We start from the raw sequence: 131553 nt of genomic DNA, 5'->3' as shown, positions 1-131553 counted from the left end.
TTGTCTCTTCATTCGGGGATCATATTTAGGCAGCCCTGTTTCCCACTTTCTGTTGTGGGATCTTGCCTATGTGTAGTTGCCTGTCAGCACTCGTTTGTATAGCTTCATGTTTCGTTTTGTTATTTTGTTTGCTTGTTCAGTGTTCATTCAGTTAAATAAAAGAAGGTACGCATACCACGCTGCGCCTTGGTTCGATTCGTATAACGAACGTGACGTTTAGATATTTTTGTCAGATGTTACTATGGAATACTGAGGTATAATTACAAGCATTTCATAAGTGTCAAAGGCTTTTATTGACAATTACATGAAGTTGCTGCAAAGAGTCAATATTTGCAGTGTTGACCCTTCTTTTTCAAGACCTCTGCAATCTGCCCTGGCATGCGTCAATTAACTTCTGGGCCATATCCTGACTTGCCCATTCTTGCATAATTAAGGTCTGGGGAGTTTCCTGGCCATGGACCCAAAATATCGATGTTTTGTTCCCCGAGCCACTTAGTGATCACTTTTGCCTTATGGCAAGGTGTTCCATCATGCTGGAAAAGGCATTGTTTGTCACCAAACTGTTCCTGGATGGTTGGGAGAAGTTTCTCTCTGGAGGATGTGTTGGTACCATTCTTTATGCATGGCTGTGTTCTTAGGCAAAATTGTGAGTGAGCCCACTCCCTTAGCTGAGAAGCAACCTCACACATGAATGGTCTCAGGATACTTTACTAATGTCATGACACAGGACTGATGGTAGCGCTCACCTTGTCTTCTCCGGACAAGCTTTTTTCCAGCTGCCCCAAACAATCAGAAAGGGGATTCATCAGAGAAAATGACTTTACCCCAGTCCTCAGCAGTCCGATCCATGTAACTTTAGCAGAATATCAGTCTGTCTCTGATGTTTTTCCTGGAGAGAAGTGGCTTCTTTGCTGCCCTTCTTGACACCAGGCCATCCTCCAAAAATCTTTGCCTCACTGTGCGTGCAGATGCACTCACACCTGCCTGTTGCCATTCCTGAGCAAGGTCTATACTGGTGGTGCCCCGATCCCGCAGCTGAATCAACTAACAGTCAGTATCTGGATAATATTTTTGATTTGATTTAACCTTAATTTAACTAGGCAAGTCAGTTAAGAACAAATTCTTCTTTACAATGACTTCCTACCAAATGGCAAAAGGCCTCCTGTGGGGACGGGAGCCTGGGATAAATAAAAAAAATACAATATAAATACTGTTGAAGTCGGAGGTTTGCATACAACTTAGCCAAATGCATTTAAACTCAGTTTTTCACAATTCCTGACATTTAATCTTAGTAAAAATGTCCTGTCTTAGGTCAGTTAGGATCACCACTTCATTTTAAGAATGTGAAATTTCAGAATAATAGTGTAGAGTGATTTATTTCAGCTTTTATATGTCTTCCATCACATTCTCAGTGGGTCAGAAGTTTCCGTACACTCAATTAGTATTTGGTAGCATTGCCTTTAAATTGTTTAACTTGGGTCAAACGTTTCGGGTAGCCTTCCACAAGCTTCCCACAATAAGTTGGGTGAATTTTGGCCCATTCCTCCTGACAGAGCTGGTGTAACTGAGTCAGGTTTGTAAGGCCTCCTTGCTCGCACACGCTTTTTCAGTTCTGCACATAAATTATCTATAGGATTGAGGTCAAGGCTTTGTGATGGCCACTCCAATACCTTGACTTTGTTGTCCTTAAGCCATTTTGACACAACTTTGGAAGTATGCTTGGGGTCATTGTCCATTTGGAAGACCCATTTGCGACCAAGCTTTAACTTCCTGACTGATGTCTTGAGATGTTGCTTCAATATATCCACATAATTTTCCATCCTCATGATGCCATCTATTTTGTGAAGTGCACCAGTCCCTCCTGCAGCAAAGCACTACCACAACATGATGCTGCCACACCCGTGCTTCACGGTTGGGATGATTTCTTCGGCTTGCAAGCCTCCCCCTTTTTCCTCCAATCATAACGATGGTCATTATGGCCAAATAGTTTTATTTTTGTTTCATCAGACCAGAGGACATTTCTCCAAAAAGTACGATCTTTGTCCCCATGTGCAGTTGCAAACCGTATTCTGGCTTTTTATGGCGGTTTTGGAGCAGTGGCTTCTTCCTTGCTCAGCAGCCTTTCAGGTTATGTCGATATAGAACTTGTTTTACTGTGGATATAGATACTTTTGTACCTGTTTCCTCCAGCCTCTTCACAAGGTCCTTTGCTGTTGTTCTGGGATTGATTTGCACTTTTTGCACCAAAGTACGTTCATCTCTAGGCGACAGAACGTGTCTCCTTCCTGAGCTGTATGACGGCTGCGTGGTTCCATGCTGTTTATACTCATGTACTATTGTTTGTACAGATGAACGTGGTACCTTCAGGCGTTTGGAAATTGCTCCCAAGGATGAACCAGACTTGTGGAGGTCTACATTTTTTAAATCTAAGGTCTTGGCTGACTTTTGATTTTCCCATGATGTCAAGCAAAGAGGCACTGAGTATGAAGGTAGGCCTTGAAATACATCCACAGGTACACCTCCAATTGACTCAAATGATGTCAATTAGCCTATCAGAAGCTTCTAAAGCCATGACATAATATTCTGGAATTTTCCAAGCTGTTTAAAGGCATTGTCAACTTAGTGTATGTAATCTTCTGACCCACTCGAATTGTGATACAGTGAATTATAAACAGTTGTTGGAAGATTTACTTGTGTCTTGCACAAAGTAGATGTCCTAACCGACTTGCCAAAACTATAGTTTGTTAACAATACATTTGTGGAGTGGTTGAAAAACGAGTTTTAATGACTCCATCCTAAGTGTATGTAAACTTGAGACTTCAACTGTAGCTTGGTCAACAAGTGGGGCAATGGCATTCTTAAGTGTCCTCTGAATACAGATTATCTTGTTGGAAGGCCTTATGTTATGTGGGCATCCTTGACTTATATCATTTTAGCTGAGTGTTTTCTTGGACTAGCTCAAATCGGGTCACATGCTCTTCATAATACCTGAGAGGTTCCAAAACCTGAGAAGGTTCCAAAGGTATCAGATTTCTCTGGGTAGATCAACAACACTATGGCAGTGCTCCAACTTCCATTGATTTTTTTACTAGAATAATGGGTGGGGGCATATTATTCTTGGTGAGATATTTATGTATACCTTAATAAATAAGGCTGGCAAGAAGAACATGGAGACCATTTATTATTATGTTTTCCATATGACCGATTTAGTAAAGTCAGATTTTGTAGTTCTGAGAATATATTATGCCCACTCAAACTCAGCAAGGTTATCCCTGCTGTGTATAATTGATTGTGAATTTTAAGTGATCAGCCGGAAAAAAAGTTGAGGTCAAATCAAATGTTATTGGTTGCTTAAACATATTTTACAGATGTTATCGCAGGTGCAGCGAAATGCTTGTGTTTTTAGCTCCAAAAGTGCAGTAATACCTAACAATACAAAAACATTACACACAAGTCCAAAACCGAAAACTAAAATAATTAAGAAATATCAGAACGAGCAATGTCAGAGTCCGGAATATAAATATATACACTGAGTGTACAAAACTTTATCAACACCTGCTCTTTCCAAGACATAGACTGACCAGCTATGATCCCTTATTGATGTCACCTGTTCAATCCACTTCAATCAGTTCAGGTGAAGGGTAGGAGTAAGGTTAAAGAAGGATTTTTAACCCTTGAGACAATTGAGACATGGATTGTGTATATGTGCCATTCAGAGGGTGAATGGGCAAGACAAAATATTTAAGTGCCTTTTGAATGGGGTATAGTAGTAGGTGCCAGGAGTGTCAACGCAACACTGCTGGGGTTTTCACACTCCACAGTTTCCAGTGTGTACTGTATCAAGAATGGTCCACCACCCAAAGGACATCCAGCCAACTGTGGGAAGCATTGGAGTCAACATGGGCCAGAATATCTGTGGAATACTTTCTACACCCTGTAAAATCCCTGCCCCGATAAATTGAGACTGTTCTGAGGGCAAAGGAGGGTGCAACTCAATTAGGGAAGTTGTCCTAGTGTTTTATATAGTCAGTGTATGTAGAGTATACTGTTGGATGGTGGGTATAGACATTATTGACAGTATATGAATATGTGTGTACAGATGTGTACAGCAGAAGTTATATAGGATGAGCCTTGGCTAGAATACAGTATATAGTGGGGCAAAAAAGTATTTAGTCAGACACCAATTGTGCAAGTTCTCCCACTTAAAAAGATGAGAGAGGTCTGTAATTTTCATCATAGGTACACTTCAACTATGACAGACAAAATGAGGGAAAAAAATCCAGAAAATCACATTGTAGGATTTTTAATTAATTTATTTGCAAATTATGGTGGAAAATAAGTATTTGGTCACCTAAAAACAAGCAAGATTTCTGGCTCTCACAGACCTGTAACTTCTTCTTTAAGAGGCTCCTCTGTCCTCCACTCGTTACCTGTATTAATGGCACCTGTTTGAACTTGTTATCAGTATAAAATACACCTGTCCACAACCTCAAACAGTCACACTCCAAACTTCACTACGGCCAAGACCAAAGAGCTGTCAAAGGACACCAGAAACTAAATTCTAGACCTGCACCAGGCTGGGAAGACTGAATCTGCAATAGGTAAGCAGCTTGGTTTGAATAAATCAACTGTGGGAGCAGTTATTAGGAAATGGAAGACATACAAGACCACTGATAATCTCTCTCGATCTGGGACTCCACGCAAGATCTCATCCTGTGGGGTCAAAATGATCACAAGAACGGTGAGCAAAAATCCCAGAACCACACGGTGGACCTAGTGAATGACCTGCAGAGAGCTGGGACCAAAGTAACAAAGCCTACCATCAGTAACACACACTACGCCGCCAGGGACTCAAATCCTGCAGTGCCAGACGTGTCCCCCTGCTTAAGCCAGTACATGTCCAGGCCCGTCTGAAGTTTGCTAGAGAGCATTTTGATGATCCAGAAGAAGATTGGGAGAATGTCATACGGTCAGATGAAACCAAAATACAACTTTTTGGTAAAAACTCAACTCATCGTGTTTGGAGGACAAAGAATGCTGAGTTGCATTCAAAGAACACCATACCTACTGTGAAGCATGGGGGTGGAAGCATCATGCTTTGGGGCTGTTTTTCTGCAAAGGGACCAGGACGACTGATCCGTGTAAAGGAAAGAATGAATGGGGCCATGTATCGTGAGATTTTGAGTGAAAACCTCCTTCCATCAGCAAGGGCATTGAAGATGAAACCTGGCTGGGTCTTTCAGCATGACAATGATCCCAAACACACCGCCCGAGCAACGGAGCATTTCAATGTCCTGGAGTGGCCTAGCCAGTCTCCAGATCTCAACCTCATAAAAAAATCTTTGGAGGGAGTTGAAAGTCCGTGTTGCCCAGCAACAGCCCCAAAACATCACTGCTCTAGAGGAGATCTGCATGGAGGAATGGGCCAAAATACCAACAACAGTGTGTGAAAACCTTGTGAAGACTTGCAGAAAACGTTTGACCTCTGTCATTGCCATTGCCAAAGTATTGAGATAAACTTTTGTTATTGACCAAATACTTATTTTCCACCATAATTTGCAAATAAATTCATTAAAAATCCTAGAATTTGATTTTCTGGATTTTTTTAAGTGTACATATGATGAAAATTACAGGCCTCTCTCATCTTTTTAAGTGGGAGAACTTGCACAATTGGTGGCTGACTAAATACTTTTTTGCCCCACTGTACATACAGTATGACGTGGGTAAAGCAGTATGTAAACATTATTAAAGTGACCAGTGTTCAATGACTAAGGTGCAGGGTAGAGTACCGGGTGGTAGCCGGCTAGTAACAGTAACTAAGTTCAGGGTAGGATACTGGGCGGAGGCCAGCCAGTGGTGACTAACAGGCTGATGGCCTAGAAATAAAGCTGTTTTCGGTCCCAGGTTTGATGCACCTGAACTGCCTCCACCTTCTAGATCAGACCTGGGCAATTATTTTCCATGGAGAGGGGCCACATTAGAACATATTTTTGAGAATTATATTACAGGATTATACATGTGTATTACTGTGCTGACATATCTACTGTAAATCATGTCCAGATATGCTTCTCATTTTACTTTTGAACATACAGAAATAAACCACATCCATTTTCTCCTTTTATTAAACATGCAATGAACTACACACAGGGAAAAGTACACTGTGCATTCAGCACCACGGACAGAACTCAAGGTAACGGGTATGCACAAAAACACACGAAAGAGAGAGGTCAGCATTACATTTAAACTACTCAATCAGTCAGGAGTGAAGTCTCTGATGGGCATTGACTGGAGCAGTGAAGTCGGGTAGAGTTTCTGACGTCGCTATGCGCTTGATTGTTGAGAGTCAGTAAGAGATAATCTGTGCCTTGACTTGTTATATTTCATCACTGAAAATGTCTGTTCACATACATAGGTTGAACCAAACAGTACAAACAACAGACTCCTAATCTTTGGAAAGTTTTGTTCATTGAGAGATGCATGGAACCTCATCAGTGACATTGTTTTGAATAGTTCTCCAATCACTGCATCGGACTGAAGATCGATAAGCACAAGATGCAGGTCAGTGGGAGCATTATCCACATTGAAGGTTAAAGGAGAGGAAACCAACAGCATGTCATTTTCCAACACTTTGAAATCCTCAAAACAACGAGAAAACTCACCGTTCAAATCACGCAGCAGCGATAGGGAACAGACTAGTAGTGTTGGAAGGTGGGTGAGATTGTTGGCTTCTACTTGGTGGGTCAGGATGAGTCATTTTCCCTTGAAGGCTTTGACAAGGCTGTACATCTGATGTGCAAAAAGGCCCTTCCCTTGTAGTTTGGAATTCAGTTCATTCATGAGGGCCATGATGTCCACGGTGAAGGCAAAATCAGCCAACCATTCTTTATCTTGCAGCAGAGGGAAATCCACATTTTCATTTGCAAAAACTCAGCAATCTCTGACTTCAGGTCCCCCACCCTTTTAAGCACCTTCCCCAAACTCAGCCACCTCACGTTTGTGGGGTAGGGGAGATCTGCAAGACGCATCTCTGTCTATTCCAACAGTGCGGTTTAAAGATGTTGCTCTTATGAAGTTTATCACTTTAGTGACTATCCACAACATGGCTCATTTTCATAACACATTTACAGAGCACCTCCTGGTGAATAATGCAATGTAGGAAAATAATTTTCTGATCTGGGTTCAGCTCAGCTTCTTGATCTTGTATCCTTTTCAAAAGGCCACTGTTTTTTTCCTGTCAAGTTTGGGCACCCTTCAGTGGTCACACTTGATAGCTTTTCAAAAGTCAGTCCCAGCTTTTCCACCAACTTATTAACCTCCTCCAATAAATCTTTCCCTGTGGTTGTGCTCTTCATTGACTGAACTGAAGCAAACTCCTCTGTAATTTCAAAGTCTTGGGTTATGCCTCGTAAGAATATCAACAACTGCACCGTGTCACGTGCATCACTGCTCTCATCCAGGGCCAAGGAGAAATAGGTGAAATCCTTTACCTTGTCTTTCAACTGATGTTCCAAATACTCTGAGCAGTCCTCAACACGCCGTGTCACTGTTCATCTTGACAGGGAAACATTTTCAAACAGCTTTTTCGATGCACTTGACCTCTGCTTAGAAGATATATTCCTATATATATTCCTGCATGCTTCATCTGGAAGTGTTGGGACAAGTTGTAGTCTTTCAAGACAGCGATGCTCTCTTTGCACGCTAAGCACACAGCCTTGCCTGATGCCTCAATGAATAAATATTTTGATGTCCACTCTTGCTGGAACACCCTACATTCATTGTCTACTTTCTGTTTCTTTGAAAACTCATTTTTGTGCAATTTCTAGCTAGCTACTATTTGTAATTGTGATATGTGTGTCAGCCTTTCAGTCACTGTCTGTCCTCGTGCAGTTGTTATTTATACGTCCCTTCAAAATAAATGTCCCACAAGCGGTGGGAGTTAAATCATTACACAGGCGAGTATTCATTGGACTTTTAATTTGAATAACAAATACGTTTTTCAAAACTTTACTAATCGCAAATTCTTTGTGATCTGAGCATGATTCCGCGGGCCGTATTGAATCAGGTCGTGGCCTGGTCTTTGTCCAGGCCTCCGGAGAGCCCTGCGGTTGCGAACGGTGCAATAGCCATACCAGGCGGTGATACAGGCCGACACAATGCTCTCAATGGATCTGTAGAAGTTTGAGGGTCTAGGGGCCTCCTGAGGTTGAAGAGGCTCTGTCCATCCACACTGTCTGTGTGGTTGGACCATTGCAGTTTGTCGAAAGTGGTGGGAGCAGCAAAGCAGAGAGAGGGCATGATGTTTTTCTCTATTTATTGGACCAGCTCCTGTTATTATTGTGGATGTGCATCAAAACCCCTCCATTCATTATTCCTATATCTGAGAAAAATGTTCTGTTTGCAACACAAGTGTTTCCTGTTGTATCACAATGAGTTTGTCACCATTGGGAGAAAACCTATTGTAGTTAAGTTATGTCAGGCATTGTATATATGATATCATCCTCTTTTAAATGGGTCTCAGTGGTTATAGATGTTATAATATTGCTTAACATGAAATAGCAACTACAACCATATACCACACCTCCTCGGGCCTAATTGCTTTTTTGTTGTTGCTTTTTTTATCTTTATTTAACTAGGCAAGTCAGCTAAGAACAAATTCTTATTTGCAATGACGGCCTACCCCGGACGACACTGGGCCAATTGGGCGCTGCACTATGGGACTCCCAATCACGGCCGGATGTGATACAGCCTGGATTCAAACCAGGGACTGTAGTGGCAACTCTTGCACTGAGATGCAGTGCCTTAGACCAGTGCCTTGACACTCATTTTGGCTTTTATCCAAAATCCCTACAAAAACGCCATTCTTTTCCCCATAGGCTTTGTCCAACAAACCAATTAGTAATTTATGAAATGTCAATATTTCTCAATATTTTAGAATTTGTTTCTCGTTAGGATATATATCGACGTGTGCCCAATGCCACCCCTCAACTCAGATTTTCTGCTGGGCGTGCAATATCAAGTGCACCTATAGGCTATTTACTGTGGTCTCAATCAAATGAGCCATAGCCTGGAGGCCCCTCACCCTCAACTCTGGACCTCGAAGCCAGTTCCACTTCATTTTTGTTCACCTCTATTCAGGGATTGCGTTAGACCTGGGACACCAGGTGTGTGCAATTAATTATTAGGTAGAACAGAAAACCAGCAGGCTATAGGCTACGTGTGCCTGCTCGGAGAAGTACAGAGCAAAGTTATATTTCTAAGATAGCTGCTGGGATGGTGTAATTACAACTAGGCTGCATTACACACTGCAATGGATATTCCAACCCTGAGCCTGCTCTGCTCTTGCTAATCAAAAATGGACATTCATTTGGCTCCCAAACAGCTCTATGTTGAAAATGGAAGAAAAAAGTAGACCAAGAACCTTGAAAAATATTGCAAAAATGAAATGTAAAGCCCAAAAGGTAGGATACCATTATGTCAGATCGTGAAATGGTTGTTATAAAAGTTTAGCTATGACAATGGTCTGATAACATGTAACATAACAAAGTTTAGCTGTAATGTTACTTACTTGAACAAACAAGCTGAGTCGCAGTAAAACATTCTGTAGTAGAGGTTTGATTTTTAAATGGACCGACCTTGCCCCGAAATTCATCACTCATTCATCCCGCGATAATTGTATTTTCAGCCACCGGTAGCTTGTGGGTTCTTTATATGCGCTACAGTCAATTATGAATGCATGTCTACTTATATTAACTATATATTTATGAATATACTCCTACTGTATAATAGCTAGCAAATTAATTTGCTTACTAGTGTTAGCCTGCCTAGCTACTTCGGAAGAAGGAAAATGTTTTATTTCTTCAATTTCCAAAAGCTAACCAAACAAAAACGTCATTACTTTTATGAGACGTGTGTGTGTGTGCATTAGTAGCACAATTTCTGACTTATTTTAGTTTTTGCTTACACTTGTATGTTGACTCCATATTGACGTTGATGTTTTGGCTGACTTTTCTTAGCTGATTGAATTATTGGGCATTTCAGGCCCAAAGTGAACATAATTGTTCTGTTGACCAATGGAATTGCCCAAATTGACTTCAGTTGCAAAATGAATATAACTAGGTGAAAAAATAAGGGGAAAATAACAAATGCAACAGAGGTTTGCATTCACATCTGGTGTATGAACAAATGAGTAAACTAAAAACTAGAAAAAGATATATAATTTGTTGGTAAAAGAAAAGGGGAAAAAAGGTAATCATCTCCGGCAAGTTTTTAGTTCAACAACATGAATCGCTCTCCATGATTCCAAATTGGTGCTCCATCTATCTTCTTTTGTGCCACTAGTGTATATTCGGTATTTCAAAATATTAGGTTGTGATAAATACAAACAATAAAACTGTTCCTTAGTTCCAGAAGCCTACCGTAGCCATTTTTCTATAGCTACTACCACATTCGAGGGAGGATGGTAACTAACTTCCTGATGATGGCGTTGGGCTTCCTGGCTTCTTTTGTGAGGGTTTAAGAGGTGCCGCCACCTGCTGTAAGTAGTGTGCATTTCTCTTTTGGCAAGGTTGTAGGAGAGTACAAATCATAGACTGTAGCAGGGTAGGAGGGTAAAAAGGGGGTAGTTCGAGTTTACCCTCCTATCTATGATCACAGTTCAAAAGGCTTGACATCCCCCTAATTAAATGGCTATGGGTGCCCAAAGTTTAGCAATACTGGTTATTCATTGAAATGTACATAGCAAGTTGCAACATTGACTGTGGCTTTGATTTGAACATAGTTTGAAATAAATAAAAAGGCCATTGAATTCAATGTACATTGGAATGTTGGCTTTGTATTAATGGGCTCAATAAAATAGACTAGAGTTGGCTTCATGAGCACAGACAATTTCACTGTTAATGACAGTGATCAACACTGTGTGAAGCAGTTTAGGGAGTGGCATCTCTTTAACAAAGCAACTGGAACAGTTGGTATTGCCTCAAATATAGCCAAGTAGATACAACTAATGAAAGAAATGTAGGCTATTAATGGCTATTTAACCTTCATTTAACTGGGCAATTCAGCTAAGAACAAATTCTTATTTACAATGACGGCTTACACCGGGCCAAACACGGACGATGCTGGACCAATTGTGCGCTGCCCTATGGGACTCCCAATCAAGGCCGGTTGTGATACAGCCTGGAGTCAAACGTGATTCCTCTAGCACTGAGATGCAGTGCATTAGACCCCTGCGCCACTTGGGAGCCCAAGTGGCGCTAAGGTGTACTTTTGTATCATCCTCAATTATTTTAAATGCATTGTGTCCTCGTGTGTGGTTGTTTTTGTTTTGAAATGGGCAAATGAATCAAATCAAATTGAAATCACAGAAAATGTTAAGGTTTATAGATCACAAAGTAACAGTTTACAGCCTTCGGCTGGCTGTGGAAGGTGGTAGGCCCGAATTTGAGATGAGAGAAATTCTTTCAAATGAACTCATGGCTAGATGGCTTGCCTAGGGCCTATAGCTGTCCTCTGAGTGGAGGCTAAACACATGAGATGCAAAAGCAGGCTGTCGAGGGCTTTATAGCTGTCCTCTGATTCGGGTCTACCCGCCAGAGATGCAAATCACGTCTTGAGCAGCAAACTTCACCCCCTCGCTAGAATTTATAGCCTTGGGCATAGTGACAGCGGGAAATTAGTACGCAGTGGGTCAATTTTGCTATCTGGGTAAGTGACCCAATGCCTGCAACCCTGCAGCTGGGTCATCCAAATAACACAGCATTTTTTAGAGTGCCATTAAAAAGGAGGATGACATACTCTCAAAACAATGCTGGGTTGTTTGGTTCACCCAACTGCTGGGTTGCAGGCGTTGGGTCACTTAGTTGGATTGTTTTCTTTAAAAACTGTGGGGTTACTGATGCTGGGTTATTGAGATGTGACCCAGTAGGTCAGCTCAGAAGACTAGAGGTGTGGCTTAGTGGAGGAGTGGCTTTTTGGCCACCCTCTACTAATGTAATTCCGGTTTGTTTGTTCTGTTGTATTGTTATCACATTTTAAGATTGAACACTGACACTTTTGAAGCTTTAATGAGGCTTACACAAGTGTATGAGTTCCTCAAGAGCCAATGCATATCCCAATGTTGAGATTATATTAAAAAAAAGATCCAGCTGCTGGATCAACCCAACTGATTAAATGAACCCATTGTTTGGGTAATCCAAACAACCCAACATGTTGGGTTATTCACACAACTCAACTGGTTGGGTCTTAACAACACAGTGTGTGTTCTATCCAACATTTACTGAGAAGTGCGTAGGAAAGGCATACATTTCCTAAGTCTGAATCAGGCCCTTGAGGAACTCATACTCTTGTGTAAGCCTCATCAAATATACAAAAGTGTCAGTGCTTAACCTTAACATGTGATGACAATACAACAGAACATGGACAAAAATAACTATTTGAAAGCTGCGCCCCTACTAAGCCACACCTCCAGTCCATAGCTCAATAACCGTTTTCAAATCCGTTTTGGACTTCTGACTGTCCAAACAGCTAGTTACAAGTGACCAAATCAGATTTGTGTGTGTTCAGACAGTGTAAATTTGCTGACAAGGCCATGCTAGTTGTCATAAAAGCTTTGGGTGTGTGAGCCCGGTGGTGTATGCTGATTGGTGCTTGCGCTTCCTATCACTCAGAAGCTGTGTAGCAGGCTAAGATGACAACAATACCTGCCAATGACGTTTCCCAGTTGCTTTAAATGTTCAAAATCATAGGGTAAGAACTTTTCAAGCCTCAAAGGATAAGACGATCCAACTTTCAAAATGAGTCCTAGGTAGGTAGCAGTTTGTTTGTAAACAATCAACAAGCTAGTTAGCTCCCACATGTTCTTGTCAAACTGTCAACAGAGTAGCAAGCAAGCAACAAGATATGCCAAATTAAAGGTCACATTGCTGTTCAGACATAAGTCACATTGACAGGAATCAGATGTGTATTTGACTTGAAATCACCTATGAAGGTGGTTTGAAATGTGGCTGTTCAGCCTTCAGGAAAAATAACCGATTCGACCTTCTGGAAGGTTCTCCCATCTCCATAGAGGAACTCTAGAGCTCTGTCAGAGTGACCATAAATAAAAAGGCCATTGAATTCAATGTACATTGGAATGTTGGCTTTGTATTAATGGGCTCAATAAAATAGACTAGAGTTGGCTTCATGAGCACAGACAATTTCACTGTTAATGACAGTGATCAACACTGTGTGAAGCAGTTTAGGGAGTGGCATCTCTTTAACAAAGCAACTGGAACAGTTGGTATTGCCTCAAATATAGCCAAGTAGATACAACTAATGAAAGAAATGTAGGCTATTAATGGCTATTTAACCTTCATTTAACTGGGCAATTCAGCTAAGAACAAATTCTTATTTACAATGACGGCTTACACCGGGCCAAACACGGACGATGCTGGACCAATTGTGCGCTGCCCTATGGGACTCCCAATCAAGGCCGGTTGTGATACAGCCTGGAGTCAAACGTGATGCCTCTAGCACTGAGATGGGAGTGGCATCTGAGGTCTTTGGTTACCTCCCTGACCAAGGCCCTTTTCCCCAGATTCCTTAGTTTGGCCAGGCGGGCCAACTCTAGGAAGAGTCTTGGTGGTTCCAAACTTCTTCCATTTAAGAATGATGGAGGCCACTGGGATCTTGGGGACCTTCAATGCTGCAGAAATGTTTTGGGACCCTTTCCCAGATCTGTGCCTCGAGTCAATCTTGTCTTGGAGCTCTACAAACAATTCCTTCAACCTCACGGCTTGGTTTTTGCTCTGACATGCACTGTCAACTGTGGGACCACAGGTGAACTATAGTCAAGTTGACTATGGGTCTGAATAAGGGAAAGGGAAAGGGAGATACCTGGTCAGTTGTACAACAATGCATTCAACTGAAATGTGTCTTCTCCGTTTAACCCAGCCCCTCTGAATCAGAATAAATAACTGAACCATAGCGTTCCCTCTTCTTTCAATCTACCCGTGAGTTCTATAGTCTGATGTATTTAACATTCAGAAAACAACCCTCTTCGAATAGAGTATCAGTAAAATAAATGCAATGACAACAAAAAATATTCCAGCAAGCTATTCTAGCCTCTACGGGATCGGTGTCCCTAAACCAGGACAGTTGTTGCTCAATATGCAAAAATGTGACTAGAATGATGCTGTAAACAGCAGCCAACTTTCCTAGACAAAGACATGTCTTATATGGGCAGAACACTTAAATTATTGTTAATGTAACTGTAGTTTCCAATTTACAGGAGCTATTTCAGCAAAAATATACTATGCTATTGTTTGAGGATAGTGCACAATATCAAAACACTTATCACAGCAGCTGGTTTAATACATTCACCTCTGAAGGTAAATAATGTACTTCCATTCAGTAATCTTGCTCTGATATGTTATCCTGAGGGTCCCAGAGATCAAATGTAGCATAGTTTTGTTTGATAAAATCCATTTTATATTCAAATGTAGGAACTGGGTTCTACAGTTTGACCCAACTGCTGTCTCTGGCTCCACACCCACCCCACCCGGCCATCTAGATGTGTGAAGGTTAGTGTATTTTCTGTAGGGAAGCTAATGATCCATCATGTATGCCATTCCTGGGATTGTGTAAACAAACAAAAAATATTACCATAGCATGTTTATGTTCTCTATAGGTATGTACTTGAAAATGTATAAATTTACCAATTTGGCGCATTTGGAAAAACTTCTGGCTAAGGTAATACAAAATATTGTGTAGTGATAGAATTCTTCACTGGATCAGTCTGAAACGTTGCACACACACTGCTGCCATCTTGTGGACAATTATATCTAAATTACACCAAGAATCCAATCTCAATGTCTGGCCTTTCAGTTGCATTTCAAAGATGATGAAAAAAAATTGTGTTATATTCTCCTAGATTAATTTAACATTTACACAAACTTCCAAGTTTTTCCTTTCAAATGGTATCAATAATATGCATATCCTTGCTTCAGGTCCTGAGCTACAGGCAGTTAGATTTGGGTATGTCATTTTAGGCGGAAATTGAAAAAAGGGTCCGATCCTTAAGAGGCTCTAGTCTAGCTTTTCCTGCATGGGACGCCAAGAGCTAAGGATCGTTTTTTTAAGGAGAGATTCCAGCGGAGCACAGGTTGCGTACGTATTTCGCAAGAGACAAAGGCTATAAGTTATGCATAACCCATCATCCATTAGCTAAATATAAGGCTAGTACTGCACTGAACGTATTACCTGAAAAACATGTGTATATAGGACATATATACAGTTTAAGTCAGAAGTTTACATACACCTCAGCCTGAGGTGTATTTAAACTCAGTTTTAACAATTCCTGACATTTAATCATAGTATGAATTCCCTGTCTTAGGTCGGTTAGGATCACCACTTAATTTTAAGAATGTGAAATGTCAGAATAATGGGAGAGAATGATTTAATTCAGCTTTCATTCCTTTCATCACATTCCCAGTGGGTCAGAATTTTACATACACTCAATTAGTATTTGGTAGCAATGTCTTTAAATTGTTTAACTTGGGTCAAACTTTCGGGTAGCCTTCCACAAGCTTCCCACAATAAGTTGGGTGCATTGTGGCCCATTCCTCCTGACAGAGCTGGTGTAACTGAGTCAGATTTGTAGGCCTCCTTGCTCGCACCCGCTTTTTCAGTTCTGGCCATACATTTTCTATAGGATTGAGGTCAGGGCTTTGTGATGGCCACTCCAATTCCTTGACTTTGTTGTCCTTAAGCCATTTTGACGCAACTTTGGAAGTATGCTTGGGGTCATTGTCTATTTGGAAGACCCATTTGCGACCAAGCTTTAACATGATGTCTTGAGATGTTGATTCAATGTACTTTTCCACCCTCATGATGCCATCTTTTTTGTGAAGTGCACCAGACCCTCCTGCAGCAAAGCACCCCACCCCCACAACATGATGATGCCACCCCATGCTTCGCGGTTGGGATGGTGTTCTTGACTTGCAAGCCTCCCCCTTTTTCCTCCAAACATAACAATGGTCATTATGGCCAAACAATTCTATTTTTGTTTCATCATTTTTGTTTCATCAGACCAGAGACAGATTTCTCCAAAAAAGTACGATCTTTGTCCCCATGTGCAGTTGCAAAACGTAGTCTGGCTTTTTTAATGGCAGTTTAAGAGCACTGGCCTCTTCCTTGCTGAGCGGCCTTTCAGGTTATGTCGATATAGTATTCGTTTTACTGTGGATATAGATACTTTTGTACCTGTTTCCTCCAGCATCTTCACAAGGTCCTTTGCTGTTGTTCTGGGATTGATTTGCGCTTTTTGTACCAAAGTACGTTGATCTTTATGAGACAGAACACGTCTCCTTCCTGAGCGGTATTTCGGCTACGTGGTCCCATAGTGGTTATACTTGCGTACTATTGTTTGTACAGATGAACGTGGTACCTTCAGGCTTTTGGAAATTGCTCCCAAGGATGAACCAGGCTTGTTGAGGTCAACAAAAAAAATTCTGAGGTCTTGGCTGATTTCTTTAACAGTTACACTGGCGGGCCCCAGTGGCAATGCATTTCTAAAACCAAAAGCTTTACTGGATCTCTTCCAAGTCAAGTTTTGGATAGCCATAACAAGCTGGCTAACATCTATGTTTGAGCCAGGTGTTTGAGTAGGCTAAACTAGCTAGCTGCATTCTCTAGATAAGTAAGTCAAAGTGAAAAAAAAAAAAAAATTCTCTCTCTCGCTCTATCTATTCCATCACCTTCATTTTTGATGAAATACAAAGTTAAAAACTGTTTGAGTCAGCTACTCACCACATGTTATGCACTGCAGTGCTAGCTAGCTGAAGCTAGATTCATTCTCTGATCCTTTGATTGGGTGGAGAACATGTCAGTTCATGCTGTAAGAGCTCTGATAGGTTTTAGGACGTCCTCCAGATGTTGTCATAATTACAGTTTAAGTCTATGGAAGGGGAGAACCTTGAGCCTCCTAGGTTTTGAATTGAAATCAATGTAGCCAGAGGAGGACGGAAACTAGTTGTCCTCCTGCTACATCATGCTGCTACCCCAGAGAGTGCTGTTGAGGCTACTGTAGACCTTCATTGCCAAACAGCATGTTTTAATCAATTATTTGGTGACGTGAATATATTGTTTTATCTAAACAAGATCACTTTTTTAATGTTTCACTATAAAAAAAAAGACATTCACTGTGGAGGATGGTCCTCCCCTTCCTTCTCTAAGGAACCTCCACTGATATATTTCAATCTTGAACAGAATTAGCCTATCTATTTTGGATGCAATTTGAATGGAATTCATAGAGAGAGAAAGACTACAGGAGAGGAGAGTGCTTGCAAGTGTACTGATTTAAAGCAACATTGTATGTTTTAAAACTCTGCAGCTTCAATAAATAAATAACATCTTTACACAAAAAATAAGCAGTCCCCGAAAGCCAGATTGAGATGTGTAATTTATTAAATTATGCTGCATAAAATGTAGGCCTGCCTGTCACAAGAAAAAACGATACCATGATGAGATGATAGGTCTACATGCATTGTGAACTGTGCTCCATACTGAGATGGGCTGTCTGTCCCCACCCTGAGCATTGATGATTAATCATGCAGAGAGAAGCCAGATTTAGACATTGTATATAATTGAACAGTTCCATTTCATTTTATGCTGTTCATATAAATAATTTATTATAATTTACCAGTTTCTCGCAGTTATTTATGGGTGGTAAATCTCGGTTTCCAGGATCCCGCCATTCAATCCTAATGTACAACCTATGGTTTTCTCTGCTTTCTCTAAGAACATTGTATGTGCTATATCAGAGTTCCAGTAGGGGAACTCTGATAGTAGGGGAGTGTTGTGTTTACTTGTTTAAGGTTCCAAACATATGTAATTTTCTTAACCCACTGTCACGTATAATCCCTCTCCGCCCTCTAGGTCATCAGGTTGCTGATTATCCCGCACACCTGTCACCATCGTCTCGTGCACCTGCGCCTCATGACACTCACCTGGACTCCATCACCTCCTTGATTATCTTCCCTATATCTGTCACTCTCCTTGGTTCTTTCCACAGGTGTTATTGACTCTGTTTTCGTGTCGGTGCGTTGTTTGTGTTTTGTGTGCATTGTTTCTTTTATTTATTAAAACACTCACTCCCTGAACTAGCTTCCTGACTCTCAGCTCACTCGTTACACCCACCTAGTGGCTAAATGACAGCATAGGTTTGAAGTATCATGCTATCTAGTCTTGGGGGTTAGCCAGGGAGAAGTTACAGGAGAGATGAGTAGGACAATGTTAACTCATGACCTGGAATAAAATAAAAGCACAGTTCATTGTCTCCTCAAGTTCATACTACTTTTATAATGTTAGCCAAATATCAACATCACTGAATGTTTGAAAATTATATATGACTATTAGAATTATGCCTTAATCAATTGACTTGATGAATCAGCTTCTCACATAAGCTTTTATGCACGTTAGTGGTTAAAGATATATGGGTTTTTGTCCAGGTACATCTACGTATAAAGGTTTTCAAAGTAGCAAAAAAATAAAACGGCAATTACAATTCCCTAAAAGGCTTTTTTTTAATGTTCATTGGAGTATCACTTATGCCCTTAAATTAGTTATTCAAGCATACGGCCAATAATGGATTTTTATTGTGATTCATATGAATGTACTCTAGTAAAATGTCATATTTAAATACATATATATATTTTATGCTCATTTTTCATAATCACAAGGTTCTACATCCATGTTTAGACTGGCAGAAATATAACTACCCAGAAAAAATGACATTACATTCTTTTGAATACCACATATTTGAGGTACAACAAAAAATTTGTTCTAGGTTTTTTACAAAAACTTCCTGCCTTACACTGAAAAAAATGCAAAAATATATGAAAATATCTTTCACATGATCCTTTGAGATTTCTTTTTGTCTCTCTGAGTCAACAAAACAAAGTTATTATATTTTAATATAAAATACTGGTGTTATACTGTATGACAATATTTTGTCAGGCAACAACACATCTGCCACGCTGATCCTCAACACTTTGGCACCTCAGGGGTGTGTGCTTAGCCACCCCCTGTACTCCCTGTTCAACCACGACTGCATGGCCAAGCATGACTCTAAAACCACTGTTAAGTTTGCTTACGACACAACAGTGGTTGGTCTGATCACCGACAACGATGAGACAGCCTGTAGGATGGAGGTTAGACACCTGCAGTGTGGTGCCAGGACAACAACCTCTCCCTCAATGTGAGCAAAACAAAGGAGCTGATCATGGACTATAGGAAAAGGAGGACCGAACAGGCCCCCATTAACATCGACAGGGCTGAAGTGGAGTGGGTCGAGAGTTTCAAGTTCCTTGGTGTCCACATCACCAACAAACTATCATGGTCCAAACACACCAAGACAGTTGTGAAGAGGGCACGACAACACCTATTCCCCCTCAGGAGACTGAAAAGATTTGGCATGGGTCCTCAGATCCTCAAAAAGTTCTACAGCTGCACCATCGAGAGCATCCTGACCGGTTTCGTCACCACCTGGTATGGCAACTACTCGGCATTTGACTGTAAGCCGCTGCAGAGGTTAGTGCGTATGGCCCAGTACATCACTGGGGCCAAGCTTCCTGACATCCAGGAACTAAGTATTAGGCCTCAGAGGAAGGCCCAAAAAATTGTCAAAGGACCAAAAGGCTCCTTAACAGCTTCTACCCCCAAGCCATAAGACTGCTGAACAATTAATCAAATGGCCACCCTGACTAATTTACATTGACCCCCCCCCCTTTTTTTTACACTGCTGCTACTCACTGTTTATTATCTATGCATAGTCACTTTACAAATGACTTCGACTAACCGCCATTGACTCGGTACCGGTACCCCCTGTATATAGCCTCGTTATTGTTATGTAAATATATTGAGTTATTTTTTATATTATTTTATTTTTTATTTTTTGTTATTTTTCTTGAACTGCATTGTTGGTTAAGGGCTTTGTAAGTAAGCATTTCATGGTAATACCTGTTGTATTCGACACATGTGACAAATAATATTTGATTCGATTTGATTTGAAGCTCAATTTAACCCGAGATTTTGGATACTGGTGCTCAGTTGGGTGCTCTTATAGACTTTGACCACCGTCCTCACATCTATTAAGCTGTAGTCTCTGTGCTTGGCTAGAAGCCCATGAATGATGAAACAGTCCATTGGTAACAGCTGTAAAACCAGGTGGCATATTCAGTCGATTCACCTTTAATGGTGACAATAACACCCTTGCTGTATACTTTGGACTTATTGGAATAAGGCCAAAGCCAAATAACTATGGGGAACTTGATCAAATGTCTCTTGAGGTGTTGGCAGAATGTTTTAAGCTTTTACAGTGACATTTGCCATATCTGACAGTTTCTGGAAAAAAATAACTATTGTAAATTGTTGTGGACCTGTGTGGATTTTATGGAGGTAAAATAGAGACATAAGCATGTAAAGTATGACTTGCACATGTAAAATATGAGTTGCACCTGTATAATCAGTTCTGATTTTTGTCACTAATTGTGACTCGTTTCAGGAATCTAGGCTTAAAGGTAAATATAAAATAAAAACATGAGAAAAAAAATCCAGAAAATCACATTGTAGAATTTTTTATGAATTTATTTGCAAATTATGGTGGAAAATAAGTATTTGGTCACCTACAAACAAGCAAGATTTCTGGCTCTCGCAGACCTGTAACTTCTTCTTTAAGAGGCTCCTCTGTCCTCCACTCGTTACCTGTATTAATGGCACCTGTTTGAACTTGTTATCAGTATAAAAGACAGCTGTCCACAACCTCAAACAGTCACACTCCAAACTCCACTATGGCCAAGACCAAAGAGCTGTCAAAGGACACCAGAAACAAAATTCTAGACCTGCACCAGGCTGGGAAGACTGAATCTGCAATAGGTAAACAGCTTGGTTTGAAGAAATCAACTGTGGGAGCAATTATTAGGAAATGGAAGACATACAAGACCACTGATAATCTCTCTCGATCTGGGGCTCCACGCAAGATCTCACCCCGTGGGGTCAAAATGATCACAAGAACGGTGAGCAAAAATCCCAGAACCACACGGGGGGACCTAGTGAATGACCTGCAGAGAGCTGGGACCAAAGTAACAAAGCCTACCATCAGTAACACACTACGCCGCCCGGGACTCAAATCCTGCAGTGCCAGACATGTCCCCCTGCTTAAGCCAGTACATGTTTGCTAGAGAGCATTTGGATGATCCAGAAGAAGATTGGGAGAATGTCATATGGTCAGATGAAACCAAAATATAATTTTTTGGTAAAAACTCAACTCGTCGTGTTTGGAGGACAAAGAATGCTGAGTTGCATCCAAAGAACACCATACCTACTGTGAAGCATGGGGGTGGAAACATCACGCTTTGGGGCTGTTTTTCTGCAAAGGGACCAGGACCACTGATCCGTGTAAAGGAAAGAATGAATGCGGCCATGTATCGCGAGATTTTGAGTGAAAACCTCCTTCCATCCGCAAGGGCATTGAAGATGAAACGTGGCTGGGTCTTTCAGCATGACAATGATCCCGAACACACCGCCCGGGCAACGAAGGAGTGGCTTCGTAAGAAGCATTTCAAGGTCCATCATGCCATGGAGATGTTTTTCAGCGGCAGGTTCTGGGAGACTAGTCAGGATCGAAGCAAAGATGAACGGAGCAAAGTACAGCGAGTTCCTTTATGAAAACCTGCTTCAGAGCGCTCAGGACCTCAGACTGGGGAGAAGGTTCACCTTCCAACAGGACAACGACCCTAAGCACACAGCCAAGACAACGTAGGAGTGGCTTCGGGACAAGTCTCTGAATGTCTTTGAGTGGCCCAGCCAGAGCCCGTCTTGAACCTGATCGGACATCTCTTGGAGAGACCTGAAAATAGCTGTGCAGTGACTCTCCCCATCCAACCTGACGGAACTTGAGAGAATCTGTAGAGAAGAATAGGAGAAACTCCCAAAATACAGGTGTGCCAAGCTTGTACCGTCATACCCAAGACTCGAGGCTGTAATCGCTACCAAAGATGCTTCAACAAAGTACTGAGTTAAGGGTCTGAATACTTATGTATATGTGATATTTCCGTTTTTATGTTTAATAGGTTTGCTTTGTCATTATGGGGTATTGTGGGTAAATAAGGCTGTAACGTAACAAAATGTGGAAAGGTCAAGGGGTCTGAATACTTTCAGAATGCACTGTGTACATAATAACAACTGTGGCAGTGATTAATAAATAAATGTCCATTGGGGTATAGGCAGAGTACAGATTGCTGAGGGGGTATGGTGGTTTGACCATAGGGGGAGCAGCAGCATGACTATTGAGTGAAATAAAAACAAGAAAGCTTTTTGGGCAGGGTAAAGGGGATGGCTTTTCAGCAGCCCGATGGTCTGGTCTGAGGGTAGAAACTTTTGGCAAGTCTTTCAGTTTTTGCCATGATGCTCCTGTACTGCCCGCGTCTGAGTGTTTGAAGCGGGGAGAACAGGGCATGGCCTGGGTGGTTGGAGACCCTGATGATCTACTTTGCTTTCCGGTGACACCTGGTGTTCTAGGTGTACTCTAGGGCCGGCAGTGTGCACCCAATGGTGTGTTTGCTCTCTCACACGGGCATAACAATTTACACACTAACAAGGGTCTAACAATGTCTTGATAAGTTTCTATGCTACTCTCTGTGCTCCAGGCAATTGAGCAGCTAGTGCGAACCAACAAGATCACTCGGCAGATCCATGAACGTTCCTTCTTCACCAAGCCAGTGCCCGGCATCATCATTGGGGCATCTTCATCCATCTATGTGTAAGTAACATTTACAATCTAACTAATAATCTCTTTGAACCAAGATCAACTCAGCCTCTAAGCAAGGAGACTGAATTTGATTGATTGTTGAGTATCTGTTCCTGGTATTCATCATTTTCCTCGTCACCTCCTCCAAGGCCACCATCCTGCTGTGCTACTTCCACTTGTGTGCAGAAGTGGAGGAAGCCATACATACAGTACATGGATCTGGTTATCACAATAATGGCATACTGTGATCTTTCTCTTTGTATGTAAGCAATGTGTAATATCTTTTTAATGGATTTTGTGTGAAGTCTTCATGTCAACACTACATCTATTTTAGTTTTATGAAAACATTCTAAATTATGCAAATGTTTCTTTCTAATATCACTCAATTTATCTCTGCTCATCGATCCAAGCACCTAGACCTCACCGCAGTGTCCAAAAATTGTATTGCGCCAAACCTAAAAAGTGTGTTGTGTTTTGTATAGGACTCACTGTTGTTGGTACTCCTTCCTGAACAGTCTCTTCATGGTAGTCTACCTGTTTGTCTACGAAGTGCACTACTTCTTCCAAGCTGCAGATCATCAGCATGGCCGTCGGCCACTACCATCCTCTACTTCACCATGATCATGGTGCTCATATTCTTCCTTTTCACAGGGGAGTCAAGGACAATGCCACACTACACAAGTCTAGACTCTGTAACAGATTTTTCCAGAGGAGCTCAAGCAAATACAGTATCTCCTGATTTTAACTTTACCAACAGTGCTGGAGCTTTTGGCAGACTTTTGGCAGACTTTGGACGATTGTTTCCAGCCAATTCTATCATTTGTAAAAACAAATGTGAAAAATAAAACACTAATATATCTTGATTAGATATTCAACCCCCTGAGTTAGAATCACCTTTGGCAGTAATTACAGCTGTGAGTCTTTCTGGGTAAGTCTCTAAGAGCTTTGCACACCTGGACTGTACTATATTTGCACATTATTATTATTTACATTCTTCAAGCGCTGTCAAGATGGTTGTTGACCGTTGCTAGACAGGCATTTTCAAGACTTGCCATAGATTTTCATGACGATTTAAGTCAACTGTAACTAGGCCATTGGCCAACATTGGCCAATGCTCCTCCTTCTTATCTCACGTGGGAAAATGTCACACTTCCGCATTGTCGTGCTGCTGTGCTGTTTGTTGTGATTTAGCTACCTACCAAACCTTTCGTTTTTGCTTTTAATAACCGTTTAAGTAAAACTCTGCATTTAACACATTTACGACGTCTTGGTTTTTTCCCTCGCTCAACTTTTTTCTATCAACTTTTTTCACCCTGTTTCTACCCAGCTCACTCCAACCTCAGCTCATCTGGTTTCCTACAACCCACCCGAGCTTAGTCTGGCCTGCACTGCTCTCTCCCTGTGTTGCAATAAATATCTTGGTTCATTCAGGCACATACAGTGGGGCAAAAAAGTATTTAGTCAGCCTCCAATTGTGCAAGTTCTCCCACTTAAAAAGATGAGAGAGGCCTGTAATTTTCATCATAGGTACACTTCAACTAAATGAGAAAAAAAAATCCAGAAAATCACATTGTAGGATTTTTTAATGAATTTATTTGCAAATTATGGTGGAAAATAAGTATTTGGTCAATAACAAAAGTTTATCTCAATACTTGTTGTTATATACCCTTTGTTGGCAATGACAGAGGTCAAACGTTTTCTGTAAGTCTTCACAAGGTTTTCACACACTGTTGCTGGTATTTTGGTCCATTCCTCCATGCAGATCTCCTCTAGAGCAGTGAAGTTTTGGGGCTGTTGCTGGGCAACACGGACTTTCAACTCCCTCCGAAGATTTTCTATGGGGTTGAGATCTGGAGACTGGCTAGGCCACTCCAGGACCTTGAAATGCTTCTTACGAAGCCACTCCTTCGTTGCTCGGGTGGTGTGTTTGGGATCATTGTCATGCTGAAAGACCCAGCCACATTTCATCTTCAATGCCCTTGCTGATGGAAGGAGGTTTTCGTTCAAAATCTCACGATACATGGCCCCATTCATTCTTTTCTTTACACGGATCAGTCGTCCTGGTCCCTTTGCAGAAAAACAGCCCCAAAGCATGATGTTTCCACCCCCATGCTTCACAGTAGGTATGGTGTTCTTTGGATGCAACTCAGCATTCTTTGTCCTCCAAACACGACGAGTTGAGTTTTTACCACAAGGTTCTATTTTGGTTTCAACTGACCATATGACATTCTCCCAATCTTCTTCTGGATCATCCAAATGCTCTCTAGCAAACTTCAGATGGGCCTGGACATGTACTGGTTTAAGCAGGGGGACACGTCTGGCACTGCAGGATTTAAGTCCCTGGCGGCGTAGTGTGTTACTGATGGTAGGCTTTGTTACTTTGGTCCCCGCTCTCTGCAGGTCATTCACTAGGTCCCCCCGTGTGGTTCTGGGATTTTTGCTAACCTTTCTTGTGATAATTTTGACCCCACGGGGTGAGATCTTGCGTGGAGCCCCAGATCGAGGGAGATTATCAGTGGTCTTTTATGTCTTCCATTTCCTAATAATTGCTCCCACAGTTGATTTCTTCAAACCAAGCTGCTTACCTATTGCAGATTCAGTCTTCCCAGCCTGGTGCAGGTCTACAATTTTGTTTCTGGTGTCCTTCGACAGCTCTGAAAATTACAGGCCTCTCTCATCTTTTTAAGTGGGAGAACTTGTACAATTGGTGGCTGACTAAATACTTTTTTGCCCCACTGCATATCCAAAATGTCCATTTATAAAGCGCGTTTGATCCAGAAAAAAAACAGCTTACAAAAACGCAAAAGTTGCCTATAAACTTTGCCAAAATATTTCAAACTACTTTTGTAATACAACGTTAGGTATTTTTAAACGTTAATAATCGATCAAATTTTTGACGGGGCAATCTGTATTCAATACAGGAAAGAAAACAAACCAGCGCTACTTTTCACGTCTTGCGCAACTCACAAAAGTGTCCCCAGTTCCCGAGTTGGCCTACTTCTTCATTGCACAAAGGAATAACCTCAACCAAATTGAACAGTTAGTCCTCTGGGTTTTTCCTGCTACATAAGTTCTGTTATACTCACAGACATGATTCAAACAGTTTTAGAAACTTCAGAGGGTTTTCTATCCAAATATATGAATAATATGCATATCTTATATTCTTGGCATGAGTAGCAGGAAGTTGAAATTGGGCACGCTATTTATCCAAAAGTGACAATTCTGCCCCCTAGCTTCAAGAGGTTAAATAAAGGTTCAATCAAATAAAATAGAATATCAGGAACAAATTCAGACTAAATACACTAGAGGCAGTATTGGGTTAAGGTGTACTTCCTGCACTCTAAGTTACTTCCAACATCATCATTAAAAATAATTATTATTGGTTCAGTATAGCACCAGACAATATACACCCTTTTAGGAAGTGTGTTTTTATCAAAAGAAAAAGTACAGCATTAAAAGCCTTGGAACTAACCGGCTAATTTACTAGTGGCTTGGATCTGACCTGACACCCTGTATTCAAGTGTATGGTGTAAAACAACCAATGGCAGGCATGTTAGGAGATGTACATAACATACAGTATATAATCTAGCCTAATTGGGGTCTTTTCGGAGTACATGAATCTACCTCTGTGCCACATTTATTGTGTTTACGGTAACTAGTGAGGACCGGAGAGAACGTAGTTAATTCTCCCGCAACCAACGCTTGAAGTAAAGTCCACCAGTGCACAAATGCTGTGTTACACAAGTTAACAAACTCCCATTTCAACAGACATTTTGGAAAATGTGTTTTGTCTGACTGCAAAACTTAAGTAACAAATGTTACTAATTATACATGTTATGTAATTCAGGTTATGTCCTATCACAAATACATTTATCTGGCAATTTCTTTTTTTCAGTTATATAGCTAACGTTAACTAGCTATCTAAGTCAGCTAGCTACCTCAAATCAACAAACTAACAAACTATTTTCTTCTGTTGTGGTAGCTAGCTATGTTAGCTAGATAATGTTAGCCTCGCTAGCTTATTGGAGCTTACTGTTAACATTGATGTTTTACATGTGTCACGGAATATAGCTAGCTAAATGTAAAGTTTTTGTTGACGTCTGGTTAGCTAACGTTAACATCATTAGCTAGCTAGGTAGCTATGTCAGTGCCTGTAGAAAGCTAGCTAAGTCTGACATTTGACTGGTGTCGGTCACTTTCACGTTGCTTCCATTCAGCCTCAAGAGCATTAGTGAGGTCGGGCACTGACTTTTGGCGATTAGGCCTGTCTTGCAGTCGACGTTCCAATTCATCCCAAAGGTGTTCAGTGGGGTTGAGGTCAGGGCTCTGTGCAAGCCAGTGAAGTTCTTCCACACCGATCTCAACAAACCATTCTGTATGGATCTTGCTTTGTGCACAGGAAACAGGTAAGGGGCTTCCCACAAAGTTGGAATCACAGAATTGTCTAGAATGTCATTGAATGCTGTAGCATTAAGATTTCCCTTAACTGGAACTAAGGGGCCGAGGCTGAACCATGAAAAACAGCCCCAGACCTCATCCACCAAACGTTAGAGTTGGCCCTATGCATTTGGGCAGGTAGCATTCTCCTGGCATCCGCCTAACCCAGATTTGTCCGTCGGACTGCCAGATGGTGAAGTGGGATTCATCACTCCAGAGAATGCGTTTCCACTGCTCCAGAGTCCAATGGCGGCAAACTTTACACCACACCAGCCGACGCTTGGCATTGCACATGGTGGTCTTAGGCTTGTGTGCAGCTGCTTGGCCATGGAAACCCATTTCATGAAGCTCCCGACAAACAGTTATTTTGCTGACGTTACTTCCACAGGCAGTTTGGAACTCGGTAGTGAGTGTTGCAACCGAGGACAAGCAATGTTTACGCGCTATAGGCTTCAGCACTCGTCCCTTTCTCTGAGCTTGTGTGGCCTACCACTTTGCAGCTGAGCCATTGTTGAGCCTAGACGTTTACACTTCACAATAACAGCGCTTACATTTGACTGGGGCAGCTCTATCAGGGCATAAATTTGACAAACTGACTTGTTGGAAAGGTGGCATCCTATGACAGTGCCACTTTGAAAGTCACTGAGCTCTTCAGTAAGGCAATTCTGCTGCCAATGTTTGTTTATGGAGAGTGCATGGCTGTGTGATCAACTTTGTACACCTTTTAGCAGTGGGTGTAGATGAAATAGCCGACAACTCATTTGAAGGGGTGTCCACATACTTTTGCATATATAGTGTACTTTTTGCCTTAAAGAGAGTCAGATTTGTCCCCTAAAGGAGACAGCCATCCAGAGGGCAACGTGGATACATGAAAACGGGTCCAAGACCATGGAGGAGATCTCAATCACAGTTGCCGGATACTCCAGGCATGGTGGGTCATACTAAGCACCTCAGCAACAGGGTTAAAATCAAATTAATTTCCATACATGATTTAAAGTATACTCATCGGGGTTTGGGTCAGTTCCGTTTCAGTTCCAGTCAATTCAGAAATGACACCTAATTCTATATTGTCCTCATTGAATTAAAGCATTAAAGAGAATTTGAATTTTAGTGTGCCCGAACAGTGATACTCATACTTGTCAGTAGGCAGAATTCAATGCGTGATTTCATTATTCTTGTGCCAGTTTCATGGATGTGCAAAATTATATGCATTACAGCTTAGATTTTGCCATTGAACGTGCTACCTTTCAATGTACCCTTCTAATTTAAATGATAAATAAATGAATAGATTTGTTTGTGTCTACCTGTTCTCCAGATTGCTCCAAATTTTGATTTACTCAACTTTGGATGTTCAACAAAGCTGACCAAAAATAGTTTTCACTGAGAAGATACTGCATCAGGGCCGCAAGGATATTCATGCCGAGGACCTGCTGTCAGAGCTGGATGCAGACGTGATTACTGAAGGTACAAAGTGGCAAAGACTCAACACCATACATATTAACATCCTGCACAAAGCGATATAATTATATGAGTGGAAGTATGGCGTGTACAATGTACTACTACTTTTGGGAAACAATTATTTGGCTTAAGATCCTTTTTTAAATTTAGATTTTTTTTAGGGGGTGCTGTAGCACCCCTGCTTCCTGCTGCAATGGGTGAGTCAGAGAAAGTGGAAAGCTTTTCTAGGACTATAATTTCCTCATCACACTGTACAATATGTGTCTCCACACACGTAAGCCTAGGCTATTGTTGGATTCAAGACAAGGTCGTTTTTATTGATCTCGGATTCTCAGTTTGTCAGTGTCAATGTAGACTGTCATTTCAATCATTTGTGCGGTTTAAAAAAATATTCTGCTAAAGTCTCCAGTCATATAAAATGATGTAGAATTGTTTGAAATCGGTTTATAAAAGGCCAGATTCTTCCTGGACCCAAGTACAATTTTTTTCTCCCATTTGTGCAACTTCTGGAAGCACCTCTACTCCAATGCTCTATGCCACCAAGCAAATGCGATGATATGCATGCACTGCTTTATTTTTTATTTATTTTTATCCGTTTCGGTACCTCAGAGTCCCCCAGGTCACCCCCCTCTCGCGCTCTCTTTTTGTTCTGGCACCTCCCGGTTTACAGTTTAAGCATTGGAGTGCAGGCATTAAAACCCTTCCGTTTTGTGTGACGCTTTAAGAACAGAGTCTGCGCAATGAGAGCCCGAGAATAGCGGTTGGTATGCGTTGAAATTCAACCAGAGAAATTTAGGTAATCATTCTTCCTGGGAATAAAGCACGGACACAGGACATAAAACTGGAACTCAAACGCGGACTGAGGGGGGAATTTGGGGACAGTCATGGCGGGGCTTGGAGTGAAGAGGAGGAAAGCGGGGCTCCCTGGTTTTTGCTGGAAAACCTGCTACTTTCATATTTTATTCTGGGTTGTCTCGGTCTGTGGTGAAGAGAAGACGTTCATCGTTGAGGTAGGTCAGATGCACGAACAGGGTGCAATTGATTTATTCTATACAGCATCCTTACCGAAACGGACTGGGCAAAATCGCACAGCACTGTATTGCTCTTCTTTATAGCGCAGGTGGAAATAAAATAAAATCGTGCGTTTGAATGTTTTTCTGTGTATCGTTTATGAATAGCTTATCCGAACTGTTAACAGTTCTATAACAATTAAATTATCCAAATAAATAAACCACATAAACAAGATGTCAGGCAGCTCTACCATTTTATTTATTGAGATTTTAGTGGCATTAGCCTATGTATCACCTCATCTCAAAACATCTATAGATTGACCTAAATCTACATGTTCAACTCCTTTACACATATCCACTTGAATGCATGTTGGAGAAAACATTGAACGCTGTTGTCCGTCGAATTGATTGTTTATGAACACAGCTGCCTTCACGATCATTAAGTTTAATTTCGCAATGAGAATTGGTTAACCTTTCTAGTCGCATATTCATCCACTAGTGGTAGCCTAGTATATGGGTTGCAATGACAAATGACATACAAAGAGACTGATTGTATGTTTTGCTTGCATTGGAGAGGAGAATCATTGCGCCACAGCACATGTAGCAAATTCCAATTCGGTATCACTGTTTAATTTAATGTCACCTAGCAAACATATGGTATCCCATATTTGGAGCTGATTTAAACATGACTAGTATTAAAATCAAGGTTACGTGGGTCAATGCTAAACACAACAGTCAACATTCATATATGATATGCACAATGAGTTGAAGCACAAGCTACAAAAACATTAGACCTTTCATGGGGTTCCCAGTTATCTAAAACACTGTTATTATCATAAGGTATTTTGTCAATAACAGCATATCAACAAGATGCAAATAAAATAGGTCTTTCCACACAGAAAAAAAACTTATGTGCTTTGTTTTCATTTGGACAGAACAAAGAATCCAGAACTGTTACATGATTCCAAATATAGCTTCCTCCATAATTTATTGCAATAGCAGGGAGTAGAGAGGGCACTGGTGGCATATAGAGTTGTATATGAGTTTGTGCTGTGTTTTGAATAAGCTGTTTGCAGTGAAAGCCTTTCCAATTGCTTGTAATGTAACAATTTCAGGATGATACGTACACACAAAGATAGTTCTTTATAGGTGTTTGACAAAGCATGGCTGGTGAGTGAGGACAGTATGATGAGTACAACAAATGTTTAAAAAAATGGGGCCATGAAAAAATAAAGAGTAACTGAACAGATGGACTTTTGATTATTTATGTCAGTCCTGCTGCCTTTAAATAAATTTAATTCATCCTCACTGACATTATTTTTATTATGTATGAATGAATAGACCATTTCTATAGTCAGAGTCCATAATTTAGCATAATCCTCACCCGATCCTTTCCTGTGACATCACGTGCGTACTTGAGTGTCATGGCTGAACTTTAGCCTGGTGGTTAATTCTGTTTTTCCTTTGTTAGGCATGACAACAATAAAGGAGTTGACTAAAGCAGAAGCACATCTGGCTACCAGGCTAGATAACGCGGCTGTTACAGCCTAGTGAATTTAGCAGACTGATAAACATGCAGGACCCTTTTAAAACCAACATTAAGCCCTCTCATTAGGCTCCCTTCGAAGGCTATAGAAATGTCCCGATTGATTATAGAATTCATGACCATCGGCCAGACTATATGTAATTATGATTGCAAATAAACAATTTAGAGATATGTTGTCAATCACCAGTGATAGCCTACATTGGACTCTCTGGTATGCTTCCTCTCTCTCTCTGACACCTCCCCCCCACACACACATCATTATTTATATTGTATGCTCAGAGTATGCATGTATTCTTAATCATATTTATATAGTTCAGTGTTTATCTTTGAGGATACTGTACTGCTAACAATAAGCCTATTTGTTCAGCTGTATGCCTAGATGACACCGCCATCTCGTTCCAAGTAAGGATAATTGATTGGCCAGTGTTTGCTTAGTTATAAATTGGCATTGGCTGTTTGATGAGAGATGACTTGACACTGTCAAGATTCAGAGGGGGCTTATACTGACATTAACTTGAAACCTGCCACCTGACCAAATCAAGAGGGAGACAAAACAACCGAGGGAAAGGATAGGACTTGGATGGTTACTAAGGTTAGCAAGCTAAATTCACATCACTCACATTCACACTGAATTCACGCAATCTTGTACAGCTCCAGTCATGCAGATATTTTGGTTCTCCCTGGTACTGTACTTGCAGTAATTGATCAGTGAATGTCACTGATGCCCTGAGTGCACACATCGAATAAAAGACAAGAATAAAGTCGACCTGGGAGTAATGTAACCTGCATTAAGGGCATAGCGCTTGACTCAATCATTTCAGTCATGTGATGTAATATCCACTGATGATGACAGAAGCTTTTGTGCTTGCAATATCGTTTTAACACTTTCTGGTCAGTAGAATGATGTGGTACTGTAGCTTGGTAGCTGCTCTGGATTGGATCTAATACGTTGACTTCTTGAATTCATGTCAGGCAGTTTGGAAATCAGCCAGTTAGGTTATGATATAGCAAGGGTTGCATGGTAGTTTGGTAAGATTAGACTGAACTGGGTTGTTGGGAATCCAGTGATACGGCAATGAGTTGTGTAATATTTAAACACTTGGCCTATATAGCCACAGTACAGTAACTGTAAGATGTTAATTTCCCGCTGTCTATTTGAGGATGATGTGCCCACCAACCAAACTGGAAATCTCAAGAGCTGAATACTTTAAAATACATTTTAGCTAGATACAGTTTTCCCCCCTATATTAATACAGTTTAAAACTGCAGTATGTTACTAGTCTGTCTTTAAAGTAGTCTCTACCTCTGTTTTTTAGAGGGCCATGTTTGTATGTTTGATATTTTGTCTGCTTTGTGTTACACTTTGATCAAATCCTTTGCATGTGCACAAACCATAGGCTGCTGCCAGTTTTGGAAAGATGGCAAATCTTTGGAGAATGTTCCTCCCCAAATAGTATAAAGAAGGTTGTTTCAAGATGTTAAATCCATGCAAATTCACTCAGCTAGCTCAGTACCATGTATTGCTGTCATCTACAACCCAGTTTTTCACAGTTTATTGGAATCAAGATACCACCTCAACCATTTGTCTGTTAATCAATCTCCCATAGTTTATGTGCCAAAAGGCAATTCAAAAAATGCCACTGATCTTGCCAACAAATACAAGATTTTACAACTAGCCCAAATGCGGAATCAGTTATTACACAATTGGAACAAGGAATGTGTAATTACACATTCACTTGCTGAAGTTTATTCCACATGTGTAACTACTGATGTTATAGCACATTCTCTTGTTCCACTATGTAACACATTTTTTATAAAAATATGTTTGGTAGTCACCTGTGAATTACCATGTTAATAACTCGAACCACAATTGGACATGGTTAGTAACTAAACTACAAGGTGCCACTACCATCAAATCCAAATGTAATACCAGGGTTGATAAATAGGCTAGGATCTGGTAACAACAATTGTAACAAGGCCCATCCTGTCATTTACTACAGTTCATTTTTAATTAGTTTGTTTCTATGTTATGACCTGGATGAAAGGCTATACCGAATCAAGTTTAATGTAAGAACAATGTAGTTAAATACGATATATGATATAATTATCATGCACCTACCCTCCTGTAAAGTGAAGCCCAGTAGGGTATAATCTTTATAATTACTATTTAGTTACAATGTAACAATCTCTGCAGAGAATAGGCTAAGCAGGAGAAATTAGGAGACAGGAGAGCACATTAGGTATAACCCTTTTAGTTACGTTGTAATTACAATGTAATAATCTTTAACAACCAACTCAGTAATTACAATGTTGTTACACAGGATATACATGTATTTAAAATGTCCTTACCCAGGAGCTAGCAACATATTGCAAAATGAAGTGACATTTTAATTAATTACTTTGTAGTTACAATGTACAAATATTTGCAGACACTAGGCTAATCAGAATAAATAACGACAGGAGAAAAATGTTCAGTTTGACTTTTCTTTCACGGATTTGGCAATGATTCATATTCGAAATATTCAAATTCAATCCCCCATTTCAGACTCAAAGCAATAACTATTTTAGTTAGTAAAAACACCATTGTGTTAGTAAAAACCCCATCATTCACAAAATGTAGCTAGCTAGCTAGATGGCTAGCTAGCCATTGTTAGCCAAATGTCAACATGTTTTCCATGTTAATAAACAAAATCATCATAAAGCATTTAGTTTACAATATTATTTCACTATTTATGAGACTTACATTGCACTTTTGCACATAACAAACCTTGAAGGGACAGAGCAAATGTTACTGAGGGGGAAGAGCCAGTTCAACTCAAGGTGTCTTAAAAAAATTGCGCCTCCCTCCCCAACGTTACAAATATTTTCGCATGACCCTCACCTTGTACTGTAAAATAAATTGAACACCCTCCCCCTAATAGAATTAACTGAAAATAATGTTTATGACCACAAATTAGAATAACTGTAGCGACCCTGTGTTTATAAATGTGGATATCCACTTTGCCACTTCAACATGCTTTTGTGGCACAGTCGATGCCACTCAGGGCTACGGGCCAGACGGTTCTGCCTGTTTCATTACACTAAGATAAGAGCCGGCTACAGACAATGATCAGCAAGGGGGAAATCAGATTTTCAACATTTCAATGCCATATTTATAATGATATAAAATATGTGCAATGAATTTTCCACCAACAGATTTCTGTGCCAATGCACAGAACCAATAAACAAAGCATACCGACTTCAGGCACCTCAATATTATGGTTTGCGTTTTCAACACCACAATAATTAGACTATATCAATCTCGACAAACAATAAATACATCCTCCCTACCTTTTAGGCTTATCGAAGGCTTGGCTTGACACTCTCTGAATGTCATTCAAAGTTTTGGTGTTTTGTAACAGCTCTCTCTTTCCATTCATCAATTGGCAGCTGCACAGTTTGAAATGATTGATTTTATTTGTAAGTTAAAAAAAAATACATATATATACATCAAGATTTTAAAAAGAGACAGATTGCACAGTAAAGTTAGGGACTTATTTCCATTGTGGTCCCTATTTTTTACACAAATACATACATTTGTCACCTCCTGGTGACAGCCCAGCGTTCTTCTGGCTTCTAATTTTATATATTTTTCTTTTGAATGTGCAAATGTACAATTTCAATCACTAAATGGAATACATAAAAGCAAACTAAATGCTTAGTGGTTTTTTAATGATTTTTATAAATGAGAGTTCAACAGGAAGAGTTGTCACACTAATCTCTTACACTCTCTGCAGACAAAACCTCAGGAAGATTTGTTTCCCCATCACTATTATTAAGGTTTGTAATGTGCAAAAGTACAATGTAAATCTCAAAATAGTGAAATAGTATTGTTAATTAAATGTTTCACAAGTTTTCTGATGATTTTGTAATGTTGGAAAACATGTTGACATGGTATAGGGCAGGGGTATTCAACTCCTACCCATACGAGGTCCGGAGCCTGCTGGTTTTCTGTTTTACCTGATAATTAATTACACCCACCTGGTGTCCCAGATCTAAATCAGTGCCTGATGAGAGGGGAATAATGATATAAAGCAGTGGAACTGGCTTCAACATCCAGATTTGAGTTTGAGGGGTATAGGGTGTCCACCCACTCTGCCCAGAGTGGAAGAAAACGTGCTTTGGTGATGCAATTTCACTTCCTTATGTTATAAAATACATTTTACCAAGACAAATATGATTCTTTATGTTCTGAATCAATCAGTGGGGTCTTTCTCTAACATATCATTAACATGATAAGCAAGAAATCTGATTTCGTAACCTAATTGTAATGGGTGCGTGCTGGTGGCAGGGAAGTCAGGCGCAGGAGTGAACTTGGTATAAACGGAGCAGTTTAATGAATATACAAAAACTCAGAAAACCAAAATATACCAAATAAAATAAGAGGGTGAAAAACTCGTCGCACACCAGAACATAACTTGCACCAATACATACAACAAACAATCACCGACAAGGACTTGAGGGGAAACAGAGGGTTAAATACACAACATGTAATTGATGGGATTGAAACCAGGTGTGATGGAAGACAAGACAAAATCAATGGAAAATGGATCAGGGATGGCTAGAAGGTCGGTGACGTCAACCGCCGAACACCGCCCGAACAAGGAGAGGGACCAACTTCGACGGAAGTCGTGACACTGATACCTAATACAATAATAAGGACTGAGCTGTTGACAGAGCTCTGCAGCTTTCTCACCTAAACTTTTGAGGGTTTACGATTTTGTGGTCATCGTCTTCCAAGTTGTTTCCGCGGGTCGCAAATAGCAAAATTAGCATGACCCAAGCTGAATTAAATGTAAAAGGATTTGACAATAGAAGGCTGACGTACGCTCCATTGACATTTCACAGAGATACACTCGTGTTTGTTAAAGTCTTCGAAGAAGAACAGGAACCACCGGTCATTTTCAATTTGTTTATTTCTATGTTTGGACCTTGTTCAAAAGCTATACCGCATCAAACGTAATGTAAGAACAATGTAGTTACATTGGATATACTTGTATTTATCATGCACCTACCCAGGAGCAAGCAACTTAAAGTAAAACAATGTAACAACCATTGCAGACAATAGGCTAACCAGGTGAAATAAGGAGACAGGAGACGTGTTTTCAGTTTGAACTTTCGTTAATAGATTTGACAAAGACTCATATTCAAACCATTCAAATTAAATTTCCCATATCAGACTCAAAGCAACAATTATTTTAGTTAGTTAAACGTACTAACACAGGATGGTGGTAAAGCTAGCTAGCTAGCTAGCTAGCATATTTCCATCACTCTCATCACTAATGTAAGCTACTCATCCAGCCTAGCTGATGCGATGCTATTTTCAGATTTTTCTCTCTGGCCTCCATTGATTTAGTCGTCTTAATTTTGACCATCCTACAAGGGTAAAAACTCCAATATCTCTTGAACGGATTAAGATAGAGACATGAGATTTGGACCATTTTTTTCCTACACAATTTCTACCCATTGGTCAAAATATGTGTTTTTTCATTGGACATCCTACATTGGGCCAGCTCTTAGCTAGCTTACATTAGTGAGTGATGGAAATATGCTAGCTAGCTAGCTAGCTTTACCACCATTCTGTGTTAGTACCAGGCATGTGCACAAATAGGGGTCTACCTGTGCCCTAACACCTGCACCGTTGCCCTCCTACTTGCCAAGTGCCCTTTGGGTGGTGGTATAGTATTTGTTAGTATACAGTTTTTGTCATTGTTGCTCTGAACCCACTGCCACCAAGTCATCGTGATGTCCTTAAGTTCGCCACTCCCATCCTTACCCCTACCTTGTATGTTGGTCTGCCCTAAACAGAGCTCATATGCACCAGGTTGTGCCCTTTTCCAGTCTGCCCTGAACAGAGGTCATATGCACCAGGTTGTGCCCTTTTCCAGTCTGCCCTGTTAGCGCCAGGTATCCAAACATGCATGGCGGGATGCAGTCACCGGTCGAGTGTGTGTGCCAAGTTACCTAGTTTAAATTTCAACAGTACTGCCACAGCAGCATACCATTTGATTACAAGTTGATAACACTTAATTTTCATCATCATTCATTTCCGGTCTGGTTGGCTGATAGCCTACCTGCAAACTCTTTTCGTGCCACTTCGATACAGCTACTACCAGAAGTGATTTTTGTAGCAGGTTAGGAGTGCATTTTCGCTAACTCTTTCCCAACCTTAACCTAATTATCCTAACCTGCTACGTTCATTCTCCTAAACTCCTGCATAAGTTCTCCTAACCTGATACAAAAAGTCACTTCTGGTCGTAGCTGTTAAGAAGTGGCATAAAAAGAGTGTTTCTCTGCATGAAAATAGTGTTTCTCTGCATGCAGCAGCACTTCCTTTATTTCCTTGTATAATCATAGCCGCTTGAAGGTGCTAGAGTTCCCCTGATACATTGAAATAAATGTACCAAAGTTATTGAGTTACTGCTGTCTGTTCAGAAAGAAATGTAATCATTTAGAATAGCCTACTACACCACGAGTTGGCCTATAATTTAGCCACAGAGGATCAATAGCTTCTTCTTTTTTTAAATAGCTTAGCTGTGGATTGTATGTAGCCCTATAACAAGGCATAGACTACAGTCGGGAACACACGGTAAATCTGTCACTGAATAGCATGAAGACAAAACCGGTCTTTCAGAATATTGAACTTCCAAATAGGTCTATTGAGCGAACGTTGTTTTATAAAGTAAAACAAGAGAGATAGGATTTTTATTCTGGAAAGTTTTTTAAGGACTATAATTTCCTCCTCATTTTGAACCATGTGTGTTTCCACACACCTAGGCCTAGGCTATTGATGGATTCAAGACAAGGTTGTTTTTATTGATCTCAGTTTGTCAATCAGCCTGTCATTTTGATCATTTGTGCAGTATTAAAATGATACAGCCAAAGTCTCTATTCAAGGTAAAATGGCATAGAATTGTATGAAATATGTTTACAGTATAAAAGGCTACATTTTTACCAGAACCTAGGCTACAAAACAAATTCCCCTTGTGTGCAACTTCTGTAAATCCAACCGATCACATCAAATCACAATAAAAGACTAATCCCGCACAAATTTAGGCAGGCAGCAGGTTACAATTAAACACACAGAAATTAATGCAAATGAAACCAGGTGTGAAAAAGAACCAAAGACAAAACAAACAGAAAAGGAAAAAGGGATCGGTAATGGCTAGTAGACCGGCGACGCCGACCGTCGAGCACCGCACGAACAGAGAGGAGCCACCTTCGGTAGAAATCGTGACAACTAAGCAAATGCGATGATTTGCATGTAATATTTTTTAATAAAGGTGGATTTTTTTTCTTCACGTGTTCCGTTACCTCAGAGCTCCCCAGGTCACCCCCCTATCGCACTCACTTTTTGTTCTGGCGCCACCTGATTTACAAATTAAGCACTGAACAGAGGTATAGACTCTAGCTAATATATCATGAGTTAGAGGATTATGAATATTAGGCTATATTAAGATTAATCACAATCATAAAAAAATTATTGAGCTAGCTAACTGATGAGTTGATAGCCTACCTTCTTTTCCCAATAACAATCGTGTCTTTAGGAGGCATTTTAAAGCTGCAATATGTACACTGAAAAAACATATAAACGCAACATGTAAAGTGTTGGTCCCATGTTTTATAAGCTGAAATAAAAGATCTCAGAAATGTTCCATATGCACAAAAAGCTTATTTCTCTCCAATTTTGTGCACACATTTGTTTAAATCCCTGTTAGTGAGCATTTCTCCTCTGCCAAGATAATCCATCCACCTGACAGATGTGGCATATCAAGAAGCTGATTGTCACGTGTGTTCCCTCTCTGGCCTTCTAGGTCACCAGGCTGCTCGTTATGACACACACCTGTCACCATCATTACGCTCACCTGGACTCTATCACTTCCCTGATCACCTTCCCTATATATGTCACTCCCTTTGGTTCCTTCCCCAGGTGTCATTGTTTCTGTTTCTGTGTCATGTCTGATTGTGTTTTCTTGTTTTGTATTATGTTACGTTTATTTATTAAAACACTCACTCCCTGAACGTGATCCCGACTCTCAGGGCACATCGTAACAGGGAGTCTTGTAACCGCAAGATCATTACACAGGTGCACCTTGTGCTGGGGACAATAAACGGCCAATCTAAAATGTGCAGTTTTGTCACACAAAAAAATGCCACAGATGGCTCAAGTTTTGAGGGAGTGTTCAATTGGCATGCTGCACTACTTCCTGCACTGATAGAGATGGCCGCCTCGCTTCGCGTTCCTAGGAAACTATGCAGTATTTTTTTTATTTTACGTGTTATATCTTACATTGGTACCCCAGGTAATCTTAGGTTTTATACATACAGTAGCTATTGGATATAAGAGCAACGTCAACTCACCATAATTACGACCAGGAATACAACTTTCCCGAAGCGGATCCCATGTTTTGCCCACCACCCAGGACAATGGATCGGATCCCAGTCGGCCAACCAGACGATCTTCTGGTCAGGCTCTCCAGGCTCTAGAGATGGGCACATCGCTCACTGCTCATGAGCATACTACTCGCCAATGTCCAGTCCCCTGACAACAAGGTAGATGAAATCCGAGCAAGGGTAGCATTCCAGAGAGACATAGGAAACGTTCTGTATAACGTTCTTTGCTTCACGGAAACATGGCTCACTCGAGACACACTATCGGAGTTGGTAAAGCCAACTGGTTTCTTCACACATCGCGCTGACAGAAACAAGCATCTTTCTGGTAAGAAGAAGGATGGGGGGTGTGGGGGGGTATGCCTTATGATTAACGAGACGTGGTGTGATCATAACAACAACATACATGTCCTTCTGTTCACCTGACTTAGAATTCCTTACAAACAAATGTCAACCGCATTATCTACCATGAGAATTCTCTTCGATTATAATCACAGTCGTTTATATTCCCCCCCAAGCAGACACATCGATGGCCCTGAACAAACTTCATTTGACTATGTAAACTGGAAACCACATGTCCTGAGGCTGCATTCATTGTAGCTGGGGATTTTAACAAGGCTAATCTGAAAACAAGACTCCCTAAATTCTATCAGCATATTGATTGTGCAACCAGGGCTGGTAAAACCCTGGATCATTGTTATTCTAACTTCCGCTGACCACGACTCCATTTGGTTGCTCCCAGCCTATAGACAGAGACTAAAACAGGTCTGTTCAACGCTGGTCCGACCAATCTGATTCCACGCTTCACGATTGCTTCGACCACGTGGACTGGGATATGTCACAGGAAGGCCATAAAGATCATCAAGGACATCAACCACCCGATCCACTGCCTGTTCACCCCACTATCATCCAGAAGGCAAGTCAGTACAGGTGCATCAAACCAGGGACCGATAGACTGAAAAACAGCTTCCATCTCAAGGCCATCAGACTGTTAAACAGCCACCACTAACATTGAGTGGCTGCTGCCAACATACCGACTCAACTCCAGCCACTTTAATAGTGTATAAAATTGATTAAAAAATGTATCACTAGCCACTTTAAACAATGCCACTTCATATAATGTTTACATACCCTACATTACTCATCTCATATGTGTATACTGTACACTATACCATCTACTGCATCTTGCCATCTTGATGTAATACAGCCACTTTAAACAATGCCACTTTTATATGTTTACATAACCTACATTACTCATCTCATATGTATATACTGTACTCGATACCATCTAATGCATCTTGCCTATGCCATTCTGTACCATCACTCATGTACATGTACATATTCTTCATTCCTTTACACTTGTGTGTATAAGGTAGTTGTTGTGAAATTGTTAGGTTAGATTACTCGTTGGTTATTACTGCATTGTCGGAACTAGAAGCACAAGCATTTCACTAAACTCGCATTAACATCTGGTAACCATCTGTATGTGACAAATAAAATTTGATTTGATTTTGATTTGACTGCAAGAATGTCCGCCAGAGCTGTTGCTAGAGAATTTAATGTTAATTTCTCTACAATGTCGTTTTAGAAAATTTGGCAGTACATCCAACCCAGTAGGGGCTCCTCAGAGGAGGAAGGGAGAGAGAGAGAGAAAGTGAGAAAATATATATATTTCATTGTATTTTTCCCCTTTTACTTAGCTAGCGAATGCAGCTAACTAGTTTAGCCTACTTAAACAGAGGGATGCTATGTTAGCTAGATGGCTATGGCTATCCAACACTGGAACTCTTCTAAGTCAAGCTAAGCTTTTGGTTTTATGAATTTATTGCCACCTGGGCCAACTGCAGGTTTACTAATGTGTTAGTTCTAGTAGATATGTTGACTAAGTATGATGTTAGCTAATATGGTTACGACGTAGAAAGTGAACTGTGTTTGCGTGTGATCAGGAGTATATTCATTTCGCAGATTCTGTTGAAAAGCGTTACTTAAACGGAAGCAAACAGAACGAAACAGGGATAAACATACCTGAATTTGTCCAATAGAAACTCTCGTTTGCAACTGTTGGACTAATAATTACACCCTAGATCATCTAGATGCAGGCAAGACTGTGCAAAGCGATATTGAATCTGTCACCTTGATTACTCAAAATGTTCCTCTCATCCTGTGCATGTGAACTTTCATTCATAAGCTAGATTGTAGCAACCTCATGATAGATATTTGAGTATCATGTAGTAGCCTAAACCTATCGATGTTACAGTGAGCTGGGTGAATGGAAAATGAATGACAGTCATCCAATATGCTGTAACAGAAATAAGGCCATGCTCATAACAAAAAAAATGTCCTTCCTCATCTTAAACGTCACCGACCATCACTGGTCCAACCGGGCCTCGCAACCGCAGACCATGTAACCGTGTAACCACTTCAGCCCAGGACCTCCATATCCGGCTTCTTCACCTGCGAGATTGTCTGAGACCAGCCACCCAGACAGCTGATGAAACTGTGAGTTTGCACAACCAAAGAATTTCTGCAAAAACTGCCAAAAACCGTCTCAGGGAAGCTCATGTGCGTGCTCCTTGTCCTCACCAGTGTCTTGACCTGACTGGAGTTCGGCGTTGTAACTGACTTCAGTGGGCAAATGCTCAACTTCGATGGCGCAGGCACGCTGGAGAAGTGTGCTCTTCACAGATGAATCCCGTTTTCAACTGTACAGATGGGCAGATGGCAGACAGCGTGGATTGGCGTTGTGTGGGCGAACGGTTTGCTGATGTCAATGTTGTGAACAGAGTGCCCCATGGTGGCAGTGGGGTTATGGTATGGGCAGGCATAAGCTACGGACAATGAACACAATTGTTGTGTCATTAATCTGCTGCCATCACCTCATTTTTAGCATGATAATGCATGGCAACATGTCGCAAGGATTGTACAAAATTCCTGGAAGGTGAAAATGGTCACCCATTGAGCATGTTTGGGATGCTCTGGATCGACTTGTGGTGGTCACACCAGATACTGACTGGTTTTCAGAAAAACCTGAAAGGTCTGTGCATGGCCCTGGTAGTTACTGTACACATGTGGAATAAACTTCAGCAAGTGAATGTGTAATTACACATTTCTTGTTCCAATTGTGTAATACCCGATTCCGCAACAACCCTATTACCATGTAAATGGCATAGTAAAACGTATGTAACTATTATGTTGTTAACACAGTTATTACTGTGTTAGTTCCATAATAATAAGGGCAACTTAATATAAAGTGTTACCTAATTTCATAATCCCAAATTGAACCTCCACAGCACCACATGGGCTTCATACTACTGTTAATACTATTTTTTTTCGATTATTATTATTATTATTTTATCTATGACATAATGATAATGAAGAACAGTTGAAGTTACTTTCATCACTTCATACGGTCAGGTCAGGTTTGGATAATGTATCAGCCTTTAATTGTGAGTGAGAGTCGTACCTATTTCTCATCTCTTCTAACCTTCCACCCACTAATGATGAGTTAGTGATGTTGTTATTGTTGCTGCTGTTGAGCATTGGTCTCGCCCCTTAACTGTAGCTGGCTTCCTTTGTTTGCTGTACCATGTGATTTTTCTCCTTCAGCTCAGGCAGACTGCACTCCCCCTCCCCCATCATCTTCACTCTCCTTCCCTCTCATCTCATCTCTCTCTCACTCTTGCTCTCCCGCTCCCTCTCGGATGGTTTGCTCTCGTTTTCCATCCCTCATCACTGCTCTGCTGCTCATGCCGTTTTCAGGCTCCCTCCCCCACACAAGCTGTGTGTGTGTGTGTGTGTGTGTGTGTGTGTGTGTGTGTGTGTGTGTGTGTGTGTGTGTGTGTGTGTGTGTGTGTGTGTGTGTGTGTGTGTGTGTGTGTGATCAAATCAAATGTTATTGGTTACATACCCGTGATTAGCAGATGTTATTGCGGGTGTAGCTTCTAGCTCCGTCAGTGCAGTAATATCTAACAAATTACACAACATATACCCAATACACATAAATCTATGTAGGAATGAATTGAGACTATATGTATATGGACGAGCGATGTCAGAGCAGAATGGACTAAGATACAATAGAATAGTATAAAAAACAGTATATACATATGAGATGAGCAATGCCAGATATGTAACCATTATTAAAGTGACTAGTGTTCCATTCCTTAAAGTGGCCAGTGATTTCTAGTCTATGCCTATATGCAGCTGCCTTAAATGTGCTAGTGATGGCTGTTTAACAGTGTAATGGCCTTGAGATAGAAGCTGTTTTTCAGTCTCTCGGTCCCAGCTTTTATGCACCTGTACTGACCTCGCATTCTGGATGATAGCGGGGTGAACAGGCAGTGGATCGGGTGGTTGATGTCCTTGATGATCTTTTTGGCCTTCCTGTGACATCGGGTGCTCTAGGTGTCCTGGAGGGAGGGTAGGTTGCCCCCGGTGATGTGCTGGGCTGACCACACCACCCTCTGGAGAGCCTTGCAGTTGCGGGCAGTGCAGTTGCCGTACCAGGCGTTGATATAGCCCGACAGAATGCTTTCAATAATAAGAAACATTCACTTCTGTAGGGTAGGGGGCAGCATTTGGAATTTCGGGTGAAAAGCATGCCCAACTTAAACTGCCTTCTACTCGGGCCCAGAAGATAGAATATGCATATTAGTAGATTTGGATAGAAAACACTCCATAGTTTCCAAAACTGTTAAAATAATGTCTGTGAGTATAACAGAACTGATTTGGCAGGCGAAAACCTGAGAAAATTCAGGAAGTTTGATCTTTTTGTTTGTTGTAGTTTTTCTATTCAATACCATAACAGTATCCATTGACTTAGGACTCAAATTGCAGTTCATATGCCTTCCACTAGATGTCAACAGTCTTTAGAAATTGTTTCAGGCTTGTATTCTGAAAAATGAAGGAGTAAGAGCAGTCTGAATGAGTGGACCCTGACGTGTCAGAGCTTTTTCATGCGCACGACCAGAGAGTGCCTTTCTTGTTGACCTTTTATATTGACGACGCTATACGTTATTGTCCGGTTGATACAGTGCCTTGCGAAATTCGGCCCCCTTGAACTTTGCGACATTTTGCCACATTTCAGGCTTCAAACATAAAGAGATAAAACTGTATTTTTTTGTGAAGAATCAACAACAAGTGGGACACAATCATGAAGTGGAACGACATTTATTGGATATTTCAAACTTTTTTAACAAATCAAAAACTGAAAAATTGGGCGTGCAAAATTATTCAGCCCCCTTAAGTTAATACTTTGTAGCACCACCTTTTGCTGCGATTACAGCTGTAAGTCACTTGGGGTATGTCTCTATCAGTTTTGCACATCGAGAGACTGAAATTTTTTCCCATTCCTCCTTGCAAAACAGCTCGAGCTCAGTGAGGTTGGATGGAGAGCATTTGTGAACAGCAGTTTTCAGTTCTTTCCACAGATTCTCGATTGGCTTCAGGTCTGGACTTTGACTTGGCCATTCTAACACCTGGATATGTTTATTTTTGAACCATTCCATTGTAGATTTTGCTTTATGTTTTGGATCATTGTCTTGTTGGAAGACAAATCTCTGTCCCAGTCTCAGGTCTTTTGCAGACTCCATCAGGTTTTCTTCCAGAATGGTCCTGTATTTGGCTCCATCCATCTTCCCATCAATTTTAACCATCTTCCCTGTCCTTGCTGAAGAAAATCAGGCCCAAACCATGATGCTGCCACCATCATGTTTGACAGTGGGGATGGTGTGTTCAGGGTGATGAGCTGTGTTGCTTTTACGCCAAACATAACGTTTTGCATTGTTGCCAAAAAGTTCAATTTTGGTTTCATCTGACCAGAGCACCTTCTTCCACATGTTTGGTGTGTCTCCCAGGTGGCTTGTGGCAAACTTTAAACAACACTTTTTATGGATATCTTTAAGAAATGGCTTTCTTCTTGCCACTCTTCCATAAAGGCCAGATTTGTGCAATATATGACTGATTGTTGTCCTATGGACAGAGTCTCCCACCTCAGCTGTAGATCTCTGCAGTTCATCCAGAGTGATCATGGGCCTCTTGGCTGCAACTCTGATCAGTCTTCTCCTTGTATGAGCTGAAAGTTTAGAGGGACGGCCAGGTCTTGGTAGATTTGCAATGGTCTGATACTCCTTCCATTTCAATATTATCGCTTGCACAGTGCTCCTTGGAATGTTTAAAGCTTGGGAAATCTTTTTGTATCCAAATCTGGCTTTAAACTTCTTCACAACAGTATCTCGGACCTGCCTGGTGTGTTCCTTGTTCTTCATGATGCTCTCTGCGCTTTTAACGGACCTCTGAGACTATCACAGTGCAGGTGCATTTATACGGAGACTTGATTACACACAGGTGGATTGTATTTATCATCATTAGTCATTTAGGTCAACATTGGATCATTCAGAGATCCTCACTGAACTTCTGGAGAGAGTTTGCTGCACTGAAAGTAAAGGGGCTGAATAATTTTGCACGCCCAATTTTTCAGTTTTTGATTTGTTTGAAATATCCAATAAATGTCGTTCCACTTCATGATTGTGTCCCACTTGTTGTTGATTCTTCACAAAAAAATACAGTTTTATATCTTTATGTTTGAAGCCTGAAATGTGGCAAAAGGTCGCAAAGTTCAAGGGGGCCGAATACTTTCGCAAGGCACTGTATATTATTGATCATTTAGGCTAAAAACAACCTGAAGATTGAATATAAACATCGTTTGACATGTTCCTAGTAGTGTGGGGGCTGTACTTTGGCAAAGTGGGTGGGGTTATATCCTGCTCGGTTGACCCTGTCCGGGGGTAACGTCGGACGGGGCCATAGTGTCTCCCGACCCCTCCTGTCTTAGCCTCCAGTATTTAGGCTGCAATAGTTCATGTGTCGGGGAGCTAGGGTCAGTCTGTTATATCTGGAGTATTTCTCCGGTCTTATCTGGTGTCCTGTGTGAATTTAAGTATGCTCCCTCTAACTCTCTCTTTCTCTTTTTCTCCCTTTTCTCTCTTCTCTCGGAGGACCTGAGCCCTAGGACCATGCCTCAGGACTACCTGGCCTGATGATTCCTTGCTATCCCCAGTCCACCTGGTCGTGCTGATGCTCCAGTTTCAACTGTTCTGCCTGCAGCTATGGAACCCTGACCTGTTCACCGGACGTGCTACCTTGTCCCGGACCTGCTGTGTTCGACTTTCTCTCTCTACCGCACCTGCGGTCTCTAACTCTGAATTGATTGGCTATGAAAAGCCAACTGACATTTACTCTTGAGGTGCTGACCTGTTGCTTCCTCTACAACCACTGTGATTATTATTATTTGACCCTGCTGGTCATCTATGAACATTTGAACATCTTGGCTATGTACTAATCTCAACCCGGCACAGCCAGAAGAGGACTGGCCACCCCTCAGAGCCTGGTTCCTCTCTAGGTTTCTTCCTGGGTGTCTGCCTTTCTAGGGAGTTTTTCCTAGCCACTGTGCTTCTACATCTGCATTGCTTGCTGTTTGGGGTTTTAGGCTGGGTTTATGTATAGCACTTTGTGACATCGGTTGATGTAAAAAGGACTTTATAAATAAATGTGATTGATTGAGTGTGCGTAATGATGGTTGCCAGGTGTGTGTAATGTGGGTTGTTGCTGGATATTAGCGGGAACTCACATTGATCCAGAGCATCCAAACACGCTCAATCAGTGACATCTCTGGTGAGTATGCAGGCCATGGAAGAACCGGGCCATTTTCAGCTTCCAGGAATGTTGTACAGATCTTTGAGACATGGGGCTGTGCATTATCATGCTGAAACATGAGGTGATGGAGGTTGATGAATTGCACGACAATGGGCCTCAGGATCTCGTCATTGATAAATGCAATTGTGTTCGTAGTTTATGCCTGCCTGCCCATACCATAACTTCACCGGGATTATGGGGCACATGGGGTACTCTGTTAACTTGTTATGGCTGCAATCCCGTTAACGGTATAATTGTCATCAACAACCGCTGAATTGCATAGCGCCACATTCAAACAATATTTCTAAAAATATTTATATTCATGAAATCACAAGTGCAATATAGGAAAACACAGGTTAGCCGTTTGTTAATCCACCTGTCATGTCAGATTTTGAAAATATGCTTTATAGCGAAAGCAATCCAAGCGTTCGTGTAAGTTTATCGATCGCTCGACAAAACATTATGTACACTTAGCATCAAGTAGCTTGGTCACGAAAATCAGAAAAGCAATCAAATTAATTGTTTACCTTTGATGATCTTCGGATGTTTTCACTCACGAGACTCCCAGTTACACAATAAATGTTCCTTTTGTTCCATAAAGATTATTTTTATATCCAAAATACCTCAGTTTGTTTGGCGCGTTATGTTCAGAAATCCACAGGAAAGAGCGGTCACGACAACACAGACAAATTCCAAATAGTGTCCGTAATGTCCACAGAAACATGTAAAACGTTTTTTTTATAATCAATCCTCAGGTTGTTTTTAAAATATATAATCGATAATATATCAACCCCAACTGTAGGAGAGGGAAAGGCAATGGCTGCCCAAACTCTGTTGCGTGAACAAAACTCATGCGAACACCTGACGCAATGTTATCTTTCTGGTTCATTTTTCAAAAATAAAAGCCTGAAACTATGTCTGAAGACTGTTGACACCTTGAGGATGCGATAGGAAAAGGAATCTGGTTGATATCCCTTGAAATGGAGCAAAGGCAGGCTATGGAACATGGAGTTTTCAAAATAGAAGCCACTTCCTAGGTTGATTTTCCTCAGGGTTTTGCCTGCAATATCAGTTCTGGTACTCACAGACAATATTTTGACAGTTTTGGAAACTTTAGAGTGTTTTCTATCCAATACTAATAATAATATGGATATATAAGCAACTGAGACTGAGGAGCTGGCCGTTTACTCTGGGCACCTTTTCATCCAAGCTACTCAATACTGCCCCTGCAGCCATAAGAAGTTAACAACGTTGACACCAGCAAACCGCTCGCCATCTGCCCTGTACCGGTATAAACGGGATTCATCTGTAAAGAGCACACGTCTCCAGCGTGCCAGTGGCTATCGAAGGTGAACATTTGCCCACTGAAGTCAGCCACGATGCCGAACTGCAGTCAGGTCAAGACCCTGCTGAGGATGACAAGCACACAGATGAGCTTCCCTGAGACGGTTTCTGACAGTTTCTGCAGAAAATCTTTGGTTGTGCAAACCAACAGTTTCATTAGCTGTCCAGTTGGCTTGTCACTGACAATCCTGCAGTTGAAGAAGTCAGATGTTGAGGTCCTGGGGTGGTGTGGTTAAACGTGGTCTGCTGTTGTGAGGCCGGTTGGACGTACTACCAAATTCCCTAAAATGACATTGAAGGCTGCTGATGGTAGAGAAATTAACATTAAATTCTCTGGCAACAGCTCTGGTGGACATCCCTGTAGTCAGCATGCCAATTGCATGCTCCCTCAACTTGAGGCATTTGTGGCATTGCGTTGTTTGACAGAACTGCACAGTTTAGAGTGGCCTTTAATTGGAGGAGGAGAAATGCTCACTAACAGGGTTGGAAACTAATTTGTGCACAACATTTTAGAGAAATAAGCTTTTTTGTGCATATGGAACATTTCGGGAACTTTTATTTCAGCTCATGAAACTTGGGACCAACACTTTCCATGTTGCGTTTGTATTTTTTTTTATTTTTGGGGGGGGGGCAAACAGCTGACTGAAGACGGGACGGCCGGGCATTCATGCGGTTGAGTCCATTTCTGCGGTAACATTGACTTTTAATGTGATGAAACTTTGTTTCTTCTTGCTGACGGTTGCCTTCGTTGCACCGCCTCTCCCTGCAGCAACAGCACACATGCATATAACAAATAGAATGAATAGCACAGGCTTGGAACCTCTAACCCTGGCAATTTGACAGGTGAACTCATGGGGACACTTGCTGTAAAATAGGGGTAGGGTTGTAGAGAATCGAAGGACCATGAATGTAATAAGAAATCTTAGGTGCTGGCTTAAGGCTGGTAGTAACCACTACAGAATGTCCAGTCAGAACTAGGATGAAGCGGGTGTCCAGGTTCGGGGGAGTCTTAATGGAAGAAGATGTCCACATTCACACATCACACACACATCTGACCACTCATGGTTCAGATAACCGAGAATCATGTTCATTGAGAACTGACATTAACTATGGTTAATTAAACATCAGACATACAGGGATTTAGTCCACAGGAGGAAAAGTTCAGCAGGAGGGAAAACTGTGGAAGTGCTCATCAGGATGGGGAAAGCACGTTTCTGACCACACAGCGTGCTGGGGTCATAGACCAACTGAAACTGAAGTCCCGGGAATTAAGGCTGCTGATAGGCTGAACGAGATGTGATGATAAGTATTTGGCGTGACTTTGATCAATAAGACACTAACAAAAGTAAGGTTCCTCTGAATGGGAGACTAAACTGACCGACTAGAGCTAACCATAAAGGATGGCCAGAATCAGCTGACTGTTTAAACACTTGCAAAGGCTGCCTGGTATTGTGATGCAATAATTTCCATAGTAATGTAGAATGTTAATTCGAATGATGTTAACTGGTGTGGATCATGCAACGGAATGTGTTTTTTGAAATGTCAGTTGAGTTGAATCAACAAATCACAGCACATATTGGTGGGTACACTTCCTTCTTTCACTTCCTGCTTTGCTCCTTGCACTGGCCACCAGTCCACCTATTATGCCATCATTGACATGAATGGGGACACCTATTCTATTCATTCTATTTATATCACAGCACATGCAGTCAGGAGTGTTGTAGAGGACAAAATGTGTCTTTATAAAAAAAATGCTGTCGAACTGTTATTTCGGTGACCCCGGTATTTTGTATTTATTATGGATCCCCATTATAGTTCCTGCCAAAGCAGCAGCTACTCTTCCTGGGGTCCAGCAAAATTAAGGTGTTTTATACCATTTTAAAACATTACAATACATTCACAGATTTCACAACACACTGTGTGCCCTCAGGCCACTACTCCACCACTACCACATATCTACAGTACTAAATCCATGTGTATGTATAGTAAATATGTTATTGTATGTGTGTGTGTCTGTGTGTGTGTGTATGCATGTGTCTGTGCCAATGTTTGTGTTGCTTCACAGTCCCCGCTGTTCCATAAGGTGTTTTTTAATCTGTTTTTGTCAATCTAATTTTACTGCTTGCATCAATTTCTTGATGTGGAATAGAGTTCCATGTAGTCATGGCTCTTACTACTGTGTGCCTCCTATAGTCTGTTCTGGACTTGAGGAATGTGAAGAGACTTCTTGTGGCATGTCTTGTGGGGTATGCATGGGTGTCTGTGCTGTGTCTGTGCTGTGTGCCAGTAGTTTAGACAGACAGCTCTGTGCATTCAACATGTCAAGAATTCAATATCTCCTCCACTTTCAGCCAGGAGAGATTGACATGCATATTATTAATATTAGCTCTCTGTGTACATCCAAGGACCAGCTGTTCTGAGCCAATTGCAATTTTCCTAAGTCCTTTTTGTGGCACCTGACCACACGACTGAACAGTAAGTCAAGGTGCGACAAAACTAGGGCCTTTAAGTCCTGCCTTGTTGATAGTGTTGTTAAGAAGGCAGAGCATCACTTTATTATAGACAGACTTCTCCCCATCTTAGCTACTACTGTATCAATATGTTTTGACCATGACAGTTTACAATCTAGTGTTACTCCAAGCAGTTTAGTCATCTCAATTTGCTCAATTTCCAGATTTTTTATTACAAGATTTAGTTGAGGTTTAGGGTTTAGTGAGTGTTTTGTTCCAGTTTTAGAGATATTTAGGGCTAACTTACTCCTTGCCACCCACTCTGAAACTAACTGCAGCTCTTCGTTGAGTGTTGCAATCATTTCAGTTGCTGTAGTAGCTGAAGTGTATAGTGTTGAGTCATCCGCATACATAGAAACTCTGGCTTTACTCAAAGTCAGTGGCATGTCACTAGTAAAAAATGTAAAATATCAAGGGGCCTAAACAGCTACCCTGGAGAATTCCTGATTCTAACTGGATTATATTTGATAGGCTTCCATTAAAGGACACCCTCTGTGTTCTGTTAGACAAGTAACTCTTTATCCACATTATAGCAGGGGCGTAAAGCCATAACACATATGTTTTTCCAACAGCAGACTATGATCGATAATATCAAATGCAACACTGAAGTCTAACAAGACAGCCCCCACAATCATTTTATCAGCCAATCATCAGTAATTTGTGTAAGTGCCGTGCTTGTTGAATGTCCTTCCCTAGAAGCATGCTGAAATTCTGTTGTCAATTTATTTACTGTAAAATAGCATTGTATCTGGTCAATTTTTTTCAAGAAGTTTACTTAGGGTTGGTAACAGGCTGATTGGTTGGCGATTTGAGCCAGTAAAGGGGGCTTTACTATTCTTGGGAAGCGGAATGACTTTAGTTTCCCTCCAGGCCTGTGGGCCCACGCTCTCTTGTAGGCTTAAATTGAGGAGGTGACAAATAGGAGTGTCAATATCGTTTGCTATTATCCTCAGTAATTTTCCATCTAGATTGTCAGACACTGGTGGCTTGTCATTGTTGATGGACAACAATAATTGTTTAACCTCTTCCACACTGACTTTATGGAATTCAAAAGTACAATTATTGTCTTTCATAATTTGGTCCGATATACTTAGATGGTAGTGTCAGCGTCTGTTGCTGGCATGTCATCCCTAGGTTTGCTTATCTTCCCAATGAAAAAAGAATTAAAGTAGTTTGCAATATCAATGGGCTTTGTGATGAATGAGCCATTTGATTCAATAAATAAAGGAGCTGGCTTTTTTAAAGCAAGTTGGCTTTTTTCCACAAATTTCATTAAAGGTGTCCCAAAGCTTTTTACTATCATTTATATAATTTATCTTTGTTTCATAGTGCATTTTCTTTTTCTTTAGTTTAGTCACATGATTTCTTCATTTGCAGTACGTTTGGCAATCAGTTGGGCTGCCAGACTTATTTGCCATACCTTTGCCTCATCCCTCTCAATCATACAATTTTTCAATTCCTCATCAATCCAAGGGGATGTAACAGTTTTTACAGTCATTCTCTTAATGTGTGCGTGCTTATTAGTAACTGGAATAAGTAGTTTCATAAATGCGTCAAGTGCAGCGTCTGGTTGCTCCTCATTACACACCACAGACCAGCAAATAATCTTTACATCATCATCATATGAATCACTACAAAACTTTTTGTATGACCTCTTATACACTATATTAGGCCCAGCCTTTGGAAATGTGGTTTTCCTAAATATGGCTATTATATTGTGACGCTAATTAGACGTAGACTTACTCATGTTATTGATAGTGCAGGGTGAGTTGCATAAAGTGGTCTTCCTACTATTGCACACCGCCTCAGTGCTGACAGTGTAACTCTGGTTTATAGGTTCATGATTACTGCTTACAATAGCTGTAGGATAAACTGATGTATTCGGTGCAATTAGGGGTACATAAATTAAATGACTTACATTGTGTTTGCCAATGCCCCTAACATCATGTACATTTGATGCAGCTTTATGACGACTCATTGTCACAATGGTAGGGATTAACTGAGATTAACTTGGATCATTTACCAGTCATTGTTTCAACGCAGCCTTGAAATGAGTCCAGGAGCCAAGATGATTTGGATGGACTCCGTCATTCCTGTAGAGTATCTTCTGTTTCCAGAAGTTGTCAAAGTTATCTATAAAAGTGACTCCAGCAGAGCTACAGTAGTCTTTTAGCCAGATGTGTAATGCCAGCAGTCTGACGAATTTTTCACACCCGACGGCCCAACGATGATACTGGACCTGAAATTATTGGTCTTTTTTTGTAGTCTGAATGAAGCTGAGTAGAAATGTGGAGGGGAGAGGATCTGCTATGAATGAAATTAAACAAGAGGACAGCAAAGAGTCACAGCCTTTTCCACTGGGTCAGGGACCAGACAGCCCAAAAACGACCACCGTGTTGGAGAGAATCGTCTTTACCTTCTTTGTGTTGTTACTGGCCCTTTTCCAAAACCTCAGAAATGCACAATTATTTCCTTGAGATAATCACAGATCAGTGGTTACCAACCTATTTCTTTCACCAATCCAACCAATTCAGATCTATTATCACTGAAAGGGAGGGAGGAAGGAAGGATGCATTTCAAACAGGGCCATAGTGTTCCTGGGGAAGTAGCCTAGCTGTTGACTTTGGGGAGCAGGAAATGTCCTAAGGTCAACTGTGGTGTAGCAACCCTGGATAAGGATTGTGAGGGAGTTAAATCCTAGTTCATGGCCTATAATTTGATCACATCAGTGGCTGTTTCTTGAGTTATTGTTTTATTTTCAATACAAATAAAATGACATCCCTCTTGAGCAAATATTCAATGTCATTCATTAATCCGCTACTACACCTACTATCCCATATTTTCCTCTATTTTTCACACGATATTGCAGAAGTACAGTATGAAGTGGCCTGTCTTACTACCTGCTCATATTCAGCCAACATTTTTTAATTGTTAAGCGAGTGAAGCATGCGGCTATTTTTATGCGGCTATTTTTATGCGGCTATTTTTTTGCTGTGGAAACAATAAGCACACTGAAGCCTGTCCAAATGACTTACTGTCTGTTTTTCCTGGTATGGGGGATAAGGAACCCATTGTCTTGGTTTGTGGTGGCTTCATGCTACTGACATTGCCTGTGTGTTGAGCTTTAATGATGCTGTAGTAATTGTTGTATTAATGGTACTGGTGAATTATTTAATTTGAGTCATTTCCCCTGAGCTTCAGTTGAAAGTGTTCTACATGCACATATACACAGGCACGCACGCAGCACGCACACACACAAACACACGCACACACTTACACACAGAGTATTCGAAGGCTTTGAGACTCCATTATCAGAGGGAGGTTGTAGTACATTTGCTCTGGACTGGCTAAATGAGACCCAAGATGAAAGCAAGGTTTTGTTTCTCAGTGCAATACATACCAATTCAAATGAAATCCTATTAAGGTTTTTCATTGTTGATGATGTAATTGATCTTGTGTGTTACCAGACCATACCTTCAGTTTTATAATTTTCAGTAAACAGATATGATTGTGTATAAATCACTAATAAAATGTCTTAAAAAAAGAAAAACACCCTCAAAATCTAGACACCCAGCACCTTTCTTCTCACTTGACCGAATATTTACCAACGATTGATCGCTGTCAGGGGTGCAAAGGTCAAAAGGGGACCCCATTTAAATGAATGGAGCTGGATGAAAACAAAACAATTGGATAACAAACAAAATTCAGTGTACAAAACAAATGCATTACAAATCATAGGGGTGCTAAGCCTAGTTAATGTTAAGCCTCTAAGGCTTGACTCCCTTGTGTTAACTTCTATATATCAGCTACCTTGTAGTGTTATTATTGGTGCTGGATCCCCTACAGAAAGCACAGACAGCCTGTGAAACCGCCCTCTGTTAAAATAGTCATGACCAAAATGAGCTCAATTGAGGAGGGCCTTTTAAAGGCCTTTTATACTGTGGCACGCAGTTAAAGGGGACCCTGCTTCTGCATCTGCTCTCCCCAACCGCCGTCAAAGAGATTAAAGAGGGAGACCCAAGAGGGCTGTCAGTTTAAGTGCAGTGATTTTGTGGAAGGTTACGCAGTCACCTGTCTCTCGTGTTCTTTCTCCTCCACAGACATGGCTGAAGAACTATGGCTACCTGCTCCCCCACGACATCCGGACGTCGGACCTGCGGTCAGAGAAAGCCATGCAGTCGGCAGTCGCTGCCATGCAGCGATTCTATGGCATCCCAGTGACTGGAATCCTGGATCAGACCACCATAGAGTGAGTGTCGTGGTCACTTTCTCATTAGCTTTAAAGGGGTAATTTACATAAAAATCAGATCCTCCTATACAAACGAGACGTTTTGTTTGATTTGACTATTATGCATTGTCCTACTACACTTTTTGAAATACTTACTGACTTGCCATGCTGTCTGTATTTTGGACCTATTCAGTACAGGACCATGGTGATAAATCAATTTCACGGTTGGATCAATAAATTTAAATAAAAGGTTATTTTGTTACGTTACAGCCTTATTCTAAAATGGATTCAATTGTATTTTTCCTCATTAATCTACACACAATACCTCATAATGACAAAGCAAAAACTGGTTGTTAAATTTTTGCGAATGTATTAAAAATAAAGAACTTAAATATCACATTTACAAGAGTATTCAGACCCTTTACTCAGTACTTTCTGGAAGCACCTTTGGCAGCGATTACAACCTCGAGTCTTCTTGGGTATGACACTACAAGCTTGGCACACCTATATTTGGGGAGTTCCTCCCATTCTTCTCTGTAGATCCTTTCAAGCTCTGTCAGGTTGGATGGGGAGTGTCTCTTCAGAGATGTTAGATTGGGTTCAAGTCCGGGCTCTGGCTGGGCCACTCAACAACATTCAGAGACTAATCCCAAATGCACTCCTGCGTTGACTTGGCTGTGTGCTTAGGGTTGTTGTCCTGTTGGAAGATGAACCTTCACTCCAGTCTGAGGTCCTGAGAGCAGGATTTCATCAAGAAACTCTCTGTACTTTGCACTGTTCATTGTTGCCTCGATCCTGACTAATCTACCAGTCCCTGCCGCTGAAAAACATCCCCACAGCATGATGCATCCACCACCACGCTTCACCATAGGGATGGTGCCAGATTTCCTCCAGATGTGATGCTTGGCATTTAGGACAAAGAGTTCAATCTTGTTTTCATCAGACCAGAGAATCTTGTTTCTCATGATCTGAGAGTCCTTTGGGTGCCTTTTGGCAATTTCAAAGCAGGCTGTCATGAGCCTTTTACTGAGGAGTGGCTTCTGTCTGGCTACTCTATCATAAAGGCCTGATTGGTGGAGTGCTGCAGAGATGGTTGTCCTTCTGGAAGGTTCTCCCATCTCCACAGAGGCACCTAGAGCTCTGTCAGAGTGACCATCTGGTTCTTGGTGACCTCCCTGACCAAGGCCCTTCTCCCCTGATTGCTCAGTTTGGCCTGGCGGCCAGCTCTAGGAAGAGTCTTGGTGGTTCCAAACTTCTTCCATTTAAGAATGATGGAGGCCATTGTGTTCTTGGGGGACCTTACATAGACAGGTGTGTGCTTTTCCAAATCATGTCCAATCAATTGAATTTACCACAGGTGGACTCCAATCAAGTTGCTGAAACATTTCAAGGAGCATCAATGGAAATAGGATGCACCGGAGCTCAATTTCGAGTCTGATAGAAAAGGGTCTGAATACTTCTGTAAATAAGGTATTTCTGTTTTTTTTTTAATGTAATACATTTGCCAACATTTTTAAAAACCTGTTTTTGTTTTGTCATTATGGGGTATTGTGTGTAGGTTGCTGAGGGAAAACAAATATTTAATCAATTTAGAATAAGGCTGTAACTTAACAAAATGTGGAAAATACTTTCCGAAGGCACGTTATACTTTAGGTGTGTAATTATGTAATTTGGGGTTGTGTCCCATTCTCTAAAGGTGGATGAGGAAACCTCGATGTGGCGTTCCTGACCACCCCCACATCAGCCGGCGGAGGCGGAATAAACGCTACGCCCTGACGGGACAGAAATGGAGAGACAGAAAGATCTCTTACAGGTACAGTTCATTTTTCTCTCTTTGCTTTGGGACATTTCAGTGTGTATGGCTTTGAAAAGGCTTGGGTGGATCGTGTTCAAACCTTTCCCATGGTTCTTCTTTTGTCTGTGCTGCTCTGTTGTTTTCTTGACAAATCAAATGAAGGGTTTAACTCCCCCTGAGAGGTGATTCACTCTAAGAACAGCTGTGTTTCCGTGGAGGTATTCATAGATAAAAACCTACCAAAGACATACAGTATTACTTTAAGGAGAGTATCTGTAAATTGCAGTTCTGACCTCAACAATGTGCTACTAATATGGAATTATTTTTATGAGGGGGGGTTCTGTTATAGTGAACGAAAATATAAATGCAACAAGCAACAATTTCAACGCTCCTTCAAAACTTGAGACATCTGTTGCATTTTGTTGTGTGACAAAACTGAACATTTCAGAGTGGGCTTTTTTTGTCCCCAGCACAAGATGCACCTGTGTAATGAAAATGCTATTTATTCAGCTTCTTGATATGCCACACCTGTCAGGTGGATGGATTATCTTGATAAAGGAGAAATGCTCACTAACAGGGATGTAAACAAATTTGTGCACAACATTTTAGAGAAATATGCTTTTTGTGCATTTCGGGGATCTTTAATTTCAGCTCATGAAACATGGAACCAACACTTTTCATGTTGCGTTTGTATTTTTGTTCAGTATATATATATATACTAACATGACTGCTAACAGATACACAAAGCCTACATCATTGTCACCTCATAGTCAACATACACTAAATGACCAAAAGTATGTGGACACTCATTGAACATCTCATTCCAAAATCATGGGCATTAATGTTGGTGCACCATTTGCTGCTATAACAGCCTCCATTCTTCTGGGAATGCTTTACACTAGATATTGGAACATTGTTGTGGGGACTTGCTTCCATTCAGCCACAAGAGCATTAGTGAGGTCGGTGACTGATGTTGATCGATTAGGCCTGGCTCGCAGTCAGCATTCCAATTCATCCCAAAGGTATTCAATGGGGTAAAGGTCAGGGCTCTCTGCAGGCCAGTCAAGTTGTTCCACACCGATCTCAACAAACAATTTTTTTATAGACCTCGCTTTGTGCATAGGGGCATTGTCATGCTGAAGCAGGAACAGACCTTGCCCAAACTGTTGCCATAAAGTTGGAAGTGCAAAATGTCATTGTATGCTATAGCGTTAAGATTTCCATTGACTAGAACTAAGGGGAATAGCCCGAATCATGAAAAACAGCCACAGACCATTATTCCTCCTCCACCAAACTTTACACTTGACATGATGCATTGGGGCAGGTAGCATTCTCCTGGCATCCGCCAAACCCAGATTCATCCGTCAGACTTCCAGATGTTGAAGCGTGATTCATCACTCCAGAGAACGCTTTTCTGCTGCTCCAGAGTCCAATGGCGGCAAGCATTACACCTCTCCAGCCGATGCTTGTCATTGCGCATCGTGACCTTAGGCTTGTGTGCGGCTGCTCAGCCATGGAAACCCATTTCATGAAGCTCTCAACTAAGAGTTGTTGTGGTGATGTTGCTGATGTTAATGAGTGTTGCAACCAAGGACTGACAATTTTTACACGCCACGCGTTTCAGCACCTGTTCTGTGAGCTTGTGTGGCCTACCACTTTGCGGCTGATCCGATGTTGCTCCTAGACGTTTCCACTTCACAATAACGGCACTTACAGGAAGCTCTAGCAGGCCAGGGATATGACAAACTGACATCCTATGAGGCAACCCTTGACGGTGCCACATTGAAAGTCACAGAGCTATCCAGTACTGCCAATGTTTGTCTATGGAGATTGCATGGCTCTATGCTCCATTTTATACACTTGTCAGCAATGGGTGTGGCTAAAATGCCCGAATATATCAAGGCTCAGGAGAAGACTCAGATGCAGACAGTTTCGAAGTAAGAAAAGTTTATTACAGAAACAGGGGGGCAGGCAAACGACAGGTCAAGGGCAGGCAGAGGTCAGTAGGCCAGAGCAGAGTCCGAAAGGTACAGAACGGCAGGAAGGGTCAGGGTCATGGCAGGCAGGATGGTTAAAACCGGGAAAGCTAGAAAACAGGAACTAGAGAAAGACAGGAGCACGGGGAAAACCGCTGGTAGGCTTGACGAAACAAAACAAACTGGCAACAGACAAACAGAGAACACCGGTATAAGTACACTGGGGATAATGGGGAAGATAGGCAATACCTGGAGGGGGGAGGAGACAAGCACAAAGACAGGTGAAACAGATCAGGGTGTGACAGAATCCACTAATTTGAGGTGGTGTCCATATACTTTGTGTGTGTATGTATGTATGTATGTATGTATGTATGTATGTATGTATGTATATATATATATATATATATATATATATATATATATATATATATATATATATATATATATATATATATATATATTGTAGTTTTTGGACCAAGGGTAGCTTTCATGCCCGTGATCCATTTGTTGTCCCTGGGTGATGGGCTCCAAGATGGACTGAGATCTGGGTTTGCTGGCCTCCTGTCTTGACAAGTTTATGGTTTTTTTATGGAATACATGTATATTTTACTATAAGCATATGCTACCTTATTTTTCATCCTAATCAGGACCTGCTCCTGTGTTTCTGATTAAATCTGTCAAGAATATTAAACATATCTGCTCCATAAGGAAGATGCTGCCGCTGAGACACCCAGACATCCCATTTAGCGGACCCACCATTACTGTACTTTTCTACTCATCTATTTATTCATCTATCTTCTGTTGTTTTTCCATATCAACATTCCGGCCTACACATTTTTTTTGCTATATTTTCAGTTCAATTTATGCAATCCGGCAACACTTGCTGAAATTCTTCCTCAAGGCAGGGACATAAACAAATATTGTCTTGTGAAGTAGAACAGGAGAGAGGGGAAAGATATTTGTACTGCACCTTTAAATGTGTTTTCTTGACTGGCTGCGCTCTATATTTAGTCTGTCTGGGCAAGTGAATCTGATTTGATCTTTGAGGACTGTCACCCAGCATCAGAGTGAGGGATAGTAAGAAGGCCAGGCTCATTGCCATTCTTCAAGCGTCTCCACTGTTATTTCACTGTTGTTACTCTTTGTTTTCGGAGGACAACATTATACTTTGTTTTTCTGCTTTTTCTTTTGTTGTTACATGTACATTCTACACACATTTTATCCATGGCACTTCATTTTACAATTCATTAATTAATGCATTTGTAATGTTAAAATATGTCATAAGAAACCTTAGGAAACCAAATGTCAATTGTAATGAGTCAGACAATCTATTGATTGATCCAGATGCACATATACTGTAAATACTAAAATAAGACAATACTGTATTTTCTGACTGTACGACAAAATTTGATAAAAAAATTGTGTTATTTTGATATGTTGTTTTAAAGCTTTAAAAATACAAAGATGAAACATGTAAAAAATGTTTTCATGTCATTGTAACAACAGGTGTAATATACATGGATAATTTACATAGCGGTCAATCTGACCGTCACCAGGGACAAAAATATAATTCATTAAAATGCTACAGATTAGCTGATACATGAAGCAATCATAGCAATACAACTCAGTAGAACAAAATTAACATCCTTTTCTATTTAAAAATGTTTCATATGTTGGGCTCATAAACATTTGAACTGGATGGCTAATAGGCAGTAGCCTAGTGGTCAGAGTGTTGGGCCAGTAGCCTAGTGGTTAGAGTGTTGAGCCAGTAGCCTAGTGGTTAGAGTGTTGGGCCAGTAGCCTAGTGGTTAGAGTGTTGGGCCAGTAGCCTAGTGGTTAGAGTGTTGGGCCAGTAGCCTAGTGGTTAGAGTGTTGGGCCAGTAGCCTAGTGGTTAGAGTGTTGGGCCAGTAGCCTAGTGGTTAGAGTGTTGAGCCAGTAGCCTAGTGGTTAGAGTGTTGGGCCAGTAGCCTAGTGGTTAGAGTGTTGGGCCAGTAGCCTAGTGGTTAGAATGTTGGGCTAGTGGTTAGAGTGTTGAGCCAGTAGCCTAGTGGTTAGAGTGTTGGGCCAATAACCAAAAAGTTGCTGGATCAAATCCCTGAGCTTACAAGGTAAAAATCTGTTGTTCTGCTCCTGAACAAGGCAGTACTTTCTGGCACTGCCCCCTGCTAGGCCGTCATTGTAAATAAGAATTTAACTTGGTTAAATGTAAAACAATATATATTTATTGGACAAACTTTGTGCCCTGGCTCATACTGTTTATTTAGTCTCTATAACCTACTCACAGTTAACACAAGTAATCACCGCATTCGTATACATTTTCCGCACTCTACTTTCTGGCAAGTGTTGTTACGGCTTTCTTCCGTTGAAAGAGAGTCGGACCAAAATGCAGCGTGGTAAGTTAGATACATATTTAATGAAGAAGAAAAAACGAACAAAACAAAACAACAAACGTAACGTGAAAACCTAAACAGTCTATCTTGTGCTAACACACACAGAGACATGAACAATCACCCACAAACACACAGTGAAACCCGGGCTACCTAAATATGGTTCCCAATCAGAGACAACGATAATCACCTGACTCTGATTGAGAACCGCCTCAGGCAGCCATAGACTTTACTAGACAACCCTACTCAGCCACAATCCCAATACCTACTAAAACCCCAATACAAAAACACAACACAAAATAAACCCATGTCACATCCTGGCCTGACCAAATAAATATATAAACACAAAATACTAAGACCAGGGCGTGACACAAGTTTTGTTCTGTTTGCGGTGCCTGCACACTTAGAACTGCTCTGGCCGCGTATCCTCCTGATGCTGCAGCCGTTTATGCCAGCCAGGTCAAAGATGTTGTAGGACACTGCCACTGGCCATCTTCGAGTACTGCCTTGGACCCTGTACTTGCACGCCATTTGGTCCAGCACATCCACGCTCACCTTCAAATGAAATACAAGTTTATTAGTGGTATGCACTGGAATACAATACAGTACACCATATGCTACAATCAAATTCTTACTTGCAAATTCTATAGGCTACACAAAACAGTGCCAGTGTAAATGCAAAGAATCAATGTAAACACAGCAAGAAAAAAATATATATCTTCATTGCATTGTAGTAAGCAACCGTCTCATGCTTCTCCTTTTAGCAACAGATGGGTGCATTGTGCTGATGAGGCAGACGTTCTTTCATTGTTTACCCTGGTAAATGAGTGTGGCATTCTCACATTTCAGCACCTGTGTGCTGAACAGCTCCATCTGCTCAGCTCCTGTCTTGCCTTGTTTACTGTGCCCACCGGGCAGTTTTTGTTTGGAGAGCAGTGCTTTGGCGAGGTCAAGTGAGGTGAAGAAGTTGTCCGTAGTGATGTTTCTTCCCTTCCCCAGGTAAGGATCAACCATCTTCAGCACCATCTTTGACCGGGTCTCCGCGTCTCATGCTTTCTCAGGTATTCAAAATGTACGTGCTCTTCACATCTGCAGCCAGCCAAAACTTTATACCAAACTTTTCTGGTTTGTTCACCATGTATTGAGTAAAGCGACAGCGTGCTTTTGTGGGGAACAGTTGCTCATCCACAGTGATGTCAGTACCGTGCTTGTAGCAGGTGATGCTGTTCTGAACAAGTTTCACTCACACCTCGGAAACCAGGGCAAATTTGTCTTCTTGGAGACATCTGCCTCGATTTTCTCTCTTGTCAAAATGCAGGAATCTCATGATCTCCCTGAATCGATTCCGGGACATGGTCCTTTGAAGAATGCATAGCCATAGTCAGCCGACCAGAAGCTCTCCAATAATGCCAAACTCTTTGCGCCTTGTGCACCACAGATATACAAAATCGAAATGAAGGCTTTTAGTTCGACAACAGACATGTCCCACGAACTGTCCTCCTGTACTCTGTGTGACTCAGCCATGGTGCAGTCCCTCATGTGGTTCAGCATCCCTGTCACACCCTGATCTGTTTCACCAGTCTATGTACTTGTCTCCACTCCCCACCAGGTGTCTCTCATCCCCCCTCATTATCCCCTGTGTATTTATACCTGTGTTCTCTGTTTGTCTGTTTCCAGTTCATTTTGTTCGTCAAGCCTAACAGCGTTTTTCCCCTTGCTCCTTCGTTTTGTTTCTTCAAGCCTACCAGCATTTTTCCCCTTGCTCTTGTCTTGTCTATAGTTCCTGTTTTCTAGTTTTCCCGGTTTTGGCCATTCTGCCTGCCCTGACCCTGAGCCTGCCTGCCATCCTGTACCTTGCCTCACCACACTGGATTATCGACCTCTGCCTGCCCTGCCCTGTCGTTTTGCCTGCCCCTTTTCTAGGAATAAACTTTTGTTACTTCGACACTGTCTGCATCTGGGACTTCCCTAAAACGTGATAGTACGAACTGGTCATGACCGACCCAGCAGACTCAGACCAGCTCCACAATGCTGTCTCCCCTCAAGGAGCCACCACTGGACGACACGAGGAGTTACTGCAATGTCTTATGGAGGAACTCCATACCCTGGCAGAACTCCATGACCAGGCATTCGAGACTTTGCTGGAAGCGGGTCACACCCGTAATCTCCCAGCCCTACCCCAGTGTCCCGAGAATCCCGCTTACCTCCTCCGGAACGCTACGCTGGAGATTCCGGAACCTGCCGGGGTTTTCTCTCCCAGTGCTCAAGGATAGAGTACATCATAACGCTGATGTCCGGTTGGGCACTCGTCTGAGCTACGGCGGTGTGGGAGCAACAGTCTTCCACCTGCCTCCGTCTAGAGGAGTTTGTGGCAGAAGTTCGGAAGATGTTTGATTCTCTGTTGTCCGGGAGAGAGGCTACTCCAGCTACATCAAGACTCCTGTTGTGTGGCAGACTATGCAGTGGATTTTTGCACGTTGGCGGCTGAGAGTGCCTGGAACCCGGAGCATTGTTCGACATATTCCTTCACGGATTATCGGAGGTGGTCAAAGATGAGCTTGCAGCCCAGGACCTAAACATTGACCTTGACTTCCTCATAGCGTTCTGGATCGATGGGCAGCATCGAGAACATAGGAGGTAGAGGGGATCTGTGCCCTGTTGCCCTCGTTCGCTCTCGATTCCCACCTTGCCTCCGAAGAATCCCAGAGACCCCCGAAGTCTACATGTTCGAGCGAACCTGACGTCACCCGAGTTCTCTTGGGAATCACAGAGGGCTGCCGACTCGCCTCCTTCGGAGTCCAGGCACCTGGGAAGGGCTGGATTGACTCCGGCTGGGCGCTTACGCCGACTCCGCACCCAGAGCTGTCTATATTGTGGAGCTACGGGACATTTCATAGCTACCTGCCCATTAAAAAAAACAAGTACTATGGTGGGCCTTATGGAGAACTTTTCATCTCCCCTTACTCGCACCCCTTTCTATGCCATCCTGTTGTGGGGGAACCAGTCAAAATCTCTCCGGGTACTCACCGACTCTGCAGCCGATTTAAAGTTTTTTGGACGCTACCTTGGCGTCCAAGCTGGGCATCGCCACTCAGCCCCTCTCCATTCCAATGGACATTAGAGTGCTGGACATGCGCTCTATAGCCTGGGTCACTCACAATACCACTCCGATCAACCTACGAGAGTCAGGGAACCACAGCAAGGCTATCCACTTCATGCTAATTAAGTCTTCTCAGGTTCCCGTGGTATTGGGATTCTCTTGGCTCCAGCGACACAACCCCATCATAGACTGGACTCCTGGTGCCATTATGGGCTGGAGCCCGTTCTGCCACGCCCATTGTCTGAGGTCAGCGCAGCCTGCCCTGGGACATCTTCCTGTGGGCTTGGAAGTTGCCCCGGACCTCTCCGCCATTCCCGCGGAGTATCAGGACCTCCGGGAGGTGTTCAGTAAGGCCTGGGCCACTTCTCTTCCGTTTGGCCAACCCTATGACGGAGGGATTGACATTCTTCCAGGCACCACTCCGCCCTGGGGACGACTGTACCCTCTGTCGGGTCCGGAGACCACATTGAGTACTCCCTAGCTAGAGGGTTCATCCATCCTTCTGCCTACCCTGCTGGTGCAGGTTTCTACTTTGTGGAGAAGAAGGACAAAACCCTGTGCCCTTGCATCGACTTCCCGGGGCTTCAACGACATCATAGTGAAGAACCGCTACCTACTACCACTCATCTTCTCAGCCTTTGAGCCACTCCAGGGGGCCACCGTGTTCTCCAAGTTGGACCTACGGAATGCCTACCACCCGATGCGAATACGGGAAGGGGACGAGTGGAAGACTGCCAGCGGTCACTATGAGTATCTGGTCATGCCATTTGGCCTTACCAACGCCCCAGCTGTGTTCCAGGCTCTGGTTAATGATGTTCTCCTCGACATGTTGAACTGGTTTGTCATTGTTGATAGACAACAATACTTTTTTCACTTTTTCCACACTTACTTTACGGAATTCAAATTTACCATGCTTGTCTTTCATAATTTTACATCTGCTAATGAGAATAATTTGCTAATAATAGAAACAAAAGGCCTACAACAACCATTGTAAGCCGATAATAGCCTAATGCCAATAATAGGCTAATTATAGATAGTAAAGCAGTGATTGGCCAACAATGATGATAATAATAATAATCATCTCATAATAATAACATTTGGCTGATCATTTAAAAAAAAACAATAATTATAGTATTTTCTTCTGTTGCATTTTTGATTATTTTATTCTATTATACCTAAATTAGGTGTAGGCCTATATGGGTTGTAGGCTATCGGTAAAATGCTTTTCTTGTTAACTGTCAAACGTTCTCTAAAACACTTCAGCGAGCAGGCCTTTCTAATCGACCTAGCCCGGGTTTCCTGGAAGGATATTGACCTCATCCCATCAGTAGAGAATGCCTGGTTATTCTTTTAAAGTGCCTTCCCCACCATCTTAAATAAGCATACCCCATTCAAAAAATGTAGAACCAGGAACAGATATAGCCCTTGGTTCTCTCCAGACCTGACTGCCCTTGACCAGCACAAAAACATCCTGTGGCGTTCTGCACTAGCATCGAACAGCCCCCGTGATATGCAACTTTTCAGGGAAGTTAGGAACAAATAACTCAAGCAGTTAGGAAAGGTAAGGCTAGCTTTTTCAAGCAGAAAATTGCAGCCTGTAGCACAAACTCAAAAAAAATCTGGAACACCGTAAAGTCCATGGAGAATAAGAGCACCTCCTCCCAGCTGCCCACTGCACTGAGAATAGGAAACACTGTCACCACCGAAAAATCCACTATAATTGAGAATTTCAAAAAGCATTTTTCTACGGCTGGCCATGCTTTCCACCTGGCTACCCCCACCCCCCACAGCAACTCACCCAAGACACCCCCACTTCTCCTTCACCCAAATCCAGATAGCTGTTGTTCTGAAAGTGCTGCAAAATCCGGACCCCTACAAATCTGCCGGGCTAGACAATCTGGACAATCTCTCTTTCTAAAATGATCTGCCGAAATTGTTGCAACCCCTATTACTAGCCTGTTCAACCTCTCTTTCGTATCGTCTGAGATACCCATAGATTGGAAGGCTGCTGCGGTCATCCCCCTATTCAAAGGGCGAGACACTCTATACCCAAACTGGTACAGACCTATATCTATTCTACCCTGCCTTTCTAAGGTCTTTGAAAGCCAAGTTAACAAACAGATTACCGACCATTTCGAATCCCACCGTACCTTCTCCGCTATGCAATCTGGTTTCAGAGCTGGTCATGGGTGCAACTCAGCCACGCTCAAGGTCCTAAATGATATCAAAGCCGCCATCGATAAGAGACATTACTGTGCAGCCGTATTCATCGACCTGGCTAAGGCTTTCGACTCTGTCAATCACAACATTCATATTGGCAGGCTCAACAGCCTTGGTTTCTCAAATGATTGCCTCGCCTGGTTCACCAACTACTTCTCTGATAGAGTTCATTGGGTCAAATCGGAGGGCCTGTTGTCCGGACCTCTGGCAGTCTCTATGGGGGTGCCACAGGGTTCAATTCTCGGGCCAACTCTTTTCTCAGTATACATCAATGATATCGCTCTTGCTGCTGGTGATTCTTGGATCCACCTCTACACTGACGACACCATTCTGTATACCTCTGGCCCTTCTTTGGACACTGTGTTAACTAACCTCCATACGAGCTTCAATGCCATACAACTCTCCTTCCGTGGCCTCCAACTGCTCTTAAATGCAAGTAAAACTAAATGTATGCTCTTCAACCGATTACTCCCCGCACCTGTCCGCCCGTCCAGCATCACTACTCTGGACAGTTCTGACAAATACCTACGTGTCTGGTTAGACTGGAATCTCTCCTTCCAGACTCACATTAAGCATCTCCAATCCAAAATTAAATCTAGAATCGGCTTCCTATTTCACAACCAAGCATCCTTCAATCATGCTGCCAATCATACCCTCGTAAAACTGAATATCCTACCGATCCTCGACTTCGGCGATGTAATTTACAAAATAGCCTCCAACACTCTACTCAACAAATTGAAAGCAGTCTATCACAGTGCCATCCATTTTGTCACCAAAGCCCCATACTACCCACCACTGCGACCTGTACACTCTCGTTGGCTGGCCCTCGCTTCATACTCGTTGCCAAACCCACTGGCTCCAGGTCATCTACAAGTCTTTGCTAGGTAAAACCCCGCCTTATCTCAGCTCACTGGTCACCATAGCAGCACCCACCCGTAGCACGCACTTCAGCAGGTATATCTCACTGGTCACCCCCAAAGCCAATTCCTCCTTTGGCCACCTTTCCTTCCAGTTCTCTGCTGCCAATGATTGGAACGAACTGCAAAAATCACTGAAGCTGGAGACACATATCTCCCTCACTAGCTTTAAGCACCAGCTGTCAGAGGACAGGACAATGACCCGACATACCTCCAGGCTGTGTAAGGGCTATTTGACCAAGAAGGAGAGTGATGGAATGCTGCATCAGATGACCTGGCCTCCACAATCACCCTACCTCAAACCAATTGAGATGGTTTGGGTTGAGTTGTACCGACGAGTGAAGGAAAAGCAACCAAAAAGTGCTCAGCATATGTGGGAAGTCCTTCAAGACTGTTGGAAAAGCATTCCAGGTGAAGCTTGTTGAGAGAATGCCAAGAGTGTACAAAGCTGTCATCAAGGCAAAGGGTAGCTACTTTGAAGAATCTAGGCTGTGGCTTGGATGGTTGATGTCCTTGATTACCTTTTTGGCCTTCCTGTGACATCGAGTGCTTTAGGTGTCCTGGAGGGTGGGTAGTTTGCCCCCGGTAATGCGCTGGGCAGATCACACCACCCTCTGGAGAGCCCTGCGGTTGCATGCTGTGCAGTTGCTATACCAGGTGGAAATACAGCCCAATAGGATGCTCTCAATGGTGCAGCTGTAAAAGTTTGTTAGGGTCTTAGGGGCCAAGTTGAATTTCTTCAGCCTCCTGAGGTTCAGAGGCACTGTTGTTATGTGATTGACTCTACATAGAGTCATGAGTGAAAATTGATAGGGGTACTCACAGTGCTTGGAGAGGAAACATTCAATGTGCCAGTGGGTGAGCAGACAGGGGTGAAAACCCTGTCAAACTGCAGCAACCTTATACTTGTTCATATTAATTATATTTAGACTAGATTAGGAAGGTGATTTCCTCTACCCAGACACAGTGACAACAACTGATAGACAATAGAACTCACAGGCCTGAGCTTGCTTTATGCAGGTTTGCATCATGCAGTTCTATGCAACTGTAGGCCTTATAAGAAATTCACTCACATCTGTCATCACTATTATGTTAATAATTTTGGATTGAAAACATAAAGGTAGCCTAGCCAGCCCAATGTTGAATATAAACCAAATTTGATCACATTTTCTCCTGACACACAAATGGACTATAAATACATAACGTTACCAATTAGTTACCCTGACCAAATGTACAGCGCACATAGGCTGTATGCATCTGCTCTTATTAGTAGCCTAAAGTTGATCAAACTGAAAAATGGTCTAATTTTCATCCCATACAGCATGTCAGATCTCTAATGTTTTAGGTGTAGCCCAGGCTGCTGTAACATTTACAGTTGAAGTCGGAAGTTTACATACACTTAGGTTGGAGTCATTAAAACTTGTTTTTCAAACACTCCACCAATTTCTTCTTAACAAGCTATAGTTTTGGCAAGTCGGATAGAACATCTACTTTGTGCATGACACAAGTAAATTTTCAAACAATTGTTCACAGACAGATAATTTCACTGTGCCTTTAAACAGCTTGGAAAATTCCAGAAAATTATGTAATGGCTTTAGAAGCTTCTGATAAGCTAATTGACAACATTTGAGTCAATTGGAGGTGTACCTGTGGATGTATTTCAAGGCCTACCTTCAAACTCAGTGCCTCTTTGCTTGATATCATAGGAAAATCAAAAGAAATCAGCCAAGACCTAGATCAGTAGATCAGTAGACCTCCACTAGTCTGGTTCATCCTTGGGAGCAATTTCCAAACGCCTGAGGGTACCATGTTCATCTGTACAAACAATAGTGTGCAAGTATAAACATCATGGGACCACACAGCCGTCATACCGCTCAGGAAGGAGACACATTCTGTCTCCTAGAGATGAACGTACTTTGGTGTGAAAAGTGCAAATCAATCTCAGAACAACAGCAAAGGACCTTGTGAAGATGATGGAGGAAACAGGTACAAAAGTATCTATATCCACAGTAAAATGAGTTCTATATCGACATAACTTGAAAGGCTGCTCAGCAAGGAAGAAGCCACTGCCTCAAATCTGCCACAAAAAAAGCCAGACTACGGTTTGCAACTGCACATGGGGACAAAGATTGTACTTTTTGGAGAAATGTCCTCTGGTCTGATGAAACAAAAATAGAACTGTTTGGCCAATAATGACCATCGTTGTGTTTAGAGGAAAAAGGGGGAGGCTTGCAATTTGAAGAACACCATCCCAACCGTGACGCACGGGGGTGGCAGCATCATGTTGTGGGGGTCCTTTGCTGCAGGAGGGACTGGTGCACTTCACAAAATAGATGGCGTCATGAAAAAGGAAAATTACGTGGATATTTTGAAGCGGAGTCTCAATAAATCAGTCAGGAAGTTAAAGCTTGGTCGCAAATGGGTCTTCCAAATGGACAATGACCCCAAGCATACTTTCAAAGTTGTGGCAAAATGCTTTAAGGACAACAAAGTCAAGGTATTGGAGTGGCCATCACAAAGCCCTGTGACCTCCATCCCATAGCAAATTTGTGAGCAGAACTGAAAATGCAAGGAGGCCTACACACATGATTCAGTTTCACCAGCTCTGTCAGGAGTAATGTGCCAAAATTCACCCAACTTATTGTGGGAAGCTTGTGGAAGGCTACCCAAAAGGTTTGACCCAAGTTAAACAATTTAAAGGCAATGCTACCCAATACTAATTGAGTGTATGCAAGCTTCTGACCTACTGGGAATGTGATGAAAAAAATAAAAGCTGAAATAAATCCTTCTCTCTACTATTATTCTGACATTCCACATTCTTAAAATAAAGTGGGGATCCTAAGTGACCTAAAACAGGGAATTTTTACCAGGATTAAATGTCAGAAATGGTGAAAAACTGAGTTTAAATGTATTTGGCTAAGATGTATGTAAACTTCCGACTTCAACTGTATATCATGATTTTTTTTGCTTGTGTTTGTCCGGAGTGATTGTGTTTTCATATTTGCTAAATAAATACCTGAGGAAAGTGGAAAGCCTACTTGAACTCACACAAAGAAAATGTGCTGCGTCAAGCTCTCTCTTTAATCTAATGGAAGATATCAAATCATTTGGAATAGATTTCGACATCCCAGAAAAGACAGTAGAAAGTTTGATATATTGGTAAAGTTAAGCATTGTTACTTTAATTACCTATGCAAGCTCATTGTACTCCCTTTTCGGCTGAACTTTCCCTTTCGTCGTGTCCTCTAAAAGCCCATTTGTGCATGCCCAAAAATGCAGTGGTGTTGATAAACAGCTTGAGAACATCCCTGTTTCTTCTAACGTTCTCGTTATATCACGTTGCTTTATCCCAGAATTTTGAATCTGATGTGGGCATTTATATGCTGCCTGCTGAACGATCAATGTTCTTCAGGTCACTGTACCCCTCTTTCGCTCAAGGCTCAGACTTTCCAAAAATCCGGCAAGGCCAGCAATACAGGCGTCTTGATGAAAGGCTCCTTGTTAACCAGCTATCTTTTTGATACCAATTGGTATTGAACGCCCTCACCTTTTCATCCTTCTTCATGAAACTGATCTCAGGCAGAGGTCAACCCTCACTTAATTAGCACCGTGTACCCCAGAGAATGAAAGGGGTTCTTCAACAAAAAGTCCAGAACATTTTCGGCAACGTTGCACCTACTACCATTCTGGCAGAGAACTGCATACTTGCGCTGGTAGCTAAGCTAGCTACTGAAGTTAGCAAGGCAAATTTAAATAAATTGAGCTAACTGAACACAAAAATAAAGTTCGAAAACCAAGAAAACAATTTATAATATACTTCCCTCTCCTGTAAATCGAAAAAACCCTCATTTGAATTGAATAATATCAAACAAATGCTCAACTAACTAATTTCGCTCTTAATCTCTGTCCAACAATGTCACCAAGCTTCTCAACACATAGAACCTCCATAATGCTCTGTGGCACAATCCCAATACAACTCAGTAGTTTCATTCTGTGATCCTAATTCTATGATTTGGATGGACAACATGTCAGTTCATACTGCAAAAGTTTTGATTAGTTGGAGGATGTCTTCTGAAAGTGGTCATAATTACCATGTATGTCTATGGAAGGGGTGAGGCCTACGAGCATCCTAGGTTTTGTATTGAAGTCATTGTAGCCAGTGGAGGATGGAAGCTAGCTGTCGTCCGGCTACATCATGGTGCTACCCCAGACAGTGCTGTTGAAGTTACTGTAGACTTTCATTGCAAAACAGTACATTTTAATCAATTATCTGGTGACATATGAATATATTAAATACAGTTTTATCTAAAAAGGATAACTTGTTTAATGTTTCATTATTTTATTTTCATGAAATTTCGCTGAGGATGGTCCTCCCCTTCATCTTCTGAGGAGCCTCCACTGGTATGTAGACACCTGCTCGTTGAACATCTCATTCCACAATAATTTATATTCAATAGGGAGTTGGTCCCCCCATTTGCTGCTATAACAGCCTCCACTCTTCTGGGAAGGCTTTCCACTAGATGTTGGAACATTGCTGCTGGGACTTGCTTCCATTCAGCCACAAGAGCATTAGTGAGGTCGGGACTGATGTTGGGTGATTAGGCCTGGCTCGCAGTCGGTGTTCCAATTTATCCCAAAGTGTTTGATGGAGTTGAGGTCAGCGCTCTGTGCAGGCCAGTCAAGTTGTTCCACACCGATATTGACAAACCATTTGTGTATGGACCTCGCTTTTTACTCCTGAAACAGGAAAGGGCCTTCCACAAACTGTTGCCACAAAGTTGGAAGCACAGAATTGTCTACAATGTCATTGTATGCTGTAGCATTAAGATTTCCCTTCACTGGAACTAAGGGGCCTAGCCCGAACCATGAAAAACAGCCCCAGACCAAAATTTACAGTTGGCACTATGCATTGGGGCAGGTAGCATTCTCCTGGCATCCGCCAAACCTAGAATTGTCCGTCGGACTTGATAAATCACTCCAGAGAATGGATTTCCACTGCTCCAGAGTGCAATGGTGCCGAGCTTTAAGCCACTCCAGCAGACGCTTGGCATTGCGTATGGTGATCTTAGGATTGTGTGCGACTGCTCGGCCATGGAAACCCATTTCATGAAGGTCCCGACGAACAGTTATGCTGACGTTGCTTCCAGAGGCACTTTGGAACTTGGTAGTGAGTTTTGCAATCGAGGACAGATGATTTTTACGTGCACTCCCGTTCTGTGAGCTTGTGTGGCCTACTTCTTCACGGCTGAGCCATTGTATCTCTAGATGTTTCCACTTCACAATAACAGCACTTACAGTTGACCAGGGAAGCTCTAGCAGGGCAGAACTTTGACAAACTGACTTGTTGAAAAGGTGGCATCATATGACGGTTGAAAGTCACTGAGCTCTTCAGTAAGGCCATTCTACTGCCAACGTTTTCTATGGAGATTGCATGTCTGTGTGCTCGATTTTATACACCTGTCAGTAATGAATGTGGCTGAAATAGTAAAATCCACTAATTTGAAGGTGTGTCCACATACTTTTGTATATATAGTGTATTTAGAAGATGTCAGGGACAGGTGGGTTCAAGTTTTTTTTTTATAAAGTTATTAAAACTACAAAATGTAAAACTATCAGATTGACCGTCTTTGCGATTCTAGTGTTAATGAGTTTTTGGTCATATCCTCCCATTGCTCTCATGAATACAGATTGCAGACTAGAATCACTCACATCATCCAATGTTGCATAGTTTGAAGCGGATATTCTCTTGCTTGCTAACCACAATGTATTACAAAAGGGCCCATCTGCTTACCACTGTCACAGCTAAATTGGCTGCATCTGTATTCTTCACATATTTCAGATCATTTATGAAGATAAACTATTACACAGCAGATGAGGCATCATGTGTTCATATAATGTGCATATTTTTTATTCATTGTATGTGTTTTGTATGCAAAAATAAGGCATTTGGTCACAGCATTTGTCTTAAAAGCGTCAGTAAAATAAACTTCCATTAGGTTACAGATCCAGCAATCTGCTCTCAATTATCTTGAACTTGTTCATACTTTATAAAATGAAGCAAATTGTTGTCACTCTTAACTAGTTAATTACAGAGCACACAATCAGCTGTGTTACAGTTGCTGGAATAAGCTTGTGATTTGTGTATGTTTTGCTAACTTGATGCTCATTTAAATTCTCTCTAGTTATCCTTCTTTAAAATATTTATATTGTGATATTCATTCACTCCTGAACCCCAAATTAGCTTATTTGGTAACCCAGTACTGGGTAAGTATTGGACAGAACACACGCTGGGTTATTATGACCCAGCCAGTTGATTTGCCTGAATAACGCAATATGTTGGGTTGTTTGAAGGACACAAACATGGGTTAATTTAACCATCAGTTGTTGTTTTTTTAGTTGGCCCAGCAGCTGGGTATTTTTTAAGTCAACCCAACATTGGGATATGCATTCGCCTTTGAGAAAGTCATGCACTTGTGTACGCCTCATTAAAGCTTAAAAAGTGTCTGTTTTCAAGCTCTACATTTACAATAAATCAGATGAACCAGAATTACATTTACTCTCATGGGATGCCAAAAATAACTATCTGAAAACCACGCCCCTACTCTAGTCTTCATATCTTAATAACCAAGAATCCAATAACCCCACAGTTTTTAAAGAAAACAACCAAAATAAAAATGCTGGATTGTTTGGTTGACCCAACGGCTGGGTTGCTGCCGTTGGGTCAACCAAACAATCCAGCATTTTTGTGTATGGCAGCATACAATACTCAAAAAATGTTTGGGTTGTTTGGATGACCCAAATGCTGGGTTGCAGGCATTGGATCACTTAGTTGGGTTGCTTACTTTAAAAAGGGCAAGGTTGGGTTGTTGATGCTTGCTCATTGAGATATGACCCAGTGGGTCAGATCAGATGACTGGAGGTGTGGCTTAGCAGATTTGTGGCTTTCATAAAGATATTTATGGCTACCCGTGAGAGTAAATATCATTCCAATTGATTTGTTCTATTGTATTGTTATCACATGGTATGGATGAACACGGGCTATTGTGTAGCTTTAATGAGGCTTGCACAAGGGTTCTGTACTAATCCAAAGTTGGCATAGTTACCACTTTGTTACAATATGTAAATAATAATGTTAGGAATATTATAATTATATTTTTTTTGCATTGTTCAAACTTAACATGATGAACAGGAATGACATTTACTCTCACGGTTGGCCAAAAATAACTAATCTGAACGCTACTGCCCTAATAAGACACACCTCAAAATAACCTACATAAAATAAGACACAGCTGCTGGAATATGGTGTAATTGCAGACTGCAATTTGGGGCTATTCTTGATGTGGGTGTTCCCTGAAATCAGAAAACGCCAAATTTGTATTCATTTTTTTAACCTTTATTTTAACAGGGAAGACATATTAAGACCTAGGTCTCTTTTACAAATGTGCCCTTTATATACAACATAAATAAACACATTATACTCTATCTATCTATCTATCTATCTCTCTCTATATATATATATAAAATACACATTAAAATACAAAAACACAGTCATGGGGAGTACAAATCATCCAGAAAGACAGTTGCATTCCTCCACAAATAAGTCCCCAATCAATACTTTAAAATCACCGAACACATTGACACCTGCCATTGGACTAGTAACCGAAAAGGTTGCAAGTTCAAATCCCTGAGCTGACAAGGTACACATCTGTTGTTCTGCCCCTGAACAAGGTAGTTAACCCAGTTGTTCCTAGGCTGTCATTGAAAATAAGATTTTGTTCTTAATTAACTTGCCTAGTTAAATAAAGGTTAAATATTTTTTTTAATAAAAACAATTAGTCCCCGACACGAAAGAAACGGCCACCGAACATTGACAAACATCAACATGTGTAACTTGATATTAAGAAATGCCCGATATCAGAAAACACCCTTATAAAACCTCTCTTGGGTAGGGGCAGTATTTTGAAGTTTGGATAACAAACGTGCCCAAAGTAAACTGCCTAGAAGTAAACGGCCCAGAAGCTAGGATATGCATATGCATGATAGTATTGGGTAGAAAATACTCTAAAGTTTCCAAAACTGTTAAAATAATGTCTGTGAGTATAACAGAACTGATATGGCAGGCGGAAACCTGAGGAAAATCCATCCGGGAAGTGGGATATTTTTTTATGGGTACTTGTCTATTGAATGCCTATACAGTATGTATTTGGATAGGACCCAAATTGCAGTTCCTATGGCTTCCACTACATGTCAACAGTCTTTAGACATTGTTTCAGGCTTGTATTCTGAAAAACGAGGAAGAATAGTAGTGGACTCTAAATGAACCAGAGCTGTTTTGAGCGTGTGACTGATTTGCGTGCCGTTCGTTGTTTTTCTTCTCTATTGAAGACGCTATTGTCTGGTTGAAATATGATCAATTATTTAGACAATAGACAACCTTGAGGATTAATTATGAACTTCTTTTGACATGTTTCGACGAACTTTACAGGTACTACTAGGATGTTTTCGTCTGCATGTCGTGACCGCTTTTGAGCCAGTGGATTACTGAACAAAACGCGTCAACAAAACATAGTTTTTGGGACATAAAGAGGGACTTTATCGAACATTTATTGTGAAACATGGACTCTTGTGACTGCAAACATATGAAGATCATCAAAGGTAAGTGATACATTTTATCGCTATTTCTGACTTTTGTAATTCCTTACTTGGTTGTAAAATGTTTGTATGCTTTTGTAAGCGGGGCGCTGTACATAATCGCATGGTAAGCTTTCGCCGTAAAGCCTTTTTGAAAGCTGGATTAACAAGAAGTTCATCTTTAAACCAATGTATTTTATGAATGTTTATTATGAGTATTTCTGTATTTTCAATTTGGCGCTCTGCAATTTCACTGGATGTTGGCCAGGTGGGACGCTACCTAAAAATTGGCGTTGACTGATCAGATCAAATTATGACATAAAGAGCCGTTGTGTTGAAACGCCTTGCGATGTTTATTAACAGTGAGAATCGCAGAATGGTGAACTTACTAACTGACTGAGAGTTTGACTGTGTGATATTAGATTGCTTCTTGTGTAAATATTTTCTGTCTGGATTTTAATGAATTGTATCATTCTGCAGAACGCAGAATTAACTACATTCTGCAATTACAGCCTTCTCAGCTGCTGGGTCAATCCAGCATGAAAGTGAATAAAAACCCAACTGATGGTTAAATTAACCCACATTTGAGTAAACCCAACAAGTTGGATTATTCACACAACCCAACTGGCTGTGTCAAAATAACCCAGCTAGTGTTCTGTCCAATTTTTATCCAGCGCTGGCTTAACAATAACCCAATTTGAGTTGTTTTTAACCCATAATGTTTTTGAGTGCACTTAGTCTTCTTTCTTATTTCTTTCTTTCTTAATACCATACTGCATACAGTACTCTGTACTCCTCTGTACTCCTTTATTACCACGCTTCCCCTTTTCCTATTCTTCCTTACTGTAGCATACACAACTTTACCCCTAAAGTGGGGGAGAAAGACACGCAGAGAGCCATACGGCAGGCCTTTGACGTGTGGCAGACGGTGACCCCACTGACTTTCCAGGAGGTGGCCTACTCCGAGATCAAGAACGAGGGGAAGGAGGCCGACATCATGATCTTTTTCGCCTCTGGATTCCATGGTGATAGCTCTCCCTTTGACGGAGAGGGGGGGTTCCTGGCCCACGCCTACTTCCCGGGCCCTGGGATCGGAGGGGACACTCACTTTGATTCGGACGAGCCCTGGACACTAGGCAACGCTAATCATGATGGTAAGTAATACTGACTACTTTGGCTTGTTCATGTGTAGTGTTGAACCCTTGTATTTGAATGGATTATTAAATGCATAGTGGGTTTTACATACTGGTTTATGCCACCGTAACTTTTTTTCAAAGTGCTCCTGATTCTATATACACTGAACAAAAATATAAATGCAACATGTAAAGTGTTGGTCCCGTGTTTCATGAGCTAAAATAAAAGATCCCAGAAATTTTCCATACGCTCAAAAAGCTTATTTCTCTCAAATGTTGTGCATAAATTCATTTTACATCCCTGTTAGTAAGCATTTCTCCTTTGCAAGATTATCCATCCACCTTACCGATGTGGCATATGAAGAAGCTGATTAAACAGCATGATGATTACACAGGTGCACCTTGTGCTGGGGGCACTTAAAGTCCACTCTAGAATTTACAGTTTTGTCACACAACACAATGCTATAGATGTCTCATGTTTTGAGAGAGAGTGCAATTGGCATGCTGACTACAGGAATGTCCACCAGAGCTGTTGCCAGATAATTTAATGTCAATTTCTCTACCATAAGCTGCCTCCATCATCGTTTTAGAGAACTTGGCAGTACATCCAATGGTGGTCACAACAGATACTGACTGGTTTTCTGATTTGCCCCCCCTACCTTTTTTTTTAAGGTAAACCAACAGATGCATATCTGTGTTCCCAGTCATGTGCAAACCATAGATTAGGGTCTAATGTGTTTATTTCAATTGACCGATTTCCACATATGAACTGTAACTCAGTGAAATTGTTGCATGTTGCGTTTATATTTTTGTTCAGGTTGTTGGTTAACAAGTGTTGTCCTACTCAAAAGCTACCAAAGAATAGTGCATACCAGGATGAAGAAACCTCTTTCATTGGCTGATGGTCATTGCTGAATGATTCAGTGATCAATTATCAATAGTTGAATACCAGTGAGCTCTTGATAAGTGTGTGTGTGTGCCATCTGAGTGACATAGCACTGGACAATATGAACAAGTAAGGGGGATACTCCAGGCTCATTATTCAAAATAGCAGTGTCCAAAATGTATCAGTGAAACAATGCTGCAAAAATACATAGGAAGTACAAATTGACCCCCAATGATTGAATGAACAAGTAGGCCTAAATAAAATATTAAGGCATGGGAATGGAAGGATGACACCCACTGAGACATAACATTAAGAGCAAAAGCAGACACAGCATAGGTCCCTAAGGAATTCCACCAACAGACAGAATCCAGTGCATGAAGCTGAAAATGAAAGGACATAAAGCAACTCTTGGTAGCCCAATGCACGTTTGCTTGAAAAAGCTGTATTTTATTCTTACAACCCAATGCATCCTTTATTTCAAACAAATGTCCGTTGTGCAACCAATAGATGTTGAATACCTTTTCATCTTCATTTCAATCTCACCGAGACTGCCCAATGAAATAAAGGGCAATAATGTCAAATAAACAGGTTCAAATAGTCCAATCAATTATCACAGTGATGAAAAATATTAATTCCAGCACCCACTCAGAAGTTGAGATATTATTAAGTGTTTCAAATTATCATTCGGATCTATTTACAAGGGGAGATGTCTATTGAACAAATTACCACGGTATCTATGTGAATGGGCGGCAGGGTAGCCTAGTGGTTCGAGAGTTGGGCTATTAATCGAAATGGTTGCAAGTTCGAATACCCGAGCTGACAAGGTACAAATCTGTCGTTCTGCCCCTGAACAGGCAGTTAACCCACTGTTCCTAGGCTGTCATTGAAAATAAGAATTTGTTCTAAACTGACTTGTCTAGTTAAATAAAGGTAAAAAAAAAAAAAAAAAAAGCTGGGATTTTCTTACACACTTTTTAGACTCTCACAGATAAATAAAAAAACACACATTTAGTCTAATTCACGTGGTAAAACTTTTGCAGCATGGTTTCACTGATTCAGAGAGGTTGGGTTAAATGCGGAAGACACATTTCAGTTGAAGGATTTCAGTTGTACAACTGACTAGGCATCTCCCTTTCCCTTCACTGATACATTTACCACTATTATTTTGAATAATAGTCCAATGCAATATGGTCCAATGCAATGTTTTTTCTCTCCAGGTAATGACCTTTTCTTGGTGGCGGTACATGAGCTTGGGCACGCCTTGGGACTGGAGCATTCGAATGACCCCAGTGCCATAATGGCTCCCTTCTACCAATACATGGAGACACACAACTTCAAACTACCCCTCGATGACCTCCAGGGTATCCAGAAAATATACGGTACTTTGTCACTTGTATATTTTTTACACTACTTAGCCAAGCTAAGCCGAGCTGTACTGAGCTGGCCTGGTTACTCATCCACCATAGTCACTGGAACATTGTTGAAAAGATCTATGTTATCCAGGCCCATAGCCGCAGGAATTAGGGGTGCTGAGGGTGCTGCAGCACCCCCTGAAAAATATGAATAGAAAAAATATATACAGTACAGTTGAAGTCGAAAGTTTACATACACCTTAGCCAAATAACTTTTAATCAGAGTAAAAATTCCCTGAATCATCACTTTATTTTAAGAATGTGAAATGTCAAAATAATAGGAGAGAGAATGATTTATTTCAGCTTTTATTTCTTTCATCACATTCCCAGTGGGTCAGAAGTTTACATACACTCAATTAGTATTTGGTAGCATTGCCTTTAAATTGGTTAACTTGGGTCAAACGTGCCGGGTAGCCTTCTACAAGCTTCCCACAATAAGGTGAATTTTTGCCCATTCCTCCTGACAGAGCTGGTGAAATGGAGTCAGGTTTGTAGGCCTCCTTGCTCGAACATGCATTTTCAGTTCTGCCCACAAATTTTTTATGGGACTGAGGTCAGGGCTGGGCACGCCTTGTCATGGCTTTGTTGTCCTTAAGCCATTTTGCCACAACTTTGGAAGTATGCTCGGGGTCAATGTCCATTTGGAAGACCCATTTGCAACCAAGCTTTAACTTCCTGACTGTTGTCTTGAGATGTTACTTCAATATATCCACCAATTTTTTTTTCCCTCATGATGCCATCTATTTTGTGAAGTGCACCAGTCCCTCCTGCAGCAAAGCAGCAAAAAGTACAATCCTTGTAGTCTGGCTTTTTTATGGCGGTTTTGGAGCAGTGGCTTCTTCCTTGCTGAGCAGCCTTTCAGGTTATTTCGATATAGGACTCGTTTTACTGTGGATATAGATACTTTTGTACCTGTTTCCTCCAGCATCGTCACAAGGGCCTTTGCTGTTGTTCTGGGATTGATTTGCACTTTTCGCACCAAAGTACGTTCATCTCTAGGAGACAAAACGTGTCTCCTTCCTGAGCGGTATGACAGCTGTGTGGTCCCATGGTGTTTATACTTGCGTATTGTTGTTTGTACAGATGAACGTGGTACCTTCAGGCGTTTCGAAATTGCTCCCAAGGATGAACCAGACTGGAGGTCTGCAATTATTTTTCTGAGGTCTTGGCTGGTTTCTTTTGATTTCCTCGTGATGTCAAGCAAAGAGGCACTGAGTTTGAAGATAGGCCTTGAAATAAATCCACAGGTACACCTCAAATTGACTCAAATTAGCCTATCAGAAGCTTCTAAAGCCATGACATCATTTTCTGAAATTTTCCAAGCTGTTTAAAGGCACAGTCAACTTAGTGTATGTAAACTTCTGACCCACTGGAATTGTGAAACAGTGAATTATAAGTGAAATCATCTGTCTGAAAAACAATTGTTGGAAAAATTACTTGTGTCGTGCACAAAGTAGATGTCCTAACCGACTTGCCAAAACTATAGTTTGTTAACAAGAAATTTGTGGAGTGGTTGAAAAACAGAGTTTTAATGATTCCAACCTAAGTTGTATGTAAACTTTTGACTTTTACTGTATCTAAAAAGATTGGGGGAAAGAAATGAAAAAAAAATCACAAAAGTAGTGCACTGGGCCTTTACCAATCCTTTATTAGCGGTTCAAAATAGCCATCTGTAGCGTGCCAAAAACAAAATCCAGCGCCATGCGGGAATTGGCAATTAGGAGGTGGGGAACCCTCTTTTTAGGTGACCATTGCTATTAAAATATAGGTTGTGATAGCTGTAAGCCAAATTGTTATTTTCATTTATTCACCCAGTAGGCTAGTATAATTTTGGTTTCATGTAGACCTACTGGTATGAAAATAGACAACTGAACAACTTGCTATTTAGAGCATTTCCCCAAAATACATGTCTTGTTTTTGTCTTCAAAGACAATAACAATTGTAGGTTATAACAGCGCAGTGACAGAATGATAATTGAGATAATGCAAATAATTCATGATTACCTAGTTGGGCTAACTTTTTAAACTTTTTGCTCTAGGCCTACATCATCATCCTCTGCCTTCATCCCTACCTGTAGTATATCATGTATTTCCACCTCTCACTCTATCAGTCTTGCTTGGCCATCTTCCTGAATTAAAATGAGATATTATAACAGATCAATCTAGCTGGCAAAACATCATTAAATATTACTGCATCGCAGTGCTAGAGATGTCACTACAGACCCAGGTTCGATCCAGGGCTGTATCACAACCGGCCGTGATCGGAAGTCCCATAGGGCGGCGTTGGCCCAGCTTCGTCCAGGTTAGGGGGGTGTTTGGCCAGGGAGGCTTTACTTGACTCATTGCGCTCAAGCGACTCCTTGTGGTGGGCCGGGCGCTTGCAGGCTGACAGCGGTCGTCAGTTGAATGATGTTTCCTCCAACGCATTGGTGCGGCTGGCTTCCGGGTTATGAAAAAATATGAATACAAAGTTATTTAGGTATAAATTACATCAACTTAAATATAAAACATAAACGTAAACATAAAACATCGCAACATTAAAAACTTCCCCTACAAATGATGCAGCGCCCTCCCCCCCTTCGGCCAATTACTGACAAAAATTCAAGCTCAAACGGGACAGGAGATGTGCTTTTTCAAAGTCTGGATTTTCAGTTGATTACTATAGTGCCCCCCCTTAGGCCAATCAATGTAATCTATGGCAAGAGAGCCGGCATGAAATATTGTGTGTGACTAACGTACGTATAAACAGACTGAGACAGATTCATAGTGGCAGGAGGGTAACCTAGTGGTTAGAGAGTTGGACTAGTAACCGAAAGGTTGCAAGTTCAAGTCCCCGAGCTGACAAGGTACAAATCTATCGTTCTGCCCCTGAACAGGCAGTTAACCCACTGTTCCTAGGCCGTCATTGAAAATAAGAATTTGTTCTTAACTGACTTGCCTAGTTAAATAAAGGTAAAAAAATAAAATAGTCCCCCCTCTGAATTCATTGTGGACAAATTGGTGTTAATATACTGTTATTACAGCAGGAACTAGACTAAATTAGAGGATAGAGAGATCTAGGAATGATGAGAGCTTTTTGAAAGCCTGTTCTTATGAGTGTGCCTCTGTGTGCAGGTGTCCCTACAGCCATGCTGGAGCCTACACGACCACTGCCCACCTTGCCCGCTCGCCGAACCCACCCCACCTCAGAGAGGAAACATGACCGTCAGTCCCGCCCGCCACGTCCGCCCTCTGGTGACAGGCCCTATTTCCCCAATGGCAAACCCAACATCTGTGATGGCAACTTCAACACCGTGGCCTTCTTCAGACGCGAGATGTTTGTCTTCAAGGTGAGACCAACGGCGTAAATAAACAGTGGATTGCTGATGCCATGTAATTAGCCAATATTAGCCAATGTATTGAATCCACCAGTCGGACATATTGGCACTCCTCATAAAAGCAGTCATCCATAGAAATTAATAGAATTCCACAGTATTTCATTTAAATGTTTCAAGGACAAACATGTGTATATTTTTTCATTTTAATGTTTAGCTCACATAATATCATTTAAAAGTATGCATTAAAGGTGTCTGTAATAAAATAAACGTGGCAAAAACAAATCATTTTTAACTGCATTGGTAGTGTACTGGTAGTGTACTATATATGTAAATACAATATATATATATATATATATATACATATATATATATATATCCCCCCCAAAAATATATATATATTCCAAAATCTTGTGTATCTTAAATTTCCATCATTAATAATAATGTTGACAGTTCATGCAAAGGACTGTGACCTATAACCAGGATTGCCATTGCATTACATTTTTGTCAAGCAATTATTATTTTTTGCAAACAATTATGATTCATCCTATATTGTCCCTAAAATCCTTACCCCCTAGCAACAGATGTGGGACACACACACACACACACACACACTAAACAATTGTTACATCCCAGAGCCAACTCAAGAAAGGACTTGATTTACAAATGCATATAAAGTTACAGCCTTTTGAGAAAGCATGCAAAATGTATTTATTTCACCTTTATTTAACTAGGCAAGTCAGTTAAGGACCAATTCTTATTTGCAATGACGGCCAAACCCGGACGATGCTGGGCCAATTGTGCGCCACCCTGTGGGACTCACAATCAGATGTGATGCAGCCTGGATTCGATGTGTGTGTTTCAGGGGAAGGAGGCGTATCTGATCTCCATCACCTATGACTTGACATTGGTTAATCAAATTAGACTTAGAATATGACTTAGAATGACTTAGAATATGTGGACAACTACAAATACCTAGGTGTCTGGTTAGACTGTAAACTCTCCATCCAGACTCACATCAAACATCTCCAATCCAAAGTTAAATCTAGAATCGGCTTCCTATTTCGCAACAAAGCATCATTCACTCATGCTGCCAAACATACCCTTGTAAAACTGACCATCCTACCAATCCTCAACTTCGGCGATGTCATTTACAAAATAGCCTCCAATACCCTACTCAATAAATTGGATGCAGTCTATCACAGTGCCATCCGTTTTGTATATACTACCCACCACTGCGACCTGTATGCTCTCGTGGGATGGCCCTCGCTTCATACTTGTCGCCAAACCCACTGGGCTCCAGGTCATCTACAAGACCCTGCCTGGTAAAGTCCCCCCTTATCTCAGCTCGCTGGTCACCATAGCAGCACCCACCTGTAGCACGCGCTCCAGCAGGTATATCTCTCTGGTCACCCCCAAAACCAATTCTTCCTTTGGCCGCCTCTCCTTCCCGTTCTCTGCTGCCAATGACTGGAACGAACTACAACAATCTCTGAAACTGGAAACAGTTATCTCCCTCACTAGATTTAAGCACCAGCTGGTCAGAGCAGCTCACAGATTACTGCACCATGGCCTTTTTTTGCATTTATCTCCCTTATCTCACCTCATTTGCTCACATTGTATATAGACTTATTCATCTACTGTATGTTTGTTTTGAACTGCTTTGCTTTATCTTGGCCAGTTTACATTTGTAAATGAGAACTTGTTCTCAACTTGCCTACCTGGTTAAATAAAGGTTAAATTAATTTAAAAAACACTCGTCCCCTGTTGTGACCATTACCCAAGCATCTCGGTGCAGTCAGATCTTAGATTATTTTGTGCCACCAGGGTCACAATAATATGTCCCCTCTGGTTGGCCGAGTGTGACACCCTCCCTTTGGGTTACTGCAGCCAGTGTTGCCAGCACTGCCACTACCTGGTTGGGGGTACCCCACCGGCTAGGTACGAGGTCATCAAGGTTCTCATTAGCAGCTTTGAGAATGTCCCTTTTCTGGGGGCTCTGGCTTTGTAGTACCAACCCTGCCAGGCAGGCTCAGAATCTTGAGGGGCCTGTGCTGCTCTAGTAGGTCTCTGTCCACATTACAGTAAGCCCATAAAACAGATTTTAAAAAATAAAATAAAGTATTTTACCTTTATTTTACTAGGCAAGTCAGTTAAGAACAAATTCTTATTTTCAATGACAGCCTAGGAACAGTGGGTTAACTGCCTGTTCAGGGGCAGAACAACAGATTTGTACCTTGTCAGCTCGGGGATTTGAACTTACAACCTTTCGGTTACTAGTACAACGCTCTAACCACTAGGCTACCCATGGACCCTAGTGTATTGGTCGCTCAGGTGGGTGTCTAGGGTTTAAGGTTGGGGACCGTTCCATCATGATAGGACAATAAATATGAGGATGTATAATTTATTTAAAAATGTATATCCCTCATCTGCACATAATTTTAAGTTCTCTCTCGCAACCCCTGCTCACAGATACACATTGGTTCTGGGATATGCAACAGTTTCCTTTCTCACTCACTTAACGCCACACAAAACACACACCACACCTTCCATGACAATACATCCACACATCTACATACTGTCTTCTGTTTGCTATATTTTTATCTCCACCATGTTGATTGAGTACTTTTGTGTTCCAATTCGTTATATTTGAACACGTATTATTTTGCTAGTTATCCTTTCTTCGAATGCCGTCTTATCCATTTATAAAATACAATAAATGGAAAAGTAAAGAATTATTTTACAACAGTCTCTATCTTGAATGGTATAGTGTAGTTGTATTTTATTTAACAATTGTTTAATTTTAATGCTTTATATATTTTTTTAAATTATTATTCAAATCCCTATCATGGCTAGTATTGGTTGTTCTATTATTCGACCCCTCTGTGAGAACTTTGTCATTTTTAGAATACCCATGGAGTAGTCTTCAGGGCACACACTTAATATGTTGTGAAATCTGATATGAATGTATTGTAATGCTTTAAAATGTATAACTGCCTTAATTTTGCAGAACCCCAGGAAGACTAGCTGCTGCCTTGGCAGCAGGCCCTTGAATACCAGGCCATTAGGACCTGATGGAGGGACAATAGAGCCCTGAATACCAAACCATTAGGACAGGATGGAGGGACAATAGATCCCTGAGTACCAGGCCATTAGGACCTGATGGTTGTTAGCATGTTGGGTACTACCAACAACACAAGTCCAGAGTGCATAAAAGGAGATTACCGTGACTCAACGGTCACGCAGAATTTTACTGCGGTCATGACTTATGACTGCCAGGGTGGCGGTAATACGGTCACCGCAGTAGCCCTACGTCTGGCACCTACTACCATACCCCGTTCAAAGGCACTTCAATCTTTTGTCTTGCCCACTCACCCTCTGAATGGCACACACACGCAATCCATGTCTCAATTGTCTCAAGGCTTAAAAATCCTTCTTTAACCTGTTTCCTCCCCTTCATCTACACTGATTGATGTGGATTTAAAAAGTGACATCAAAAAGGGAGCATAGCTTTCACCCAGATTCACCTGGTCAGTCTATGTCATGGAAGGAGCAGGTGTCCTTAATGTTTCGTATACACAGTGTATATTGACAGAGTATATTGACAAAATAAAACGTACAAATATAAAGGATTATATTCTATGCTGAAACACGTTAAATAGCAACTATATTCACTATATTGACACAGTGCCTTCAGGAAGTAGTTCACAGCTCTTGATTTTGTTGTGTTACAAAGTGGGATTAAACATTTCTATATATATATATATATATATATATATATATATATATATATATATATATATATATATATGAAAAATAAAACACTCATATATCTTGATGAGATAATAATTCAACCCCCTGAGTCAATACATGTCAGAATCACTTTGGCAGAGATTACAGCTGAGTCTGTCTGGGTAAGTCGCTAAGACTCTGGGTTGTGCCACATTTAAATTTGCCCATTATTATTTTCAACTCTGTCAAATTGGTTGTTGATCTTTACTAGACAACCATTTTGATGTCTTGCCATAGGAAGAGTCTTGGTGGTTCCAAACTTCTTCCATTTAAGAATGATGGAGGCCGCTAATGTTCTTGGGGGGATCTTCTGTCTCGGAGCTCTACGGACAATTCGTTCAACCTCATGGCTTAGTTTTTGCTGTCAACTGTGGGACCTTATATAGACAGGTGACTGCCTTTCCAAATCATGTCCAATCAATTTAATTTACCCCAGGTGGACTCCAATCAAGTTGTAGAAACATCTCAAGAAGGATCAATGGAAACAGGATGCACCTGACCTCAGTTTCGAAGCAAAGGGTCTAAATACTTATGCAAATAAGGCATTTCTGTAAATAAATTTGACAAAATGTTTTTTTTTTAAAAGGTGTTTCACTTTGTCACCATGGGGTATTGTGTGGAGATTGCTGAGGATTTTTAAAAATTTTAAAATCCATTTTAGAATAAGGCTGTAACGTAACAAAATGTAGAAAAAGTCAAGGGGTCTGAATACTTTCCGAAAGCACTGTAGTTACCCTGCAATAAGGCCTCTGCTATGCGAATCATTTGTGGCTGTTTGAGGGGTAAAGTGTGGGTATTTGCATGTGGGTAGCAGTCAGTGGGGAGTTTGCTCAGCCGTGCCCTAGATTTACTGGAGCCAAATGATAATGAGCTGTGATTGATGTGAGCTCTCTCCTCTCTTTTTATTCTCTTTAGGACCGATGGTTCTGGCGACTGCGGAACAACGAGGTGCAGGAGGGCTACCCGATGCAGATTGAGCAGTTCTGGAAAGGTCTACCGCCCCGTATCGACGCCGCCTACGAGAGATCGGACGGCAAATTTGTATTCTTTAAGGGTATTTAACTCCCTTCTCCTTTTCAAATGTGATATAGCCCTTTTTGCACTGATCAGTGTTATTGTTAGCGAAGTCATTTTCGCTAAGGGTGAATAAACCTGGATTAGAGACACAGTACCAACTATAAAACCCCAATCTCTAACACGGTCCTTGTACGGTAGTTCAATTTCCAAGCCCTGAACATGCGGATGCTCAATAGTTGAGGATTCACAATACCACTTTGACCTAGGTCATGTTCATTAGGGCACGCGACAGGAAACATGTAGCCCTTTCCTATAGTCAAATGACCTAGTGCCCTCATGGGTGGAATGTTATTATTCCTCATAATTTCATAATTACTAAGCATTATTTAAGAAATTACGCCGAAAATCCTGTGTTTCTATGTCAAACAATTATATCTCAGTCTTCTGGGATGAATATAAAGTGTAATATTGGGATGCAAAGAAACCATTTAAACTCTATTAACAAACCTAAAGCAATGGTCAATCTGCTATAGGTTCGAGCTATTGTAGCTATTTTCACAACCACAATTATCAGCACAGTTACTGGCATTGGTGCGAAAGGGCTGGGTTTTGATGAATAAACAAGTTGTGGGTGTGTCTAGACTTAGCCCCCCACTGGCCAATCAGAACATGCTCCAGGGCTAAATATGTGGTTGCTTTCAATTGTGTATTTACAGTGTTTTATGTATTGCCTTGGAATCAAATCCAATACCAATGATAGTCCGTTATAGTTTGTTTAACAACATACAGAAACAAAATGTTGATCCATCTTTGCTAAATATGTTAACCTCAACCTGTTTGCAGTCCAAATTGCTCTAAGTAATTGCATGGTTTCAATGTTAGGTCCGTCTTTCGGATGGGACGTTAAACGGGTGTCCTGACTCTCTGAGGTCATTAAAGATCCCATGGCACTTATCGTAAGAGTAGGGGTGTTAACCCCGGTGTCCTGGCTAAAGTCCCAATCTGGCCCTCAAACCATCACAGTCGCCTAATAATCCCCAGTTTTCAATTGGCTCATTCATCCCCCTCCTCTCCCCTGTAACTATTCCCCAGGTTGTTGTTGCAAATGAGAATGTGTTCTCAGTCAACTTACCTGGTAAAATAACAGATAAATAAATAAAAAATGTGGGAATATATACATAGCATTCACACTGATACTGTCAATATGCAAGATTAAATTAATTATTGATAAGGCCTAAAAAGAGTGAATAATTCTAATCAAATTCTAAACCACAACTTGCTTTAAATAGGCTATATGTAAATACACTTACAGACAAACATAATTGCTTCCTGTGGGCATGCAATATTAAAAGAATGCAGACTACAGAGGGTTTTACTGTAATGGCCGTTGGTGGAAGAAGGTGAGGACCAAGGTGCAGCGTGGTACGTGTTCTTCATTTTATTAAATAGAACTGAACGCTAAATACAAAGTAACAAAATGAGCAACCGAAACAGCTTCGTCAGGTGCAAAACACACTAAACAGAAAATAACTACCCACACCACACATGTGGGAAAAGGCTACCTAAGTATGGTTCTTAATCAGAGACAACGATAGACAGCTGCCTCTGATTGAGAACCTGTTAGTATAATTTAATTATGCCAATGTGCTTTCATCAATTGAAAGCCCTTCATCTATTTTATGAGAATTTGTAAGATTTCTTGTTTGCATAAAATAGACGCAGACCAGTCTTTAAATAATAGGTAATAGAATTTATTCTCGGAGGGCGCTACCACTTAAACACATGCATGAGTTTATATACAGATCAGGACGTCATTTCACAGCCTTAACCGAATCCCCTCCTCTCGACCGGGACAAAGTAAGGTGAAAAGTTCATTCTAACTTACTAACACACTCCCAGATAACTTTTGACCCCTCAACATTATCGATCACCACTGAACTGACAGTTTTAATTAACAGAAACCCTAGGAATGCACTCACTGCCTTATCTAAAAACCCCAGAGCTAAGTTTCAGTTGGGTTAACCATAGGCTAACGACCTTATGTGTTTACACAGTCCACAACCCATTTGTTCCTGCCCAGTTGGAATGGTGTTCATTAACATTTTATTACTCCTTGTCTTGTCACACAATTTCTTCTTATGAACTCATATTGTCTATTAAACATACAGAGTATAAGTTTACCTAGATACAATTCTATTTAAAATGGGGATAATGTTTATTCATTTATCCATAATAAATCCATAATAAATTCAACAGAACCACACCCGGCCAAACACAGAAATCCAAAACTTAGAAAATTAACATAGAATGCCCACCCTAGTCATACCCTGGCCTAACCAAAATAGAGAATAAAAACCTCTCTATGGCCAGGGCGTGACATTTACGTACATCCAAACGTTTCACAGTAGCTGGACAAAGATCCAATATAAAGAGAAAGGGAGAATGTCCACTCAGCGTTATACTGATGTTTTACATACAGTACCAGTCAAACGTTTGGACACACCTACTCGTTCAAGGGTTTTTCTTTATTTTTACTATTTTCTACATTGTAGAATAATAGTGAAAACATCAAAACTATGAAATAACACATACGGAATTATATAGTAACCAAAAAAGTGTTAAACAAATCAAAAAATATTTTATATTTGAGATTCTTCAAAGTAGCCACCCTTTGCCTTGATGACAGCGTTGCACACTCTTGGCATTCTCTCAACCAGCTTCACCTGGAATGCTTTTAAAGTAGTCTTGAAGGACTTCCCACATATGCTAAGCACTTTTTGGTTGCTTTTCCTTCACTTTGCGGTCCGACTCATTCCAAACCATCTCAATTGGGTTGAGGTCGGGTGATTGTGGAGGCTAAGTCATCTGATGCAGCACTCCATCACTCTCCGTCTTGGTCAAATAGCCCTTAAACAGCCTGGAGGTATTTGGTCAGGTACAGGTCATTGTCCTGTTGAAAAACAAATGATAGTCCCATTAAGTCCAAACCAGATGGGATGGCGTATCGCTGCAGAATGCTCTGGTTACCATGCTGGTTAAGTGTGCCTTGAATTCTATTTTTAGACAGCCTAGGAACAGTGGGTTAACTTCCTGTTCAGGGGCAGAATGACAGATTTGTACCTTGTCAGCTTTTGTTCATTTGTTCAAATGAACAATGTTGAGTCTCTCGAAACATTAAAAATGACAAAAAACACAGATCGTATAAATAAAAAATACAACTATAAAATCTAAAAATGATATGAACTTGCAACCTTTGTTACTACATGTGTTATTTCGTAGTGTTGATGTCTCACTATTATTATACAATGCAGAAAATAGTCTAAATAACTTGTCCAAACTTTTGACTAGTACTGCACGAATTGAAAACTTCTTACAGATTGCATTCACACTTCTCCAGAAGTTGCATTACATGTGTGCCACGGACATTCCCACCATAAAACCAGGACAGTGAATCATTCGAATTAGTTTGGGTTGAATAAAATTCGATAAAAAACAAGTAATCTGTTCATTTTTTCAACTACAATAAATGCAGTACATGTAAAATGTAATGATATCATAAACCAGCCTTTGTTATAGAAGGCCTAGGGTAAGGGTAGCCAACGGTGGGCTTGGGTTTCAAAAATATGAAACGAAAAACAAACAATTGTAATAGGCAAATAACTTCTAAATATGAGGTTCATCTGTATTCACTGAGGTTCTCATCTCTCATTTCATGATGAGCATGAACACATGTAGCCTACATCATGGAGGGGGTTTTAAGCACATCCAAAGCATAGCTAATATAATGTAACGTCAGCTCACTGTTTTGCTCCTCTAAAACTTGGTATTTTAATAATTCTTCAGTGATTTAAGATTTATTTCCAAGCTGTCTCACGAGCCGAACACTTTATCGACGGTTTTGACTTCTAAATATGAAGTATACAGGCACCAAATCACATCTTGTTCCATGCGCATATGGGCAGTGCGTGTCAAGGCTGGATCGGCTGCGTTTCCACTGTCACAACTAATGTCATATCCAACTGCGTTACCTCTAAAACCAGATTTGGTTGGTCTTAAATATCCCTACCAGCGCTGCCTGAAATTAGCACTTTGGATCATTAAGAACGTGCCTCAAATATTTCCACCCCTTCCATCTGAGCACAAGCATGCTGATGTTAGACAGGTAAATTGCTAAACCTGGTGTTAAGGCTGGAACATGCCAGTGCGCCATGCCGAAAATAGAGCCCTATATCTGACATGGCACAGGTGTCTTCTTATTCTTAAGCCCATAACCATGTGTGTGAGGTGTATACTTTTGTTTCAAAGTAGATTTGTTTAAAACTACCAAGAAACACTGAGACCCTGATCTAGCTCACTTCAGTAAAAGGTTAAAAAAAAAAAAAAAAAAAAAATGTACAATGGAAAATTAAAATAGTTTGAGATAATCTCCCCGTTTCAGTCGGTTTTCCTCTGTTTAGTGCCTAATGAACATGACCCTGTTGTTGTTTACCCCACAGGTGACAAGTACTGGGTATTCAAAGAGGTGACTGCTGAGCCCGGGTACCCCCAGAGTCTGGTGGAGCTGGGTAACTGTCTCCCTAAGGACGGCATTGACACAGCACTGCGCTGGGAGCCCGTGGGCAAAACCTACTTCTTCAAAGGGGACCAGTACTGGCGCTATAACGAGGAGAAACGCATGGCCGACCCGGGCTACCCCAAACACATCACTGTGTGGAAGGGCATCCCCGAGGCGCCGCAGGGAGCCTTCGTCAGCAGGGAGGGCTGTGAGTATAATTATCCACAGACCATGTGGCTACCGCCTTGAAGCATGCAGAGGGACAGGGGTTTGGGTTCATTCCATCTCAATAACGTCAATTCGGGAAGTAATTTGAAATTCCAATTATTTTCATTGGGGAATTGGAATTTCTGTTTACTTTATGAATTAACTACATTTCGTACTGTAATTGCTAATACAGTAACAAAGCACTTGGACTGTTATCGTAGTGACGTACATAAGCTGTAATTGCACATTGAAACAATAACTGAAGTCTTACAATACCAACATTGCACTTTTATTTGAGTCTTATCAGAAGGCCCCATTTACAACTTGCGCTAACATGTGGGTTTTGTGATCAAAGTTTGCCGTGTTTACACATGGTATTAAAATATCTGTCCACATTGTTTTCCTGGTGACCAGATATCCTGGTGCCTCCCTTTACACATTTTATTTAACAGGTATATTTTCAAAATAATATGAATGCATTTATTTTAAGACAATTATTGATGCCTGTCAATGATTTTAGAGGCTGGTAATAATGATGATTTTCATGGTTTGACAATCGAGATCTGGGTCCCAGATTACCTCTGGAGTAAAGTGCCAATGTATAGTCGGCCTACTAAATATGTATACAGAATATTCATCAAGCACGAGGTAAATATTATACGAGATTAAGCTTCAAATGTGTTGACAACACATCGTAACACAGCAGAAAATAGCTGAAGTTCATCATGTACACACTAAAACATTAGGGTTCCTCAAGGGCTCTTTGGGAAGGGTGATGGTTCTTTGTGGAGCCTTACTGAAACAAAAGGAATCTTTCCTCTTTTAGTGATAATTAAAATGTAGGTTCGGCAGCTCATTAGAATATTTTGGGGCATGGTTTGTTCACAGGTCTTTTTGTGCAACTGTGAGTGAGTGTCATTACAGTTTATTTAATCTGTTGTGTTATGCTAATACATGTTATAACTATGGCCAGTGACAGTGTCTTGTGAAAGACTCATGTATGTCCTTGTGTCAATTGAGAACTGTTGACTCAGTAGTTTTCAATTCTCTCCAAGCCATTCCAGAGCTAGCACACCTGATTCAACTTGTTAATAACACAATAATAAAAGCGATGGTATTTTAACAATATAATTAATTAATAATTAAACCAAAATAAAAACATGTTTGGTTCTACAAAGAACCTTTGAGATTGAGAAAGGTTCTTTATAGAACGATTCTCCATAAAGATTTTATAAGGAACCATCAAAAGGGTTCTATATATCCCCAAAAAGGGTTGTAACCATAGCGGAACCCTTTTTTGGTGCTATATAGAACCTTTTTTTAATGGTGCTTTATAGAAGTTAATGAAAGGGTTCTTTTACAGCAACATACATGTTCCATTTAGAACCTTATGAGCATGGTTCTTAAAAAAAAGGCTCCATATAGCACCAAAAAGGCTTCCCCTATAGTTTCAAGACAAAGCATGAACTTTATAAAGCCATTTGTTTTTAGTGTGTATTTATGAAGTCTCAGCAGCTTGTGTGAGTCAGAATTGCTCACCATTCTCTGAGATGCTTTTGGCTAATATTAACCCATCTGTGAGAGCCATGTCAACATCAGATAAGTGGCCCTTCTGGCCAGAGGGCTGTCGCTGAACTGTTGGCCGTCTGTGTCCGAGGACTGTTTGTGCCATGAGTGTAGTGGAATTGGCGGTGTCAGGGTCAGAGGGTTAACCCAGCCAGAGGCCACTCATTTGTGCTGCTCTAGCAAAAAAACGCTGCCCTGCCTCAGCACCTCCCGGGAGACTTCCTCTGGAAGGAACTATCATCACTTTTTGCGAGTCATGTCACAACCTCCTGAAACACATTCCACAGAGGACTTGAGAACATGAGAGGTGGAAATCAGAGGGGGTGGCATGGTCCATTTGGCTAGTCCATCCACTAGCCTGTAGCTCTGCCATTTTCTTAAGGGATCTGGAGGTGCTGTTTTGGACGGCAGCAGAGGGGAGTACTTCATCAATCAGTAGCCTCCAGGGTTTCTGTGGTCCTCTGATTGCCACACATTCTCAATCCGTGTGCCTTTTCTCCCAGGCATTGCATAGTACAAAGAACTACCCCTCCAAAACAAACAGGGCATTTAGAGAGTTATGGTTTGGAGACTGCATTTTCGGTTGTAGAGCTTTGATAGCATACCGTTATGATATGACAAATAGATAATCAGGTACAGTGTTCATTTGGACAAGGGAATGTTTGAGTAGCCTGATTACCAATCCACATCACTCCTGGCCAAACGCCACGCCCACTAGCGTTTCTTCTCCACAATGGAATGTGTGGAGAATGTATGGCGTGAGTGATCGAGCAGCAGAGTTAAATTCAGGATGAGTTGTCAGGCAGAATGTTTGAGGTGTTAGATTTGCAAACTATACAAGTCAATCTGTTAGATACAAATGAATTTGTACTTTTGCTCTCTTTTCCCCTCTTTAGTTTATACCTATTTCTACAAAGGGAAGGACTACTGGAAGTTTGACAACCAGAAGCTGACCGTTGAGCCCGGCTACCCCAAGTCTATTGTCAATGACTGGATGGGCTGCCACCAATCAGACATGGAGAAGAACAAAGATCGGCAGCTTCCCCACGATGACGTGGACATCATGGTGACCATCAATGACGTGCACAGCACTGTCAACGCCATCGCTGTGGTGATTCCCTGCATCCTGTCCCTGTGCATCCTGGTCCTGGTCTATACCATCTTCCAGTTCAAAAACAAAGGGGTGCAACAGAACGCCACCTACTACAAACATCCTGTCCAGGAGTGGGTATGACAGGCTTAGGCAGCGCGCCGCCACTTACGATACGAAACTGCGCTGAGAGGGCTACAAAAACTCTGAGCACCATGTGACCAGTGCCTGTCTTGCACAAACCCTTTGCGAGAAGGGAAGGAGGGGAATTAAGTTACTCCCTTTCATCCACTGTCAAGGACCTCTAGATGAACATCGCCAAAATTGAGTATGTTGAATATTAGCATGAGGCAATTCATAGGACGCTGGGAGGCTTTGAGGGTAAGGACAGAGCACAGCAAATCCGATTGCTCTGCCTTTTGCACCTCGTCTATCTGTTGTCCATTCTTATCTGGCTGTTTCAGTGGGGGTTGTCACACATACTTTACCTCGATGGGACTCCCATACACTTTTTCTCAGGGGGAGAGAGAGGGGGAGCCTACCCTCACATAGCCAGGTACCAGTAATCTGTCTGAGTCCAGTATCAACTTGTACATGAACTTCAAGTATTATCAAGTCAAACAAGATATTTAAAGAAAAAATGTAAACTTGAACAAAAAATGTAGTAGAAAGGCCATAGAAAAGAATACCAAGGATTTTTGTGGATCATTTAATATTTTCAGTTCGAGAGCTTGGAGTTATCAAGAGGAGAAACTTTGTACATCGCAAATGATAAATGTCTTCATAGCCAGACCTCTGCCTCTAGCGATGGACTCACCTAAGCTAGAGGACTGAGACTATAAGTATGTGTGCTGAAGGACCGCCGCTATAGCAACATCCCCCAGCACAGACTCCCTGCTCCTCTGCCTGGACCAAGGGGCGTAGGGGAGAGTGAATTAGCATTTAAAGACATTGGTCACAGTTATCCTTCTTAGAATTATACTTAGTTTTATTTATCTTTTACATGCCCCAAGGTGTAGAGGAGTACCTATGGCCGTTTCCATAGGCTAAGCACGTCAGACCAACATTGACTAGGCACAATGAACTGCTGTTGAGGCAGACTGAATTCCACTCCATACCCCTCTTCATTCCTCCTTATTTCTCTCACTTTCTCTCTTCCTCCAACTGTGTCGCTCTCTCTTTATATACAGTGCCCTCCGTAATGATTGGGAAAATGAAGCATTTTTTCTTCTTTTGTCTCCTCTATACTCAAAGTTTGGATTTGAAATCAAACCATGACTGAGGTTAAACTGCAGACTGACAACTTTAATTTGAGGGTGTTTTCAATCATATCGGGTGAACGGTTAAGTACTTACAGCACTTTGTGTACGTATTCCTCCCATTTTAGGGCACCAAAAGTATTGGGACAAATTCATGTGTATTAAAGTAGTAAAAGGTTAAGTATTTGGTCCCATATTCATTACACGCAATGGCTACATCAAGCTTGTGACTCTACACATTTGTTGGATGCATTTGCTGTTTCTTTTGTTTGTGTCATTTTGGAGTCCGTTTTATTGTAAATAAGAATAGAATATGTTTCTAGAAAGTTACAACGCACAAATATCATACCCTCCCTAAAAAAATGCTAACCCCCCTGTTATTCTAATGGTGAGAGGTTAGCATGGCTTGGGGGGGTATGATATTTGTGCATCTGTAACTAACGCTTTATTCACGATTCATAACCTCAAATTAAAGATGACAGTCTGCACTTTAACCTCATAGTCATTGTTTGATTTCAAATCCAAACTTTTGGAGTATAGAGGCAAAAAATGTAAATGCTTCACTGTCCCAATCATTGCGGAGGGCACTTTAACACCCTACATTTCATTGAAATGCTGTCCTCATGATCTTATTTACAGTTTTGTTTTTAACCTCACTTTCAATAGGAAAGATGTTCAATGGGAAAGTGATGTTTAAAAGAAAGATCCAGGTAGAGTCTTTCTGCACTGGGGTGCATTGGTACACTGGGGTAATTACCATACTTTGTCTATCTCTGTAGGGCAGGTCAGGATTTCCGGAGTTCAGCTGTTTCTTACCCTGATAAAAACAAATACAAATACACAGATGACCCATGATAAAAGCTAAGTTATTTCATACTTTTCATTAATTTCCCTGTATTTCTATTCACTACTTTTGCTACAGTAGAGAATTATCATGTATTCATCTCACCTAGATAATAATGTCAATGCCGTTGCCAGGACTGAAACCAGAGAATCTTTCCTGTACAGTAGGAAATGCAAACTTAGTTTATTTGAGGTTTTAAAAAGGCCTCTAAAGTTTGTAATTTCCAGAAACATCTACAAAAATGTCCTTTAATTATAATCCACATAATTCACATTTCCCATTGCTGCAAGATTATTAGCCTGCTGTAGCAAACTGGCTCAAATTAAGATCCAAGATTAAGATCTGTATAGTCCTTGATACTGTATTTTCTGACCCCAATGGGGTTTGGTACCACACATCAAACATGTAGTCTTTAGATTTTTTTATTGACTTTTAAAAGTTTTTTTTATTTGCTTTATTTGTACTTTTATTTGCTGTTGAAATGATTTATTATCATTAGCGAATATCCCGCTCTGGTTGTATGTATCCTATCGAGCTAGTAAATGTATATACATTTTTTGCAATCACAAATATGAGGAATCGGTTGAAAGGAGACTTGACTTTGCCATTTTGTCATTGCATTGACAATCTGTCAAATTGTTCGTTGTTGTTAAAAAGTTTTGCTTATTTAAATGATGAAACATGACGTGACTAGTCTCATTTATACTGAACAAAAAGGAATGCAACATGGAACAATTTCAAAGATTTTACTGAGTTACAGTTCATATAAGGAAATCAGTCAATTGAAATAAATAAATTAGGCCCTAATCTATGGATGTCACATGACTGGGAATACACTAGGTAGGGACGTGGATCAGAAAACCAGTAAGAATCTGGTGTGACCACCATTTGCCTCAAGCATCCCGACACGTCTCCTTCGCATAGAGTTGATCAGGCTGTTGATTGTGGCCTGTGGAATGTTGTCCCACTCCTCTTCAATAGCGGTGCAAAGTTATTGACAGGCCATGGAAGAACTGGAACATTTTCAGCTTCCAGGAATTGTGTACAGATCCTTGCGACATGGGGCCGTGCATTATCATGCTGAAACATGAGGTGATGGCGGCGGATGAATGACACCACAATGGGCCTCAGGATCCCGTCATGTGCGTTCAAATTGCCATAGATTTTTTTTTTACTGTGTTTGTTGTCCGTAACTTATGCCTGCCCATACTGTGACAATCCTCTTCAAGGTTAGGAGTGTTTGTACACAAATTAAGCGTGAGACCGACACAAAATCAATGTTTGTCTCTCGGGCCTGGACCGACCAGGCCGCAGGCGTGATCGAGGATAGCAGGGTTCGGTACACAAATTGGCTTCTCAGTAGATCAGGGTCCAAACAACCAACAGGTAAGTCCAGGTCATACACGGTAAATCCAGCCAATATATTATCACTTTCTCTTTTCAATGGTTCACAGCTCCTTGCTCTTCCCCTCTTCCTGGTGTGGCTTGACCCCTTTTTATGTTGGTCGGCCTAACCTTGCGAGCCTTCCCCTTGCTTCTGCGGTCGTCCATTTTGTGCTTTGTGGTTCACCATCTGGCCACCCCTTAGTGAGAGGGCAGAGCCCATTTATTAGTTCTACCCTCAAATATCCGCCATTTATCACTCGGCCCCCTTCTTTGCCACAATACCATAGCCCCACCATTCTGTTCACAACATTGATATCAGCAAACCGCTCGCGCCCACACGACGCCATACACGTGGTCTCCGATTGTGAGGCTGGTTGGACATACTGACATACTCTATAGGCTTATAATAGAGAAGCACATTCAATTCTCTGGCAACAGCTCTGGTGGATATTCCTGAAGTCAGCATGCCAATTGTACACTCCCACAAAACTTGAGACATATGTGGCATTGTGTTGTGTGACAATTGCATTTTAGAGTGGCCATTTGTCACCAGCACAAGGTGCACCTGTGTAATGATCATGCATTAATCAGCTTCTTGATATGCCACACCTGTCGGGTGGATGGATTATCTTGGCAAAGAAGAAATGCTAACTAAAATGAATGTAAACAAATTTGTGCACACAATGAGAGAAATAAGCAATTTGTGAGTATGGAAAATGTCTGTGCTCTTTTATTTCAGCTCATGAAACAAGGGACCAACACTTTACATGTTGCATTTGTATTTTTGTTCAGTGTAATTGATAACGTATGACAATGACAAAATGACCAAATCTAGACTTTCCTTTTAACATACAGTATTCCTTATATTTGCAAATGCAAAAAGCATATGGGCTGTAGAATGGGATACCTGGACAGGCTACACGATTAAGATATCTTATTAAGAGATTAAGATCACTTTATTGGTCAATTGCACACAATGCCCAACCAGAATTTGACTTACCCCAACCCATCCGAAAGACACACATAAAGGTTTTGGAGAGGTGTGGTGGGGCTGCCACACTGGGGGCCTAGGGAGCGGTTGTTGTGAGAGATTAAGTGCCTTGCATAAGGACATGACGCAAGTCAATGGCATCTAGGATTTGATACCAGCAACCCTCCGGTTCCCTGCACACTTCACAACAGATTTTGGATTCCAAATGGCAACCCTCCTGTTGCTGGCTCACCTCTCTAACTGCAAGGCTACCTGCAAGCAGAGTGGGACTTCCACTTCTAATGGGTCTTAATAGTGTGATAATCACTGGCAAAGTGTTATTACAATCTTAAGAATAGTATATTTAATCTGTTAATGTTCTTTTCCTAATAATTTGACATGCTTTTTTTTATCATGCCTTTGAAGTACTTTTCTTAGTTTATCTGCGATGTTGCTACGTCATGGTAACTCTTGTGAGATTCTTCTCAGTTGTGTCCCTCTCTCCCCATTCCTCTCTCACACACACACACACACACACACACACACACAGACACACACGCCATGTAAACATTTGGATATTACACATTGATAAGTGGAGTTGAATAGTTAAATGGCCTGATGTTTCGTATAAAGCTATCTGAAGTGGACTTATTATGGTGAGAATTTGAAATTGACAGTTTTCTGGAAGATGACTTTCTCTTGTTTTTACATGTTTGCCTTATGGGTTTTCACAACCACTGGAATCCCTATCAGAATTCTGATAACATGTACTATGAAATTACATTGAAAGTAACTGCATAGATTTTTACAAATATTTACTCAATATCCACATTTTTAAAAATAATCTCAGATGTGCACACTGATGTTACCTCTATAGCACTGCTCACTTCTTGTCATAATGTAGTACTACTAACAAAGAAATTACATCTATGGTTTTATTCGTAACTAAGTTTGGGAGAGCTTATATACTGCAGATATGGCTGCGTTGACAAAGTGCCAAATCACTTTCTCTCCTCCCATCATCCATTTCAAAGCATATCCCATACCCAATCATTCATCAGCAAAACCATCAGCTGAACAAAACCATCCGTTATGTGGCTTTTGTGTAACATCCCCAAGGTCTCTGAGAATGGGTCTATACCATCTATTCAGCTCTGCCACCATTGACCCCCTCTCTGTATCCTTTATGCTCCTAGTCAAGAGCTCTCTAGTTCTGTGTCGCACTGAACGTGTGAGCAATATGTAGTAAGACGCACAACAGCCCTCCCAGTCTGGTCTTTGGCTCCGTTTTGGAGGACTTAAAATCTCCAGTAGGCAAAGATACTTTTGTTATGTGAGAAATCTGCAACATGAAAATATGTTATTTACTGTAGGCTACCCTACTTTATTTCTACAGCCCTAATCTGCTCTAGGTCTTCCAAAATCATCTCCACCATGAGATCTTTACTGAAATAGTGTATGTCTGACTGTGTCAGTGTCTGCCTTAATAGCCTCTGCTAGTACTTCTGGAAGTTGTGCCTTGTCAGACTTTGCAGTGGCGCGCTCAATTGATGTGCTTTTTTAGTTGACGAACATATACCTCTAAGGATTCTTTCAAGGATAACATCAGAGTTAACATTTGTATGTTTTTTTGTATCATTTGTTTTCAAAGGTGTGTTTTCCTCCAATATTTCTCACACTACGAAAATGCACTCAGTTCATGGATTTTCTTCGCTCTCATCTTTTCTTCTTCTGTCGTTTTCATTTTGAGCAGTTTAGCGAGTGGCAGAGACATGGCACTGAATCAGAGCAGACTTAGTGTGTTTGCCCATATTTTAATAACTCCATTTCACAATCTCTAGATAAATCATTGGGCAGACTTTTGGGAACATTTTTGGAGTGGCTTTCTGCATCTATTTTCAGGCTACAGAGAGCCACAAAAGGAATAGCGAAATAGCGATATTCAATTTCTCCCTCACCGTCAGAACATAACTTCTAACTTAAGCCCTGTATGTCTTTATAGGCAAACATTGTATGGAGTGAAGTATCCAACAAAACAAGGTTTATTAGCTGGTGTTATGGGCGGGATCTGAAACCAACATCTTAATTGATAGCAACTAGATCAATTGGCGATTGAGTATTTTGATGCAGATTACAAAAAATCTGATTCTGACAAAATAACCCATTAAAACAACCACTCAGTGTATGTGGAACATGCTCATATAAGTAGGAAACCTAGGAGTACAATCATGCTTATCTTATAAGACCATGTTCTTGGTATTACTCAACTCACATCTCAGCTAAAGATCCTGGCAGATGAATGGGAAAGATACATGGTATTTGCCAGGCATTGTTCATTAGATGAAAATTTTCCAGGCAAAGCCATTTTCAATCTGCATGGTTATCACGTTGTTAAATCCTATTGTGGAAGGGGGAGCTAAATAAATCTCATTCACCATATGCTTCACGCTACAAAAAGGACATTTTAATTTTAATTTTTTTATTTCACCTTTATTTAACCAGGTAGGCTAGTTGAGAACAAGTTCTCATTTACAACTGCGACCTGGCCAAGATAAAGCATAGCAGTGTGAGCAGACAACACAGAGTTACACATGGAATAAACAATTAACAAGACATATCATATTGGAGGTTACATGCAATTGTTCCAAAGTCAATTTAATTTGTTCATTGATTTCATCACAATGAAGTGTACCTACAGAGTAGTCAAGGCAAAACTGTGTAATGTATATATATATTTACTGAAACGTAAAATCCGATCTGACATGTCCAAAAGAGTACTAATAAACCACAACATATGTATCGGGCATGGTTGTGTTTGAGAAGATGTAGGGGTACTCGAGATTCATTATAATGACCTTCACGTTCAATTGTTTATTGAACACATGAAGACAACTTTTATTCTAAGGTGCCCCATGCCTTTCCACTTTTCTTTCTCTCTTATTCATTGTAACGGTTTCTACTATTCTAGGGGGCGGGGCGACGAGTCCTCTTCAGTGGGCCTCTGTTAAGGATATGCTGGTGGCTTTAGACAACAGTGAGTTGCCTTTAACTTGCCTGTTGTTGCCTTTTGTTTCTAATGTTCTTTTTCATAAAATAATGAGGTTAAATCAAAAAGGTCCAGATGTTTAAAATGATGACATTGAAATTCTTTGGATACTACTGATCAAGGGAGATTTGATCAGATACAGCTTTAAGAGAAAATTCATTCGGTGGTGTTTCTTATAACATTTTCTGTACATACGCTTTGATTAGTTTGTCGATTTAATTCATTTGGTAAAACAACTTGGTAAATTGCAATATTTTGTGGTGGAATCTTATGTAATTTACAATCAAATACACACAAGTATGTGGACACCCCTTCAAATTAGTGGATTTGGCTATTTCAGCCATACCCGTTGGTCTAATCCCAACATAAGTACACAACCTCACTAATATTTGTAGCTGAATGGAAGCAAGTTCCCGCAGCTATGTTCCAACATCTAGTGGAAAGCCTTCCCACAAGAGTGGAGGCTGTTATAGCAGCAAAAGGGGGACCAACTCCATATTAATGCCCATGATTTTGGAATGAGATGTTTGATGAGCAGGTGTCCACATACTTTTGGTCATGTAGTGTATCAATTCATGTAAATATACAGACAGCTCTAAGCTTTTTAAGATTTTGTATTTGTCTTTCTCAAAGCTTAGTTTTTGCACAAAATCGATTACCATTTTCAATAAGATGCTTAAATGAAATAGGTTTAGTTAATGTCTAAAGATATTGAAGCTTTATTTAAAAAAAACTCATTTTAATTTAACAGATTACAGTGGGGCAAAAAATGATTTTGTCAGCCACCAATTGTGCAAGTTCTCCCACTTAAAAAGATGAGAAAGGCCTGTAATTTTCATCATAGGTACACTTCAACTATGACAGACAAAATGAGAAAAAAAAATCCAGAAAATCACATTGTAGGATTTTTAAAGAATTTATTTGCAAATTATGGTGGAAAATAAGCATTTGGCCACCTACAAACAAGCAAGATTTCTGGCTCTCACAGACCTATAACTTCTTCTTTAAGAGGCTCCTCTGTCCTCCACTCGTTACCTGTATTAATGGCACCTGTTTGAACGTGTTATCAGTATAAAAGACAGCTGTCCACAACCTCAAACAGTCACACTCCAAACTCCACTATGGCCAAGACCAAAGAGCTGTCAAAGGACACCAGAAACAAAATTGTAGACCTGCACCAGGCTGGGAAGACTGAATCTGCAATAGGTAAGCAGCTTGGTTTGAAGAAATCAACTGTGGGAGCAATTATTAGGAAATGGAACAAGACCACTGATAATCTCCCTTGATCTGGGGCTCCACGCAAGATCTCACCCCGTGGGTGATCACAAGAACGGTGAGCAAAAATCCCAGAACCACACGGGGGGACCTAGTGAATGACCTGCAGAGAGCTGGGACCAAAGTAACAAAGCCTACCATCAGTAACACACCACGCCGCCAGGGACTCAAATCCTGCAGTGCCAGACGTGTCCCCTGCTTAAGCCAGTACATGTCCAGGCCCGTCTGAAGTTTGCTAGAGAGCATTTGGATGATCCAGAAGATTGGGAGAATGTCATATGGTCAGATGAAACCAAAATATAACTTTTTGATAAAAACTCAACTCTTCGTGTTTGGAGGACAAAGAATGCTGAGTTGCATCCAAAGAACACCATACTTACTGTGAAGCATGGGGGTGGAAACATCATGCTTTGGGGTTGTTTTTCTGCAAAGGGACCAGGGCGACTGATCCGTGTAAAGGAAAGAATGAATGGGGCCATGTATCGTGAGATTTTGAGTGAAAACCTCCTTCCATCAGCAAGGGCATTGAAGATGAAACGTGGCTGGGTCTTTCAGCATGACAATGATCCCAAACACACCGCCCGGGCAACGAAGGAGTGGCTTTGTAAGAAGCATTTCAAGGTCCTGGAGTGGCCTAGCCAGTCTCCAGATCTCAACCCCATAGAAAATCTTCGGAGGGAGTTGAAAGTCCGTGTTGCCCAGCAACAGCCCCAAAACATCACTGCTCTAGAGGAGATCTGCATGGAGGAATGGGCCAAAATACCAGCAACAGTGTGTGAAAACCTTGTGAAGACTTTGAAAACGTTTGACCTCTGTCATTTCCAACAAAGGCTATATAACAAAGTATTGAGATAAACTTTTGTTATTGACCAAATACTTATTTTCCACCATAATTTGCAAATAAATTCATTAAAAATCTTCTTCTCATTTTGTCTGTCATAGTTGAAGTGTAGCTATGATGAAAATTACAGGCCTCTCATCTTTTTAAGTGGGAGAACTTGCACAATTGGTGCCTGACTAAATACTTTTTTGCCCCACTGTAGATAAAAAAAATATTTAATTTAACAATATCACCATGCTCTATTAAATCAGACATGTCAATAAAAGAAAGTGAAAACAAGCCTTCTTGTGTGCAATTGTCTTCTGTCATTAACAGTTGGTCATCCACTCCCCTGCTGCCATCTGACACTGGGGAAGCTCTGGTCGGGGGAGTGTACCTATTGTTCTGGAGGAGGGCTTGGTGGGGGACTCCTTAGGTTGGCTCAAAGTGATCTCACGTCTTCATGCTATGTGGTCTTCTAATAGCTCTGCCCTCCCCCAATTGCTTGATGTCAGACCACTACAGTGTCAGATCCCATGCATACCTGGTAAAATAATATTTAAAATCCAATCACTAATTATCCTCATGTACTCCAATAGCGGTCAGTGTGTCTACACCTCAACAAGTTTATTTGGACTGAACAACACTGACACAATTTGTTTTAGATTATGACTAGTACAGTCTTATCTGGTCATAATCAAAGCCAAATATGCATGACCAATGTCACTGGCTGGAACCACAATGTAATCATGGGACACATTATTGCCAAGTTTAAAAAAGTCCCTCTATGCCTGGTGCTAACTTGCTTCCTTTGTCCTGATCTTGTCCACATTCTAATTGTGGCCACATTTTCAGACGATTAAAAGACGCATCCTGCCCACCTTCGGAGGTAGTCAGGCATGCATTGAGTCTGGATATCTTCCAAGCGTAGACCGATCTGGACAGTAAAACATTTAAATCATGATCCCGCCCTCTAAAATCATTGGCCCCGTTTACACCTTGCGCTAACACGTAAGTTTCGTGATTTGCTCAATATGAGCCATTTGCCATCTGTTAATTTATTTATTTATTTAAAGACAATATTAATGCCATAAGTCAATGGTGCTACCTGTCAATGATTTTAGAGGCCATTATAATGATTTAAAATGGTTTGACCATCCAGATCCGTCTACACTTGTAAGATATCCAGACACAAAACGGGTATCCGACTACCTCCGGAGGCTGCATGTTAGCACCAGGTAGCTTATAAGATGGGGTTATTGATAGGTGGCATCACTAGCCCCATTTATACCTGGTTCAAACATGCATCCGTTGTCCTGAGCTGGTACACATTCTGTTGTGCCCACATTGACAGGTGTGGAGGATCAAAAGAAGCATTGTGATCTGATTGTGATTAGCTCTCCCTGACCACCTCCGGAGGAAGTCGAAGGCACATCCTGTATGGATATCCTTGAAGCGTAAACTAATCCTGACAAGGAAAGCGTAGCAATTTCGCAGACGTCACCGTTGTCCCACCATCTCAACAAAAAAAAAAACTGGACACTTGAATTAAGATCATAGAAGAGGAAGCAAGACATCCCACTCACACATTTTTCTGTTTCAATGTTAGTCAATAAGTAGACCAGACCAGCTGCTATAGCATTAGTGCCTATGGGAGAGCCACCCCCTTAAAGGAAATCTCCACCCAAAAACTATTAGTCTATTGTTGACAAAAATAATGTTTGGCTTTTCAGCAATCAAATCAAATTTATTTATATAGCCCTTCGTACATCAGCTGATATCTCAAAGTGCTGTACAGACACCCAGCCTAAAACCCCAAACAGCAAGCAATGCAGGTGTAGAAGCACAGTGGCTAGGAAAAACTCCCTAGAAAGGCCAAAACCTAGGAAGAAACCTAGAGAGGAACCAGGCTATGTGGGGTGGCCAGTCCTCTTCTGGCTGTGCCAGGTGGAGATTATAAAAGAACATGGCCAAGATGTTCAAATGTTCATAAATGATCAGCATGTTCGAATAATAAGAAGGCAGAACAGTTGAAACTGGAGCAGCAGCACGGCCAGGTGGACTGGGGACAGCAAGGAGTCATCATGTCAGGTAATCCTGGGGCATGGTCCTAGGGCTCAGGTTCTCCGAGAGAGAGAAGGAGAGAATTAGAGAACGCACACTTAGATTCACACAGGACACCGAATAGGACAGGAGAAGTACTCCAGATATAACAAACTGACCCTAGCCCCCCGACACATAAACTACTGCAGCATAAATACTGGAGGCTGAGACAGGAGGGGTCAGGAGACACTGTGGACCCATCCGAGGACACCCCCGGACAGGGCCAAACAGGAAGGATATAACCCCACCCACTTTGCCAAAGCACAGCCCCCACACCACTAGAGGGATATCTTCAACCACCAACTTACCATCACACCCCCGGACAGGGCCAAACAGGAAGGATATAACCCCACCCACTTTGCCAAAGCACAGCTCCCACACCACTAGAGGGATATCTTCAACCACCAACTTACCATCCTGAGACAGGGCCGAGTATAGCCCACAAAGATCTCCGCCATGGCACAACCCAAGGGGGGCGCCAACCCAGACAGGATGACCACATCAGTGAATCAACCCACTCAGGTGACGCACCCCTTCCAGGGACGGCATGAGAGAGCCCCAGTAAGCCAATGACTCAGCCCCTGTAATAGGGTTAGAGGCAGAGAATCCCAGTGGAAAGAGGGGAACCGGCCAGGCAGAGACAGCAAGGGCGGTTCGTTGCTCCAGAGCCTTTCCGTTCACCTTCCCACTCCTGGGCCAGACTACACTCAATCATATGACCCACTGAAGAGATGAGTCAAGTTGTCAAGATATGTTACTTTCAAAATACAGATATCATCCCTCTATGATGCATTATACAGGGGTGATTTCTGTATTTTGAAAGCAAGCAATGCAGATGTAGAAGCACGGTGGCTAGGAAAAACTCCCTAGAAAGGCAGGAACCTAGGAAGCGACCTAGAAAGGGACCAAGCTCTGTGGGGAGGCCAGTCCTATTCTGGCTGTGCCGGGTGGAGATGGCGATTAGAGAGTACATGGCTATTAAGGCCAGATCGTTCAAATGTTCTTAGATGTCCAGCAGGGTCAAATAATAATCACAGTGGTTGTAGAGGGTGCAGCAGGTCAGCACCTCAGGAGTAAATGTCAGTTGGCTTTTCATAGCCGATCATTCAGAGGTCGATACAGCAGGTGCGGTAGAGAGGGAGAGGGTCGAAAACAGCAGGTTGGGGACAAGGTAGCACATCTGATGAACGGTGGGGCAATATAACCACACCCACTTTGCCACAGCACAGCCCCCACACCACTAGAGGGATATCAGACCAACTTACTTCCCTGAGACAAGGCTGAGTACAGCCCACGAAGATCTCTTCCACCTCACGAGCCAGAGGGGGTGCAAAACCAGACAGGAATATCATGTTTGTGACAACCCACTCAAGTCACATATAGCGGGGGAAAAGCATGGCACGACGTGACGCACCCCTCATAGGGACGGCATGCACTAGTAAGCCAGTGACTCAGCCCCCATAATAGGGTCAGAGGCAGAGACAGCAAGGGTGGTTCATCACTCCATTGCCTTGCCATTCACCTTCGCACCCGTGCCAGACTACACAATCATAGGACCTACTGAAGAGATGAGTCTTCAGTAAAGACTTGGCGCTCTATAGGGGAAAGCCCTGTCTCCAGGAGTTTGCTTAGAAATTCTAGGGACAATGAGGTCGGGCATAGATGTTGGGATTAGGCCTGGCTCGCAGTCTACTTTCCAATTCATGCCAAAGGTGTTCGATGAGGATAGGTTCTGTGCAGACCAGTCAAGTTCTTCCACACCGATATCAACAAACCATTTCTGTACGGACCTCGCTTTTGTGCACAGGGGAATTGTCATGCTGAAACAGGAAAGGGCATTCCCCAAGCTGTTGCCACAAAGTTGCAAGTACAGAATCATCTAGAATGTCATTGTATGTTGTAGTGTTAAGATTTCCCTTCACTGGAACGAATGGGTTTAACCCAAACATGAAAAACAGCCCCACACTATTATTCCTCCACAAAAACTTTTACAGTTGGCACCATGCATTTGGGCAGGTAGAGATCTCCTGGCATCCGGCAAACCCAGAGTCGTCCGTTGGACTGCCAGATGGTGAAGTGCGATTCATCCCACCAGAGAATGCGTTTCCACTGCTCCAGAGTCCAATGGCGGCGAGCTTTACACCACTCCAGCCGACGCTTGGCATTGCCAATGGGGATTCTAGGCTAGCGTGTTGCTGCTTGGCCATGGAAACCCATTTCATGAAGCTCCTGAAGAACAGTTAGTGCTGACGATGCTTCCACAGGCAGTTTGGAACTCAGTAGTGAGTGTTGCAACTGAGCACTTTAACGCGCTTCTCGCGGCGGAACTCGGCGATCCCGTTCTGTGAGTTTGTGTGGCCTACCACTTCGCGGCTGAGCCATTATTTCTCCTAGTCGTTTCCACTTCACAATAACAGCACTTACAGTTGACCAGGGAAGGTCTAGCAGGGCAGAAATGTGACAAACTGACTTGTTGGAAAGGTGGAATCCTATGACGGTGCCACGTTGAAAGTCACAGCTCTTCAGTAAGGCCATTCCCACTGCCAAAGTGTGTCTATGGAGATCGTATATAAAACTGAGCACACAGCCATACAATACCATTCTGTTTGGACACCTACTCATTCAAGGGTTCTTTATTTTTACTATTTTCTACATTGTATGATAATAGTGAAGACATCAAATCTTTGAAATAACACATATGGAATCATGTAGTAACCAAAAAAAAAGTGTTAGATCTAAAATCCTTCAAAAGTAGCCACCCGTTGCCTTGACAGCTTTGCACACTCTTGGCATTCTCTCAGCCAGCTTCACCTGGAATGCTTTTCCAACAGTCTTGAAAGGACTTGTTGGCTGCTTTTCCTTCACTCTTCGGTCCAACTAGTCACAAACCATCTCAATTGGGTTGAGCTAGGGTGATTATGGAGGCAGGTCATCTGATACAAGCACTCCGTCACTCTCCTTCTTGGACAAATAGCCCTTACACAGCCTGGAGGTGTTGGTTCATTGTCCTGTTGAAAAACAACTGATGGTCCCACTAAGCGCAAACCAGATGGCATATCGCTGCAGAATGCTGTGGTAACCATGCTGGTAAAGTGTGCCTTGAATTCTAAATAAAATCACTGAACGTCACCAGCAAATGTCACCCCCCCCCTCCATGCTTCACGGTGGGAACTACACGTGGAGATCCGTTCACCTACTCTGCGTCTGCAAAGCTGTCATCAAGGCAAAGGGTGGCTACTTTGAAGAATCTAAAATATATTTATTTATTTAACAGTTTTTTGGTTACTACATGATTCCATATGTGTTATTTCATAGTTTTGATGTCTTCACTATTATTATACAATGTAGAAAATAGTAAAAATAAAGAAATCCTGGAATGAGTAGGTGTGTCAACTTTTGACTGGTACTGTACCTGTCAGCGGCTGAAATAGCAGAATCCACTCATTTGAAGAGGTGTGCACATACTTGTGTGTGTGTGTGTGTGTGTATTGCTTAAATCACTTATCAATCATTTGGAGGAAACTAAACCATGGTCGTTGACCTAGCATGCCGCTTTTTCCCCCTTTGGTTCTGTTTAGCCCTTTACTAAAAGGTCATTTACAATACAATGTTAAAATAATATAAAAGCCAACATATGTAAACATCCATGTGTAAAGCCAACATATGCAAACATCCATGTGTAAAGATCAACCCTATCCAGACCTGTTTGTATAAATGTGTTGCACAATTTGAAGATGCACTTTGTAGCATACTCGGTAATTTAACAGGTTTCTGTTTTAACTGTGTGGGCTAAGGCTAAGTCAGTTGCGGCCCCTAAATTTGCTGAATACCCAGAGCGTGAAGTGGTTGAAGATGTCATCCATGCAGCATAAAAGAAATATGATGCCAAGTTCTTGAACAACCGGTAGTTTCTTTGAGAAGATAGATAAAGCGATATGTGCATTTGAACAACAGCATAAATACAACCATTTCACTTTTGCATGCCAAAACCGAATGGCCACTGCTGTACATGCAGCCACTGCTTTGAACAGATTATACTCTGTAGAACGAGCGTATGAACGAGTGCACCAGGGAGAACGCAACAAGCATGCAGATGCGATAAGTAAACACATTATCTAACTGGGAATAGCTAGCTAACAATGTCAAAAGCATGATGCGCTAGCCAGTCATTCTGAAATAATTTCATGTTTGAGTTAGTCAGATATTTGTTTAGAAAGACTTGAAATTGGCATGGGAACTAACTAGCAAGCAATCTGCTTAAGGTAGATAACTGGTTAATTTGACCAACAACTAATTATTTGATGCAAAAATGTACCTAATTATTTGTTTTAGTATACAACATGTCGCCCTGTCACCTACAGTAGAAGCTGATTAATTAACAACATGGTGGGGAAACAATAAGCCAACGTCATGGTTCTCTCCTACCAGATTCACAAGGTTCTAGCTAGTGTATCCCTCTGTCCTTTGACTACAGTTGGATGTAGATGTCCGGTTTATCAGGTCCCATGACCTATTATTTATTTACAAGTTAATTACAATTAGCACCATCTGTACCTGATCGAGCAGATCTAATCTCAAGAAAGTAAGCAAGCAAGTCTGGCACTAGATACATATTGGGAGGGAGACGAGAGCAGACCCAGAAGTTCTAACTGAACGTACATTTGAGCACCCCAGGACGGTCCATTTACTTTGTGCTGTTATAATTTATGCAGTTCCCCCTCATAGAAAATATCTGGCAAAACAATCCAAGCAATGTTGGCATAGCCTATGCGCCCATGGAGGCAGAGCTGAGGGGCAGTCACTGAGGGGCAGAGTAGTATTTGTATTTATTAGAAATCCCCATTAGCTGCTCCTACCTATCCTTCTGATTTGGTCCTGCCGTACATACCTACACACACGCTACGGTCACAAGACGCAGGCCTCCTAACTGTTCCTAGAATTTCTAAGCAAACAGCTGGAGGCAGGACTTTCTCCTATAGAGCTCCATTTTTATGGAATGGTCTGCCTACCAATGTGAGAGACGCAGACTCGGTCTCAACTTTTAAGTCTTTATTGAAGACTCATCTCTTCAGTAGGATCTATGATTGAGTGTAGTCTATGATTGAGTGTGAAGGTGAACGGAAAGGCAATGGAGCTTCGAACCACCCTTGTTGTCTCTGCCTGGCTGGTTCCTCTCTCTCCACTGGGATTCTCTGCCTCTAACCCTATTACAGGGGCTGAGTCACTGGCTTACTGGGGCCCTCTCATGCCGTCCCTGGAAGGGGTGCGTCACCTGAGTGGGTTGATTCACTGATGTGGTCATCCTGTCTGGGTTGGCGCCCCCCCCTGGGTTGTGCCATGGCAGAGATCTTTGTGGGTTATACTCAGCCTTGTCTCAGGATGGTAAATTGGTGGTTGAAGATATCCCTCTAGTGGTGTGGGGGCTGTGCTTTGGCAAAGTGGGTGGGGTTATATCCTTCCTGTTTGGCCCTGTCCGGGGGTGTCCTCGGATGGGGCCAGTGTCTCCTGACCCCTCCTGTCTCAGCCTCCAGTATTTATGCTGCAGTAGTTTATGTGTCGGGGGGCTAGGGTCAGTTTGTTATATCTGGAGTACTTCTCCTGTCCTATTCGGTGTCCTGTGTGAATCTAGGTGTGCGTTCTCTAATTCTCTCCTTCTCTTTTTCTTTCTCTCTCTCGGAGGACCTGAGCCCTAGGACCATGCCCCAGGACTACCTGACATGATGACTCCTTGCTGTCCCCAGTCCACCTGGCCGTGCTGCTGCTCCAGTTTCAACTGTTCTGCCTTATTATTATTTGACCATGCTGGTCATTTATGAACATTTGAACATCTTGGCCATGTTCTGTTAAAATCTCCACCCGGCACAGCCAGAAGAGGACTGGCCACCCCACATAGCCTGGTTCCTCTCTAGGTTTCTTCCTAGGTTTTGGCCTTTCTAGGGAGTTTTTCCTAGCCACCGTGCTTCTACACCTGCATTGCTTGCGGTTTGGGGTTTTAGGCTGAGTTTCTGTACAGCACTTTGAGATATCAGCTGATGTACGAAGGGCTATATAAATAAATTTGATTTGAAGGTCTCAGAGCAAGTGACGTCACCGATTGAAACGCTATTTAGCGCGCACCGCTAACTAAGCTAGCCGTTTCACATCCGTTACATGGACACAATCAGAATGGGGACAAAATCAGGACAAAGGAAACATGTTAAAACCAGGTTTAAATTGAGCTTAAGACATTAGGAACCATGCTTTGATAATGAGTAACCTTGCCTGAGACCTGAAGACGTGCGTTAGCTCCTCGAGTGAATGCCTAAGCTTTACCTCTGCGAGCTACAAGTCTTGATGCAGACAGGAGATTCAAACTCAGCCAGTCACGTCAGAGTTTGTGACTGGACATACATTTTTTTTTTTAGGGTGCAGTTGTTTGTCAGTCCAACCCAAAGGGATCCAACCTTTTGATAGAGTCAGGTGTTACTACGACGCTACATCGACATTTATACCTATACCCTCTTGCGTCGGGATATGAAATCCCTAAAGATTGCAGTGGCCACATCACACTGACTGACAACAATTCAACTACAGATCTGACTGCAGTCCGTGTGGAACTTGACCCCACAACCTTAAATCTGTCGGTCAAGGTAGGTCCTATGCCAAGAGTTCTAAACCTCTTTCGAGAACACTTAGGTCTACAGCAAATTATTCAGATAAAATATCGTAACAAAGTCATGCAACTTCAGAATAAGTCACAGCATGTTGCTATATAGAATGCAATCTGTGGCTTTTGACAACCCCTACTGCTCTCTATGCTGCCCTCTTGTGAAAGACAATTGGTGGACCAAATTTCTCCTCAAAGCAACTCACCCTCACAACTAATCAAAACATAAGGCTAAAGAAGACCTTTCCCTAGACTGTATATTATGCTCATTATAAGGAAGCTGGTGAAATCAATGTGTTTATAGTTGAACATTTGTGGCTGCACTATAGCCAACTTGAAAGCCATTTAGAGTAACCTAACTTACGAGAAATATCCTAGCTAACCTTACAGCCCAGTAGCAAATAGTCTTTAAGGTTGAAAGCGAGCAGATCTATGCATTCAGGAGTATGCTTCATGAACACTATGCTACATGATAAAGGTGTACACTAGATGCCTATAAAAAAAAGTTTTACCCCATGCAAGCGACCCCCACGAGATACTGTGTGTCCATGTTCCCGTTAGTTGTGTTTCTAGGCAGAAAAAGCTGGTTGACAGTCCAAGGAGTGATGTTTCCCTGCTGCAATGACGTTTCACAGGTGGCTAGCTAATACACGTGTCAACAAACAAGACGTCACACGGAGCCCCAAAGTGATTGGCTCTGAAATCGCAGTTGCTATGCGGGTTTATTGAATGGAAATGGGTTCGTTCGAGGTGATACATTTTGTCTGCCTTTCCAAGTATGTGCATTATGAGGATAAAACTGTCTGACTTGCGCCTGCATATCGGATGCATGAACTTCACAAAAACCATGTGTTCGACGGTGATGCAGTTTTTGATGAAGCCCACTCACCATGTGACGTCCATGAACGTTGAATTTTGGGCGATATCAGGTCTGTCTTTGCCACTAACGATTTGCTGATACCTATGCTATGACGCTGAAGAAGTTGTCTCACGCACCTGCCGCACGAGCGCAGACACACTTCCCCAAGCTCTGGACAGTGCTGGTCATAAAAACGCTAGCTAGCTGATGGTGCAGACAATGTTCTTCCCCAAAAACGACAATCTGTTTCCGTAGCTATAATTTGCTAGCTAGGTGTCATCTAAAATACCACTAATTTATAAGACAGTTCTTATTTGATTAATGGTGGTCGGACCCACCTATGAAGCTAGCCACAATAAAGGCTTAGACAAGTGGAATTTGCTGTTCGCCTTCAAAGTAAACGTCTCTCAATGAAAGTGATGCAAATGAATACAAATAGTTAAATCATGACAAAATGGAATGTTCTTATAAATTCAACAAAATACAATAATTTATTCATTTGAAAAAAATCTGAAATCACACTGGATTTATTAGACTTTAGAATTGCGTTGTGGGGCATACTTATTTCACTGTACAGCCTTACTTATGGATTGTGGATCAATGACCAGGGGTATCAATCTACTCAGTGACACCCAGAGAATAGTAGCGTCGTAGCTCTTATTACCGGACTGTGAAAACGCTGAATTGAGTCACATTTATTGTTCCAGTCAACCTACTATATATGTATTTAACACTATTCAGAGGGAAAACAATACAGCCTGATAACTCTGAGGATTTTGGGGAAAAAAGCACTTGGGTACTGAGTAGACTGATACCCCATTTTGATTTATCCCCAATCCTTAGGTAAGGCTGTACAGTGGAATGTCAATACGCACAATAGGCTGACTTTAGGGAAGTGATTTCCCACAGTCAAAGTCCCACAATAATCCAATTGTAATGGTCACATACACATATTTAGCAGATGTTATTGCCGGTGTAGCAAAATGCTTGTAAATAAGAGCTAATATTTGTGTAAACTATACACTGTTGTGTTCTGTGGGTATTTTTTAACCTTTATTTAACTAGGCAAGTCAGTTAAGAACAAATTCTTATTTTCAATGACGGCCTAGGAACAGTGGGTTTAATTGCCTGTTCAGGGCCAGAACGACAGATTTGTACCTTGTCAGCTCGAATTTGAACTTGCAACCTTCCGGTTACAAGTCCAACACTCTAACCACTAGGCTACCCTGCCGCACTCAGTATTACCAAGTAGACCGATACCCCATTTCAATGCTCCACATTCCAATACTCTAACCTTGTTTAACATTATCTAGTCTAAATATGGCATGATTCCACCAATTGTAACCTTCTGTATCAATTTCAAAGAGTGACTTATTTTGAAGGCAACACGCAATTTCTGCTATTGTGGCTAGTTTCACAGCACATAACCTGTTCCGGTCAAGCCATACTAGCCAGTTGAAGCTAGCTGGCTGCTTATAAAGTTAGTTTTGAGTGACAAGGTTAAGTAGCTGGCTAGCTAGTAATTTCAACAGGAGAACAAGCAAGTGGCTATCTAGCTAATGCTTACTCACATTGATTCCTCAATCCTCTAAGAATATTGAAAATGACTGCCATTTTTACTGGTCATTGTTTTCAGGCGGGTTGCATTGGTGCTAGCAATGTACCAAGCTAAAGCTAGCTAGAGACATATATTATTAGCAACTTCTGGAGTATCGAAGATATTTTTGATCCTGATCTAATTGCAAATGCTGACAAACATTTTCCCATTCGGTCAAACAAATAATGCCTTATTACCAATGCAGTATTGTACAGCTTTGACAGTGATCGTAATGGTGGCGCTTGGCTTACAATACAATTTGATAATATAACGTTATTTGACGTGTCAAATTTAAAGCTTATTTGACATACCAAATAGTGCTATTTGACGTGAATCTTTGACACGTAAAGACCCAATCGGCGTTCCATACTATTTTGCCCCAAAAAATAGACATCCCATGTGTTTAGTCCATCACTTTTAGTCCAAACTTAGCCAAAGATCAGCCTGACCTCTAGCTTGCTGTATTGAAAACATGAGATACACGAAAATAACCATATATCGCATAGCCTATATTGATTAAATTAAGGGGACTTCATGGAAATATCCACAATATCTATATTTTTTGTTGACATTTAACTTGTCAGACATAGGCCGTTTTCAGTAATATTCTGCCTATTGGGTGCATAACTGAATTTCTAAGAATTTGAATTCGGTATTTTTTCCAAACTACCATTTGGATTCACTGACCTGGTGTCAGCTTCTCATATCAGGTAAATATTGCACCATCCACTGCACCATGAAAATGTGTCTACTGCAGCATGAATGACATTTTAAAAATAGTGAATAAAAACATTGAAATAATTTGTAATGCATTTCATTACTATTGTTTTAATGTGAATCCATTTATTGATTTTGAATCGCATCGCCTGCATATGATTCCAAATCTGCCAGCTGAGAAACACATTCTCATTCCGCTAAGGATCTGTCTACCAGCAGGAAAACTACTTTTTTTCATTTGATCCTCTTTGTGTTTCGTAGGTATGGGTGTCATGGCAACAAAATCAATGATCGCCCATAACTAAATGGAGAGCGATTTGAGGTAACTGGAGCTGGTCGTCGTGAGTTAATAATTTAAGAGCATAAACTACATTTAGTTCACATGTAGAAGTGAGGGCGTCTTTATCAATTAACATGCACTTAGAGTCGTGATATTTTGTATTTGTACTCTTGAATGTTACCTACTTTTTTTTGCCTTGGGTGGTTAAATCATCGTGGGAAAGGAGGGGGACATTTGTCCGAGCAATACGTGCCCTGTCAGAGCTAAGAAGCTAGCTAGCTCGACATAAGAAAAATGCCCTAACATAAAGGCCTGTTTTTTTCGTGATTACTTCAAACTGCGGCAAGCAGCTGGGACATGTGGTAATATTATGAAACGAGGCTACACAGCGGATGCAATGAACTAATTCACAGAAAAAAAATGTTAAAAATTGCATGTGTCCAGCCAAATAAGAAGGGCTTAATATGGCGCTGACGGGGAATGTGGTTGGCTAGCTAAATGTACCTACTGTTGTCACCCACTTTTCTGAAATGATACATTTGATTACTGCACCATTTGTATTAGATAGTCAGTCAAACATGTTTTAAGCAAGCAAAATGATTAATTGGGTCCTCATGGTTTAATCTTTCACCCCCTCTCTGTGTGCATGTGTCTGAGCACCCTCAGTGACCAAGTTAAACTAGAGCTGTGCGTTCTTCTTACCAGAGTTTTGTTACTGCTGAGTGACAGCCGTAATAACTAGCAAGTTATAGTCATACCAGTGGCATAACTTAACTTTCATGGTAGGATAATGTCAACAGAACAGTTCTTATTTTTCCTTTTTTCCCTCCACAGATCAGCATGGTGTTGGTGAACTGTTAAACAAGGTATGTCATGTCACAATTGGGTTTTGCATAGCTTTTTTTGAATTCCAAAAAGCTATATTTTTGGTGGGGGTCTTTCCCTTTCAGGATGATCTGATATTTATGTAGATAAGATACAAGAACGATAAGAGTTCATACAGGGGGGAATTATTCAATTTGGTTTACAGTGCCTTCAGAAAGCATTCAGACCTTTTTCCACTTTGTTACATTACAGCTCTATTCTAAAATCCATTAAATAAAACATTTTCTCAGCAATCTACATACAATACCCAATAATGACAAAGCGAAAACAGGTTTTTATAAATGTTTAAAATGTATTAAAAATAAAACATACCTTACTTGCATAAGTATTCAGACCCTTTACTACGAGACTCGAAATTGAGCTCCGGTGCATCCTGTTTCCATTGATTATCCTTGATGTTTCTACAACTTGATTAGAGTCCACCTGGGGTAAATTCAATTGATTAGACATGATTTGGAAAAGGACACACCTGTCTATATAAAGGTCCCACAGTTGACAGTGCATGTCAGAGCAAAAACCAAGCCATGAGGTCGAAGGAATTGTCTGTAGAGCACCAATAGAGGATTGTGTCGAAGCACTGATCTGGGGAAGGGCACCAAAAAATGTATGCAGCATTGAAGGTCCCAAAGGCTGTGTTCAACGTGTGTTGTCCTGCATTGATTGTCAACTGCAACACTTTTCCATTCATCAGAGAGTTACATAATTGTCTCTTTCTGCAGGGTTAGTGTTTGAAGTCTTCAACTTCATTCCCAGACTCATGTTTTGAGGATTATTCTGGGCTACCTGGCTCAGACAGGGAGAGTCCACTACTTATACAGGTGAGTGTACAACAAAGTCTTTAGTGTTGTGATGATATGTGCATTTATTTATGCATGTGTCTAGGTGCTGCTGTCGCCTTGCCAGGCCCGGGCCGCCGTGCTCTGCTGCGTGTGGCTGAGTGATGCAGCGCTACGCTCAGGTACAGTATTGTCACACGGTGAGCTGTTCACACTACTTTGACCTGTCCACCTCTGGGTTGTATTCATAAACCCCCCCCAAAAAAAAAGCCTATGAATACTGAGCGTTTTGTTATAGGAAGTGTCCATGTAGTCCCGCCTTGTTGAAGTCAGTTTTCTTCTGTTTGGTGCTTAATAATCACAACCCTCGTGTCCTTTCTCCTGTCAGAGCTGGTGCAGTTCATGCTGGGAGGGATGCAGAGCTGACTGGACAGCAGCATAGTGTGTGAGGGGCATGGTGGGGGAGTGTCTCCGCTCCTGCATGGACATCAACAGAGACAAGCTCAAATTCAAGGTACAGTGTGGCACCTTACCCAGGGTTTTGGGTGCATCTCAATAGTCTGAGGTGGCTCACTGTCACTATTCTGTTCTCTGCTCATACTGATCTGAATGGACAGGTGAAAACAAATACCATAATGCTTTCACCTATCTGCTGTTCAGATCAGTGCAAATGAAAGAAAGGAGAAGATGGAGGAAGCCACTGGAGACTGTTGAGGCGCACCCCTACAGTAGGCTATAACTGCCTTGTTATGAGTCCTGTGTAGGACACCGAAGGATCAAATCAAATGTATTATTTAGGATGTGTTCAGTGTTTCTTTTCCTCAGGATGAGGAGACCAAGGAGCTGCTCTCACTGATGAATCAACTGTCTAATGAAGAAACAGATTTGACCTTGAGGAAGATCCAAGGGCAGACTGTACCCTCTCAGGCAATACCAACCCAGGTTGCTTCTGTGGCCCAGAAATCAGGAGCGGACCCAGACTCAAGCTGGATAGGTAAGAGAGGGCATTATATCATAATCAAACCTATAACACAATACCGCTTGTTATACACTACATTTATTAACAATGTTGTCTGTGAAACTGAAGTTGTATCTTTCATTGAAATCATTACAACTTAATGAATCTTCCCACGGGCACTTAAGCATGGTGTTGAACTCACCAGCTTGTAGTCCTAAAAAATGGAAATGAGTTACCTCTGGTTTGTTCAGCCATTCCTGTGGGGAAAGAATAGGGTTTTGGGGTAAATGCCAAAAATAAGGTCTGAGGTCAACACAGGTTTAGGAGATCTTATACGTTTTGTTCTGAGATAATCAGTCAGTTAACATCACCTTTATGAATTGAAGCCTTTGTGCTTCTTATGATTACATAAATGCTTTCAATATTCACAGTGATGTTGGCTGAAAGATCATAACAAAACATAAGATTTCCTAAGCCTGTGTTTACCACCAAACTTACTCTCTGCATTTATACAAAAACGCCATTAATTTCCCCATAGAGTGGAGTTAGAGCCTACAAAAAGACGCCATTTCTATATCTATAGTGTTGTATTAACTAGGCTATATCCTGTGTGTATGAACCAGTGATGAGTCTCTCACTCCCTATGATATATCCCTATGGGCAGGGCCGTTATTGGCAGGCCTTAGGGGGCCTGGCCCGCCCTACTGTACCTCCGTGCCCGTCCAAATAAAATACTGATCATTTAAAGTGCCTTCGGAAAGTATTCAGCCCCCTTGAATTTTCCCACATTTTGTTACAGCCTTATTTAAAAAAATGATTAAATTGTTTCTCCCTCCCACCCCCCTCAATCTACACACAATATCCCATAATGGCAAAGGAAAAAGGGTTTGAATTTTTTGCTAATTACAATACATAATACATTTTAGAAGAATGAGGCTAATGTAACAATGTGGTAAAAAGTCAAGGGGTCTGAATCCTTTCTGTATGTACCCAGGAAACAGCCACCTTACCTTATGTCCAGGGCCAGCTCCTTGTTGACCTCTTGGTAAGCCAGTCCAAGCAGACTATTATTTGTTCAGATGATGACAAAACATAAATATGTAGAAAAGGGCATACCCAAACAAAACCAACAGCTATTCCAGCTGGGACTGATGATCACCCTAATTGGCTGCAGCTGATGTGCTTATAAAGGCTAAGCTCAGCACCTAGATCCAGTTGCTGCCATCTGGGGATAGAGTGTGGAAGTGTATCCTGGATAGTGTCTTAACACAAACATCAAAAACTCATTCACCACTATCTACTTTCTTGAATTTTCCTAACTTTTATATTTTTCCCCCCTATTTCTTTTCCATAAAACATCCTTAACTGAAGAGACAAAATGGACACTATAAGCACTAGTGATGTTACTTTTGATACTGGAGCTCCAAGGCATGCATCAAAACATTGAAGTAGTGTGGCGATGCATGTATCACTTTATCAGAAGTATGTCTTTATTTTATATATATTTTTAAATGTAACCTTTGTTTACCTAGGCAAGTCAATTAAGAACATATTCTTATTTACAATGACGGCCTACATCGGCCAAACCCGGACAGCGCTGGGCCAATTGTGAGCCCAGCGACCTCTACTGGACACCGTACTTACAAATATGTGACTCACCACATGGATTCGGTCTTACGTAGCGAAATTAGAATTTCAGTTTTTTACATTGGATAAAAGTAGAGACTCAGCTACAAAAGGGTATATCATACACTGCATTTGAGGTACAATGGGAATGTTATTCTGCTTTGAAAGTTGATAAACTTGTAAAATCACTTTTGAGAAGATGGCAATTTAGTGTTTCTGTGGGAGAGCACTTCTTTGTCTACACCCGTTCAACATTGTTCACACCCTCTTAAGCTTTAGCCCCACCCATCTCCTTGCATTCAGAGCACACACTTGACTCTGGCCGATGATTTGTTTACCTCTGGATAACATGAAAACAGCTCTGCTGGCAACAATTTCATTATGCTTTTTTGCAGACTTTTACTGACACCGGCCATATTCAACAGGTGTTGTACACTTTAGCTTAAGACATGTAGCTAGCTACCTAGATAAACAATTAACCTAGCTAGGTAAACAACATGTAAGATCGCACACAATCACGTCACGCCACCTAACGTTAGCTAGGGAGCCAGCCAGCTAACGCTAGCTAACAGTACACTTTAGCTTGATATGAAACCACTTTCTAAATAATGCCATATATTCCGTTATTTTTTTTAAATAGTCAACTTCAAGGCAAAAAAGGGAAGAATGATGTAAGATGCAAACCTGGTATTCCAACTGATTATAGGCTACTAAAGCCAACAACTTACCGCTGCGCCATGGAGTTTTGCTGAAAAAGTGGAGAGAAAAAATGTCTATCTGATCAATTATTGCTTACCAGCAGATAATGAAGCTCTGAGTAATGAACCGTTTTTTTGGCAGAATTTGGTGACAGCACTGAAGCCCTCAGAAAGCCTTGGTTTCCAATTACTAATAAACACTAGCGCTGCAGTTACGCAACCTGACTACAGAAACACTCAACTCTGAGATAAAGCCATTCTGAAAAACCAAAACCATCAAATTCTACACTCAGGTAATTTGTTCCTGCCAAAAGTCTCTGACTTGAACAAACCAAAGGACAACCTGTAACCCGTCTGATTCTAAACAAAGAGCCTGACTTCCTTCATTAGGCCCATGGTCACAAGCAACAAGCTCCATCTGATATGTAAGCAACGATGTGAGACTTGGAGCAACCACCACCAGGGACAAGTGAATATCGACCACAACTTCACCACACTCACTTGGAACACAATCCATGTTCCACTAACACCTCTTTGTTTCAGCCCTAAGCACTCACTGGAGGGGCACAGTTAGCCATAGCTGCTTCACTTTGACTTTCAGAGAACCTAATGAGACCCATCTCACTTCCCCTGAGCCTCAGTGTTAATCACACCAGCATTACCAACCGGGAAAACACTAACCATACTCTCCTTAACTCTTAACCTCTCTAGGCTAGGGGGTGGTATTTTCACATCCGTATGAAAAGCGTGCCCAAATTAAACTGCCTGTTACTCAGGCCCAGAAGCTAGGATATGCATATTATTGGTAGATTTGGATAGAAAACACTGAAGTTTATAAAACTGTTTGAATGATGTCTGTGAGTATAACAGAACTTATTTGGCAGGCGAAACCCCGAGGACAAACCAACCAGGATTTTTTTTTTTTTTTGAGGTCACTCTTTTCAATGGGCTTTCAATGGGAATCTAGAATTCTAAGGCAGTTGCTTACAATTCCTATCACTTCCACTGGATGTCGACAGTCTTTAGAAATTGGTTGATGTTTTTCCTTTGAGAAATTAAGAAGTATACATAGACTTTTGATTGTCTTTATTAAGACATCCTCTCAATCAAATTTCAGCCAGCCTGAATTGCCTGCCTGCCTGCCTGCCCTCCCAACCCCCACCAGTCTTGTCAATAACTCAACTCACCCAACACAATTTCCTTCCCAGTTCACACCTTTAAAAAAGTCATTCCCAAGGGAAAGGTTTGGAAACAAAAACAAAATCCCACTGACCTGTTCACTGGATGTGCTACCTTGTCCCAGTCCTGCTGTTTTGGACCCTCTCTACCGCACCTGCTGTCTCTAACGCTGAATGATCGGCTATGAAAAGCCAACTGACATTTACTCCTAAGGTGCTGACCTGCTGCACCCTCTACAACCACTGTGATTATTATTATCTGACCCTGCAGGTTACCTATGAACGTTTGAACATCTTGGTCCCATGTTCTGTTATAGTCTCCACCCGGCACAGCCAGAAGAGGACTGGCCACCCCTCTGAGCCTGGTTCCTCTCTAGGTTTCTTCCTAGGTTCTGGCCTTTCTAGGGAGTTTTTCCTAGCCACCGTGCTTCTATATCTGCATTGCTTGCCGTTTGGGGTTTTAGGCTGGGTTTCTGTACAGCACTTTGTGACATCGGCTGATGTAAAAAGGGCTTTATGAATAAATTTGATTGATTTGATTGACTACACCTCAAATATACATTAACACACAGAAACAGCAAATCCTCCAAATAATTAATCTCATAGGACTAATAGTACTGTAGAGCTGTTTTAACTAGCACACAATACAGCTGGGTTGCCCCGTACTGTCTCTAGGTGTCCATCACCCTGCAGCACCCCAACCCAACACACCCCACTCAGCTTTAGGATCTTAATGAAGCATTTATTATTGGTTTCGGGTGTGTTAGGCCAAGGCCAGAGTGACAACCCACAGGAGAGAAGACCACCAGGGCCAGGACTGAGCAGCCAGGGATTGCCTAAATGGGTATCTCCCTTGACGTGGGCATGTTTTCAATACACTCTTCTTTAGTTGTACTGTATTCCATATAAGGCATCCATACCTTATGAAAGTTGCACAGTACACCCTTAATCTTGTAATAAATCCAATCTAGTGATATATAACATATAAATTAGCATTTTGCTACACCCGCAATAACATCTGCTAAAAATGTGTATGCAACTAATAACATTTTATTTGATTTAACTGAAAGAAGTTAATTTGATGGAAACACATCTGTGGTGGGAAAATGTGCATTTAAAAAAAACATTTGTATGAAAGTCTCGCCAACTGGATGGAAACCTAGCTACTGATGTATAAAAAAAAAACGGTATGTTTGTTTAGATGCACCATGATGGGTAAAATGTACAGTACATGTATAGCTGTATAGCCTACACCGGACACCGGATGTATAGCCTACACCGGACAGAACACCTATAATTACCATATAATGTACTTTAAAAATCTAAATCACTCATTTACTCTTCATAGCTCGGTTTTTGTTACAAGTAAAGGGGTAGGCTAATCAGAGGTACAAATGGCAACAATGTTGGAAAATGACAATTGAGGGTCAAGGACCGGAATGTTCGGTAGTGGAAAGACATAGGAAGAAGAGAGATCATGATACAGAAAGTGTCTAGTAAAGAAAGTCAAAGTAGGAAGCAAGAGTATTTGGAGTGGAAAGTGGTGATAGTGTTGGATGAGACCACACCCTATCCGACTAACTAATGCAGTAGAGAAAGAGGTAGGTGAAGTGAAATGGTAGATTGTTAATATTGTGTGGTAGCCAGGCTCAGCAAGATAAGTTTTCTAAAAATGGAAAAGCTTAATGGGAAGAAGATTAAAAGCCATGTCCCCGGTGCTTATGCTAGATTGAGGGGAGTCATCACTGGGGTCCCAATATCTATGTCCACAGATGATATTAAATAAAATGGGAGGGAGAGTGAGTGATTGAGGCCAAAAGGTTGATCAGTAGTAAAGAGGGTTAAAGAAGTGAAAGCTTATCAGTGATGCAGACGTTTGAGAAAGTCTTGCCAGGAAAAGTTTGGGATTTATTTGGTTTTGAATTTTATTTTCATGGAAGTACAGAAATGGGCTGATCATGATTGATCGTACATTCCAGCACAGTAGGTGGCGGCATGCACTTTAAACGTTTGTTTGCAGACCGCCATGATATCATAGAAGAAGACGTAAACGTAGATGTTTAAGTGAACACGTGTGGGGAAGGAAGGGATCCATGCTTGCGGAGTGGTCACACGTAAGTAGGTAAAGTTCTTGTTATTTACATTATCCGATATGTCGAAAAGATCTGGTGACTATTTAAACGTAGGTATATAGCTATAGTTTGTATGGGTACTAGCCAGTGATACTGGATTTTCTTAAAACGTTGGTTAGCAAACGTTACTCAATTTGAGGCAATTTCCAGCTAGCCACTCGGCTAGCTAGCTAAACTAATGTATCGCTTCGTAATATATTGCAAGGAAACATGGTAGTTGTCATGTTTGTATGTGCCATTGTAGTGATACAGCCATCGAAAGCCACAATCTTATAAGAATATAATTTGTCAGTCGGGGCTAACTGATGCCTAGCTCGCTTGGCTAGTACTAATAGCTAGGCTTGACTAGCAGTAACTTTGTTAAATGCGTAATCTTCACATCCATTGTATTTTGTTTAAGAAACGTACTGCCTCAACTGTAAAACTTCAACATGGCTGTCAGGGCATCTTTCGAGAAGAACAACGAAATAGGCTGCTTCGCCAAATTAACAAACACATACTGCCTAGTTGCAATTGGCGGGTCAGAGAACTTCTACAGGTAAGATCTCTTATCGAGACGAGCATCTACGTGCGGTCGACCATGAACGTTAGCTACGTTGGTATCCCGTCGCGGAACGCTATATTCCAGTACCCCGTTACCAGGCCTTTAACGTTTTGCAACGAAAACTAGTTTTATATTGGACCGATTCAGATAGGCCCCTCTCGGTTTGGTTCTTAAACAGTTTCAGTTACAAGATGTAGTGAATAAGTGTTTCCGAAAAAAGCTTCCTGTCACCGAATGCTTTACCTCCCAGTACGGGTTGTAAAATGTGTGAACCACTACAAATAAACGTTTATATCTACATTTTCCAAAGCTCACTCCCTAGTAGATACTCGGTGGTAGTTGTCAAGCGGGATTACCGCGTGATCCGAGATGGTGATGCAGTATGGAGTTCGTTGAGCTCTGGAAAAGTTGTATTTCAATGTTTGTTTATTTTAGTGGTTCACACATTTAACCTCTACTGACTGGGTAAGCATTCCGGATTATGCACATGCTTTTGACGGGAAACGATTTGAAACCAGAGGGCTGGTGTGTATTTTGTGGGGTATCTTAAATAACCTTTATTTAAATAGCGGATATAGCGTTCAGCGACGGGAAACGAATAATGGTCTACCAGGCATTGAGGCTAATCGAGACTACATTTTGAGCATGTTTATGTTGACAAGTAAAATGGAGGACTGAAGTTATGTAATACCACAAGTGTTCCTGGTGTGATTGTATGGCAATAACAAAGTAGGGACTGTACTGGCAACTAGAGGGCTGCTGATGTCAGATCCCAGGTGCTATTGTCTACCATTGTGCCCTTGAGTAAAGGCACTTAAACCCCATAAATAGCTGCACTGTGGCTAACCCAGTATTCTTCTCACTGTCTGTCTAATTGGGGACTGAAAAGAGCATATGAGTAATTTCCATTAATGAAAGCTTACATACAGTAATGTCAGCCTTCTCTGGCGAGTGTTTGTTATATAAAAAATCCGCATTTTTGTCATGGTAACATGCAATTTATGATTAGTGTCTTCGAAGGCGAGTTGTCCGAAACCATCCCAGTTGTACATGCCTCAATAGCAGGATGTCGGATAATTGGAAGAATGTGTGTGGGTGAGTATGGCTCTGTAATAGATCAACATTGTACGTCAAACAGCTATCCTCTGCAAGTGCACAAAGAAACGTCATTGGTTCAACAGGAGAATGGAATACTTAATTCATGTGTGAGTTCCAAATATCTGGAATGGTTGCCCAAGCGTGAGGTTTTTTTTCTGCTTGTGATGACAATGCACTCAACTGTTCCAAAATGTGATTGTTACGCAGTAGGACAGTTAACCTGTGCTGCCCTCAAAACAAGGCACACTGCCTGCTAATTATCTATAGGCTGTTTCAATTTCAAATATTTTAACGGTTTGAGTTGAGGTGTGTTCTGCCTCATTAATTCACATAAGATGTAGCCCATTTCACTGTTGCGGACAATTTGTTTGAGACTTTAATTCTCTCTTTGACAAGAGCCCATGTACTTGCCCAGTGTTTCCCTGGATCAAGTATGAAGACATTGCACATCTCTAGTCAGAACAGGCCTTCCAAACTTTTCCCCCTGCTGCATGGTTTTCTTTACAAATAACTTATGGTTATGCTTGTGTTCCTATCAAAGTGCCTTATTTTCAGTATATCGTGTTGTCTTATCTACTGTCGTATACTGTATGTCTGGACCATAATGTATTTATTGTTTACCAGTAAGTACTGTTGACAAATCATGCATTCCAATTCTTGTATAGATTGTAATAGACACGTGTATGTGTGATACTTTTTAGAAGGCTGTACTGACTATGACAAACTAAGCTGTGTGGCGCCATGTTTGACATCATACAATGCCACGTAAGCATCTGTCAGACCAAATGAGCTTATTGTTCACTTGACTGACTAATTCAAGACAACAGGGAACTTTGAAAAATACGAGGTGCAATCATGTCAGTGATCTTCAGGTCAGAAAGAGGCCCGAGTTGGATAACCGCTCAAAGTTTTTTTCCCAGTTGGAGCTCGGTTTGAGTTCCCAGTTGTTTTGAACGCACTGAAGTTGGAAGTCTGAGATTTCCTAGTTCCCAGTTTTGAACGCAGCGTCAGATTGCAACTATGGTATCTCAGGGTTGCCAGCTCAGACCCCTCTTTTCTTTAGCATATAAACTTCTTTGACCCACATTTTTTGTTAAATCCCCCCATCGTAGTTAAATTTCCTGCATCATATCCCCACGATACCTTCCATGTACTTAAACCCTCCTGAAATTGTTTTCTTTCGTGCTACGGCTCGGCAGTAGGCTTGTATTTGGGGTGATCTGTGGGGTGATTTGAAAAATTAAGAGAGCCACACACTCTAGGTGCTCAGATGTAATAATTTAATACTGTACTTGATATTTTATAAATGATTTAGGTAAATGACTTGTGATAAATTAATGTACAGCTAACGACTACTTTTACCCTTGTAACTTTGCTCACCAGGGAATCGTCATGGGCTCCTGGTGCCCAACAACACCACGGACCAAGAGCTGCAGCACATTAGGAATTGTCTCCCAGATGCAGTGAAGATCCAGAGGGTAGAGGAGAGGCTCTCAGCACTGGGGAATGTCATTGCCTGTAATGACTATGTGGCTCTGGTGCATCCTGATCTGGACAGGGTGAGGGACAACAATGAGACGATGTCTAAATATTGTTTTGGGCTAGTAAAAGTTATGAGTGGATAACCAGTCTGACTAGCTGCTATATACCTTAATTCATATTTCCCTTGTTTGTATTTGATTACAATGAGCATTCCACTTTCAAAAGTTAATATTTAGCAGGTTAAATTTATACAAAAATGTTGTAGTGTAAATGTTACATTGAGTTTTATCAAAACAAACATTCATTGGAGAATACTGCAAACTTTGCCTTATCCAGCCACATTTAAAACCTTGATATTAGAGTCCTTAATAATTTTCATGATTACTCAAACCGAAATGATTTCAAATGCCCATCCCTAGGACATTGTCTGACGTAGGGGATGTTAACGCATTTCCCATCTTGGTTTAGGAGACAGAGGAGATCCTGGCAGACAGTCTGAAGGTGGAGGTGTTTCGTCAGACAGTAGCAGAGCAAGTTCTAGTGGGGAGCTACTGTGCCTTCAGCAATCAGGGGGGACTGGTACACCCCAAGACCTCCATAGAAGACCAGGATGAGCTCTCCTCCCTACTCCAAGTGCCTCTGGTGGTTAGTGTTCATGGTGCTGCTTAAGCTCATTTCTACTTAGTCTCTGTCCCATAATATTTAAGTAGAGCTAAATACATCTGATACATATAAGCAATGTAGTAATACAGCTACCATGCCCCCTGATTGATTATTCTCAGATCTACTGAAGTGCATGGGGGGGGGGCACGGCACATTGCATCAAGTTGGTGATAAGTGCTTGAGTAATTCCCAACTCTCCATACTCCACAGGCAGGAACGGTGAACCGTGGTAGCGAGGTCATCGCTGCGGGGATGGTGGTAAACGACTGGTGTGCCTTCACTGGGCTGGACACCACCAGCACAGAGCTGTCTGTCATCGAGAGTGTGTTCAGACTGAGTGAGTCTCAGCCTAGCGCCATCGCTACCACAATGAGAGACTCTCTAATTGACAGGTGAGTGATCACTTCTGACAACATGAAACTCCGTTATTATAGGCTCTGTCCAGGAGGTACCTTGAATTATTTTATTTACCGGAAGAAGTTATCAGGTGACAGAGGTGCAAAGCTATTGGCTGACAGCCACAGTAGATGAGTTTGCAAGGTGTTTTTTGAAAAAACGATGCATGGCCATTTGTTTATCAATAGAAAAAAATGTAGCCAGCTACGTTTCCTAATATTTTGCTTAAGTTAATCTTACATTTTAACCCTGAGAAAAAAGCTACATCAGTGACAGCACTGGCTGCTGATAGAATTTCTGTTTGTCAATTCTCATCAAAGTGGAGAAGCACAAAATTAGTCTGACTTGCTAGTAACTGGGTGAATAAGGTGATGGGGTATCATATTGTACGCTTTGTGCAGTGTTTGAGAAGTCAAGGCCCTTTGAAAAAGTTCTGCACAGCTGCCACTCTTGATTTCCTTGCCTTTTCTCCATTCTCTGCCGTCTGCTCCTTCCTCCTCTCCGAGCATACAGGTCCGTTGCCCGAGCGTTGTACACATGCTGCTTCAGAGCAGACAAGCACGTCAACTTTGTGCAAATGAACAATGTCTCTCGTTCACATTCGCTTGTAAATTATCTAAACTCAAAAGTTATATTTGGTAGCTCCTACATATACAACTGAGCTGGATTGCCTATCTTAACAATTCATTTATTTTCATTTGTGCTCATTAGTGTATTTAGCTAGCAGCCTCACTGGAAATTTGCTTTTACTTGTGCTAATTTTATTAGCATTCTGGTAAGGTGCCCAATGGTCTTCACATTTTGGCGCCCCCTTGTATGCTAAACTGGTAATCCCATAAATGGGAGGACGGTATGAAAATCTGGAAACTGCCCAACCTTATGAAATACTGTGTGATTTTTATTATAGACTAATAGACCCAAATTGAGTAAACATTGGCAGTTTATTACATCACTTTTTTCACATGGTCTTGAGCCTAAAGTTTGGGAACCCCTGTCCTACAGAGGTTTCGGCCAATGACATGGCAAATCACCTTTGTAAACCCTTTCTTTTGGGGTGGTTATTTTTTGAATGCGCAGAAAAGTCTGAAGCCATTTTGCTCAACATTATAAATACAGTAGTTAGGATATTGTTTTTCAACACATTAAGATGTTCATGGAGATTTACTGGAGCCTTTGACATACAATACTGTGGGCCCATTTTATAATATTTCATTTTATTTTCCAGCCTCGCATAAGATGCCATTCTACCTTGAAAGGTTTGAGGTACCTCTAGGGGGGGAAAAACTGCTGCAGAATGCAAGAAGCTGGACATTTCTCCCGATATGGTTAAACCTTCAATGTTTATTGGAATATCAATGCTAGACTTCATAATTCCTTAAATCTACTTATGTTCTGGCAATATTAAATCAAGAGTTTACAGTAAACAGTGACAATGTTAGTTTTAATGTTCCCTATGTGAAGCGGGATATGTACAGTACAGTAAAAGCCACACCTGGCAAACAGTTGATGTGGGGATTTTTGGAATGTACAATAAATGGATTACCCTTTAACACGTTGCATTTGTCACAATCTGTTTCTAATCATCAAATTGTTCGTACCTACTTTGTATTTACGTGACACCTGTAAACCAAATTGCATTCATGGCTCAAGTAATCTTTATTGGCAAAAGGTTTATTTGTAGGGATGCTGCTTGAATTTATACAATTGATGATTTTACCCACAGTTTCAAACTTGAAGTTTATTATCTATTGTGTAAAGTCAAAACATGTTAGGTATGTAGTGCGTCAAAGCCCTTCATTTCAAAAGTCAATTTACCAAAGGCATATGGAGACAGTCATTGTTATTCAACACTTAGTCTTGTATAAATTTGTGCTTAGCTTGTT

At 41.4% G+C, this 131553-nt stretch overlaps 2 protein-coding genes and 2 long non-coding RNA genes across 7 annotated transcripts; 3 read left to right on the top strand and 1 right to left on the bottom strand.

The window, feature by feature from the left end:
* The first annotated feature begins 29504 nt into the window (after positions 1-29504).
* On the top strand, positions 29505-96894 carry mmp24 (matrix metallopeptidase 24). The gene is made up of 9 exons (XM_024444091.1): positions 29505-29688; positions 55308-55456; positions 57132-57248; positions 77311-77615; positions 79698-79859; positions 83006-83220; positions 87913-88051; positions 92511-92777; positions 95239-96894. Exons 1-9 carry the CDS (start codon positions 29563-29565, stop codon positions 95574-95576), a joined length of 1818 nt encoding a protein of 605 aa, XP_024299859.1. The 5' UTR covers positions 29505-29562; the 3' UTR covers positions 95577-96894.
* A 20077-nt stretch (positions 96895-116971) lies between these two features.
* On the top strand, positions 116972-118930 carry LOC112266568. The gene is made up of 3 exons (XR_002955955.2): positions 116972-117276; positions 118069-118100; positions 118839-118930. It is a non-coding gene; the product is annotated as an uncharacterized LOC112266568 (long non-coding RNA).
* A 138-nt stretch (positions 118931-119068) lies between these two features.
* Positions 119069-121784, bottom strand: LOC112266572. Its single transcript, XR_002955957.2, has 4 exons — positions 120864-121784; positions 120090-120110; positions 119786-119881; positions 119069-119372 (listed from the first exon to the last, which is right to left on the bottom strand). It is a non-coding gene; the product is annotated as an uncharacterized LOC112266572 (long non-coding RNA).
* On the top strand, positions 119284-131220 carry LOC112266541 (eukaryotic translation initiation factor 6). 4 transcript variants are annotated; one of them, XM_024444128.1, is made up of 7 exons: positions 125365-125469; positions 125888-126025; positions 127041-127126; positions 128513-128688; positions 129080-129256; positions 129485-129666; positions 130896-131220. In XM_024444128.1, exons 2-7 carry the CDS (start codon positions 125919-125921, stop codon positions 130903-130905), a joined length of 738 nt encoding a protein of 245 aa, XP_024299896.1. In that variant the 5' UTR covers positions 125365-125469; positions 125888-125918; the 3' UTR covers positions 130906-131220. The 4 variants fall into 4 exon arrangements, with proteins under 4 accessions (XP_024299870.1, XP_024299896.1, XP_024299880.1 ...); XM_024444112.2 differs by having other exon boundaries at positions 125365-125477; XM_024444121.2 differs by having other exon boundaries at positions 125372-125473.
* Positions 131221-131553: the final 333 nt, after the last annotated feature.

Source organism: Oncorhynchus tshawytscha, linkage group LG02 (genome assembly GCF_018296145.1).
Source record: "Oncorhynchus tshawytscha isolate Ot180627B linkage group LG02, Otsh_v2.0, whole genome shotgun sequence".
Lineage (NCBI taxonomy): Eukaryota > Metazoa > Chordata > Actinopteri > Salmoniformes > Salmonidae > Oncorhynchus > Oncorhynchus tshawytscha.
Note: the sequence above shows the minus strand (reverse complement) of the source record. Positions and strands in the feature narration are given on the sequence as shown.

Excerpts from the sequence above, each read along its gene's own strand:
- mmp24 (XM_024444091.1), top strand. The coding sequence starts at position 29,563 with ATGGCGGGGCTTGGAGTGAAGAGGAGGAAAGCGGGGCTCCCTGGTTTT. Across the intron at positions 29,689-55,307 it reads AGAAGACGTTCATCGTTGAG|ACATGGCTGAAGAACTATGG; the intron begins GTAGGTCAGATG and ends TCTCCTCCACAG. Across the intron at positions 79,860-83,005 it reads GGGTATCCAGAAAATATACG|GTGTCCCTACAGCCATGCTG; the intron begins GTACTTTGTCAC and ends CTCTGTGTGCAG.
- LOC112266541 (XM_024444102.2), top strand. The coding sequence starts at position 119,350 with ATGGTGGGGGAGTGTCTCCGCTCCTGCATGGACATCAACAGAGACAAG. Across the intron at positions 119,410-119,720 it reads GAGACAAGCTCAAATTCAAG|GATGAGGAGACCAAGGAGCT; the intron begins GTACAGTGTGGC and ends TCTTTTCCTCAG. Across the intron at positions 128,689-129,079 it reads TGCATCCTGATCTGGACAGG|GAGACAGAGGAGATCCTGGC; the intron begins GTGAGGGACAAC and ends ATCTTGGTTTAG.